General features: G+C 42.5%; 1 protein-coding gene, 1 non-coding gene and 2 pseudogenes across 14 annotated transcripts; 3 read left to right on the top strand and 1 right to left on the bottom strand.

Annotated features, from left to right (window-relative positions):
* Nucleotides 1-29,334: 29,334 nt before the first annotated feature.
* Nucleotides 29,335-109,564, top strand: USP28 (ubiquitin specific peptidase 28). Of its 13 annotated transcripts, XM_008020932.3 has the most exons (26): nucleotides 29,336-29,462; nucleotides 50,713-50,790; nucleotides 52,703-52,835; nucleotides 64,231-64,336; nucleotides 65,258-65,417; nucleotides 71,199-71,285; nucleotides 72,345-72,482; nucleotides 73,902-73,975; nucleotides 74,960-75,039; nucleotides 76,552-76,700; nucleotides 78,564-78,691; nucleotides 82,624-82,719; nucleotides 89,389-89,568; nucleotides 91,823-92,031; nucleotides 93,360-93,430; nucleotides 94,799-95,027; nucleotides 98,125-98,316; nucleotides 98,929-99,068; nucleotides 99,230-99,415; nucleotides 100,781-100,876; nucleotides 102,617-102,795; nucleotides 102,915-102,993; nucleotides 103,779-103,858; nucleotides 104,376-104,499; nucleotides 105,984-106,179; nucleotides 108,010-109,564. In XM_008020932.3, exons 1-26 carry the CDS (start codon nucleotides 29,406-29,408, stop codon nucleotides 108,183-108,185), a joined length of 3,423 nt encoding a protein of 1,140 aa, XP_008019123.1. In that variant the 5' UTR covers nucleotides 29,336-29,405; the 3' UTR covers nucleotides 108,186-109,564. The 13 variants fall into 13 exon arrangements, with proteins under 13 accessions (XP_037861103.1, XP_037861102.1, XP_037861104.1 ...); XM_073021147.1 differs by lacking the exons at nucleotides 99,230-99,415; nucleotides 100,781-100,876 and adding an exon at nucleotides 36,862-36,996 and having other exon boundaries at nucleotides 29,353-29,462; XM_038005175.2 differs by lacking the exons at nucleotides 99,230-99,415; nucleotides 100,781-100,876 and having other exon boundaries at nucleotides 29,335-29,462; nucleotides 74,963-75,039.
* Nucleotides 39,292-39,351, top strand: LOC119626701 (U7 small nuclear RNA). The gene has a single exon (XR_005242841.1). It is a non-coding gene; the product is annotated as a U7 small nuclear RNA (small nuclear RNA).
* On the bottom strand, nucleotides 45,187-45,281 carry LOC119626686 (U6 spliceosomal RNA; annotated as a pseudogene).
* LOC103248499 (interferon-stimulated 20 kDa exonuclease-like 2 pseudogene) lies at nucleotides 84,409-86,802 on the top strand (annotated as a pseudogene).
* Nucleotides 109,565-120,500: the final 10,936 nt, after the last annotated feature.

Genomic DNA, 120,500 nt, shown 5'->3' with positions numbered 1-120,500 from the left:
TTAGAGTCCATGAAGTGCTCCACCTAATTTTCATCTACCAATAAAATGTAGCCTAATTGCTTTCCTATCATTGGTGAAGGGAGCAGTATATACAGAAAGAGAGAAAACTAGGATAACCCTGTGGTATTGACTTGGTTTTGGAGGTATCAGTGTGAACCCATGGTTTTCAGTACATTCGCTAAATACATAAATAAATGCAAATAAGCTGGGCACGGTGGCTCACGCCTGCAATCCCAGCACTTTGGAAGGCCGAGGCCTGTGGATCACTTGAGGTCAGGAGTTTGAGACCAGTCTGACCAACATGGTGAAACCCCATCGCTACTAAAACTACAAAAATTAGCCGGGCATGGTGGCACATGCCTATAATCTCAGCTACTCGGGAGGCTAGGCAGGAGAATTGTTTGAACTGGGAGGCGGAGGTTGCCATGAACCAAGATGGCGCCACTGCACTCCAGCCTGGGAGACAGAGGGAGACTCTGTCTCAAAAAAAAAAAGGAAAAGAAAAGAAATAAATATAAATGTAATGTGTGTTTACACGTGTTCATATATACATATATTCCCTAGCTCTGTCCACTTAGCAGCCTAGGAGAATGACACCCCGATAGTAACAAGCTGACCTAGCATCCATAGCTCTTCCGGTATAGTCTTGCCAAAAATTCATAACTTGAATCTATTCAGGAGGAAACACCAGATCAGACAATGCCGTACTGTGGGACAAAAAAACAGCAGGCATTTTCAAAAGTGCTGAGGTGAGCCAGGCGCAATGGCTCACACCTGTAGTCCCAGTACTTTGGGAGGTTGAAGTGAGAGGACTGCTTGAGCCCAGGAGTTTGAGACCAGCCTAGGCTACATAAGGATACCCTGTCTCCACACACACAAAAATAAAAAATTAGTTTAATGTGGTGGCATACTCCTGTAGTCCCAGCTACTTGGGAGGCTGAGGCAGGAGGATCACTTGAACTCAGGAGATAGAGGCTATAGTGAGCTGTTATTGTGCCACTGCACTCCAGCCTGGGCAATAGAGGTAGACCCTGTCTCAAAAACAAAAACACACACACACACAAAAGTGCCAAGGTTATAAAAGTTAAGGAAAGACTGAGGAACCTATCAAACAAAAGGAGACTAAAGAGACACAAGCGCGATATCTGATTCTGAATTGGATCCTTTTGTTATAAAGAACATTTTCGGAAGAATTGAAACTCGAATGAGGTATGTGGATTAGATGGTAGTAATGTGGCAATGTAGCAATGTTGGTCTCCTGATTTTAATTGTATCGAGATTATGCAAAAGAATGTCCTTGTTTGTAAGACCAGCACACTAAGTATTCAAGAATCAGGGAAGATCATACACAGTGCCTCATGCCTGTAATCCCAACACTTTAGGAGACCTAGGTGGGTGGATCATCTGAAGCCAGGAGTTCAAGGCCAGCCTGGCCAACATGGTGAAACCCTGTCTCTACTAAAAATACAAAAATTAGCTGGGCACAGTGGCACATGCCTGTAATTCCAGCTACTCGGGAGGCTGAGGCATGAGAATCATGTGAACCCAGAAGGCAGAGGTTGCCATGAGCCAAGATCACGCCACTGCTCTTCAGCCTGGGCGACAGAATGAGACTCTGTCTCAAAGAAAAAAGAAAATAGGGCACATCATGTTGCTAACTTATTCTCAAATGATTGTGGGGGTCTGGGGGAATTCTTTCTACTATCCCTCCATTTCTGCTATACATTTGAAAATATTTCAGAAGAATGAGAAATTTAAATGCAACTTGGTGGAGGAACTTTGGTACACAGTTATGGAAAGTTTATCTGAGAAATACCCTTTAGAGAGCATGAGCAGATAAATGGAGCTTCATCAAGAGACAAGATTATAGAGGACTGATCTGGACCTCAAAGTCTCAGCTCTTCCTATCAGTTCTTTGAATTGTCAGCTTCTACTTATGGAATGAATTAGGACAAGAGAAAGGCAAGCTACAGGCAACATAGCTATGTAGGTAGCACTTTTTACGGGAAAGCAATGCAGAAGCATCCCTTTATACAAAGGTTTAATTGAGGCGATGATCGACATTGCATTCTTGCCACGTATTTTAGTAAGCTATGACTCTAAGTCAAACCTTCTGGGGACATACTTCCCTCCTTTTTCTTTGCACTTTCTCATATGCCCATCTGTTACTGGAAGGCCATTGCTAATGATGTGTAATACAGGTACATTATGACTTTGATTAGCTAACTTAACAACAGTCTAGTAATCCTGCCCATTATGGCTCTTTACTGGCTGATGAATTCTGTCAAGATGGGAATGATTTTGTGTGAGTGACTTGTCTTCAAAGTAGTTTATATACAATGCTTTCTGATCTTTCCTTGACAGCCTTGCTCTGTACTGTCAGCTGGCTTAGATCTTTCTTTTTCTAACCTTAGTGCCCTGTCTGGACTTCGTTTACTCAGTACTTTTAGCTTTTTTTTTTTTCTTTTTTCTTTTAAGAGGCAGGGTCTCACTCTGTCACCCAGGCTGGAATGCAGTGGTGTGATCATGGCTCACTGTAGCCTCCATCTCCCAGCCTCAAGCAATCCTCCCACCCCAGCCTCCCATAGCTGGGGGTATATGTGTGTGCCACCACAACCTGGCTAATTTCTTCTCTTTTTAGTAGAGATGAGGTCTCAGTGTGTTGCCCAGGCTGGTCTTGATCCCCTGAGCTCAAGTGATCCTCCTGCCTTGGCCTCCCCAGTAGCTAGGAATATAGGCATGCACCACCATACCCGGCTAATACTCGGTACTTTTAGGTTTGGTATTGCTCCTCTCCCCGCCCTTTAATGTTTCATGAAAATGATCCCTCCTCACTATTCTTACATACAGCAATTTTCATCCACTAATATGGTTTGGCTCTATGTCCCCACCCAAATCTCATCTCAAATTTCAATCCCCATGTGTCGGAGGAGAGGCCTGGTGAGAGGTTATTGGATCATGGGGGCAGATTTTCCCCTTGCTGTTCTCATGATAGTGAGTTCTCATGAGATCTGATGGTTTAAAAGTGTGGTGCTTCCCCCTTCTCTCTCTCTTTCTCTCTCCCTCTCTCTCTTTCTCTCTCCCTCCCTCTCTCCACTATGAAAGATATTGCCTTGCTTCCCCTTCCCCTTCCACTATGATTGTAAGTTTCCTGAGGCCTCCCCAGCCATGCAGAACTATGGGTCAGTTAAACTACTTTCTTTATAAATTACCCAGTCTCATGAATCACCTGAGGTCAGGAGGTCGAGACCAGCCTAACCAACATGGTGAAACCCCATCTCTACTAAAAATACAAAATTAGCTGGGCATGGTGGCCCATGCCTGTAATCCCAGCTACTCAGGAGGCTGAGGCAGGAGAATCGCTTGAACCCGGAAGGCAGAGGTTTCAGTGAGCCGAGATCGTGCCATTGTACTCCAGCCTGGGCAACAAGAGCAAAACTCTGTCTCAAAAAATAAAATAAAACAAAATAAAATACCCAGTTTCAGGTATGCCTGTATAGCAGTGTGAGAACAGACTAATACATCTACCCAGAGAAAGCTTTTTATCTGCATTGTTTCTGCTAACTCCCCAGACATCATCCTTGGAAGGATGAGTGTGGGGGTGAGTTTCATTCCAGCTTTTCCAGCAGATTAGTATATTTAAGTCAAAATTTGGAATCATGAGGGGCTAGGCATTTGGACTTCTTCTTCTTTCTTTTTTTTTTTTTTTTTTGAGATGGAGTCTTGCACTGTTGTCCAGGCTGGAGTGCAGTGATGTGATCTCAGCTCACTGCAACCTCTGCCTCCCAAGTTCAAGTGATTCTCCTGCCTCAGCCTCCCAAATAGCTGGGACTACAGATTCGTGCCACCACACCCAGCTAATTTTTGTGTTTTTAGTAGAGACAGGGTTTCACCAGGCTAGTCTTGAACTCCTGACATCAGGTGATCCACCCACCTCGGCCTCCCAAAGTTTTGAGATTATAGGTGTAAGCCACCTCACCCAACCATATTTGAACTTCTTAAGTAGCATTACTTGGGTAAAGGAAACAAAGACTTACCCTGGGATTTGAATCTACGATTCTCTTACAGAAGTTCAGGCCAAGCCCATCATTAAGAAAGTACCTGAAAATATATTTCTTTTAGAAGTCCCCACTTCACATCCCCATGAGCCTTTGCACTGTTTCTCCATTATTTTCAAGTAAGATATGGCACCTATTAGATCGACCGATGTCTTTTGGAAGAAGCAAGGGGAGAGGGTTTATTATGCAAACATAATAAGGAAGTGTTTATTATGCAAACAGCAACTGAGTTATGCGTCCTTTAAGACTACTAAATAGTTTTTAATTACTGCTATATCAGTAAATCCCATAAATATGCAAATGCAATTAGTTCACAAAATAGGCCTTAAATATCTTTATTCCTCTCCAACAAAGTTCTTTGAAGTTAATCGCTAACTCTCTTTGTTCACTCCCTTGGCAGTCATGCTAAAATTGACAGGAATTTTGACAGATGTACATATTTGGGGAACCAAATTTTCTGAGCACATCTGGTCAGGCTGGAGGAAAAAAAGCAGAAATGGACATTCCAGCCAAACTCAAACATTTAATGAGAAATTTCTGTTACTTTGCAGTGTTTTCCTCTGAAATCAATATCAAGCTAACCACAGAGGTGGCACTTCAAGTCCAAAGACACACTCAGCATTCGATTTTCCTCTAGCTTAGAATTTCATTTTTAATAATAATGCACATTTTATGGCCCCTAAGAAGTCAGCAAATAAACAAGGGAACGGAGTCCCTCATGGTTCTGGCCTTTTGTGGTTTATGTGTCATGGTTTTCTATGGGCATTCATAAAGCATAAGATATAAGGTCCCAGGCCTTGGCGTCAGACTTATCTCATTGTGCATCCTAGCTTCATCACTTGCTAGATGCTCATGGCCTTGGTCAAACTCCTTACTGCTTCTAAGCCTTAGTTTTCACATCTGTAAGAAGGGTTTAACCAGCATTGAGTTAGTTTCCTATGGCTGCATAAAAAATTACCACAAATTTATGGGCTTAAAATAGCACTCATCTAGTAGCTCACAGTCCTGTAGGTCAAAAGTCCAGCCAGGAACAGAATGAATGGATCTGCTCAGGGTCTCACAAGGCTGAAATCACAGTCACGTGCTGAAGCCAGCTCTCACTGATCAAAAAAGCCATCGTTTATTTTATTTGTTTCCGGTAATATCGGTTGGTAACTTGAAATCAGTCAGCCAGGAGCAGTGGTTCACGCCTGTAATCCGAGCACTGTGGAAGTCTAACTCGGGCAGATCACTTGAGCCCAGGAGTTGAAGACCAGCCTGGGTAACATAGTGAAACCCTGTGTCTACGAAAACTACAAAAAAATTGCTGGGCATCGTGGTGCATGCCTGTAGCCCCAGCTAGTGGGGAGGCTGAGGTGGGAGGATCACCTGAGCTCGGGGAGGTCAAGGCTGCCGTGAGCTGTGATTGCGCCACTGTACTCTAGCCTTGGCAACAGAGTGAGACTCTGCCTCAAAAGAGGAAGGAAGGAAGGAAGGAAGGAAGGAAGGAAGGAAGGAAGGAAGGAAGGAAGGAAGGAAGGAAGGAAGGGAGGGAGGGAGGAAGGGAGGAAGGGGAAGGAAGGAAGGAAGGAAGGAAAAAAGAAAGAGAGAGAGAGAAAGAAAGAAGGAAGGAAGGAAGGAAGGAAGGAAGGAAGGAAGGAAGGAAGGAAGGAAGGAAGGAAGGAAGGGAGGGAGGGAGGGAGGGGAAGGAAGGAAGGAAGGAAAAAAGAAAGAGAGAGAGAGAAAGAAAGAAGGAACGAAGGAACGAAGGAAGGAAGGAAGGAAGGAAGGAAGGAAGGAAGGAAGGAAGGAAGGAAGGAAGGAAGGAAAGAAGTCATAATGAGAAAATTTGTCACATGGAAATCAGCAAACACTCCCACCAGGACCCCTCCCATCAGCTGGTTTCAAAACAGCTAACTACATGCTGTGGCCACTCCCTTGATCTTACAAGGCCTCATATATTCCTACATTACAGTACTTATTCAGGTGTGTTATGAGTATTTGTTCACTTTTCTGTCTCTCTAGAATTTGGTGAATACCTTGAAGGCGGAGCAATGTTGTGTTGTTCAGCTTTGTATCTCCATCATAGAGCTTGGCACCTAGTGAGTGTTCACTGAGTATTCCAGAAAGATGGAAGGAAAACAGGAAAGAAAGAATTAACAAATGAACAGAAAAGAACTCTGGCTTATGCCAGAAAGATGATGCCAAGAAGAATCCAGCCTTTTCACAACCACATCCAAGACAAGATACACTCACCACCCATTTCACAAAAGATGGGTGAGAATGACAACTTAGTTTTGCAGCAAGATTGCCTTTATTTGGTTTGCTTCAGAACCAGGGAGTAATCACTGCAAAAGACAAACATGAGACACCGGTGCAGGTAGATCGTGAGTCCCTTTGACTCACTCGGAGGGTACCCCAAGTTCAGAGATTTTACAGTCCTTGGGGGTAAGATGTCCCCCAAAAGCTAGAGGAAAATAGAAGGTGGAAGGAACTCGGATGAACACAGAAGCTTGCTGCTTCTGTTTATGCTCCCAATGACATCAGTTCCAAGAAACCACTTAGTGAGACTACAATATATGGCAGACAATCTTACCCTGTACACTATGTTGTTCAGACCTTCTGCACAGATTATGGGCCTTGAAGTCTTGCTGTGCCAGCACTGGGGGATCTCCCCTGAACTGTGGCTCACTTCAGGGGCCCCAATGTTTCCATTTAGGCATTTTCTGGGGAGAGGCAGTCAATTACTGCAGCCAGTGAGATGTTCTGGTTCAGGTGTAAATCTCTGGATATTTCCATCTCTGCTATGACTCAAGATGAAGAAAGATCTTTGATCTTTTAGAACTTTATTTATTTATTCATTCATTCATCCACTCAGTATGTAGGAAATTGTGATAGACATTGACAGTCTATGAATAAGAAAGCTCAGGAGAGGTGGATTGGAGGTGAGGAGATAAGAAATCATTGAGAGAAATGTCTCTAGATGGATGAACTGGAGAAGACCTAGGCAGAGAAAGAAGCCCAGACTTGGAGTGGGAGTAGGTGGAGGCTTTCACAAATGGCATTTGTGCTGAGTACTGATATTCACCTGGGTGGGGAGAGGGTGAACAGAGCTCCCAGCAGAAGCAATTGCACATGAAAGGGCTGGAGGTTGAGATGAGAGTGCATGGTGCCTTCTGGGAATGGGGTCGTGGGGGAGGGTGCAAGCCTCACTTTGTAAAATTAGGGGAAGATAATACTAGACTCACATGAGTTGAAAGAATTCAAAAGTTCATGATGCAGAGTGTTCAGCGGGGATAAAATAGGAAAGTGAAATATTGTATAAGTCTGTATAAGTGCTGTTATTATAAATCTGTCTCCAAATGTCCAATAGCAATTATTCTAAAATGCACAACAGCTGTATTTGTCTCCCTTCTGCCATTGCTAAAATTTACACTGTCATTGCGCCAGGAGGAAGGCTTGGCACTAATAATAGGCTGGCTGAGTATGGCTGGAGTGAGACAGACCCCTAGTTAGAGCCCAAAAAGACTGAGAGCAGAGTGGGGAACTGTAAATCGCTGAGGAAAGTCGAGTTGGTGGCTGTGAATATAGTCAGAGCACCACCTTGTGGTGGCTGTCATGCCTGCCTCAACCAATTCTGCACAGCTGCAGAAAACCATACATAACTCATTTTAAGTTTTATCATACAGTGCACTTTCAGATGATTTCAAAGTCATGTCATGCCTCTATTCATGTCACCACTATTTGTCTTTGCTGTAAATTCTCCTCTTTGCGTTCACCAGCAGCAATCCACACCAACCCATCCGATCTGTTTTCACACAGCTTATGACCGGCCAGTTCCTTTCTCCTACCTCCTTACTGTAATTCTTCCAAACTCTTGGTCCCTAGGAGTTCCCAAGTTTCCTGGGAAACTGACTCGGTAACTTCTTTTTTTTCTTTTTCTTTTTTCTGAGACAGTGTCTCACTCTGTCACCCAGGCTAGAGTGCAGTGGTGTGATCATAGCTCACTTCAGCCTTGACCTCCTGGGCTCAAGTGATCCTCCCACTTCAGCCTCCAGAGTAGCTATGACTACAAGTAAGTATCACCATGCTTGGCTAATATTTTTTTATTATTATTTATTTATTTTTGTTTACCTATGTTGCCTAGGCTAGTCTTGAACCCCTGGGCTCAACTGAGATGCCTTAGCCTCTCAAATTGTTGGAATCACAGGTGTGAGCCACCATGCCCAGCCTCAGTGACTTTTCACAAATGGCATTTGTGCTGAGTACTGATATTCAGCTGGGTGGGAAGAGGGTAAACGGGTGAAAGTTACAGTGTAACTTTCCTACTGTCTTCCTAAGAATGGGAATAAGTCTTCTCCATATCTGAAAAGTTATAAATAATATTATTAAAAGCCATATGAGGGATTTACTATGAAGGTAGGACCCCAGAGGGACTGTCTGCGTCTTCTTTGAGTACAGTAAGGCTGGTCTTATTCTGGCTGAATAATTGTGATGTTTGAAGGTTGTAATCTTCTTTGTTTAAGTGGATTTTAAATGTTAGACAATTCTAGACAATGTTTTCTTGGTCAAATAAAAATTTAATTAAAACTTAAAAAAAATAAAAGCCATATCAAATTTTAATATTGACAGGGAGGATAAAACTCTGTAACGCTGACTGTCTTAGATTGGGTTTCCCTGAAACATACCTGTAATAAGGCTTTGTGTACAAGCAATCTATTTTAGAAATACTTCCAATAGGCTGGGCGCGGTGGCTCATACCTGTAATCCCAGCACTTTGGGAGGCGGAGGCAGGCAGATCACGAGGTCAGGAGATTGAGACCATCCTGGCTAACATGGTGAAACCTCATCTCTACTAAAAATAAAAAAGAAAATTAACCAGGCGTGGTAGCGGGTGCCTGTAGTCCCAGCTTCTCAGGAGGCTGAGGCAGGAGAATGGCGCAAACCCAGGAGGCCGAGTTTACAGTGAGCTGAGATTGCGCCACTGCACTCCAGCCTGGGCCACAGAGCGAGACTCCGTCTCAAAAAAAAAAAAAAAAAAAAAGAAGAAGAAGAAAGAAAGAAATACTCCCAATAGAATTTGGGAAAGGGGAGGGTGGTTTCAGCTTGAACCCTCAGGGAAACTTGACGGTGAAAGCCACACAAGGGAAGCTAACCTGCACACTCTCACTCCCACCTGTCAGCTGTTGGCTGAGGAGAACAGGGAGTGAACTCCCAGATATTTTCTGGTCTTTTCCTGGGCAGACTAACAGTTTCTGTTTCAGAAAGAGCACAGACACGTGGGAGGCACTAAGTTTCTTATTCCTTCAGAAGACAATGAAGGCCAGGCATCATGGTATCACGCCTATAATCCCAGCAGTTTGAGAGACAGAGGCAGGCGGATCACTTGAGGTCAGAAGTTCAAGACCAGCCTGGTTAACATGGTGAAACCCTGTCTCTTTTTTTTTTTTTCTTTCTTTCTTTCTTTTTTTTTTTTTTTTTTTTTTTCTGAGACAGAGTCTCGCTCTGTCACCCAGGCTAGAGTGCAGTGGAACAACCTCAGCTCACTGCAGCCTCCACCTCCTAGGTTCAAGCGATTCTCACGTGTCAGCCTTCCAAGTAGCTGGGATTACAGGCTTCTGCCACCGTGCCCGGCTAAGTTTTTTATTTTTAGTAGAGATGGGGTTTTGCCATTTGGCCAGGCTGGTCTCGAACTCCTGACCTCAAGTGATCCACTTGCCTTGGCCCCCCAAAGTGCTGGAATTACAGATGTGAGCCACCATACCCAGTCTCGAAACCCTGTCTCTACCAAAAGAAACACAAAAATTAGCTGGGCATGGTGGCAGCTGCGTTTGTAATCCCAGCTACTGGGGAGGCTGAGGCACAAGGATCATTTGAACCCAGGAGGCAGAAGCTGCAGTGAGCTGAGATTGTGCCACTCCACTCCAACCTGGGCAACAGAGCAAGACTTGGTCTCAAAAAAAATAATAGGCCGGGTGGGGTGGCTCACGCCTGTCATCCCAGCACTTTGGGAGGCCAAGGCGGGCAGATCATGAGGTCAAGAGACCAGCCTGGCCAACATGGTGAAACTCTGTCTCTAGTGAAAATACAAAAATTAGTTGGGCATGGTGACTGCGCTTGTAGTCCCAGCTACTTGGGAGGCTGAGGCAGGAGAATCGCTTGAACCCAGGAGGCCGTCACTCCAGCCTGGGTGACAGAGCAAGACTCCATCTCAAAAAATAATAATAATAAATAAGTAAAATTAAAATAAATAAAAAAGAAGACAATTAAATTTCCAGGAACCTGATGATTAACTTTGCAGAGCCCAAATATACAGAAAAATAATTAAAATTTTTCTTTTATTTTTCTTTTTTGAGACAAGAGTCTCACTCTGGGTCGGGCACGGTGGCTCACGCTTGTAATCCCAGACAGAGACAATCCTGGCTGATATGGTGAAACCCTGTCTCTACTAAAAATGCAAAAAAATTGGCTGGGCGTGGTGGCCGGTGCCTGTAGGCCCAGCTACTCGGGAGGCTGAGCAGGAGAATAAGCTGAGCAGGAGTAGTCCCAGCTACTCGGGAGGCTGAGCAGGAGAATAAACTGAGCAGGAATAGTCCCAGCTACTCGGGAGGCTGAGCATGCCCTCCAGGGCATGAACCCGGGAGGCAGAGGTTGCAGTGAGCCGAGATCACTCCACTGCACTCCAGCCTGGGCGACAGAGCGAGACTCCATCTCAGCAACAACAACAAGAGTCTCACTCTGTCACCCAGGTTGGAGTACAGCGGCGCGATCTCCACTCACTGCAACCTCTGCCTCCCAGTTCTAGCAATTCTCAGGCCTCAGCCTCCTGAGTAGCTGGGATTACAAGCACCCACCACCATACCTAGCTAATTTTTGTATTTTTAGTAGAGACGGGGTTTCACCATGTTGGTCAGGCCGGTTTCCAACTCCTAGTCTCAAGTGATCCTACCACCTCAGCCTCCCAAAGTGCTGGGATTACAGACGCATGCCACCCCACCTGGCTAATTTCTGTGTTGCGTTGCTTTTTTCTTTTTTCTTTTTTTTTTCTTTTTAGACGGAGTCTCAGTCTCTTACCCAGGCTGGAGGGCAGTGGTGCGATCTGGGCCCACTGCAACCTCTGCCTCCCGGATTCAAACGATTCTCCTGCTTTAGCCTCCCGAGTAGCTGGGATCACAGGCATCCTTGGGATAGTAACCATCACACCTGGCTAATTTTTGTATTTTTTAGTAGAGATGGGGTTTCGTCATGTTGGCCAAGCTGGTTTATTGCTTTTTTTTTTTTTTTTCCAAGATGAAGTCTAACTCTGTCACCCAGGCTGGAGTGCAATGGCACGATCTCGGCTCACTGCAACCTCCCACTCCCAGGTTCAAGTGATTCTCCTGCCCCAGGCTCCCCAGTAGCTGGGATTACAGGTGCGAGCCACCATGCCCAGCTAAATTTTGTATTTTTAGTAGAGACAGGATTTCACCAAGTTGGTCAGGTTGGTCTCAAACTCCTGACCTTGTGATCTGTACGTCTCGGCCTCCCAAAGTGCTGGGATTACAAGAGTCAGCTACTGCACCCGGCATTGATTTTTTCAAATTAATATTACTCCTCCTGGCCAGGCACGGTGGCTCACACCTGTAATCCCAGCACTTTGGGAGACCAAGGCAGGCGAATCACTTGAGGTCATGAATTCGATACCAGCCTGGCCAACATGGTGAAACCTCATCTCTACTAAAAATACAAAAATTAACCGGGCATGGTGGCGCCTGCCTGTAGTCCCAGCTACTTGGGAGGCTGAGGCAGAATTGCTTAAGCCCAGCAGGTGGAAGTTGTGGTGAGCCAAGATCACACCACTGTACTCCAGCCTGGGCAACAGTGCAAACTCCATCTCAAAGGAAGAAAAAAAAATATTACGCCTCCTGGAAAAAGCTCTTTCCCCAAATATTTGTTGATGACTTTGCCATAATTTTAGCAGAGCCACATGGTTCCTATCTTGACCACATATTTTAAGAATAAAATATGAAATTTTAAAATCTGAAGTCTAAGTTATACTGGTGTGATGTCTAAGCAAGTAATCTGCAAGCATGGAAGCACATGAGGTTCATCGGGTATTTTTAAGTGACCTGGGTCCCACTTCTATAGATTCTGACGTTATGGTATAAGATGGGACCCAGGCTCTGACATGTGTTTGAAACTCCTTAGGTAAATCTAATGTGCAACTAGGTTTGAAAGCCACAAGTTGAAATCAATGCAAATAAATAGATTAACTTGCTGATGGATGGAATGAATTTCCTTTCATTCCATTACTATTCAATTCAATTTTGATGCTTGTAAAAGGAACTTTTTGGGACACCTGCCCCATTAATAATTTCCTTCTTTGAGAATTTTCTTTTTTCCAGCTTCATTGGCCATGTATGTACTGTTATTTGGCCTCCTCTGATGAAAGAAAATAGGATAAGGGGTGAACACCTGGTCCAAATGGACCACTAGACTCTTTCTCAAAACTTGGAACCAGGACAGTAAGTCACTAGCCAGTTGATTAACAGTGCTGTAGCTGTGAAATAAGAAGTGTTGTAGACCCAGGGCTGGGATGATGCCAATTTCCACCATTTCGACAGAGAAACAAATAACATTGGCTACAGAAAATGCAAAGAAAACAGGCCTATGGGCTCACGCCTGTAATTCCAGCACTTTGAGAGGCTGAGGCAGGCGGATCACAAGGTCAGGAGTTCGAGACCAACCTGACCAACATGGTGAAACCCTGTCTCTACTAAAAATACAAAAATTAGTCAGGTGTGGTGGTATGCACCTATAATCGCAGCTACTCAGGAGGCTGAGGCAGGAGAATTGCTTGAACCAGGGAGGTGGAGGTTGCAGTGAGCCGAGATCATACCGCTGCACTCCAGCCTGGGTGACAGAGCAAGACTCCGTCTAAAAAAAATAATAAGAAAGAAAGAAAAAAAGAAAACAGGTCTATGGAGAGACCAAGGATGAAAAGTCACATGTGGCCTCAAAGAGAGGAGCGATTTTGATTTCTGATGAGTCTCTCGGAACTGGCTTCATGGCTTGTGTGGCCCAGCTACACTATGAGGCTGCTCTGTGGCCTCCACACACAAAAAAATAATAATAATAATCACCTTCCCTTCCAATTTTATTTACAGCTACTTGTGCTGGTTTCTGTTACTCACAATTAAAAATATTTTGTTATGCCAGGTGTGGTGGCTCATGCCTATAATCCCAGCACTTTGGAAGGCCAAGGCAGGTAGATCACCTGAGGTCAGGAGTTTGAGAACAGCATGTCCAACATGGCGAAACCATGTCTCTACTAAAAACACAAAAATTAAGGCTGGGCATGGTAGCTTACGCCTGTAATCCCAGCACTTTGGGAGGCCGAGGCGGATGGATTATGAGGTCAAGAGATTGAGAACATCCTGGCCAACATGGTGAAACTCTGTCTCTACTAAAAATACAAAAATTAGTCAGGTGTGGTGGTACGCACCTATAATCCCAGCTACTCAGGAGGCTGAGGCAGGAGAATCACTTGAACCTGGAAGGTGGAGGTTGCAATGAGCTGAGATCATGCCACTGTACTCCAGCCTGGTGATAGAGTGAGACTCTGTCTCAAAAAAAACAAAACAAAAAAAAAAAAAGCCAGGTGTGGTGGCACATGCATGTAATCCCAGCTACTTGGGAGAGTGAAGCAGGAGAATCACTTGAACCCAGGAGGCAGAAGTTGTGGTGAGCTGAGATCACACCACTGCACTCCAGCCTGGGTGACACAGCGACATTGTCTCAAAAAGGAAAAAAAAAGATTTTGTTAAAACCACGGTAATTCGACCAGGTGTGATATTTGTACCAAAACACTATCTTTCTATTAGGTAAAGTACAGTCATGCACCACATAAGGATGTTTCAGTCAACGGACCACATATACAATAGGGGTCCGGTTAAGAGATTAGAATCCTATGTAAGTGATTATAATGGAGCTGCCCTGTATAAGTGTACCATTTTTTATTTCTATACCATATTTTACTATGTTTAGATACACATAGTATGTTTAGCTATACAAATACTTGCCACCGTTTTACAATTGCCTACAGTATTCAGTGCAATAACATGCTGAACAGGTTTGCAGTCTAGAAGCAATAGGCTATACCATAAAGCGTATGTGCATAGTAGGCTGTACCATCTAGGTTTGTGTAAGTGCGCTCTCTGATGTTCACACAACAATGAAGTTGCCTAACGACATATCTCTCAGAACATATCCCTGTCGTTACGACACCTGACTGTATGTAGAGGAATATAAGCTGATAGTGTGTGTACATTGGTGGCCTGTGCAGAATCATTCCTTACCACCATGTCTGTCTGCGTTTAAGGCAAAGAGGCCATGCCTTAATCAGCCAGCCAGCATCTAGCACAGTAAAATGTGTGTTCAATGAATAGTTGTTAAATTCAACCATTAGCCTTATGGAATAGAATATGTACATTTCAGTCTACTAAGGCTGCTATAACAAAGTAGACTTTGTTCTATCATAGATTTGGTAGCTTAGATGATGGAAATTTATTTGCTCACAGTTCTGGAGACTGGAAGTCCAGGATCAAAGTGTCAGCAGAGTTAGTTTCTCCTGAGGTCTCTCTCATTGGCTTACAGATGGCTACCTTTTCACTGTGTCCTCACACGGCTGCCCTCCATCTATGTTTTCTGTGTCCTAATCTCCTCTCTGTGTAAGGGCATGAGTCATAATAGTGTAAGGGCATGAGTCATAATAGGTTTGGGCCCACACTAAAGATCTCATTTTAGGCCAGGTGTGGTGGCTCACGCCTGTAATCCCAGCACTTTGGGAGGTTGAAGTGGGTGGATCATGGGGTCAGGAGTTCAAGAGCAGCCTGGCCAAGATGGTGAAACCCCATCTCCACTAAAAATACAAAAATCAGCCGGGCGTGATGGTGGGCCCCTATAATCCCAGCTGCTCAGGAGGCGGAGGCAGAGAATTGCTTGAACCTGGTTGCAGTGAGCTGAGATGGCACCACTGCACTCCAGGCTGGGCGACAGAGTGAGACTCTTTCTCAAAAAAAAAAAATATATATATATATATATACACACACATAGCCACCAGTACCATCACGGAGGCTCCACCCTGATAACCTTATTGAATCCTAATGACCTCCCAACAGCTTCATCTCCAAATATCATCAACATGTGAATTTGGGGATTAAGTTTCCAACACACAAAATTTGGGAGACACATTCAAACCATAGCAATTGGGTGTTGAAAAATGTATACGTTCATGTAACCTACACCCCAACACCCCAATCAAGATATAAAGCATTTCTGAAAAGTTCCTTCATGTCCTTTTCCTGTTTTAGAGCTTCATATAATAGAATTATATAGTATGTACCCTTTTATGTCAGACTTCTTTCTCCCAACTTAATGTTTTTGAAACTCAAACATGTTGTTACATATATCAATAATTCATTGATTTTTATTGCTGAATGATATTTTATCGTATGGATACAACACAGTTTATCTGATCTCCTGTTGATGCACATGTGGGTTGTTTATAATTTAGGACTCTTTTTTTTTTTTTTTTTTTTTTTGCTTGCTCTCCCACCCAGGCTGGAGTGCAGTGGTGTGATCTTGGATAACTACAACCTCTGCCTCCCAGGTTCAAGCAATTCTCCTGTCTCAGCCTCCCGAGTAGCTGGGACTACAGGTGCATGCCACCACGCCCAGCTAATTTTTGTATTTTTAGTAGAGACGGAGTTTCACCATGTTGGCCCAGCTGGTCTCGAACTCCTGACCTTGTGATCCACCCGCCTCGGCCTCCCAAAGTGCTGGGACTATAGGCATGAGCCACTGTGCCTGGCCCAACAAAACTATTTTCACTCTGCTTTTATGAGCCACTCCGACGTTCAGTCCTTCATTCCCAGACCCTTGTGTTCTAGCTATAGAGAAGATAGCACCATAGGAGTGGTCTCTGGTTCAAAACATGTACTGTATCCTTAGACAAAGTATATATGACACCCAAGGACAGTGGTGAAGGAAAATCCTCCAATAAGCAGTACTTCAAGTCATATATTTGGTAGTTTTTGGTTTTTTTTGACAGAGTTTCACTCTTGTTGCCCATGCTGGAGTGTTATGGCATGATCTCCACTCACTGCAACCTATACCTCCTGGGTTCAAGTGATTCTCCTGCCTCAGCCTTGTTAGTAGCTGGGATTACAGGTGTGCACCACTGTGCCTGGCTAATTTTTGGGCTTTTAGTAGAGACAGGGTTTTGCCATGTTGGCCAGGGTTTCGCCATGTTGGCCAGACTGGTCTCGAACTCCTGACCTCAGGTGATCCATTCGCCTCGGCCTTCCAAAGTGCTGGGATTATAGGCATGAACCACCATGCCTGGCCTAGATTTTTAGTTTTTATGATAACCAACACAGAGACCCTCAACATCTTGCTATAGTTTGAATGTCTCCTCCAAAACTCAGGTTGAAATGTAATTGTCATTGTGATGGTAATGGCTGGGTGCAGTGGCTCACCCAGATGGGAAGGCTGGGTGTAGTGGTTCACATCTGTAATCCCAATACTTTGGGAGGCCAAGGCAGGTGGGTCGCTTGAGCCCAGGAGTTCAAGACCAACCTGGGCAATATGGTGAACCCTGTGTGTACAAAAAAATACAAAAAAATTCGCTAGATGTGGTGGCACACACCTGTGGTCCTAGCCACTTGGAACGCTGAGGTGGGAACCCCACTTGAGCCTGGCAGGCAGCGGTTGCAGTGAGCCGAGATTAGGCCACTGCACTCCAGCCCGAGTGACAGTGATTAGGCCATGAGGATTCTGCCCTTATGAATGGATTAATGCCATTTTCACAAGAGTGGGTTCCGATAAAAGCAGGGTAAGCCCCCTCTTGCCCACTCTTGCTCTCACGTGAGCTCCTTTTCATTTTTGCCTTCTGCCATGAGATGATTCAGCAAGAAGACCCTCGCAAAATGCCAACACCTCAACCTTGGACAAAAGCTTCCAGAACTGTCAGAAATAAATTTCCTTTCTCTATGAGTAACCATGTCTGTGGCATTCTGTTATAGCAACACAAATGGAATAAGACACCTGTGTACATGGGTAGAAAAGGCAAGAGATATGTCATAACTTTGCTCAGATGAAACAAAAGTGTCACATTTGTTAAACTTTTGTTCCAAGAAATCTCTCTCTGGCAATCCCCAGAATCTGCTCTGAATGTGTATGCTTATTCAGTGGTGTCCTCAAAATGATGGAAAAGTGACTCTTTACTCTTTCCAGTTGGAGCAATGCATATTTAGGTTTTTTCTTTAAATTGAATAATTAAAACTTGGCTGGCACAGTGGCTCATGCCTGTAATTCCAGCACTCTGGGAAGCAGAAGTGGAAGGATCATTTGAGGCCAGGAGTTCAAGACTAACCTAGGCAATATGGCAAGACACTGTCTCTACCAAAAAAAAAGTTAAAATTAAAATTAAAAAGTATTCAAGTGCCAACACATAATGTTCAAAATATTTTCATTATGTTCTTCAGATGAGCTCATAACTAGATCACTCAGATTCATCAGGATCAAGTCAGATAGGATTGGTTTTTGCCATCATCCCATTCTCTGTCTTGCCAATGAAATAAGAATATTTAGTATAACAGAAGAGTTGTTGGTAACACTACTCATCTTTTCACAAAGCTGAGGAAATAAAAGTTGAGACTCCTCCACTTTAAAAAGCATGGCTAGCAAATTTTTTTTTTTTTTTTTTTTTTTGGAGACAGAGTGTCACTCTGTCACCAAGGCTGGAGTGCAGTGATCCACCCTCCGCCTGCTGGATTCAAGCAATTCTCATACCTCAGCCTCCAGAGTAGCTGGGATTACAGGCAAGCACCACCATGCCGATTAATTTTTGTATTTTTAGTAGAGATGAGGTTTCACCATGTTGACCAGTCTGGTCTAGAAGTCTTGGCCTCAAGTGGTCCACCTGCCTCGGCCTTCCCAAGTGCCGGGACTACAGGCATGAGCCACTATGTTGGGCCCGTGGCTAGCAATTTTATTTATTTATTTATTTATTTATTTAGGGATGGAGTCTCGTTCTTGTTGCCCAGGCTGGAGTGCAATGGCGCAACCTTGGCTCACTGCAATCTCCGCCTCCCAGGTTCAAGTGATTCTCCTACCTCAGCCTCCCGAGTAGCTGGGATTATGGGGAATCGCCACCACACCCAGCTAATTTTTTTGAATTTTTAATAGAGACAGGGTTTCACCATCTGGCTAGTTGGTCTCGAACTCCTGAGCTCAGGTGATCCGCCCGCCTCAGCCTCCCAAAGTGCTGGGACTACAGGCATGAGTCACTGTGCCCAGCCCATGGCTAGCAATTTTAAGCTGAAGTACTGTTCTTTTTTATTTTTTTATTTTTTTGAGACAGAGTCTCACTCTCACCCATGCTGGAGTGCAATGGCTTGATCTCAGCTCACTGCAACTTCCGCCTCCCAGGTTCAAGCGATTCTCCTGCCTCAGCCTCCCAAGTAGCTAGGATTAGAGGCACCCGCCACCAGATAATTTTTGTATTTTTAGTAGAGACTAGGTTTCACCATGTTGGTCAGGCTGGTCTTGATCTCCTTGACCTCAGGCGATCCACCACCTCCACCTCCTCAGAAGTCTTGGGATTACAGATGTGAACCACTGCGCCCTGCCCTGAAGTACTTTTCTAAAGCTTTTTATTCTTTGTTACCAGAAAGTCTTCATTTGCATAGACCAGTTCTCTGATCTGCTGGTTCCAGAATTCAATACTTGCACTCCTTAGAGCAACTGACACCCTCTCTACACAAAAATGGCAGAAGAGTCCAAATAGTCTTTCTATTAAGCACCTTGTTCCTTTGGTTTTAAGTTTCTTGCTATGTATTACTCCTGCAGAAGTATAGGAGACTACAAACACCACAAAAAAACAATGATTCCAGGACTTCAGAGTTCTTCCATGGCCATCTCAGGTCTGAAATTCTGAACTCTCCTCTCAAATGGAAACAAAAAGGCCCATTCAACTTCAGTCCTCAGCATTTTACCCCTCTGGCAGGGGCCATCAAATACCGTCTCTTCTTCCAACACCACATCATCTCCATCTCCCAAGGGATGGCCATCCGGCATCCTTAAATCCTAACCTTAAATGCCAATAGTTGCTGGTTTACAATCTTTTACAAAAGTGAAAAAGCTGCAGTCCTTTAAGCAAACGAAACTTAAGGCAATAAATGATCCCATCCACTCTCAGGGAGGTTACCCTCTGCTTCCTGTCTGTGTTCTTTAGAAACAGATTAACCAGTACTTGTTAATAAAGCATATTTCTCAGACTTGGCTCAAAATTTGCATTTTAGCTGTATCTGTAAGGCTTCTGGGGCCAGGTGCTGTGGCTCATGCCTATAATCCCAGCACTTTGGGAGGCCGAGGCAGGCAGATCACCTGAGGTCAGGTGTTTGACACCAGACTGGCAAACATGGTGAAAACCCACTTCTACTGGAAGCACAAAAGTTAGCCAGGTGTAGTGGCAGGCGCCTGTAATCCCAGCTACACGGGAGACTGAGGTGGGAGAATCGCTTAAACCCGGGAGGCAGAGGTTGCGGGGAGCCGAGATTGTGCCACTGCACTCCAGCATGGGTCACAGAGTGAGACTCCATCTCGGAAAAAGAGAAAGACTTTTGGGAATAAAACGTCAATATTCTCTAGGACCATTGCTTAAGTTTAAGATGAAACTGCTTTATTATTCAAATCTGGAAATTTGAGAAAGGAGGAGTTACCGATAAGCATACTGGGAAAACAGGGGTAAATCAGGTTGCCCCAGGCAAACTGGAATTTGTGGTTACTCTAATTGTAACTAGTCTTCTGAATGAGTGCTGTTAGAAGAAAAAACTTTAGACAAATTTAACAGCGTTTAACAGAGCAAAGAACAATTCGAGAACTGGACAGTGCCCTGAACCAGAAAAAGTTCAGAGTAACTCCAGGGCTGCTACCTGATCAGATAATATTTATTTATTATGTTTTTTTTCTGAGATGGAGTCTTGCTCTGTTGCCCAGACTAGAGTTTAGTGGCTCAATCTCAGCTCACTGCAACTTGTACCTCCCAGGTTCAAGCAATTCTCCTGCCTCAGCCTCCTGAGTAGCTAGAATTACAGGCGTGTGCCACCATGCCTGGCTAACTTTTGTATTTTTAGTAGAGACGGGGTTTCACCATGTTGGCCAGGCTGGTCTCGAACACCTGACCTCGTGATCAGCCCACCTCAGCCTCCCAAACTGTTGGGATTACAGGCCCGGCCTCCAATAACGTTTATTAACAAACAGAAGAAAATGACCTACAGAAAACAGAAGGCTGGGCGCAGTGGCTCATGCCTGTAATCCCAGCACTTTGGGAGGTCAAGGAGGCAGGCAGATCCCTTGAGGCCAGGAGTTCAAGATCAGCCTGGCCAACATGATGAAATCCCATCTCTACTAAAAACACAAAAATTAGCAGTGTGTGGTGGGGCATGCCTGTAATTCCAGCTACTTGGGAGGCTGAGGCAGGAGAATCGCTTGAACCCAGCAGGCGGAGGCTGCAATGAGCTGAGGTTGTGCCACTGCACTCCAGCCTAGGCGACAGAGTGAGGCTCTGTCTCAAAAAAAAAAAAAAGTAAAGAAAACAGAAGTGAGGGAAGTGAGGTAGAGAAACAGCTTGGCATTTGCCTTCTTTGAACATGATTTGAACAGTTGTCTGCCTGTGATTTCTGAAACTATCTGGTTGGTACAAGAGTAGGTAACAGGCTGGACACAGTGGCTCATGTCTGTACTCCCAGCACTTTGCGAGGCCGAGGCAGGTGGATCACCTGAGGTCAGGAGTTCAACACCAGCCTGGCCAACATGATGTAACCCCATCTCTACTAAAAATACAAAAATTAGCCAGGTGTGGTGGCAGGCACCTGTAATCCCAGTTACTCAGGAGGTTAAGGCAGGAGAATCGCTTGAACCAGAGAGGCGGAGGTTGTGGTGAGCTGAGACTGTACTGCTGCACTCCAGCCTGGGTAACAAAAAAAAAAAAAAAAGAGTAGATAACAGCCTATTTACATATCCAGTTAGTTATGGTCTAATATGTATGGAGAAATCTTTGGACTGAACTTAAAGTATGTAAGGAGGCAGCTTTAAGCTAAACTTAGCAGTGCTAAAACTCCCATTTTTCCCCTCAGTTTTCCCTATCTTTGTCAGCTCAGCTCCAGTGTCACCCCCAGGAGTCTCGGTCTGTCGCCCAGGCTGGAATGCAATGGTGCAATCTTGGCTCACTGCAACCTCCGCCTCCCGGCTTCAAGCGAGTCTCCTGTCTCAGGCTCCCGAGTAGCTGGGATTATAGGCGCCTGCCACCACACCCGGCTACTTTTTGTATTTTTAGTAGTGGCAGGGTTTCACCATGTTGGCCAGGCTAGTCTCGAACTCCTGACCTCAGATGATCCACCCACCTCAGCTTTCCAAGGTGCTGGGATTGCAGAGGTGAGCCACCTGGCCAGAGAAATCTTTGGAGGCAGTTTTCTCCCTAATTATTTATCTTTCTCAATTAGGATTTCTCTAAACCTGAATCTCCTTGAGAGAGAGCTTAAATGTTTGATTTAGAGTGCTGTTTTAGAAAGACCTTGGGCAAATTACTTAATCTGTCTGTGGTGGTTTCCTCACTTGTAAAGCAGGTTCTACTATAATACTAACAGCACTTACTTTATAGGGTATTGTGAGAATAAAATCAGTTCCTATGTACAAAGTACTCAGAGAACCACCTGACCTAAGTGCTCGATAATGTTAGCTATTACCCCCTCTAAAAATGTTCTATTTTATTTTATTTACTTTTATAGATGGGGTCTGTCTCTGTCATCCAGGCTGGAGTGCAGTGGCACAATCTTGGCTCACTGTAGCCTTGAACTCCTGTGTTCAAGTGATCCCAGAACTTCAGCCTCCCAATTAAAAATAGTTCTCAAAAAAAAAAAAAAAAAAAAGTTCTCAGGCCGGGCACGGTGACTCACACCTGTAATCCCAGCACTTTGGGAGGCTGAGGTGGGTCAGGGTGGGGGGAATCACCTGAGGTCAGGAGTTTGAGACCATCCTGGCCAACATGGAGAAACCCCTCTCTACTAAAAATACAAAATTAACTGGGCGTGGTGGCGCATACCTGTAATCCCAGCTACTCTGGAGCCTGAGGCAGGAGAATTGCTTGAACCCGGGAGGCGGAGGTTGCAGTGAGCTGAGATCGTGCCACTGCATTTCAGCCTGGGCAACAAGAGCGAAGCTCCATCTCAAAAATAAAAAAAGAAATAAATAATAATAATAGTTCTCTTTTCTTCCAGAGTTAAGTATCAGATCAATAAAATTATTATTTTCTTTTTAGAGACAGGGTCTCACCCTGTTACCCAGGCTGGAGTGCAGTGGCATAATCATAGCTCGCTGCCTCCTCGATTTCCTGGGCTCAAGTGATCATCCTGCCTCTGCCTCTGGAGTAGCTGGGACTATAGGTGTGCACCACCCATGCCCAGCTGATTTTTGTAGGTTTTGTAGAGATGGCATCTTGCTATATTGCCTGGACTGGTCTGAAACTCCTAGCCTGAAGTGATCCTCCCACCTCAACCCCCCAAGGTGCCGGAATTATAAATGTCAGCCACGGAGAGTTCATATTCTGAATACCAAAGCCAAATAGAGTCCACATGGGTTTTTTTTTTTTTTTTTTTTTTTTTTTGAGATGGAGTCTCACTCTCTCGCCCAGGCTGGAGTGCAGTGGCGCGATCTCGGCTCACTGCAACCTTCGCCTCCCGGGTTCATGCCATTCTCCTGCCTCAGCCTCCCAAGTAGCTGGGACTACAGTCACCTGCCACCACGCTCGGCTAATTTTTTGTATTTTTAGTAGAGACGGGGTTTCACTGTGTTAGCCAGGATGGTCTCAATCTCCTGACCTCGTGATCCACCCGCCTCGGCCTCCCAAAGTGCTGGGATTACAGGCATGAGCCACCATACCGGCCGAGAACACGGATTTTAATTGCATGGGTCCACTTATATGCAGATCAAAATACACACGTGCATCAAAAATACTGTATTCAGGCTGGGTGCAGTGGCTCACACTTGTAATCCCAACATTTTGGGAGGCCAAGGTGGGAGGATCACTTGAGCTCAGGAATTCCAGGCTGCAGTGAGCTGTGATCGTGCCGTTGCACCCCAGCCTGGGCAACAGAGAAATACCCTGTCTCAAAAACAAACAACACACAAACAGTATTCAAGGGTTATGAAACCCGAGTATGTAGAGTTTTCCTATAAATGGGTTCTGCAGGGTCAACTTCACAATTTGAGTATGTGCAGACTTCATTATGGTAGAGTCAGGTGGAGGTCCTGGAATCAATCCCCTGTGTATAATCGTTAACTGTACTTTTTTTTTTCTTCTTCTTCCTTTTTGAGACACAGTCTTGCTCTGTCACCCAGGATGGAGTGCAGTGGCGCAATCTTGGCTCACTGCAACCTCCTCCACCTCCCAGGTTCAAGTGATTCTCCTGCCTCAAAAAAAATAAATAAATAAAAATAAAATAGTAAACAAAAGAAAACAGAAGTGAGGGAAGTGAGGTACAGAAATAGCTGGATTGGTTGCAGCTTGGCATTTGCCTTATTTGAACATGATTTGAACAGTTGTCTGCCTGTGATTTCTGGTTGGCTGGGACTATAGGCACATGCCACCATGCCCGGCTAATTTTTGTATTTTTAGTAGAGACGGAGTTTCATCATGTTGGCCAGGATGGTCTTGATCTCCTGACCTCGTGATCCACCCACCTTGGCCTCCCAAAGTGCTGGGATTACAGGCGTGAGCCACCACGCCAGCCTAGTTAACTGTACTTCTAAAATGAACTCATTAACTTTACCAAAAGCTATTTCAATTCTCCACACGCTACATTGCCTGCATTACACATTTGAGGCAGGTTGGAAATCCATTTATTTTTCAACCAACCATAGATCCTTTTCTGAAACATTTTCTTAACACCTATAATTTAACCTTAAATAAGTAAACTCTTTAATCTAGGGGTTATTACTGAAATACCTGTATTTTATCCCTCGAAGGCCATTTTCCTAGCTGCTGAGGAGCTGGCCCTTAGGGACATTTCTGACTAGATCATTCCTGGAAAGGAATCCATAGCTTAAAGAGCAGTCACACCTGTCAATCAGTCATAGCCTGCGGCTTTCAAATCCAGTTGCTCAGAAGCCACTGGCAAAAAACATTTAGAGTGAAGCAGAGAAGAAACACGTTTCTTTATTTCTTCTTTTCTCTATTCTTTTCCTAACATTTTCCCTTCATTGTCACTTAGCTCCTCAATCCACACAAGAATTCAATCATTCAAACAAGATCATTTTATTATAATATAAATTATATTTTGGATTTGCAGTAAATCAGAGGAGAAATCCATTGACTCAAAAAATAACTTATAGGTTGGGTGCAGTGGCTCACGCCTGTAATCCCAGCACTTTGGAAGGCCGAGGCAGGGAGTTCAAGACCAGCCTGGCCAACATGGTGAAACCCCGTCTCTACTAAAAATACAAAAATTAGCCGGGCGTGGTGGTGTGTGCCTGTAGTCCCAGCTACTCGGGAGGCTGAGGCAGGAGAATGGCTTGAACCCGGGAGGCGGAGGTTGCAGTGAGCCGAGATCACGCCACTGCACTTCAGCTCTGGGCAATAGAGCAAGACTCTGTCTCGGGAAAAATAAATAAATAAATAAAAATAACTTAGCATCGGGACAAAAGGTTTTCCAGGAAAAGAAAAAAAAATCAATTTCCTCTCTGGGAAAATACTCTGCAAATTATTCCCTGTTTAAACACACCGATTGTTTATTATTGCTTCTTATCAATATTACTTTCTCCCCTGGATGCTCTTGAAATGATTATTGACTAATAATAGAATTATTCTAGAGCCTTCATGTATAAGCCTTTAAGAAGAATGAGATGGGATTTTCTGTGGTGACAGCACATGTTCTGTGATATCCACTTTTGATATTTGATCACTGTGAGACTTGCCAACTGATGACCAAGCACTGATGTAGACTTGCTCATTAAATGTTGTGGTAGGACAGGGTGTGTCTAGCTGATTACCATGTCCAGCACCAAGTGGAAGTTAAAGGAGGCTAACAGGATTTATCAGATCCAGTCCCAAATTAATTATATTTATTAGATCTGGAGCCCTGTTTACAACCATCCAGCAGAAAGAGGTTTAATCAAAACTCAGGGTCTAAATTTACCAAAGGGCCTGTACACATCTCTTTCAGAGATAAGGCTATAGGAGGTCTGGTGGTCTTTTTTTTTTTTTTTTTTTGAGACAGGGTCTCAATCCATCACCCAGGCTGGAGTACAGTGGTGTGATCTAGGCTCACTGCAGCCTTAATGTCCTGGGTTCAGGTGATTCCCCTCCCTCTGTCTCCCAAGTAGCTGAGACTACAGGCACGAGCCACCGCACCTGGCTAATTTTTTGATATGGTTTGGCTGTACCTTCACCCAACCTCACTTGTTGAATGGCTCTGATGAAAATGCTGATACTGATATGAACAATAAGGTCCAGGCTGAGGTGGTCTTAGATGGAGATGAGGAACTTGTTGGGAACTGAAGCAAAGGTGACTCTTGTTATCTTTTAGCAAAGAGACTGGTGGCATTTTGCCCCTGCCCTAGAGATCTGTGGAACTTTGAACTTGAGAGAGATAATTTAGGGTATCTGGTGGAAAAAATTTCTAAGCAGCAAAGCATTCAAAAGGTGACTTGGGTGCTGTTAAAAGCATTCAGTTTTAAAAAGGAAACACAGCATAAATTTTGGAAAATTTGCACTTTGACAATGTGATAGAAAAGAGAAAAACCTGGTTGAGCGCGGTGGCTCATGCCTGTAATCTCAGCACTTGGGGAGGCCAAGGCAGGTGGATCACGAGGTCAAGAGATCAAGACCATCCTGGTCAACATGGTAAAACCCCATCTCTACTAAAAATACAAAAATTAGTTGGGTGTGGTGGCAGGTTCCTGTAGTCCCAGCTACTCAGAAGGCTGAGACAGGAGAATGGCTTGGACCCAGGTGGCAGAGGTTGCAGTGAGCCGAGATGGCGCCACTGCACTCCAGCCTGGGTAACAGAGCAAGAGCAAGACTCCGCCTCAAAAAAAAAAAAAAAAAAAAGAAAAAGAAAAAGAAAAAGAAAAGAAAAAAGAAAAGAAAAACCCATTTTCTGGGGAGAAATTCATGCCAGCTGTAGAAATTTGCATAAGTAGCAAGAAGCCTAATGTGAATCCCCAAGACCATGGGAAAAATGTCTCCAGGCCATATCGGAGACCTTCACGGCAACCCCTCCCATCACAAGTCCGGAGGCCCAGGAGGAAAAAGTGGTTTTGTGAGCCAGGCCCAGGGTCCTCATGCAGTACACAGCCTAGGGACTTGTTGCCCTGTGTCCCAGATACTCCAGACATGGCTGAAAGGGGCCAACGCACAGCTCGGGCTGTGGCTTCAGAGGATGGAAGCCCCAAGCCTTGGCAGCTTCCAAATTGAACCTGTGTGTACAAAGAAGACACAGAGAGTTGCCTGAACCCGGGAGGCAGAGGTTTCAGTGAACTGAGATCGCGCCACCGCACTCCAGCCTGGGCGACAGAGTGATACTCCATCTCAAAAAAAAAAAAAAAAGAAAGAAAAAGAAAAAAGAAAATTTTAATGAATAAGGGTAATATGGTTTGGCTCTGTGTCCCCACCCAAATCTCAAGTCAAATTGTAATGCCAGCTGTATAAATTTGCATAAGTAGCAAGAAGCCTAATGTGAATCCCCAAGACCATGGGAAAAATGTCTCCAGGCCATGTCGGAGACCTTGCCAGGGGAGGGACCTGGTGGGACATGATTGGATTATGGGGTGGATTTTCCCCATGCATTTCTCGTGATAGTGAGTTCTCATGAGATCTTTGTGTGTGTGTGTGACTTTTGCTTTTGTTCTATCTCTCCTACTCTGCCATGGGAAGACATGCCTGCTTCCCCTTTGCCTTCTACCACGATTGTACATTTCCTGAGGCCTCCCAGTCTTGCTTCCTGTTATGCTCCTGAGTCAAACCTCTTTTCTTCATAACTTGCCCAGGCTCAGGTAGTTCTTTATAGCAATGTGAGAACAGACTAATACAAAGGGTTATAGGTTTTGACACCACTTACACACAATGAACATGCAATTTCCTAAAATGCATGTGTAAACACAAACAAGGGTTGCTCCAGAGACATGGTAAATAAAGCATTCTAGCAGTGTAGAAATAGGCAATGCTGCAAATAAGCGAGACTCAGAAATCAATGTGGGCTGGGTGTGGTGACTCATGTCCGTAATCCCCACATTTTGGGAGGCCAAGGCAGGAGGACTGCTTGAGACCAGAAGTTTGAGACCATCTTGGGCAACATAGTGAGATCCCATCGCCACAAAAAAGACACAAAAATTGGTTGGGCATGGCACACGCGTGAAGTGCCTGCTGCTTCAGAGGCTGAGGCAGTTGGACCGTTTGAGCCGAGGAATTCAAGGCTGCAGTGAGCCGTGATCTCACCACTGTATTTCAGTCTGGATGACAGAGCGAGACCCTGTCTCAAAAAACAAAAAAACAAAAACAAAAAAACAACAACAAAAAAGAAAACCAACATCAATCTGAAATCAACCTGTTCTGCAATGACACCCAGGTTGAGGCCATAAACACAGTCATTCATGAGGAAAAGAAAAATGGCAGAGCCACAAACATAAAATGTCCTACAAATCGCAGACACAAACAGCCTGTTGAATGTGGAAGATTCCAAGGTAGTATCACTGCAACCATCCTAATCTGCCAGTTAATCTGCCAGGGGAAGGGGATCCCTGTATCTCCAGGTGGTGGAAGTAGCAGCAGTCCTAGTCCAGACCCGAGACTAATCTGGCCTCTCCTGGGAGCTGCACCTGACCTGTACCTGTTTCCTTTTGTCACAAACTGTGCCCGCATGCGGACTAGTGAGGCCTGCAGGTGAAACATAACAATCGCAGCGACAACAATGCCAGGAGTATAGGAAAGGCCACAGTCTATGTTAAATTCACACTTAAAGTGTAGCTTGAGAGCCAGACCAGACCAGGGCAAGGGTGTAAGTGCTACTCTTAAAAGACGCCCTTCCACTCTCAGCCTCTACGCAGATTTGGGACACCCAGCAGGCTGTCAAGTGGGCTTGCCATCGTGACACATTTGTATCTTAAAGGGCTGAGTAATCACAATTCCCATACAGTTGTTGAAAATACAATTCAGGCCGGGCGCGGTGGCTCACGCCTGTAATCCCAGCACTTTGGGAGGCCGAGGCGGGCGGACCACCGGAGGTCAGGAATTCGAGGCCAGCCTGGGCAACATGGTGAAACCCTGGGTGTGTTAGAGCGTGCCTGTAATCCCAGCTACTCAGGAGAATCGCTTGAACCCAGGAGGCGTAAGTTGCAGTGAGCCAAGATCGTGCGGCCGCACTCCAGCCTGGGCGACAGAGTGAGACGCTGTCTCAAAAAAAAACCAAAAAAAAAAAAAAACAAAAAAAACCCCAAAACCAAACAACCAAATAAAAAACAATTCAATAGGAGCACGTGGTCTTTTAATATGAAATCGTAAATATCTGCCTCACACATAACAAAGTAACACAAAATTTTAGTTTGAACTTCTGAAAATCGAAAACGGAAAAACTCTGTAATTTTTCCTTTCATGCCCAGGTTAACAGCATCAAGGTTAAGGGCACCACGCGGGGCACCCATGAACGGAGGCTTTGGTCCGTTTGGTTAGCTTTCGACAAGCGACTGCATTCATCCTCCATCTCTCCTTCAAGATGGTGAACACTTTTTCATGTCACTGGAGTTGGAAATGGCCACAAAGCCTGGTGGCAAATCCTTTATTCCACGGTCATTCGGCAGTTTCCCACGGCGGGTGAGCAGCTTTAACTCGCCCATGGAGGGAGAGTGGAGCCGGAGGTCAGTCCTAGAAATGAGGTTTTGACGGCGGAGAGCGGAGAAGACTCAGGAACGCGGCTCCTAGGATTCGCGTTCCTGGGTACTAGCAACGCAGCCCGGGCTGTGAAGCCCACCGTGAGCTACAGGAGGGGCCGGGGTCACGTGACCGACGTCTGGTCAGCCGGGCGTGCGCGGGAGCACGCAGAACTGTTCGGCCCCGGGCCGCGCGCCTTGCGTGCGCGCGCATGCCGGGGGCGGGGCATGTGGGCCGGGCCTCCGGCTCGCGCAGCGGGCGGGGGCGGGACGGAGCGGAGTGGAGGGCGAGGGCGGGGGCGGGACGGAGCCGGGTGGAGGGCGGGGGCGGGGTCTAGTCCTGAGAGGCTGGGCCGGCGGTGGCAGCGGCGGGAGACGGGTGACCCGCGGCTGGGCGCCTCGGCCATGACTGCGGAGCTGCAGCAGGACGACGCGGCCGGCGCGGCCGACGGCCACAGCTCGGTGGGCTCCGCGGCGGCCAGCGGGAGCTGGGGGCGGGCTCCAGGCCCTGAGGGGAGCGTGCGGGGCCTGCGGGGCTGCGGGCTGCGGAGGGCGCCCCGGCCGGGCGGGACAGGGGGTGCGCCCGCGAGCGTGGGTAAGAAGGCCGAGGGCTCTGCGGGGCTCGGGCCGCGGAGATTGAGGACTGCATTTTTGCGTCCGTGGGCGAGCTGAAGTTGCAGGGGGATTTCCAGATTTTGGAAAACCAAATATAAAGGGCTGGACGTGGGGTTCTCCGCCGCAGGGATCAGTAAGGTGAGCGCTCCTGGGCCCCGACCGGGGTGAGAAACTTCCGAAAGCGGCAGCGTTGGTTGGTTTTGTTTTGTTTTGCTTTGACTTTTAAATCGGTTTTATGGCGGCGTTTTTAAAAGGTTAAAGCAGACCGAAATTATTTCCCTTAAAGTCCGGAATTATCACCGTCTTCTGTAAGACTAGGGGTCCCAGTTACCACCACTTCCCTCCCTCCCCACCCAGCTTTGAAAACAAAACAGCGCAGCCTCCCCAATTATTGCATTCATCACTCTAGATTTTTAAGAAGGGGGAGGAGCAGCGTGATGAATAGAAATTCTACTGATAATGCTCTCCTGTTCCCAATGTCTAAGAAGACTGAAATCAATACAAGGACTTCTGAGTTAAGATGGTGAGAGTGAAAGAACCCTGGTTTGGGAGAAAAGCTAATGTCTGTATGAAGAAACTTGGGAAGAGGGCAATTTGAGCATGTCTTCTAGTGTTACTTCAGAATGTTATAACTTAACACCACCTCCTCACCCCTCAAGTACTGCACTTTTTCAAGACAAAATGGGAAATCTGTGCCAGTTATTCAAATACGAGTTTGGAAGTGAGAAACTTTATATTTGTCATACAAAGCTGGCAGATAGATACCTTCAGGTGAGAATCCTTTTATATCTTTTTACTCTTTTGTCTGGAAGGCCAGTAGTAGGTAGCATGGACGCACTCTTTTTTTTTTTTTTTTTTTTTTTTTTGAGATGGAGTCTCCCTCTGTTGCCTACGCTGGAGTGCAGTGGTGCGATCTCGGCTCACTGCATCCTCCGCCTCAGCCTCCTGAGGAGCTGGGATTACAGGCGCCCGCCGCCGGCCGGGCTAATTTTTGTATTTTTAGTAGAGTTGGGGTTTCACCATATTGGTCAGGCTGGTCTCAAACTCCCGACCTCAGGTGATTCGCCGCCTCGGCCTTCCAAAGTGCTGGGATTACAGGCGTGAGCCACTGGCGCCCAGTCTGGACGCACTTTTTTTTTTTTTTTTCAGACGGAGTCTGACTTTGTCGCCCAGGCTGAAGTGCAGTGGCGCGATCTCGGCTCACTGCAACTTCCGTCTCCCGGGTTCACGCCATTCTCCTGCCTCAGCCTCCCGAGTAACTGGTACTACAGGCGCGCGCCGCCACGCCTAGCTAATTTTTTGTATTTTTAGTAGAGATGGGGTTTCACCGTGTTGGTCAGGAAGGTCTCAATCTCTTGACCTCGTGATCCGCCTCGGCCTTCCAAAGTGCTGGGATTACAGGCGTGAGCCACCGCCCCCAGTCTGGATGCACTTTTTAAAACTCATGTTAGAAAAATATACTTCCAGGTGCTGGACTCCAAAACGAAAGTATCATGCACTGATTTCTAATGGAAATGTTATTGTTCGATGTTCACAAGTGCCTATTGAAATGTGTCAGGATTTTTCTCTGTTTGGCTTCAGAGATCAGTTCTATTTGTTTTTAGCACAGTGACTTAAAAACATGGGAAAATTTTAGTTTGGAGACCATCATATTGATTTAGAGAAGAGACTATTTTAAGGGAGAGAAGTCATATTTAAATTTGTCGTGGCTCAGTCATTTAAGACCATGTGCCTATTAATCAGTGGCATCTTCATTTACGTCTGCCGCAGTTTGAGTAGTGACCCTATTTCAGCATTCTCCATTTGAGAGTTTGTGTGTGAGCTACTTGATGAGCATTTGTATGTAAGTCATAGCTATTTTGGGAAGGCTTGGAACTCCAGTGGCTGTGGCTGGCTGGAGTACTCTGATTCCTGGCCACCTGCAGAGTGATGACATTTACTGTTCTTCCCAGTGATTTGCCCTATACGGAAAGCTGTTAAGCTTGGAATGCTTGATAATGTTCGCCTCTTTTATTTTTGCTAATAAAAAGCTTAAAGTTATCAGGATAGGTTGAAGAAACTTATGGGAAAAGTACCTTTTGCATCTTATAGGAAAGATTTTAATAACTTCTTCCTCATCTTGGTAAGTTTCATGTTAGAATGGATTCTTTTATTTTGAACTCTCTGAGGCATTCTACCTTTCCCTTAAAGGATATTTCATTGTTCTAGTTGAGGAGAGCTATCCGTCCCTGACACTCAGAAGCTATTTAAAGCCTAGACTGCTTCTCTTCCCTTATTGGTCAGTTGTACACAGGACAGACAAAACCCTTTATGGCCTCCCAAGAATTTTAGTGAGAGAAATATGTAGTACTCTTGAAATACGCTCTCAGCATGGACTCAAATCTGAGAGTAGACACTTTGTGATTTCACTAAATCCCCCAGACTGCAAACTGGTATTCGAATATCTAAAGAGATTACGTACTGACAGCTTCCTGTATTTCAATCAATTCTTGACCTCTATAGCAGCAAAGTTTACTATTATTACAGGAGAAACAACTTGAAGTCGGTTTGGTTCTTATAAACCTGTCATTCTTGGCAGCTGTACTGAGAGTTCATATCACACATTATTTATGTCAGCTGAAGCGCTATAAAAACCTGCCGGTTTCAGTGAAAATTTAATGCCCTTTTTGCTTTCTCTTGATTTATTGACCTTTCATTTGCTTTTACTTTGTCTCATTAACTGATTTTTAAAACATCAGTAAGTCAGTGATTGGTTCCACAACCCTCATGCCCCTCTGCCCCCAAATACAAACAGTATTTTTAAGACTTACTGGCAAATAGCATCTTATTGGCAAGATCTCTCCATGTGTTCTGTTTCATCAAAGAAATTAAATAAGTAGTAAAATGAAGCAAGTACTTACCAAGGAAAATAATGCTGATAATAGTAATAGCTAATGCTAATTGAGCATGCACTATGTGCCAGACTCTCTGCTCAGAACTTAACATAGCATTCTCTCAGTACTTACACAACTCCACGAAGTTTCTGTGAGAAGGCTTATACTTGTTCAGTAATTTGTCCAAGGTCACCCAGCGAGGATATGGTACAGTTGGAATTGTATCTAGGCAATTCTGACCCCAAGAGCCCAAGGCGCCCTTCGTCCTATCTCATAGTTGATGGACCCATTGCTCTGAATCACAGACTTTCCACTACTCTTATAATGCCTTTTGTAGAACTCTCCTAATGTTTTAAACTTCCAGTCCTCCCTACAGTCTTTCTAAATAGATAATCTTCTTTTCTACTTGACTGAACTCGCTGATGTCTAAAAAGAGCTCCCTGCCTCATGTTTTGTCCCCGTCTCCCTACTCCATCTCATCTCTTTTCTCTTATTTCGGTGGAAAAGGTTCCCTTCCTCCTCCCTCGCCCCCCCCCCCCAACTTTCATTTCTTAGAGATAAACCTAGATTAATGGTTTTTACTAGGGATAGATTTTGTAATCTAGGAAGCATTTGGCAATGTGTGGAGACTTTCCGATTGTGACTCCGGAGGGAGGATGCTACTGGAATGTAGTGCGTAGAAGCCAGGAACGCTGCTAAACATCCTGCAGTGTACAGGAGTAAGTCCCCCAAAACAGAGTTATGTGTAAATTGTATAAAATAGTGCTGAGCTTGACAAACTCTGACCTAGATGATGTCTCTCTTCTCTTTCTATTATGTCCCTTCTCCTTAGTCACCTTTACTGTCTTCTCCCTTGCTGCTCACATTATGGTCCACAGTCCGGCAGCATTCACATCCCCTAGGATTTAGAAATGCAGAGAGTTGCGTGTGCTAGAGCCAGCTTGCTCTGCCTCTCCAGCTGATTTCGTACATCTCCTTCCAGCTCTGTGTTCAATGACCTCATGTTGATAACTGTGGCAGGGTGGGAATATTTATACCAAGGAAACAAGCCAATACACTGCCAATCAGCATACCACTGCCTGTATCCCCACTCTAGACGTATTCAATCAGTTTCTGCCTTTTGACAAGATTCTTGGGTGATTCATTTGCATATTACATTTTGAAAAGCTTATGGATAGAATTTGCATTTTCCATTTTGCCATGCACTTGTCCTCTATCTTGAAACCAAATAACAGCAACAAAAGCATCTACTGCCCAGTCCAGCTGTTGTCTCCACCTTCCTCCTTTTGTTTGCTTTTGGAACAAAGTTTCTAACCCCACCTGTTTCATTTCTAAAACATTTTTCCAGTGACAATGTATTCAGACTCAATATACAAAACTTGGAAAATACAGACCTGAGCAAGACTAACTCTTAGCTGACAGGAGATTGAGGGAGGTTGGTTCTCAGATTCTGCTACAGAACTTAAGGTGGCAATGACAGCTTCCTCAAAAGCCCAATAATTAGATGGCTGTGTGGACCAGTCTGGGCTCCCGCAAATGGCCGATTGTTCAGAAGCCTGCAGAGGGAGTGACTAGGCAGCAGCAGGTTAGGTTGAAAGGCAGTGAGTGGTTTTATGTAATCAGAATCTGCTCAGCAGCCTACTCTCCCTCTGTCACCCAACTGGAGTGCAGCAATGTGATTATAGCTCACTGTGGCCTTGACCTCGTAGGCTCCAGTGAGCCTCCCACCTCAGCCTCCTGAGTAGCTGGTACCACAGGTGTGCACCACCGCGCTTGGCTGTTTTTTTATTTTTTTTGTAGAGACGAGGTCTTACTATGTTGCCCAGGCTGGTCTTGAACTCCTGGGCTCAAGCAGTCCTCCTGCCTTGGCCTCACAAAGTGTTGGGAGTACAGGCATAAGCCACCACACCTGGCCCCCTCATACTTTTATTATTTTATGCTTTTATGATCCCTCATTACCACTTTTTTGCTGATAACTTTTTCTTTTTTTTTGAGACGGAGTTTCGCTCTTGTTGCCCAGGGTGGAATGCATTGGCGCGATCTTGGCTCACCACAACCTCCGCCTCCTGGGTTCAAGCTACTCTCTTGCTTCAGCCTCCTGAGTGGCTGGGATTACAGGCATGCACCACCACTCCCAGCTAATTTTGTATTTTTAGTAGAGACAGGGTTTCTCCATGTTTGTCAGGTTGGTCTCCAACTCCCGACCCCAGGTGATCTGCCTGCCTCAGCCTCCCAAAGTGCTGAGATTACACTCATGAGCCACCGTGCCTGGCTCCAAGTCTGTATTTCTAATCCTGAGTTGCAAATGACTTCTATACTCTGTTTCCCCGTGCTTTTTGAACAGTTCTGCTTGAATATCAACCTCCTTGGCTATAAACATTTGCTGCATACTTATTTTCCCAGGGTGGTTATACTAGGCATGGGAATGTACACTTGTATTACTAGTGTCTGCCATATGATATATGCCACCCTAAACACTTTTCCATACATTTTTATTTACAAAAACTCAGCAAGGTGTAAAGTATTATCTTATTACTGATAAGGAAACTGAGATGTCTTGTTTGTTTTTTGAGATAGGGTTTTACTCTGTCACCCAGGCTGGAGTGTGGTGACACCATCAAGGCTCACTGCAGCCTTGACCTCCCAGACCCAAGCAATCCTCAGACTCTTGAGTAGCTGGGAGCACAGGTATGCACCACCACTCCTGGCTACTTGTATTTTATTTTGTTTTTTGAGACAGATCTCCCTCTGTTGCCCGGGCTGGAGTGCTCACTGTAACCTCCACCTCCTAAGCCCTTCTCCTCCTGCCTCAGCCTCCCAAGTAGCTGGGATTACAGGCACGTGCCACCACGCCTAATTTTTGTATTTTTAGTAGAGATGGGGTTTCACCATGTTGGCCAGGCTGGTCTTGAACTGTTGACCTCAAGTGATCTGCCTGTCTTGGCCTCCCAAAGTGCTGGGATTATAGGCATGAACCACTTCGCCCAGCCTCTGGTTACTTTTAAAAGTTTTTGTAGCGATGGGGTCTCTCTGTGTTGCCCAGGCTGGTCTCAAACTTGTGAACCAAGTCATCCTGCCTCAGCCTGCAGAAGTGCTGGGATTACAGGCATGAGCCACCGTGCCCGACCTCAGATGTTAGTATGCCTTATAAGGGCCTCGTGAGTTTTATTTATTCCTTTTCTTTCTTTTGTCTTTTTTTTTGGAGACAAGGTCTTACTCTGTCACCTAGGCTGGAGTAGTGCAGTGGGTTAGTCATGGCTCATGACAGCCTCAACCTCCTGGGCCCAAGCAATTCTCCTACCTGAGCTTCCTGAGTAGCTGGGACTACAGACATGTGCCACCATGCCTAGCTAATATTTTTATTTTTTGTAGAGATGGGGGTCTCTTTATGTTGCCCGGGCTAGTTTTCAACTCCCGCGCTCCAGTGATCCTCCCGCCTGAACCTCCCAAAGTATTGGGATTACAGGTGTAAGCCAGGGTACCTAGCTCTTTTTTTTCTTTATTCGTATGAGATTTTAAACTGAAGTCCATTTGCTTCTATCTTACAGATGAGAAATGCAGCTTACAACTGTGATTAAATTATAAGTAGCAGAGCTGTGACTTCAAGCCATTCTGACTTGAAGCATAGCATTTCTCCAACTTTAGTACAAGCCTTTCTAAAACCAAAGTTTCTGACTTACCACTTGACTATGAAGCACTTTAATAACTTTAATAATTTTAATAACTTTTCATTGAACCCTGTTAGGCACTCTCTGAAATAAAATTTGGTGTGACCAGGAAGTAGAATTTGCAAAGTGACACAGTAAGTAAGTGATAAAACCAAAACTATAACACAGGATATCAGTATTTTTACTGTAAACTCTAGAGGAGTTTAGTTGGACAGGCAAGTCCCAGTATTTCACATTTCTTTTGCATTTCTTCATTTTGCTAATAATTACTGTTTGCAGTACTTCATTTGATAGTCATACAGGGCTGTCAAAACTTTTGGTGTACTTCATTTTCCATTCTGGAAACTGATGCTGAGGAAGATTGAGATTTGCCAGGAGGCTGATGTGTGCTGGAGTTTGGGCTGCATGGCACTATTTCAAGCATCTAGGCTTTCTACATAAAACAGGGGTCAAAATATCAGACACACAAAACCAAACTAAAGATCTACCTCAGTAAGTACCAGCTACATGCTGCATGATGGCTGGTAGGCACTTTAACCCTAAGAAGGTTTTCTAAACAACATTTTCTAAACAACATTTTCTTTTTCAGTCTTCTTGCCCAAGTTAGTACTTTCTGGTGTCCCCTCCCTCCCTCCCTCCCTTCCTTCCTTCCTTCCTGTATGGGGATATGTATACAGGTTTCCTTATTCATTTGTTTTTTCGTAGAGTTGGGGTCTTGCTGTATTGCTTAGGCTGGAGTGCAGTGGCTATTCACAGGCATGATCGTGGTGTACTACTGTTTGAAAATCCTGGGCACGAGTGATCCTTCTGCCTCAGCCTGCTGCAGAGCTGCCACTACAGGTGTGTGCCACTGGACCCAGGTGATTTTTTTTTTTTTTTTCAATTGAGGCAAAATTTATATAACATAAAATTATTTTAAAGTGGGGCTGGGAGCGGTGGCTCACTGAGGTCAGGAGTTCAAGACCAGCTTGGTCAACATGGTAAAACCCCATCTCTACTAAAAGTACAAAAATTAGCCAGATGTAGTGGTGAGCACCTGTAATTCCAGCTGCTTGGGAGGCTGAGGCAGGAGAATCACTTGAACCTGGGAGGCAGAGGTTGCAGTGAGCCGAGATCGCACCACTGCACTCCAGCCTGGGTGACAAGAATGAAACTGTCTCCAAAAAAAAAAAAAAATTGAAGTGTACAAGTTCAGTGACATTTAGTATATTCACAATATTGTGCAATCACCAATTCTGTCTAGTTCTAAAACATTTTCATTACCCTCAAAGAAAACTTTATAACCGTTAAGCAGTCACTCCCTATTCCCCACTGCCCTCAACCCCTAGCAATACCAATCTACTTTCTGTCTCTAGATTTACCTATTAGAGAGATTTCATCTAAATGGATCATACAATATGTGATCTATTATGTGTGGCATCTGTCGTTTATTGTAATGTTTTTGAGATTTGTTCAAGTTGTAGCATGTATTAGTTCTTCATTTTAATCACTGAATAATATTCCACTGTATGTATAGATCATGTTTTGCCTGTCCATTCTTCCATTGATGGACATTTGAGTTATTTACACCTTTTGGTTATTATGAATAGTTCTGCTGTGAATATTCATATACTCATACTTGAGTACCTGTTTTCCGTTCTTTTGGGTATATACCTAGAAGGAATTGATGACTTATGGTAATTCTATGTTTAACTTCTTGAGGAACTGCCAGACTGTTTTCCAGGGTTGCTGTGGAGGTTTTATATTCCCACCAGCAATACACAAGGGTTCTAGTTTTTCTCTTTCTTCATCAAAATGCTTGTTATTTTTTGTTTTTGTTTGATAATAGCCATCCTAATGGGTGTGAAGTGGCATCTCGTTGTGGTTTTGATTTGGCCATGTTAATGTTATGGCTAATGTTAAGTGTCTTCATAAACTTATCGACTATTTATATATCTTCTTTGGAGAAATACCTTTTTAAGTTCTTTGTCCGTTTTTGAATTGGGTTGTCTGTTTTTTGGTTGTTGACTTAAAGAGAGTTCAAAGAGAGTTCTTTATATTGTCTAGATGCTAGACCCTTACCAGAAAAAGGATTTAAAAGTATTTTCTCCCATTGTGTTTTCATTTTTTTCATAATTTGTACACTATATATTTCTTTTTTTTTTTTTCTCTTGACAGAGTCTGGCTCTGTCACCCAGGCTGGAGTGCAGTGACATGATCTCGGTTCACTGCAACCTCCACCTCTTGGGTTCAAGTGATTCTCTTGCCTCAGCCTCCCAAGAAGCTGGGATTACAGGCACGTGTCCCCATGCCTGGCTAATATTTGTATTTTTAGTGGAGACAGGATTTCACCATGTTGGCCAGGCTGGTCTTGAACTCCTGCTGACCTCAGGTGATCCACCTTGGCCTCCTGAAGTGCTTGGATTACAGGCATGAGCCACCGTACCCGGCCAGCACTGTATATTTCTTGTTGTATTTCTTGATGTATGTATTTATTTCTTGAATTTGTACACCGGTTGTCTTTTCACTTTCTTGATAATGCCCTTTGATGAAGAAAAGTGCATCAGCCCACTTCAGTGTCCCAAGTAGCTGGGACTACAAGTGCACACCACTGTGCCTGGCTCAAAAGTGTTATTTTTTTCTTTCGTTGCTTGTGCTTTTGGTGTCATATCTAAGAATCCATTGACACATCCAAGGTCATGAAGACTTATCTCTGTGTTCTCTTTTAAGAATTTTATAGTTTTAGTTCTTTATTTAGGTTGTCGATCCATTTTGAGTAATTTTGTGTATTGTGTGAGGTAGGCGTCCAGTGTGATCCTTCTGCTATGGATATCCAGTTGTATCAATACCATTTGTTGAAGACATGGTTTTTCCCCCATCAGATGGTCTTGGCACTCTTGTTGAAAATCAGTTGACCATAGATATGTGTTTATTTTCTGGATTCTCAGTTACATTCTGTTGGTCTATATATCTGTCCTTAGGCCAGTACTACGCTGTTATGATAACCGTAGCTTTGGATTAATACTAAGTTTTGATATAAGAAGTGTGAGTCCTCCAACTTTGTTCTTCTTTTCAATGTTGTTTCAGTTCTTCCAGGTCCTTTGAAATTCTGTATGAATTTGAGGATCAGGTTTTCTATTTCTGCAAGAAAGGCCAAAGCACTGCAGCTTTTAGAATTTGTCTAGCAGGTTTTCTGATTTTCGCTAGAGGTCCCCCCAACCCCCTGCCACATGCACACACATTGGGCCTTTGGAATTTTGATAGGGATTACATTGAACTTTTGAATTGCTTTGAGTAGTATTACCACCTTCACAGTATTAAGTCTTCGTGGCCAGACGCAGTGCCTCACGCCTGTAATCCCAGCACTTTGGGAAGAGGCCAAGACAGGCAGATTACTTGAGCTCAGGAGTTCAAGACCAGCCTGGGCAACATGGTGAAATCTCACCTTTACCAAAAATACAAAAAATCTTAGTTGGGCTTGATGGCACACATCTGTGTTCCCACCTACTTGGGAGGCTGAGGAGGGAGGATCGCTTGAGCTCATAGGGTGGAGGTTGAGGTGCACTCTAGCCTGGGTGACAGAGAGAGACCCCATCTCAAAAAAAAAAATACTGTCTTCGTGATGGTTAAGTTAATGTGTCAATTGATTGGGCCATCAGGTATGCAGACATTTGATCAAACATTATTCTAGGTGTGTCTATGAGAGTGATTCTGGATGAGATTAACATTGAATCAGTAGACTGTAGAGCAGTTTGAACTCCCTAATGTGGGTAGTGGGCCTCATTCAATCAAGACCTGAATAGAACAAAAATGCTAAGAGGAAACTTTGCTTGCCTGACTGCTAGAGCTGGGACATTGATCTTCCTGACAACCATCAGCTCTCTTGGTTTGCAGGACTTCAGACTCAGACTGGAACTTACACACTCAGCTCGCCTGGTTTTTGGGCCTCACACTTACACTAAAACTACACCGCTAGTCTCCTGGTTCTCCAGCTTGCTAACTGCAGATCTTGAGATTTCTCAGTCTCCGCAGTCATGTGAGCCAATTCCTTGTAATAAATCTCACCTCCTGTATTTATCTTCTTTCCCTTCTGTTTCTCTGGGGAACTCTGACTAGTACAGTTTTCCAGTTCATGAACCTGGATGTTTTTCAATTTATTTAGGTCTTTAACTTCTTTCATCAATTTTTAAATTTTTTTTTTTTTTTTGAGACAGAGTCTCACTCTGTTGCCCAGGCTGGAGTGTAGTGGCGAGATCTTGGCTCACTGCAACCTCCACCTCTTGGGTTCAAGTGATTCTCCAGCCTCAGCCTTCCAAGTAGGTGGGACTACAGGCACGTGCCACCATGCCTGGCTAATTTTTTGTATTTTTAGTAGAAATGGGGTTTCACCATGTTGGCCAGGCTGGTCTCAAACTCCTGACCTCAGGTGATCCACCTGCCTCAGCCTCCCAAAGTGCTGGGATTACAGGCATGAGCCACTGTGACCGGCAAATTTTTTTTTTTTTGAGACAGGATCTCACTCTTTTGCCAGGCTGGAGTGTGGTGGCACAGTGTTGGCTCACTGCAACCTCCATCTTCTGGGCTCAAGCAGTCCTCCCACTTCAGGCTTCTGAGAAGCTGGGACTATAGGCACGTACTGCCTCACCTGACTAATTTTTGTGTTTTTTGTAGAGATGGTGTTTTACCATGTTGCTCAGTCTGGTCTCGAACACTTCAGCTCAAGCAATCTGCCTGCATCAGCCTCCCAAAGTGCTGGGATTACAGGTGTGAGCCATCGCACCCAGCCTCAGCAGTGTTTTATAGTTTTCAATATACAGGTTTTTTTTCTTTTCTTTTTTTTTTTTTTTTTAAGACAGAGTCTCGCTCTGTTGCCCAGGCTGAAGTGCAGTGGCATAATCTCACTACAACCTCCACCTCCTGCGTTCAAGCGATTCTCCTGCCTCAGTCTCCCAAGTAGCTGGGATTACAGGCAGCTGCTACCATGCCCCGCTAATTTTTGTATTTTTTGTAGAGACGGGGTTTCACCGTGTTGGCCAGGCTGGTCTCGAACTCCTGACCTTCTGATCCACCTGCCTCGGCCTCCCAAAGTGCTGGGATTACAGACATAAGCCACCGCACCCAGCCCAGGTTTTTTACTGCTTTGGTCAAATTTGTTCCTAAGTATTTTATTCTTTAGGATGCCATTATAAATGTAATTGTTTTCTTAATTTCCTTTTTGATTTCTTACTGCTGTTTTATAGAAACACAACTGAATTTTGCCTGTTTATCTTTATCTCGCAGCTGCTGAATTTGTTACCAGCTCTGGTAACTTTTTTGCAGATTCTTTGGGATTTTGTATATATAGGATCATGTCATTTGTGAATACAGTTTTACTTTTTTATCCTTTGCAATTTAGATGCCATTTATTTTTTATTCTTGCCTGATTGCTCTGTCTTAAACTTCCAGTACAGTGTTGAATAGCAGTGGTGAAAGTGGGCATCTTTGTCTTGTTCCTGATTTTACAGGTAAAGCTTTCAGTCTTTCACCATTGAATATGATGTTAACTCTTGGTTTTTTTATAAAGGCCCTTTATCATGTTGAGGGAATTCCCTTTTGTTCCTGGTTTTCTGATGGTTTTTATTATGAATGTGTGTTGGATTTTGTCAAATGTTTTTCTGCATCAATCAAGGTGACCATTGTTTTTTTTTTTTCTCCTTCATTCTGTTGGGGTGTTATATCACATTGTTTGGTTTCCTTTTATGTTATTGGCAAGGGCATTTTCTTAGGCAGCCATTGCAAATGTATGACTAAGCTGTCTCTCTTCATTCTTTGAGATGTTCAGAGTATGTCCTACTTTGACGTTTTGCCTACCAGCATTCTGTCTCTCTCATCACAGTTAGTTTACTCAGTAGCACTGTAACTCAAGCTTTCTTTTCCTAGTGTCATCCCACGTTGAACCAGTTGTTCACATGGGCTAGACTAATCCACTTAAATGCCTTTTCTTCCTTCATGTATCTTCCCTGCTGAGGAACCTGCAGTGATTATCCATTGCTCATCAGATCAAACCTAAATTCTTCCTGACATTTAGAACCCTTTGTAATCCAATCCCACATCACCTCTCTGATCTCTGTTATTTATTTATTTGAGACAGAGTCTTGCTCTTGTCGCCCACACTGGAGTACAGTGGCGCAGTCTCGGCTCACTGCAACCTCTGCCTCCTAGGTTCAAGCCCTTCTCCTGCCTCAGCCTCCCAAGTAGCTGGGATTACAGGCACCCGTCACCACACGCAGCTAATTTTTGTATTTTTAGCAGAGATGGCGTTTCACCATGTTGGCCAAGATGGTCTCGAGCTCCTGACCTTAGGTGATCCACCCACCTCAGCCTCCCAAAGTGCTGGGATTACAGGCGTGAGCCACCGCGCCCAGCTATCTCTGTTACTTATTAAAAATAGAAACTATACGCGAACACCCACCTAGTAATAACTTAAAATTTTATCATTGCTGTATTTCTAAAACTATAAGCATATAAATTTGATTTCTCATATCTTTCCCTGATATTTTCCCAGTTTTTCAATTAGCCCTACCAATATGTTGTTAAAAATTGTATAGTCCTTCATTTTTGGTGATGTGTTCGATATGTTTTTCAGCCTCATTTCTCATATTTAGTTGGGACATGTATTCAAAGAAATGAAAAAATATTTTCTTAATATATCCTAAAATAAGGAAAAAGCAAGGCATAGGACATTATGTAGCATATGAAAAAATGTATTCATGTGCATAGACAATTTCTGGAAAGATAACAGAAACTGTTAATGGTAGTAGCCCTGGGAAATAGAACTAGGGTGGGAAGAAGGTGATTTCCTTTTCATTTTATACCCTTTTGTACTATCGGAATTTCTTAGTACATGTGAAGAAAGAGATGGAAAAAATTAAAAAGTAAATAATGATTAGTTTCTTTTTTTTCTTGTTTTTAAGCCCCAGTTTAAACCCCTTTACATGATATAACAGTGGCCAAATTTTAAACACTTTTAATGGTTTTTGAAAACTTTAAGCCAGTTAATAAACTCAAACAGGCATTTTCATCATGTACTGACATTTGCATCATTCACAAAAATTATTAAGTAGTCCATTTCAGGGAATTTAGCTCTGTCCGCAGAAAGCTGCTGTTTGTCTTTTTTAGACAGCCATATTCTTACAGCTACTTTAGGTTTCTATTCCATGAAAAAATTGGATCAGCATGGCATTGTTGCTGGAAGAAAAACTGAAAAAATCCTAGGGCTTTTAAGGGCCATTCCTTGTTTTATGGAGGTTGGAAAGGTTAGCAACTGTGTTTGTTGTCCAGACAGAGGTGTTTTTTTCTCTTTTTTTCTTTCTTTTTTTTTTTTTGAGACGTTATCTCGCTCTGTCGCCCAGGCTGGAGTGCAGTGGCGCGATCTCGGCTCACTGCAACCTCTGTCCCTGGGTTCAAGCCATTCTCCTGCCTCAGCCTCCTGAGTAGCTGGGACTACAGGTGCCTGCCACCACGCCCGGCTAATTTTGTGTGTTTTTAGTAGAGACGGAGTTTCACCTAAAAGTGTGTTAGCCAGGATGGTCTCGATCTCCTGACCTCATGATCCGCCCACCTTGGCCTCCCAAAGTGCTGGGATTACAGGCGTGAGCCGCCAAGCCCGGCCCGTTGTTGTTGTTGTTGTTGTTGTTGTTGAGACTGGAGTCTCGCTCTGTTGCCCAGGCTGGAGTGCAGTTGCGCATTCTTGGCTCACTGCAAGCTCCACCTCCCAGGTTCAAGCAGTTCTCCTGCCTCAGTCTCCCGAGTAGCTGGGACTACAGGTGCTCACCACCATGCCTGGAGAATTTTTATGTATATATATATATATATATATTTTTTTTTTTAGTGGAGATGGGGGTTTCACCATATTGGCCAGGCTGGTCTCGAACTCCTGACCTTGTGATCCTCCTGCCTCCTCCTCCCCAAGTGCTGGGATCACCGGCATGAGCCACTGCACTTGGCCAGAGTTTTTGGGGTTGATGCTATATGTTTTCTTTGACTCTTCAGGTGTTTTTTGTTTTGTTTCCTTTTGTTTTTTCTTTTTTTGCTTTCCTTGGGTACTTAAGTTTTATTTTATAATTGCGAACCAGATCTTTAGCTTTGGAAGGAATTTTAGTGGGCACACCTTGGTAGTTCTTTGGAGTAAGGGAACATTTATTAATTATTTACGTAGTTGTAAATTTAGAAATGTCTTCGTAAGACTAGACAATTGAGATCAGGAAATACGTGCATCAGAATGATGAAAATAGCATCCCTGTTTGAAGGAATGGAATAACCTATAAAGCGTCTCATCACAATGCTAAATTAGGAGTTTTAACGATTAGTAATGAAATATTTTGCATTATTTCATCAGAGAGTTTTAACTTAGTTACTGTAGGATCAGGCCAGGTATTGTTTGTTACAAAAACTTGATAGCTTAATGTTTTTAGTGTCTGAATAATCTTGTTAATTGCTGATTGTGGGTGAGTTATTTTTGCTCTAAGAAAATCTTCCTGAGAAGCGGGCTGGACTGCATCAAAACCGTTGAGTAGCAGTGAGGTCAAAAAGCTTGAGTTCCTTCCTGATAGAGGTTTGTGTTTGCCTGTCTTTCTTTACTGCCTCTGGGCAAGAAAAGGGAGTGCTTTTTGTTTTGTGAAAACATTGTGAATTTAACTCAGGAAATGCAAACCTGTTGGCTCTTGCAAGTTATTTGACTTCATTGTGAGAGGAGTACAGGCTTTGTCTTGTCTCCTTGTTGGGTGTGTATTTTACATATTGCAAGGTAGAGTGAAGTTAATATTTAAATCCTCTTTCTGTGAAGTTCAGGAGAAGTGAGTTAGTAATATGGTAGGATCTTGATGGGTTTAGTGTTACTGTAAAATTAATTTTTATATATATATAGTACTTATGAAGATTTGGAGTGTGGGTTCTGTTGAGAACTTTAGCTAAATCTTTACAAGACTGGGTCATGTCATAGCATTTGTGTATGTATATAAATAATGCATGTGAAATTTGTTATTCATACTCTTTACATTTTATTTTTATTTTTAAATTATGGAACACTTCATGAATTTGCATGTTACTCTTGCACAGGGTCCATGCTAATCTCTGTATTGTTCCAATTTTAATGTACTGCTCAAGCAAGCTCTTAGACTTTTAGTAGTTATGTGTTTTATAGTTATCTTTGATTTAGCTTTTAATTCTAGTCATTTGATGATAAATAGGCTTTGTAAACCTTAATTTCCTAATGTGTGCAATGCCTACCTTTGTTATTAGGATTACATACATGAAAGGCGCCTGTTCCCTGACAAATGTTCAGCCAGGTATGGTGATGTGTGCCTGTAGTCCCAGCAACCTGGAAGGCTGTGGTGGGAGGATCCTTTGAGTCCGCAAGTTGCGGTCAACATAGCGAGACCCCCATCTCCAAAAAGAAAAAAAATAATAAAGTAGTTGCTTAATAAATGTTAGCTATCTTTATTATCAGCACTGTCCCATGGATGATTCCAATTAGGCAGTGTACTGCATGATTCTTGCTTTAAAGGAGGCAAGAATTTCATATTGAAAACAATTAGAGAACAGGTCTGGCCTGGTGGTTCATGCCTGTTATCCCAGCACTTTGGAAGGCCAAGGTGGGTGGATCACTTGAGGTAAGGAGTTTAAGACCAGCCTGGGCAACATAGTGAAACCTCATCTGTACTAAAAATACAAAAATTAAGCTGGACGTGTTAGTGGGCGCCTGTAATCCCAGCTGCTCAGGTGACTGGGGCAGGAGAATCACTTGAACCTGAGAGGTGGAATTTGCAGTGAGCTGAGATCACACCACTGCGCTCCAGCCTCGGTGACAGCAAGACTCCCTCATAGAATAGAATAAAATAGAATAGAGTAGAGTAGAGTAGAGTAGAGTAGAGTAGAGTAGAGTAGAGTAGAATAGAATGGAATGATGAGAAATGCCAAGTGAAGACAGTGGCTACATTCAGTCACAGGCCTATTCATTTCCTTAACATGGGAGATGAGAAAGGGGAGAGAACAGTATGGGCCAGAGTTCTTAGAAGGACTTCGTATGGAGGAGGTAAGACAAATATAACCCTTGAATGTAGTTGGCATACCATAGTTTAATAATGTAGGTGGTGTTACAAGTGATTCTAGGAGCAACACTCTGTGCATGAGAGAATGAGTTTGCAGTAAGGAACTGAGAGGAGAAAAGGTAGAACAGGCTAAGCGGGGAATCGGGTAATGGTCTTTGAATGGCAAGATGAGGAATTTGGATTTGAATTTCCATGTAGAACATTGTTCTTGGAGCTATACAAAATAATTTTACACAGTTGTCATCTCTACCCAGTAGCCTTTAAAAAAAAGGTCACTGGGCCAGGTGCAGTGGCTCACGCCTGTAACCCCAGTACTTTGGGAAGCTGAGACAGGTGGATCACTTGAGATCAGAAGTTCGAGACCAGCCTGACCAACATGGAGAAATCCCATCTCTACTAAAAATAGGAAAACTAGCTGGGCGTGGTGGTGGGCACCTGTAGTCCCAACTACTCGGGAGGCTGAGGTGGGAGAGTCACCTGAGCCCGGGATGCCGAGGCTGCAGTGAGCTAAGATCGTACCATGCCATTGTACTCCAGCCTGGGCCACAGAGCGACACCCTGTCTCAAAAAAAAAGTGGGCCACAGAGCGACACCCTGTCTCAAAAAAAAAGGAAACTCAAGAATGTATTTTCCTTTCCTGATTGTGTTATCCCAGATATATTAATGTCCACTGCTACCTATTACAAAATGGAGAAAGATAAATGGGAATATTACAGTATAACTGACTTTAATCCAAGGCCAAATGTAAATAATTAGTAAATTAGTATTTGAATACTGTATTTCATTGATTCATGTTTATTTGGCATTCTGAGATCTCTGACATCAAGATGTTCTTAACATTTTTACTGTCATCCAAGTAGCAGATGTGATGTTGCCGTTGTCTGCACTTGCATGAACTTGGTCATAGCTGTTACTATTGTTATAACAACAGTTGACAGTCAAGTTATATGTACTGTTAGTAATACATGGTTAACTTGCCATTGCATATATCACTTAAAAATTTACACTGTGATTCAACATTGAAATGAAAACAAAACAAAAAAAACCAAAAAACCTGTATATGAAGCAAGGCATGGAAGCAGAATGGCAGGGTATAAATTTGATTTTATATGAAGCAAAATATTTACCTTTGTAGGAATGTTTGCAGTTTCAGATTTTCTTGCAGAGCTATAGTCAAGTGCTTTATGCAACCCAGAAGGGCAGATACTATAGATGTATTATGCTGTGTTAAGTTTTGTTGCCGAGAAACATGGGAAAGAATTGCCTATCATATGCCAGGCAGTGCACCTGGAAGCAGGGGAAATTGCTATATTCCTCAACATAAATGAAAAAGTTCAGAGATTTAAGAAGCCAGTGTGGTATGTGTCTCCCAGGACTGCCATTAAGACATTGTGTCATAGTTTAAGTGGCAGCAGTTTTCCTTTCTTCGTTTGTAACCGATGGCACCTTAGATTTAGTCAAATGTAATATTTACATCTCTACTTCTGATGATAGCTGGTTTAGAACAGATTGCACTACTAAGTAATGAAACTTGTGATTATATAAGGACAAGCAAAATTTTAAAATAAAGAAACTTGTTGGGGTGCAAAGATCAAGGTCAAAATATAAAAATAGGCTGGGTGTGGCGGCTAACACCTATAATCCTAGCACTTTGGGAGGCTGAGGCAGGAGGAGGCGGAGGTTGAAGTGAGCCACAGATCGCGCCACCGGACTTTAGCCTGGGCAACAGAGTGAGAAATAAATAAATTAATTGAAAGTAAAAACTGGCCAGGCGCCGTGTTCATGCCTGTAATTCCAGCACTTTGGGAGGCTGATCGCCTGAGGTGGATTGCCTGAGCTTGGGAGTTCGAGACCAGCCTGGCCAGCATGGTGAAACCCCGTTTATACTAAAAATACAAAAAATTAGCCGGGTGTGGTGGCCGGCGCCTGTAGTCCCAGCTACTCAGGAAGCTGAGGCAGGAGAATTGCTCGAACTCAGGAGGTGGAGGATTGCTCGAACTCAGGAGGTGGAGGTTGCAGTGAGCCGTGATTGCACCATTGCACTCCAGCCTGGGCGACACAGTGAGACTCTGTCTCAAAAATAAATAAATAAATAAATAAATAAATAAATAAAATAAAATACAAGAATAAGGTGTTTGCATTTTTTTGCACCAGATAGGTATTCTTGCCTATCTTTTTGGCTTCTCAAATACAGCGTGGCATAGTGCATCCCTTATCAGCAGTAACTTTGCGTAAAGTTGCTTAACCTCTCTGTGCTTCAGCTTTTTGTAGGACGGGCATAATACCTATGTCCCAGGTCTGTTATGAGGGTTCGGTGAGTTACATTAGTTCATACATGCCAAGTGTTTATAGCAGTACCTGGCTAAAAGTAAGCAGTATCTGTTAGCTATTACTTTTTACTGGGATTATTTTCTCTGAATCATAAATGTTAATTTTTATACAGAGTAATTCCCAGTGAAGATGCGATTATCCCATTGTTACCTTCTTGATGCTAGTTTGGTGTTAATGTACTACTTATTCCCCCTCTCAATTATTCCACCCTTTTTTGGGTACATTGATGTTGATCTTTTAGAAAATTATGTGCGATTTTTGTGAGATACATAGATTCGTACCACTTTTATACAGTAAAATCAAATGGAATTAGAATTAGTTTCAAAAAAACTAGTATTTAATTTTTCTAAAAATTACATGCTTGGGATTTTAGTTTTTGCTTAGGCTGAATCTGGATACCTTTTAGTATGATAATCACTCTCCCAGTGCACAGGCAGTGACTGGATTTGACAAGACTCATAGCGTGAAAGTCTGCTGGTCTCAGCAGGGTAGGGTTCCATTTGTGGCCTATGACTATATAGTCTGACTACAGCAGAACGACTGTTGATGCTTCTTAGAGGACTTTATTTATTTATTTATTGAGACTGAGTTGTGCTCTTGTTGCCCAGGCTGGAATGCAATGGCACAATCTTGGCTCACCGCAACGTCCACCTCCCGAGTTCAAGCAATTCTCCTGCCCCAGCTTCCTGAGTAGCTGGGATTACAGGCATGTGCCGCCATGCCCAACTGATTTGTATTTTTAGTAGAGATGGGGCCATGTTGGTCAGGCTGGTCTCGAACTCCCGACCTCGAGTGATCTGCCCACCCTGGCCTCCCAAAGTCCTGAGATTACAGGCATAAGCCACCACGCCCCGACCTCTTCAGGACTTTAGTGGGATGTTTCAGTTAGTTATTTCTAGTTGTGTAATACTTTAGTGTTGCATTGGGCCCACAGCTGTTGAAGAACATAAGATACTGTTTCTATTATAGCTGGGAGTAAATGTAGACTATCTCTCTGAGACATATTACTAACTTAATTTAAACGTAATCTTAGGAATGGTATAAATTAGATTTCTTGTTGCTGAATTAATTTCGAACTACTTTGTTTTCAGCATTCATCTTAAAAGATCATTGTGTCTCAAGTTGGGCCAGCCAGTTGTTTAGATTGAGCTGTACTTGCAAATCGGTGTTTTGTATTTTGTCTTTGTGTAAAGCAGGATAAAATGATAGAGTGAAGATGTTAAGGCTGAAGGGGTTGTAAACTGATTTTGTCTTAGCTGGAAGTTAACAATTTAGGTTTTTCCATGATTTAGGTTAATGAAGAGGAAACATTTCATACTTTATACCCTTTGAAATTATATATTTTATTTAATCGAGAAAATTCTAGCTTTAGCTGTACTTCTTTTTAAGTAATCAAACACAGAGTTTTAAATATGTTGGTGTTATCATTGGTTAATTACATGATTGGAAACTTATTGTCAGTGAAAAATGATACACACTAATGGCATGTGCAAGAAAGCTTAAAATAGCACATCTTTATATCCATGCAAATTCTCCGGACTCCTTATATGACCTACTTAATGTACTGCCTACCAAAAGAAAAACCTGGGGAACTTTTAAGTGTCCATTAAGGCTGGAATATTACATTTAAATGTTTTATATATTTGTAATTTTACTATCATCTATTTCTTTCATAAGTACCAAAGGTATTTTCCATGATTGAACTTTTAAAAGAGAAAAAGATTTGGCATTTCAGAGTATTTCTGACAGCCAATACATTGTTACTTGGAGCTTGTTGGTTGTTTAGAGTTAAGAAATGAAGGGCTGTTTGCGTTGGCCCACACCTGTAACCCCAGTGGACTTTGGGAGGCCTAGGCGGGTGGATCATGAGGTCAGGAGATCAAGACCAGCCTGACCAACAAGGTGAAACACTGTCACTACTAAAAATTAGCTGGGCATGGTGGCATGCGCCTATAATCCCAGCTACTCGGGAGGCTGAGGTAGGAAAACAGCTTGAACCCAGGAGGCAGAGGTTGCAGTGAGCTCATGCCACTGCATTCTAGTCTGGGCAAGCCTCAGGCCTGTTTGTCCAAGATGCTTTTTGTTATTCTTTAAATGTACCCAGGTTTACTTTCTGACTGACATATTTGTGGTTTATTTTTTTGTTTTGCAAATATAGAGCTGCCAAATGCTGTTAAATCAACTGAGAGAAATCACAGGCATTCAGGACCCTTCCTTTCTCCATGAAGCTCTGAAGGTTGGTTTCCAGATCTCTGCTAGTCCGGAGGCTTTCAAGCAGCTGTCTGTATGATAGTTATGTCAGTTCAGGCTGTTCCTGTGCCCAAATTAAAGCACATTTGGGGACAGCACCTCTACAGGTCAAATGACTGACCCAGCGTCTTCAACATGTAAATCATAAGGGACTGGGGGAGATTTGTGGTTCGGGTAACCTTGCAGCGTAAAAGAGATTTAAGAAACATCAACCAGTTGCACTGTATAAGCCTTATGGTTCCTTATCCAAACCAGCAAACTAAATAATATTTGAGTCAGGGAAGTTTGAACTGGTTATCTGATATTGAAAAAACCTGTTGTTACTCTTAAGGTGTGACAATAGCTTTTTTTTTTTTTTTTTTTTTGAGATGGAGTCTCACTCTGATGCCCAGGTTGGAGTGCAGTAGCACAATTTTGGCTCACTGCAGCCTCTCCCTCCCATGTTCAAGTGATTCTCCCACTTCAATCAGCCTCCCAAGTAGCTGGGATTACAGGCGTGTGCCACTACACCTAGCTAATTTCTGTTTGTTTGTTTGTTTGTTTTGAGATGGAGTCTCGTTCTGTCGCCCAGGCTGGAGTGCAGTGGCCGGATCTTAGCTCACTGCAAGCTCCGCCTCCCAGGTTCACGCCATTCTCCTGCCTCAGCCTCCTGAGTAGCTGGGACTACAGACGCCCGCCACCTCGCCCGGCTAGTTTTTTGTATTTTTAGTAGAGACGGGGTTTCACGGTGTTAGCCAGGATGGTCTCGATCTCCTGACCTCGTGATCCGCCCATCTCGGCCTCCCAAAGTGCTGGGATTACAGGCATGAGCCACTGTGCCCAGCCAATTTTTGTATTTTTAGTAGAGATGGAGTTTCACTATATTGGCCAGACTGGTCTTGAACCCCTGACCTCAAGTGATCCGCCTGACCTGGCCTCCCAAAGTGTTGGGATTACAGGTGTGAGCCACCGTGCCCAGCCATGGGTTATATTTTTAAAAGATACCTTCTGAAATGTTGACCAGTGATAAGATGGTTAGGATTTGCTTCAGAATATCTAAGACAGTATAGGAGGTTTAGAGAAAATAAGAAAGGTTATGACTAAGTGACTAGGTAATTGTGGAAGATAAGTGATAGGTACATGGGGGTTCTCTTATTCCCTTTCCTGGTATATATGTTAGAAATGTTTCCTCATAAAACGTTAAAAACAAGAAGGATCACCACTAGAAAACAGGTAACTGCTTGGCCTTTTTTTTTTTTTTTTGGAGACAGGAGACAGGATCTCACTCGGTTGCCCAGCCTGCAGTGCAGTAGTGTGATCTCGGCTCACTGCATCCTCTGCCTCCTGGGCTCAAGCAATCCTCCCACCTCAGCCTCCCTAGTAGCTGGGACTCAGCCTGGCTAGTTTTTGTATTTTTAGTAGGGACGGGGCTTTGCCAAGTTGCTCAGGCTGGTCTCCCAATTCCTAGGTTCAAGTGATCTGCCTGCCTTGGCCTCCCAATGTGCTGGGATTACAGGCATGAGCCACTGCGCCTGGCCTGCTTGGCATTTTTGTTGTAGGGCTGACTTCATTTAGAATGTCTGTGTTAATTGCCAACCCCCTTTTTTGACACATCGTGCTTTAGACTGTTCACAGAAATCATGAGTAGTAGTATCTGAAGCAATGGGAACAAATCTCCATCGAGATTTCACTTTTGTTTGGGTGTTGTGGGAAATCAGAGCATGGAAACTCCTGTAACGAGGCGTTTGATAGATGCTTCAAGCACATTAGACCTGTCCAGTATAGTCTTATAATTCTGCCCTAGAATTATGCCTGAAAGTACTCAGTGTGTCACCAGGGTAATAAAGTTAATACTCAAAACTGGTTTTAAATTCTATGATGATTACTTTTGAAATTTCTATTGTCTTTTTCTCCCATAGGCCAGTAATGGTGACATTACTCAGGCAGTCAGCCTTCTCACTGATGAGAGAGTTAAGGAGCCCAGTCAAGACACTGTTGCTACAGAACCATCTGAAGTAGAAGGGAGTGCTGCCAACAAGGAAGTATTAGCAAGTAGGTACCATATATCCTGTCTTGGTCCTTTGCTGAACTAGCAGAAAGTAAGAATCCAAGTCTGTGTGAGTTCCCTGTCAATCACATCAGCCTTTTGAAAATAATAGTAATAACAGCTTCTTACTGAGCTGTTGCTATGTGGCAGGCACAATTCTAGGCACTTAAAAAGTTTCAGCTGGGCGTGGTGGCTCATGCCTGTAACCCCAGCACTTTGGGAGGCCGAGGCGGGCAGATCACGAGGTCAGGAGATCGAGACCATCCTGGCTAACATGGTGAAACCCTGTCTCTAGTAAAAATACAGAAAATTAGTCGGGCGTGGTGGTGGGCACTGGTAGTCCCAGCTACTCGGGAGGCTGAGGCAGGAGAATGGCGTGAACCCAGGAGGCGGAGCTTGCAGTGAGCTGAGATCCCGCCACTGCACTCCAACCTGGGTGACAAAGCAAGACTCGGTCTCAAAAAAAAAAAAAGTTTCATTTGTTCATTTACTCATTGTTTAGCATTTAAATGAGGACTAACTATGTGCCAAACACCCTTGAATCCCTGCCTGCATGTAGTTTATTTTTTAGTGGGAGAAGCTCAACAAGTAAATAAATTACATAATATACTAGAATATGATAAATACCATGGAGAAAAAGGACAGAATGAAAGAAATGGAAAAAAAAAAAAAAAAAAGAGTGCTGGGGACTGGATTTCCAGTGGATGGACCTTTTTTTTTTTTTAAGATGGAGTCTCACTCTGTCCTCCAGGCTGGAGTGCAATCGCGCGAACCTCCACCTCCTGGGTTCAAGCAATTCTCCTGCCTCAACCTCCTCCTGAGTAGCTGGGATTACAGGCACTCACCACTACGCCTGGCTAATTGTTTGTATTTTTTTTTTTTTTTTTGAGACGGAGTCTGGCTCTGTTGCCCAGGCTGGAGTGCAGTGGCCGGATCTCAGCTCACTGCAAGCTCCGCCTACTGGGTTCACGCCATTCTCCTGCCTCAGCCTCCGGAGTAGCTGGGACTACAGGCGCCCGCCACCTCGCCCGGCTAGTTTTTTGTATTTTTTAGTAGAGACGGGGTTTCACCGTGTTAGCCAGGATGGTCTCGATCTCCTGACCTCGTGATCCACCCGTCTCGGCCTCCCAAAGTGCTGGGGTTACAGGCACCCACCACTACGCCTGGCTAATTGTTTGTATTTTTAATAGTGACGGGGTCTCACCATGTTGGCCAGGCTGGTCTTGAACTCTTGACCTCAGGTGATCCGCCCACCTCTGCCTCCCAAAGTGCTAGGATTATAGGTGTGAGCTACTGCGCCCAGCCGGGATGGATTTTTAATTAAGAACGTGCAGGGGAGGTGAGGGAGTAAGTCATTTGAGGCCCTAAGATGGGAGTGCACCTTGGCTTGCTCAGGAAACTGCAGGGAGGCCAGGGGTAAGGCTCGGTGAGTGAGGAGGGCTGAAAGGGTTGGGGCCATGGAAAGAGACGGAGGTGGATAATTCAGAACCTTCCTAAGTACTGACTTTTGCTGTGAGTTAGGTGGGTAGCCTTTGAAGAGTTTGGAGCAAAGGAATGATATAAACTGATTTTCATTTTCCACTCTGACTGTGGTGTTGAGAACAGAATGTGGGGGAGGGGGCAATGATGAGCATGGGTCAGATCAGGGAGCCCAAGCCAGGCTGCTGTGGTGGAGGGTAAGCAGTGCTGGCATTCCGGCATATAGTATTTTTAAGGTAAAGGCAGTAGGATTTACTTACTGAGGAGGTAGGGTTGTGAAAGAGGGAGGAGTTAAAGGTGACTCAAAATTGTTTTTCGTAAGCAACTGAAAGGAGTTGCACTTAACCAAGATGGGAATCACTGTAGGTGGAGCAGATTTGGGATGGTAGATGAAGAGATCAGTTTTGGGAATACTAAATTTGAAATGCCTGTTAGACATTCACGGCAGAAGTGTCAGCAACACAGTGGAGACCCAGGTGCACAGTTCAGAGGAGAGGTCCAGGCTGGAGGTAGGTGGACTTGGAATCATAACCTGTAAATGTTCTGTAAAGCTGTGAGACTGAGGAGCTCTCCAAGGGCATGGGTATAGGAGAAATAAAAGGTTCTGCAGCTTAAGCACTAGTTGCTGCCAGTGTTCAGGGGTCTGGGGAGGTGAAGAGGGCCCAGGAAAAGCCAGGAGAATGGGGACTCTGGAAGCCAAGGAGGCTTCTCGGGAGGAGAGACCACGGAGAACCTTCTGGAACCTTCTGGGAGGAAGGCGAGGTGGTGTTAATGGACATTTGGGCTGTTAACAGCTTTGAACTATTCTGAATGATGATGCTGTGAACATTCTCATGTATTCTCATATTCTCTTGGTACACACTGCAACTTTTTTCGGTCAACATTGTTCTTTTTGAGACTTACCCATGTTGAGGGTTACAACTGTAGTTCATTCATTTTCACTGGTGTGTAATATTCCATGGTCTGAATATACTGCATTGTATGTATTTGTTGATTGACTTTGGGGTTGTTTTCAAGCTTTTGCTATTCAAGCCTGCTGTGAGCTATTCGGATTCATGCTTCTTGTCCTTGTATGCAAGAGTTTTTTTAGTGTATATATCTAGTGATGTAGTTGGTAGGTATTAAGATACGCTTATTTTCAACTTTATAGGTAACGACAGTCTTTTCCAAAATAATTTTTTACCTATTTATACTCTCTTTAACAGGGCTTGAGAGTAACCATTACTCTCAAATTTGTTATCTTAGATTGGGAAATTGTCATCCTTCCTACTCATGTGAAATGCTCAGCTTCCCCTCATGGGTCTTACAGATGCTAATAAAAACATTAGGTTAATTAACAAAAGAATGGGGAAAGGCAGAGGGGAGAGTCAAAGGGCTCACCCCAGGAAGGTGGAAATTTTTAAGTGGTTCTGTTACAGATTTTCTTTAGCACTGAAAGCATTTGCATGGTCTGTTGGGATAGTAAAGCCCAGTTCAGAGTCAGCGTCTATACCTGTCAGGACCCATTTGTAGTCCCCTAGGGTTACCAGCATTAGTCTCACTGGCCAGCAGTGTTCAGGGCCTTGCCACCAGGGAATCTCCCCATAGCTGTCGGCAGTATCTTTCTCTTCCTGGCAGACAGAACAGTTCTTATTGGCATTTTGTTCTTGAGAGGGTGGAAAAAGAACATGTCTAGACTCAGCCCATCTCTGCACTGCTGCAGTAACCCCATATCAACTCATCTTAAGGGATTTCTTCTGGTTGGCATCGACATGTCCTACTTTAATGCACCCTTCAAATTTCCATAGGGTCATGCCCCATACAGGCATCCCTTTAATAGGCCAGGTTTCCATTGCTCTCCGCCTGATCATGTGGCCACTGTCCACTGCTCGTGAGTGAGTAAAAAGCCTAACACAGGGGCTTTTATCACTGTTCAATTCTTCCATCACTGCTAGAAAAACAGCATGCAATCAACACACGCTGCTGATTTGTTTTTACCTTCTTTGATCCCAGTGGCGACCTTCTTTCCAAATACGATGTTAACCATTCACCTTGGAACTACCATCTGCAAACCAAGCAGCTCTTTGTTGGTCTATTGAGAGCTGTTTGTTGGGAAACTGTCCAAGTGTGGGTAGGATCCAGCAGCTCCTCCCACAATTCCAGAGTCAGTCTTAGGGGAAAAGAGGCTCTGCTACCTGGGGAATGCAAAGACCTCCTTGCATTTTCCAAGTAGCAAAATCCTGTATAAACCGTTTCCATTTTATCATGGAACTCTCTTGGGTACTGCCATCCTCATTGAAGTGTTTCTCTGACATCCCCCAACAAGACAGCATGAGTATTTCAGGTTTCAAGATGATTTTGTGTCCTCAGTTATAAGGGTAGCTTCAATTAATGTCTTACAGCAAGGTAATAAATGCTCCTCAAGTGGTACTTCTCTAGTCCAAAGTCTCAGTAGTCGTCTCTGGGAGGCACTCACAGGCTTTTGCCATAAGCCCTGGTAAACGCTCCGCAATCAGTTTGTCCCTACCAGCACTTCAGCTTCAACTCTCTATTGTGTAAGCTCAGGGAATCTTTCTGGTTCCCATTTAGCATGTCTAATTATTATTGCTTGAAGGACAAGTTTGCATGCCTACTGTTTTACAGGAGTAGGTAGAGGGAACATTCTCCAGGCTAATACAGTATCTATCCCCATAATACAATCAAGTAGAAAAGATGGAACCACTTCACACTGAAGCAGATTCAGATATGCCAACTCGCCTATAAAATTTTGTCCTAATTCCATCAACCCTTACTTTCCTAAGTATAGCCTCCTTTAGGACTTTATCAACAGGTTTTAGAATCACAGTGCATTGCGCTTCTGTGTCACGAAGCCCCAGAAAGGTTTCTACTCCGCACCCTGACCCCTTCACCGCTGGTGTACATAAGGCTTTGGGTCCCCAGCAAGGGATTCAGCCAAAGTACTCTTGGCTGTGTGTCAGTCTTTATCTTGATTAACCTGCCTCAACATTGCCCCACACAATTGTTGGTCATCTTTCTCTTTGTGGTCTCTGCCTTTCAGCTTATAAAGTTTCTCCAAACTGGGGTAAATGCAGGAAACTTGTTTGAAGCCCTTTAACGTTGGTTCATCAGCAGAGTTCCCTTTGGTCCAGCCACCTTTGGTAGTGCTGTATTAAAATGTTTAATCAGTATGTTTAATTGAAAGACTGTAATTCCCCACTGATCTGCAGTATGGATTCTGTGTTATCTCAAACTTTCTTTTTCCCCTTAGTTTCACCCCATCATGTTTTCTTTGCTCACTTCTTTAATAATCCTTTAAACATTTCCACCTTTGTCTTTTGACTTTCCCATCTGCCTTTCTCCATTTTCCTGTTAATGAACCTGTTGTTTTTTATTAGCATCTGTAAGACCCATGAGAGGAAGTTAAGATAGCAAATCTAATGAGGCTTCCAGAACTGTTTGTCAGTTTTGCTATGGTCATGTTGTATGAGGGGTCCACACTGAAGGGGTGTCCTTAACCAGCATGACCTGGGTAATGGGCATTTTCAGTGAGTGAATATCCCTGTCATGATAAAGCCAGTGTCTATTTCACCGAGTATCTGTTTTCAGCTCTTTTGTATATATACCTAGAAATAGAGTTGCTAGGTCATATGATAATTCTATATTTAGCTTTTTGGGTAACATTTCTAAAAGAGAACTGTTTATTTTTCAAAACTGCAACATTATCACACTAAAAATAATCCCTTAATATCATCCGTAATCCCTTAATATCATCAAATACCCCATGTAGAAATTTCCCTGGTTATCTCATTAATAGTGTTTGCAGTTTTCCTAAGAACAATGATCCAAATAAATTAGAACATTAAGTATGTTTGAAGTGTCTTTTAAGACTCTCTCTATTTATAAAATCTGCCCCCCCCTTTCTTGCAGCTTAATATCCGAAGAAATCATGTCCTTTGTTATGTCAATTTTCACGCATTCTGGAGTTTGGCGATTGTATTACTGTGGTATCTTTCAATGGATTTTTCTGTCTCATGTCTTTCCTATAAATGCAGATGCTTATCTGGCACAACTGGGTCATAGGTGGTGGTGTGTATATATCTTCTATTTTGTTACATTGAGAAGCATGTAATTTCTGGTTGCTCTCTTTGTGTTGTTAAAATCGTAATTGTATTTAGGTATTGTCAGCTTAATTCATCTATTATGAAGTTTCTCACTTAGCATTTTCAGCAGCCATTAATGATTGTTACCTAAATGGTAACAATCTAGGTACCATCTAGGTAATTTTACCTAGATGGAAATAGAATGGTAATATTCTATCATAGTTATGATAATTGGAATATAGTGATAATTGGATTGATTATTTATATATTTATTTATTTTTGAGAAGGAGGCTCGCTCTGTCGCCCAGGCTGGAATGCAGTGGCGTGATCTCAGCTCACTGCAACCTTTGCCTCCCAGGTATAAACTATTCCGAATAGCTGGGATTACAGGCACACACCACCACACCCGGCTAATTTTTGTATTTTTAATAGAGACGGGGTTTCACCATGTTGGCCAGGCTGGTCTCAAACTCCTGACCTCAAGTGATCTGCCTGCCTTGGCCTCCCAAAGTGCTGGGATTACAGATGTAAGCCATCGTGCCCAGCCTGATAATTGGATAATTTATTACTTGAAATTATTATTTTAGTAAAAAACACATTACATAAAATCTAAAGATATCACAAATATTCTATTTTTAAATACTTTATCCATTTTTAAATGTAGAGTTCAGTAGTGTTAAGAATAGTCAAATTGTTGTGAAACAACTTCCAGAATGTTACCATATTGGAAATCTGAACTCCATACCTAGCCCCTGGTAACTACCACTCTGCTTTCTGTTTCTATGAGTTTGACTACTTTAAATACTTCATATAAGTGGACTCATACAGTAGTTGTCTTTTTGTGACTGGCTTATTTCATTTGGCATAATATCTGTCATAAGCTTCATCCATGTTGTAGCATGTGACAGTATTTCTTCTTTTTTCCAATCTTTTTTGGTAAAACATACAGTTTGCCATCTTAACTGTTTAAATGTACAGTTCAGAAGTATTAAATAAATTCATATTGTTGTGCAGCTATCACCACCATCCATTTCCAGAACATTTCATTTACTTAGTATGCATTGAACAGTAACCCCCATTTTTTCTCTCCTCCATTCTACTCTTTCTCTGAATTTCTGGGAACCTCATATAAGTAGCAATACACTGTTTGTCCTTTTGCAGTGGGCTTATTTCACTTAACAGAATGTCTTCAGACTTCACGTTACAGCATGCCTCAAATTTCTTTCCTTTTTAAGGCTGAGTAATATTGCATTTGTATGTATGTATATGCCATGTTTTGTTTATCCATTCATTAATGGACATTTGGGTTGTTTCTACCTCTTGGCTCTTGTGAATAGTGTTGCTGTGAACTTGGATGTACAAATATCTCTACAAGACCCTGCTTTGGACTGGGCACTGTAGCTTATACCTGTAATCCCAGCACTTTGGGAGGCTGAGGCAGGTGGATAGTTTGAGCTCAAGAGTTCAAGAGCCAGGGCCACATGGTGAATCCCTGTCTCTACAAAAGATAGAAAAATTAGCCAGGTGTGATGGTGTGTGCCTGTAGTCCCAGCCACCTGGGAGGCTGAAGCAAGTAGATCCCTTGAGCCCTGGAGGTTGAGGCTGCAGTGAGCTGAGATTGTGCCACTGCACTCCAGCCCGGGTGACACAGTGAGACTGTCTCAGAAAAAGACCCTGCTTTAGATTCTTTTGGATCTGTACCCAGAAGTAGGATTGCTGGGTCATATGGTTGTTCTATTTTTAATTTTTTGAATAGCCTCCATACTGTTTTTTGCAGTAGTTGCACCATTTATTTTTATTTATTTATTTATTTAGTTTGTTTGTTTTATTTGAGACAGGGTCTTGCTCTGTCACCCAGGTTGGAGCGCAGTAGCACGATCTTGGCTCGATGCAGCCTCCACCTCCCGGGTACAAGTGATTCTCATGCCTCAGCCTCCTGTGTAGCTGGGACTACAGGTGTGTCCCACCAAGCCTAGCTAAGTTTTGTATTTTTAATAGAGATGGTGTTTCACCATGTTGCCCAGGCTGGTCTCGAACTCCTGACCTCAAGTGATCCACCTGCCTCAGCCTCCCTGAGTGTGGAATTACTGGCATGAGCCACCATGCCTGGCCGTATTTTATTTATTTATTTTGTTTGTTATTTTTTTTTGAGACAGAGTCTCACTGTTACTCAGGCTGGAGTGCAGTTGTGCAAACAGGGCTCACTACAGCCTAGACCTCCCAGGCTCAAGTGATCCTCCTGCCCCAGCCTCCCAAGTAGCCGGGACTATGGGCACATACCACCATGCCCAGCTATTTTTTATTTTTTATTTTTATTTTTTGAATTTTTTAGAGACAAGATTTCACCACGTTGCCCAGGCTGGTCTTGAACTCCTTAGCACAAGCCATCTGCCCACCTTGGCCTCTCAAAGTGCTGGGATTATAGGTGTGAGCCACCGCCCTGGCCAGTTGCACCATTTTGAAATCCCACCAACAGTGCACAAAGTTTCCAGTTTCTCCATATCCTTACCAATCTTATTAATAATATTTTTTGATAGCTGTCGCTATGGGTGTGAAAGGATATCTCATTGTAGTTTTTGCATTTTTCTGATGATTAGTGATGTTGAGCATCTTTGCTTATTGGTCATTTATCTAGTATATTCTTGGGAGAAATGTCAATTCAGATTTTCTGCCCATTTTTGAAATCACTCTTTGTGTGTTTCATTCGGTTACAGGAGTTCTTTTTGTATGTTCTGTGTATAGATCTCTTATCAGATGCATGTTTTGCAAATATTTTCTCCCTTTCTGTGAGTTGTCTCTTTACTTCTTTTTTTTTTTCTTTTTTTGAGACGGAGTCTCGCAATGTCGCCCAGGCTGGAGTGCAGTGGTGCGATCTCAGCTCACTGCAACCTCTGCCTCCTGGCTCCAGTGTTCAAGCGATTCTCCTGCCTCAGCCTCCCAAGTAACTGAGATTACAGGCACCTGCCACCATACCTAGCTAATTTTTTTGTATTTTTAGTAGAGATGGGGTTTCACTATTTTTGTCAGGCTGATCTCGAACTCCTGACCTAGTGATCTGCCCGCCTAGGCCTCCCAAAGTGCTGGGATTACAGATGTGAGCCACTGTGCCCAGCAGTCTCTTTACTTATTGATGGTGTCCTTTGAAGCCCGAAAGATTTTTTATTCTATTTTTTCTTTGGTTTTTTATACTCTGGGTGTCATCTCAGATTCTGTTGCCTAATCTAAAGTCATGAAGTGGCCGGGCGTGGTGGCTCAAGCCTGTAATCCCAGCACTTGGGGAGGCCGAGACGGGTGGATCACGAGGTCAGGAGATCGAGACCATCCTGGCTAACACGGTGAAACCCCATCTCTACTAAAAAGTACAAAAAACTAGCCGGGCGAGGTGGCGGGCGCCTGTAGTCCCAGCTACTCGGGAGGCTGAGGCAGGAGAATGGCATGAACCTGGGAGGCGGAGCTTGCAGTGAGCTGAGATCTGGCCACTGCACTCCAGCCTGGGCAACAGAGCCAGACTCCGTCTCAAAAAAAAAAAAAAAAAAAAAAAAGTCATGAAGATTTACACCTGTGTCGTCCTCTAGGAGCTTTATATTTTAGCTCTCATTTTGAGGACTTGATCCATTTTGACTTAATTTTTGTATGTGGGGCTAGGTGTAGGAGTTCAGCTTTATTCGTTTGCATGTGGTGTTCAGTTGTCAACAGCACCATTTGTTGAAAAGATATTCTTTCCCTCTTGAGTTGTCTTAGTACTTAGGTCGAAAATCAATTGACCAGGAATGTAAGAGTTTATTTCTGGACTATAAATTCGGTTCCATTGATGTATATGTCTCCTTATGCCAGCAGCACACAGTCTTGATTACTGCAGTTTTGTAATACTTGTGTGTGTTTTTTAATTTAAAAAATTTTTGTTTTGAGATGGAGGTTTTGCTCTTGTTGCCCAGGCTGGAGTGCAATGGCATGATCTTGGGTCACCGTGGCCTCCGCCTCCCAGGTTCAAGCAGTCCTCCTTCCTCAGGCTCCCAAGTAGCTGGAATTACAGGCATGCACCACCGCGCCTGGCTAATTTTGTATTTTAAGTAGAGAGGGAGTTTCTCCTTGTTTGTCAGGCTGGTCTTGAACTCCCGACCTCAGGTGATCCACCCACCTTGGCCTCCCAAAGTGCTGGGATTATAGGCGTGAGCCACCGCTTCTAGTCTGTTCTATTTTTTAACTGCTCCTGTGGAACAGGGCTACCACGTAGGCAGTGTGCCCAGAGTAGCTGTGGATTATTTTGGGTTTCCCTTGCAGGGGATTATTATCCGTGAATTATGACAGTTTTGCTTCTTATTTTCCAGCCTTTATATTCTTAGAGATGGGAGTCTCACTCTGTTGTCCAGGCTAGAGTGCAGTGACACAGTCTCAACTCACTGCCACCTCCGCCTCCAGGGTTCAGGCGATTCTCCTGCCTCAGCCTCCCAAGTGGCTGGAATTACAGGCACATGTAACCACGCCCAGCTAATTTTTTGTATTTTTAGTAGAGATGAGGTTCCACCATGTTATGTTGGCCAGGTTGGTCTCAAACTCCTGACCTCAGCTGATCCTCCCATCTTGGCCTCCCAAAGTGCTGGGATTACAAGCATGACCCACCATGCCCAAAAGTTCTTACTGCCTGCCTAGAACTTCCAGAACCATGGTGAATAAAAGCAGTGATAATAGATGTGTTTGTCTTAGTCTTGATTTTAAAGCAAATGTACTTAATGTTTTTCCATTAAGTATAACAGTTTTCTGTGCTTCTCAGGGATACTTTTTCTCAGCCTAAGGATATTTTTTTCTCTTCCTAGTTGGCTTTCAGTTTTTATCCTGAAAGAAAGTTGAATGTTATCAAATACATTTTCTGTATCTGTTAAGATGATCATTTTTTTTCTTTTAATTGTTAAGATAGTGAATTTTACTGCTCCATCTAGTATTAACTCAGTTTTTTTTCCTGCAGTAAACTCAGCTTGGTCTTAATATGTAATTTTTTTTGTATATTATTGGATTCTGTTTGCTAATATCTTGTTTAGGTATTTTGTGTTTTTTTTGTTTTTTTGTTTTTTTGTTTTTTTTTTTTTTGAGACGGAGTCTAGCTCTGTCGCCCAGGTTGGAGTGCTGTGGCCGGATCTCAGCTCACTGCAAGCTCCGCCTCCCGGGTTCACACCATTCTCCTGCCTCAGCCTCCCGAGTAGCTGGGACTACAGGCGCCTGCCACGGCGCCCGGCTAGTTTTTTTTTTTGTATTTTTTTAGTAGAGACGGGGTTTCACCATGTTAGCCAGGATGGTCTCGATCTCCTGACCTTGTGATCCACCCGTCTCGGCCTCCCAAAGTGCTGGGATTACAGGCTTGAGCCACCGCGCCCGGCTGTTTAGGTATTTTGTATCTGTGAGTATTTTGTATCATGTGTGAGTTTCACTTTTTCTTTCTCTTACTGTTCTTAACTAGTTGAGTATATCCCTATTCTCTGGAATATTTTGTATGAAATTGAAAATATCTGTTCCCTGGATGTTTGATATTTGGCTGATGTTTTGTGATAATAGAGACTATTTAACCCACATATATGGGATCTACTTTTGACTTTGTGGAGTGAGAATACAGAAGAGGGTATTTGATTCATTTGATTATTGCAGCTTGTTATTTCTGTACTGTGGGCTAGTCTGAGGTTACAGTGTAGCTGAAGTTACTCATTTGACTATGCAGTAGGGTAATAAAATTGTTACACGTTGAGCAATTGTTGTAATGAAAGCTAGGGAGTATGTCTTTACCTTTTTCTTGTATTACAGAAGGGCAATGTTTCCTATATATAGACTAATTAAATTTCTATTTATCTTACAGAAGTGATAGACCTTACTCATGATAACAAAGATGATCTTCAGGCTGCCATTGCTTTGAGTCTATTGGAGTCTCCCAAAATTCAAGCTGATGGAAGAGATCTTAACAGGTTATTGATTTAACTTATAATCCTTGCCCCAACATTTGTGTGTATGTCAAAGGCAATAGCTCTGTGAATGCCACTCAGGAATAATTCTGCTAAGCGCCTGAATGAAATTTCTTTGAGGAGAAATTTTGAATTCGCATTAGCTTACTCTTTGGTTCACTTTTGAAAAAGCCAAACTGAAAGGGGTCTTATTGCAACCTATGTCTTTGAGTAGAAGCGTGCAAGGTATTTCAGTTCACGGTTGCTAGGGTGAATTAAAAACAACCTAGTCCAGGTATCTGATAAATGTATATTCTCTTATAAACTTTGAGGGTTATGCTGTTGCACATTTTTAAATGCGTTTTTCAACTACCCTGTCTCATAAGTGATCAAGGAATCTATTTTTTTGAACTGGTACTAATTGGGTGATTGTTTGGTACTCTTCACCAACATCCAGTTCCAGTGGTGGCCTCTCCGTTTCTGGACATGTTTATTCCCACACACTGCTGAGATGTTTATTTCAGGGAACATAGGGCTGTGTTTTGTGTCCTGGGCAATTTGGAGGCTCTTATCTTTAGCACAGTGTCTCTCCTGCCCTTTTCAATGGTGAGGTCTTAGATAGTACAGTGTGTTGAAATCTAAAATTTCTAATATGGTAGCCTTAAATAGTCTTGAATTTCAACTCAGTTCTTATTAGTAATAATGTCTGTTATGGAAGGACCTTATTAGTAATAATGTCTGTTGTGGAAGGATTAACATTTCTACGTTTAGATCTTGCTTTTCAGTTGCATTACAATCTTACAGTTCCTTATATAGCTAGGGATTATCCAGTAAATACTTTTTCTGGCGTTTTGAATTATCCACGAAAGGTTACAGCATCCTCCATATGCTGTATTATTCTTTAACTATTTTCTTTTTTGATGTGTGGCATGCTGCACAATATAGGATGCATGAAGCAACCTCTGCAGAAACTAAACGCTCAAAGAGAAAACGCTGTGAAGTCTGGGGAGAAAACCCCAATCCCAATGACTGGAGGAGAGTTGATGGTTGGCCAGTTGGGCTGAAAAATGTTGGCAATACATGTTGGTTTAGTGCTGTCATTCAGGTATGATATTTTTAAGAGATAACTATGTCTTTTGGAAATAACTTTGTAATTTATTAAACTGAAATGTAGAAACATAGCTTTCAAAAAATTAAAATATATTTAATACTGGGGAGTTTTTCTGGCATTATTGTGTTTGGATTTAGATGCTTTGATGTCTAAGTTGGGCAGTACTAAAAAGAAATCTGTGGTTGTAAATATATTGAATAGGTGTTTTGGATAAGCATTTAGTGAATACTATATTACAGCAGTGAGAGTGAATAAGGAGGAATCAGTTGTTGAAGGCTATCATAGCTATCCAGGTAGGCCACAGTGGTGGCCTGGAGTAGAGAAGTGGCAGAAATCATGGAAGGAGAGAAGTGAATGCATTCTTGAGGTGCTGAGGAGATCAAATCTTCAGGATTGGTGGGCAGTTGGATACAGGATATGCCTGCAGTAGTTGAGTAAGACTATGAGGTTTCTAGTTCCAGTAGCCAGGTGGATTATAGGACCATTTGACCCTGGAAGAGGAATAATTTGGGTGTGTATTAAAAGTGGATTTCAGTTCAGGTTTTTTTGTTTGTTGTTTTGTTTTTCTCTGACACAGCATCTTGTTCTGTTGCCCAGGCTGGAGTGCAGTGGTGTGATCTCAGCTCACTGCAACCTCCGCCTCCCAGGTTTAAGCAATTCTCCTGCCTCAGCCTCCCGAGTAGCTGGGACTACAGGCACGCACCACCAGGCCTGGCTAATTTTTGTATTTTTAGTAGAGACGGGGTTTTACCATGTTGGTCAGGCTGATTTCCAACTCCTGACCCCGTGATCTGCCTGCCTCGGCCTCCCAAAGTGCTGGGATTAGAGGCGTGAGTCACCGCGCCCTGCGATCAGCTCAGTTTTAGATATGCCGAGTCTGAGGTGCCTGTGCCTGTGTATGCTGTGGTCTTAACTACCCTTCATTAAATTCACAGAGTGCCCTTTTGTCCTTTGATCACATACCCAGCAAATCCTCCAACTTAAATGAGTTGAGTTTAAGGAGATACCATGTAGACATACAATTATATGAATTTGTACTTCAGAAAAAGTAGTGGGCTCCAGATATAGTTTTGGAAATCAGCACCATATAGGTAGCAATAAAACCAAGGGAGTGAATAAATAAAACTAAGGGAGTGAATGAATTCACTAGAGGGTAATGGCTCTTTAGAAGTATCGATCAGGCATCTTAAACTTACATAGCCCCAAGGCAACGCTTGGCGCTTACCCCCGCAGTCTTCTCCATCATGGTACTACCCAGCTGCTCAAGCTAAAAAATGGAATTCTCCCTTCCTGCGCATCCACTACATCCAGCTTCTATGTACTGTCTTAGGCTCTGGGGAAACAGCAGGGACTAAAACAAAGCCCGTACTCTCATGGTTTACTTTGGAAAGAGTGGCACAGACTGTAAACAAAACATCAGGAGGTGACAAGTGTAAAGATGAATGAGTGAGTCTGGGGGACTGGACAGGGTTCAGCTGGAGAGGTCAGAGGGTCAGAGATGGCTTTTCTGATGAGGTAGGCATTTGAGTTGAGGCCTGAAGGTGGCCAGGGAATGAGCTATATAATTACATAGGGAACATTTCAGACAATGAATGGCAAATAAGCAGACTGAGGTTCAGGAGCTTGCTTAATGTGTCTGAGAAATAGCAAATAGCCAAGATGGAGTGATCCAGAACTGATAGCAGTGGGATAGGAAAGGTGATGGAACTGGAGTGGGAGAGCTTGTGGTCACGATGAGGATTTGGGAATTCTAGATGAAATAGGAATGTATTGGAAGGTTGGGAGCAGAGAAGTGATATGATCATACTTCCAGTTTAAAAGGACCACTGGCATCTGTGTTGAGAATAGAATGTAGGAAGATAATGTGGAACATGTCAGTTCTTTCCTGTCTGAAAAGAGAGAGAGAGAGAGAAAGAGAACACTCCCTGGATTCACCCCCTTCCTCAGCCTTCACTCCTGTGGAGGGTGGACAAGAGCCAGCAGATGCAGAGGATACCTGAGTAAGGCATCTGGGACAGCGTGAGCAGACAGCGTAGAAAGTATATCTCAGGGGTTGGCCTTAACAAGGAAAAGGGCAGGAGAGTAATGGGAAGGGAGGAGGAAGAAATGATAACTGCAAATTAGAGTTGAAGTAGTGTCTAGTCTTTTTTTTTTCCCTGTGTGAAATAAGCAGCTATTTTTTGAGACAGTGGAGAAGTGACAGAGTCAGATTTTGAAATAGTTGTTGGAGATGATGGGAGAACTGATTGGCACCAGAGTACCATAGTAGGATTTCCAAAAATTTGAAGATCTGCTTGAAATTGTTGACTTTAAATGTATTGTGATACCAAAATGCTCAGTATCTATCAGGACTTCCTCTTGGCAACACTCTGAACCTCTTACATGGAAAGCTCAACTCATTTAAGTTGGAACATTTGTTGGGTATGTGATCAAAGGACAAAAGGGCACTCTGTGAATTTAATGAAGGGTAGTTAAGACCATAGCATCAATGCTAGATGGAGAAAGAAATGAAGATAGGAAGGAACTGATTGTTAGGGAGCCAGGAAAGAGATCAATTTGCTTGGGCCCCTGCTGAAGTCAAAGAACAGGTATCTATCCTGCAGGTAATCGGACACAAAGAAGACATGTAATGGTCACAGAGTGAGCTTTTCTGAACGTGTAATCTGTGAACTGACACCTTTCATGTGTTTGGCGTATTTTGGGTGCAGACTGGGATGTGGGTGTAGATAGAGATGGAGTGGAGGAATGTGTCACTAGAGATGGGATGCCCAAGAAGCCGAGAGATATCCAGGCTGGATGCATGCGAGTTTCCTCAGCAAACGACTGAACACCTGTTCTACGTTTAGCAGTGTTCTAGGCCCTTGATGTAGGAGTGAACAAAACAAAGACAGCTGTGCCCACATGGAATGTAAATTCTCATGAGGTGAGATAGAAAATGAACAGTAAACTAAAAACTAACAGAATGATGAACTAGCTAAATAAAATGTGTATAATAATACATTAGACTGTGATTGGTCCAGTGGAAAAAAGAGCAATGTTACAGAGATTGGAACTGCAGGAGAGGTGGGAACAGGTTGCAGTATTGACTGTGGTGTAGGATGAGCCTCACTGAGGTGGGGAAGGGGGTGAGACTAGCAAGGGAGTGAACCAGGCATCTATTGGGATAAAAAAACATTCCAGGTAGAGGAACACATAGACCAATGGCTTCATGGTGGGAATGGGCTTGATGTGTTCAGGGAACATGCTGGAGTCCAAGTGGCTGGATGCTAAGAGCGAAGGGAGGGTCACTGGAGAGGAGGTTCTGAGTGGACAGGGAGTCACTGAAGGTCCCCAGTGGCAGACCAATCAACTCTGGCTCAAGTATTAAGAGGCTCCCTGTGGCTCCTGTGGCGAGATAAGGATGGAGGGGCAAGGATGCACGGGGAGAGACCCGTGGCTGTCATCCATGGAGAGTGATGGTGACTCGGACTGGACTGGTAGTCCTGGAAATAGAAGAGTTGGGGTTCTTGATATATTTTCAAGGCAGCACTGACAGATGTCCTCAGGGAACATGACTGAAGTCACCTAGGAGGATGTCAGGACTTGGGAGAGTGAGGAAAGCTGTTCCTAGATGACAGTGTTGAGTGAATCGGGAGCTTTATTTTTGCCATATTAGTGAGGTAGTTACAAGGAGCTGCGTGGCAGTTGTGAGCAAGTGTGAGTTGGTGAAGGGAAGTTCTGGAAGCAGAGAGACCATGTTCCGTGGTGCAAGTGAGCGGCGATGGGAGTTGGATTAGAGCAGTTGATGGGGCGCCGATAGGGAGAAAGCAGTTAGGTTATAAAGTGCACCCAGAGGCAGAAACCAAGGGACTTGTTACTTATTAGATGTGAATGGCTAGGAGAAAGATTCAAGGATTTTTCTGCAGTTCTAAACTTTGGTGACTAGGGGAGGAGGATGTAATGAAGTGATGCAGAAAACACAGAAGCAGCAGTGGTTGGATAGGGAATAAATTGGGAGATGTGCATAGTATTAGCGCACACTTAATGTGATTTTTTTTTTGATCTTTTTTGGTTTTTTGTGTGTTTGTGTTTTTTTGAGACAGAGTTTCACTCTTGTTGCCCAGGCTGGAGTGCAATGGCACAATCTCAGCTCACCGCAACCTCTACCTCCCGGGTTCAAGCGATTTTCCTGCCTCAGCCTCCCGAGTAGCTGGGACTACAGGCACGCCACCACACCCGGCTAATTTTGTATTTTTAGTAGAGATGGGGTTTCTCTATGTTGGTCAGGCTGGTCTCGAACCTGACCTCAGGTGATCCGCCAGCCTCAGCCTTCCAAAGTGCTGGAATTACAGGCATAAACCATCACTTCCAGCCTAATGTGGTTTTAAAGAATAATGGCAAAGCCTGACTTTCGTGATGGTGAAGAGGTGGAGTTAAGTGGTTAAGAATGTAAAGCCATTTTTCTCACAGCAGAATAGAAACTCAAGAATGTCACAGGGTAGCCAGCAGAGTAGGAATGCAGGTGTGTTAGGTAGACAGGTGAGGTGGAAGAGAAGAGAGTGACTGAGGATAGAGCTCACCAGCCAAGCCCTGGTTCCGGAGAGAACTTTGGTGCAGCATGACCCGGGTTTACACTCCAGTCCAGGTGAACACTCATCCTGTTGGCTGAATCCCGCCACCAACACAATCTAAGCTTGTGTTAGAGTGAGGGAAGCCAGAGAGGTGCACATGGGCTCTAGTCAGGTACCAACACTTGGATTTTTTGGTTGACATTAGGAAATATACCTGGGGCTTTTAGAATACCAAGAAGGTGTTTTATTTAGTTCTAATTCCAAAGTTTTGCCTATTATTTACCTAGGATGCTTCTTCAAGAGTTCCACCGTGCAGGCCTGAGAGGGTTTTCATTTGAGGAGCGTGTTGGGATGAGGAGTTATATATTCATACAGGAGATATTTTTAAAGAAAATTAACTTATGAAAGGTATTCATAGTAGAAAACTGTGATTTGCAAATAATAAAAAGAATCCCTCTCTCCAGTTCTACCATCTGCTGTTAAACTTTAAAAAAATGCAGTATTATGACAAGGAGTGGATAATAGTAAATACTGCTATACTAACCACCTGGCTTAAAAAGTTAATGTTACAAATTTCTGTTCTATTGAGTTCCTGTTGTGACATCCTCCCTTTCCCACAGACATAACCACACTTGGATGTATCCCTGAACAATATGTAGTATTGTTTTACATGTTGTTAAACTTAATATAAGCAGTATAATACTGTTTTTCTGTAACTTTTTATCACTCAAAATGTAGTTTTGAGGTTTACCCCTGTTGATACACATAGCTCTTGTTTTTTTCATTTTCACTTTATATAGTAGGTCATTTTATAAACACTTTTTACAATATTTCAATGACTGCTTAATAGTCTCTTGTGTAAACACAGTATAGTGTGTTTATACCTTTGGGAGGCCAAAGGAGCAGATCGCTTGAGCTCAGGAGTTTGAGACCAGCCTGGGCAACATAGGGAGACCTGGTCTCTACACAAACAAAACAAAAAACAAAAACTGCTCCTTTTGTTAGGCATTAGGTTGTTTCAGTTTTTTCCTAAAAGTATTAATATTCTTTGAGCTAATTTTTTGTGCACAACCATTGTTTCTTTAGAAATAACGTAAGTCAAATTGCCAGGTTGATAGTTTTACATACTTTTAAATATGAAATAAAAGATTTAAAGTGAAAAATAGATATGTTGCTGCAGTTATTTTCAGGAAAGGCTATGAATCCCTTTCTTTCTTTATTTCAGTCTCTCTTTCAATTGCCCGAGTTTCGAAGACTTGTTCTCAGTTATAGTCTGCCACAAAATGTACTTGAAAATTGTCGAAGTCACACAGTAAGTTGGTGTCAACGAATTTCTTCACTGTTGTTTAGTTCTTTTCATCCCTAAGGCTTCCAGATTTTTGCCTAAAGCTGATATCTGTGATACTCTGTGGCCTGTGCTAATATTTGTTTTCATTTCTAAATGGCTCATTTTCCTTTTTTCGGATAACATATAAGGGTATGCAAAAATGTAAAATTAAGTAGGAATAAAATGAGAAAAACCGCTCCAAGAATATGTGGGTGGGGAGACCCCAAATACTGTTGTGCTTGTTGTATCCTTTCTCTTCCTGAGCTGCTCAGGTGATGTAATGCTGGAGAGATACCCTGATGCCGAAGACCTGAGCCGCCTTTGTCTATTTTATTCTGTTTTTGCCAAAGGTCGTAGCCTCCTCCTAGCAATTTAACCCTTCCCAGGATTTCACCTTAGCGTAATGCATTTTCTGCATGAGAGGGAGGGCAGCAGCTTCAGAAAGTGGACATTTCTGTTTTTCCAACAGTGCTGTCTCTCTGGCTTCTACATAGTTACCCTTCAGTTTAGAGTACAGTCCTTCCCAGAGTCCCTGTAACATATATAGCCCTGTGACTTTGACCTAGATCTAGGTAAATATAAATGAAGGCATGATTATTGAAAACTTTTTTTCCTTAAATAACCACATTTCCCTTTCTTTTTTTTCTTTTTTACTTTTTTTCTTTTCTTTTTTTTTTTTTTTTTGAGATGGAGTCTCTATTGCCCAGACTGGAGTACCGTGGCCCAATCCGACTCACTGCAAGCTCCGCTTCTTGGGTTCACGCCATTCTCCTGCCTCAGCCTCCCGAGTAACTGGGACTACGGGCATCTGCCACCATGCCCGGCTAATTTTTTTTGGTATTTTTAGTAGAGATGGGGTTTCACTGTGTTAGCCAGGATGGTCTCGATCTCCTGACCTCATGATCCACCTGCCTCGGCCTCCCAAAGTGCTGGGATTGCAGGTGTGAGCCACCACGCCCGGCTCACGAAAACTTTTTTTTTCTTTACACATTCTGATTTTCTAAATGAGATGTTCTAAGAGTACATGTGCTTTGTTTTCTACAGGAAAAGAGAAATATCATGTTTATGCAAGAACTTCAGTATTTGTTTGCTCTAATGATGGGATCAAATAGAAAATTTGTAGACCCGTCTGCAGCCCTGGATCTATTAAAGGGAGCATTCCGATCATCTGAGGAACAGCAGGTACAAAAGAAGCCTTATTCTTGAGTTTGAAGTCACGCCTTGTCAATATTAATGTGGTACTGCTTTATTTCAGCTGCGTAACAAGCTGTGAACATGACTAAGCAGGACTATGGGCGCTCGTTTCTGACTTTTATTTTGCCTACAGAACAGGTGGTGAGAGAGAAAGCATGTATGTGTGAGAGAGTGTGCGTGTGTTGCACTGGGTCTGGCAGTTCTAAAGAGAAGAAGAAGTAGTAGTAGAAAGAATGTAGAATTATACAGGGGCTATTGACGTGCAAAGGAGGAGATTGGAAAATACCTCAATGAACTGTAACAAAAGGGATACCAAGAAAAGTAGTCCTTTTTCTGCACCTTTGTCTTAGAATGGTCCAGATGGAAATTGTAGCTTTAAAACTATCTAAATCTGAGTTCAGGAAGGAGCTTTTCTCAGCAACTTCTCTCTTCTAGACTTTGCTTTCCCTACCTCCTATTAACAAATAGCCGGGCATGGTGGTACGCGCCTGTAGTCCCAGCTACTCCGGAGGCTGAGGCAGGAAGATCCCTGAAACCCAGGAGTTTGAGGCTGCAATAAGCTGTGATTGTGCTACTGTACTCCAGCCTGGGTGACAGAGTGAGACCCCGTCTCTGAAAAAATAATTAAAAAACAAAAACAAAGCTGTCACTAATTAGATCAGCTACTTCCTCATATGATTTTTTTTTTTCATTCTCTGAAGGTCCTACAGTTCTACAAAATTCTCAAAACATTAAAGTTTTCTTTCTTTATTCAGATCTCTGTATTGTTCTAGAGTTCCTTGGGCCTTTTTCTTAAGAAGTCCTACTTGGAAGATTTTGTTTATTTTTCTTTCTTTGTCATAAGTAGATGTGGCTGGAAGTAGTAGAGTTCCAGCTTCTTTCTAGCTACAACTTACAGGTTGCTTAATGCACCTTCTTTTTTATGTATAGTAGCTGGGTTTCAGTGTCCCTATGTTTTCATGATATTCAGCCCCCAAAAATAAATGCTTTCAGGCTGGGCACAATAGCTGATGCCTGTAATCCCAGCACTTGTGACGCTGAGGCAGGTGGAACATTTGAGGTCAGGAGTTCAAGACCAGCTTGGCCAACATGGTGAAACCCCGTCTCTACTAAAAATACAAAAATTAGCTGGGCGTGGTGGTGTGTGCCTGTAATCCCAGCTACCTGGGAGGCTGAGGCAGGAGAATTGCTTGAACCTGGGAGGCAGAGGCTGCAGTGAGCTGAGATCGCACCACTGCACTCCAGTCTGGGCGACAGAAAGGGACCCTGTCTCAAAACAAAAAACAAAAAGAATGAAAGAAATGCTTTTATGGTAGTGTAATCTTAAATCATTGGTGGGATAAGGATAAATTTTAATTTCTCTTAGTATTGCATCTAACTTTTATGCAATTTGTGCCTCTCTTATAGCAAGATGTGAGTGAATTCACACACAAGCTCCTGGATTGGCTAGAGGACGCATTCCAGCTAGCTGTTAATGTTAAGTGAGTGTTGAGGGTTTGTTTGTACATCCTTCCAACTCACAGTGGGGCAGTGAGAATTATATGCTGGAAAGTTACTCTCCTTAAGTAGAAATTGCTGGTTTTTAACCACACCTCCTGGGATAACCACTGAGGTAGTCCTCATCGTGTATCCCCGTCACCTTCAGCTTTCCCCTCTGAGGATATAGCAGTCATCTAATCCTGCAGCTTTTTTTTTCCCCCCTAACTAAAGGACTATAAGTGTTAACTTTGTTAAACTCAGCATGTACTATAAAATGTATTTGTAAAAAGGTCAAATCAACCTCTGTTGCGAACATGATGGTATAGTATGGATACTTAAATTTAAGATCCCTTTTGAGGTCTACTTACAATATGTCGAGAATAGGCTATAGTCATTTCAGTCACTCAGAGAAGTGAAATTTAGGGCACAATATGGATATCCCTCTGAGAAATCTGTGTTTTAAATGGTTTCAATTCTAGGTAGAAGAATTGTAACTATAAAATGGTTTTGGAAACAGCAAGTTAACATAGTTAGCAATTTGAGATGGACTTGTAAGAAGAAACTTTTTATTTCTATTGTATCAGGGAGAAAAATGTTTTGTATTTGTAAATCTGTGCAACAGAGTTCATTCTTACGTTTATACTGCTTCTATACCTTGCATACATCTATCATTGGATATAGATGTATATACTGAAAGCATACAGATACCTGTATTTGTCTGCATTTGTGACTCTGCTATTAGGCTTTAAGCTCCTTAAGTCCAGGGATTGGACCTTCTTGTCTTTGTGTCTTCAGAGTTTAGCACAGTGCTTGAAAGAAGGTGTTCAAGAAGTATTTGAACTGAACTAATTGTTACTTATTTAGATCATACCTGGCTCTTTGGGGGTTGATGAAAATGCACTATTTTTGCTTTTGAATGATGCTTGGATTTTATGTAGCACATATCTTAATCCAAACAATCCAGAATTGTCTCCTTTTCCTAAAAGCAGCAGTCCCAGGAACAAATCTGAAAATCCAATGGTGCAGCTGTTCTATGGTACTTTCCTGACTGAAGGGGTTCGTGAAGGTAAATTCTCTGCTCTGAATTTTAATTCTAGACCTGTGATCATATCTTTATTACTGTGTCCCTTTGAGGAGGCAGTACAGTGAAAAAGCTTGAGAGTCAGCAGTACCCAGGTCTGAATATTGGTTCTGCCTCTGTTTAACTGTGGATAATCTATGGAAGCTTCTGGATCCTCAGTCTCTTCATCTGTAAAATGTGCACAATCTTTATCTCAGATTTATCATATTAATACTTGCACAGCCCAAATCTGACATTAATGTCAGGTAGTGATTTTACTCAGTTTTCTCTGTGTTGCTTATTCTAATATAATACCGAATCTCAAAAGGTTTTATTGAGTGAGACTGCCCAAAATGTTTTTCTAGACTAGAGACTTTTCACTCTGGAGGCTTATCTATCTAAGCTGCATGCTAGACACATAATTTATTTTTAATTATGGAGAATTTAGAATACATTCAAATAGAGCAATTTTAAAACCTCCGTGAATACAGCCTTAGCCCACAGCCAGTCATTCCCCATCCCACCCCACTCTTACCAATCTGATACTCTTTAAAACAACCCAGTACCAATATGACTCTGAAAAATATCATTTTAAACTATCAAATATTTAGTCAGTGTTCAGATTTCTAATTTGTTTTCATAATTTAAAAAAAAAATAGAAAAATTTATTTTTAGAGTTTGTTTTAATCAGGACCCCAGTGTGTGATTCATTTATGACTGAATACTTGTAGGCTCCCCTTCCATCGTATTTTCCTTGAAATGCATTTTTTGGAGAGACTGGGTTGTTTGTTCTGTAGCATTTCCACAGTTGGAAATTTTGCTGTTTGCATGTCCTCTGATACATATTTAACATATTTTAACATATCCCCATGTTCCTCTCTACTCCTCCTCTTATAAATTGGTAGTTGGATCTAGAGATTTGACTAGAGTTAGGTAAGGCTTTTTTTGGCAAGACTATTCACAGGTGGTGAGAAAACCCTTGATTAGGAAGCACATAATGTCTGGTAGTCTTTCTTTTTGCAGTTTTTTTTTTTTTTTTTAAAGACAAGTTCTTGCTCTGTTGCCCAGGTTGTAGCACAGTGGCATTATCATAGCTGACTGTAACCTTAGACTTCTGGGCTCAAGAAATCCTCCTACCTTATCCTCCTGAGTAGCCAGGACTTCAGGTGTGTGCTACTGCACCTGGATAATTTTTATTTTTTGTAGAGACAGGGGTGTCACTGTGTTTTCCAGGCTAGTCTTAAACTCCTGGCCTCGAGTGATCTCCCACCTTGGCCTCCCAAAGCGGTGGGATTACAGGCATAAGCCACCACGCCCCTGGCCTTTTTCCAATGTTACTGGTTGTCAGTGTTCAGTGTCTGGATTGACTGGCTCATTAGAGGTTGCTATAAAGGCTTAAGTGCATTTCTAACAAGCTGTCAGGAAGTTGCTGAATTTAAATTGTTGTCTCTGTGGAGCCAGCAGATAGGCTTTAGATAGTCATAATGTCTTTTTTAAAAAGTCTCTCTCTTTGCCTAGGAAAACCCTTTTGTAACAATGAGACCTTTGGCCAGTATCCTCTTCAGGTAAACGGTTATCGCAACTTAGACGAGTGTTTGGAAGGGGCCATGGTGGAGGGTGATGTTGAGCTTCTTCCCTCTGATCACTCAGTGAAGTATGGACAAGAGGTACGTTGGAGATCTTTATTTGCTATGCCAGTGACAAAGCCAGTTAAGTAGGAGTGAGCTTTTGGGCAGACTAGTTTCCCATCACATATTAAGTAACTTTACACTTAGCAGAACTTGAATTTGTCTTAAGTCTCTCATCAGTTGATGTGAGTCAGTGAGTATCAGTACTTTGATAAATAAAATTTTTACTAAAACTATGAATTTGAGTTACTCATGTAAAGGTTGTATGCTGCTTCTGATGTTTTAAGTATGATCAAGTTTCTCTCTTTCTGTTGAAGCCTACCTGTACCTGAGTAGGGAGAACCCACTGCCTCCATATTTTCGGAGGGTAAAAGTACAGTGATTAACTCCTATGGTATGCCATTTAGAATATTTTCCCTGTTATAGTATTTACTGTTCTCAATTGTAAATTCTGCCTTTGCTTTTAACATTTTTAAAATTTAATTTTCATTTGTTTGTTTATCTATCTTTTTTTTTTTTTTTTTTTTTTCTGGGTTGGAAAGAAAGGGGGGAAGTTAAAGGGAGAGCATGGGTAGTTAACATTTCAGTATTCCAGTTGGGTTAAGAATTAGTGAATGGCATTTGTAACATAATTCTTAACACTATACAGTTGGGATTGTTCTCCATTGAGCATACGTTTTGAGGCAAAACTGTGGCTTATATATGAGTCCAACTCAGTAATTACTATAGGAGAAAGCAGAGCTTTCCTCAATTAAAATAGGGAGCCTAACATGAGCCATATGAAAATACATTCACTGTAGAGCAGTGTTGGAACTCGGAGAGCTACTGCCTCCCTGGCTTTTCAAGGAAATAACTGATTCCTAATGGAGGAATTATGTCATCTGGACCATCTGTGCAAACCTGGTGCATCCTCTTACAAAAGAGGGAATGTTTCACCAGCTATACTTAGGCCTGTGAAGACCTGTATTCCAGGATGGGAATTTTGTAAAAATTAAACAAAAACAACAAAATCATCATGCTCATTTATATTTCACCCTGAGGTGGTCTCACAGGCTGTCTGAATTCACCTCATTATGCTGACAGGGTCTCTGAAGGGAATGCTGCTTGCACTTGTGGTAAAGGAAACATTTTAAAGCTGTTGACAGGAACCTCAGACATACAGGTGAATTGAATAGAAAAGCCAAATCTGATTTAGCTTTTCCTCACCTGTGATCCCTGACTGTTAAGTCTTTTTTATGTCAGTGCCTTCCTTCCTTGAAACTCAAGTAACATCGTAGGTTGATTTGACTGGCTTCTTTATGAGACCTCTGTAAATTTTTGAAATTCAGAGATTTTTCTTAGAAATTGAGAAATTGTAAAACCATGAGCCTATTTCAAATTTCCTTTGTACACTCAAAGGAGATTCAAATTATGGTTAATAGACTAAAACAGCTTGTAATACATGTACACATGAGTCTTTTTAGCTGGCCCATGGAGTTGTCTCTTTAGCTACATGCTACTTCGATCATAATTTCATATTCTTTAGTTAGGCTAGCTGTTTTCTTAAGTTTTTAAACCTCTTTTGAAACTGATGATGTAATGAATGAGTTGTGTAGATGCTTAGTGCAGTTCACATATCCAAGGGTGGTTTATTCTGAGGATGATGGTTGAGTCAAATTCTGTTGACTGGCTAGTAAATTTGGAGTCTTGAGAACTGTTGAGCCATATTCTGTAAGAGAATGAGATTCTAAGTGTTCATTCCTTTTAGTGTTTAGGATAAAAAAAAAGTTCTAGTATGAGTTTGCCTTGAGTATAAGTTCTATACCAAAGGAAGAAAGTTTGATGAGCGATATTTTAAATCTGGCTATTGTTATTTACTAAAATTAATTTTTCTTTCTCTCACATTTCTACTCTTGACACTAGCGTTGGTTTACAAAGCTACCTCCAGTGTTGACCTTTGAACTCTCAAGATTTGAGTTTAATCAGTCCCTTGGGCAGCCAGAGAAAATTCACAATAAGCTGGAATTTCCTCAGATTATTTATATGGACAGGTGAGTTCTTGGCTGATTTTTTTTTCCTGATGTATTGCAGCAGTAGAGATGAGCATGTACTAAGTATAGTATGCATAGGAATCACCTGGGAGTCATGATAATATGCAAATTTGGATTCTGTGAGTCTAGGTTGAGGGTCTTTGCCTTTTTCTAAGACCTCCCAGGGTTGTGCTCATGTTGCTTCTAATTTCCAGACCATGATTTGAGTGAGTAGAAAGACTTTAGGTGAAAACTCTCCTCCTTTTGGGGGTAGGAACTACCTGAATTCTGGGGGTTGGGGGGGCTCCTAGCAGACTTACATTATAGAATGTTAATTTCTTTTTTTGAGACAGAGTTTTGCTCTTGTTGCCCAGGCTGGAGTGCAATGGTGTGATCTTGGCTCACCATAACCTCCACCTCCCGGGTTCAAGTGATTCTCTTGCCTCAGCCTCCCGAGTAGCTGGGATTACAGGCATGTGCCACCACGCCCAGCTAATTTTGTATTTTTAGTAGAGACAGGGTTTCTCCATGTTGGTCAGGCTGGTTGCGAACTCCCGACCTCAGGTGATCCACCCACCTCAGCCTCCCGAAGCGCTGGTATTACAGGTGTGAGCCACTGTGCCCAGCCTAGAATTTTAATTTTATAAAAGTCTGGTTGAGACCAAGCATGGTGGCTCACATCTGTAATCCTAGCACTTTGGGAGGACAAAGTGGGCAGATAACTTGAGCTCAGGAGTTTTAAGACTAGCCTGGGCAACATGACAAAACCCTGTCTCTTAAAAATAAAATAAAATTAACTGGGTGTACTGGTATGCACCTGTAGTCCCAGGTACTTGGTGGGACTAAGGCAGGAGAGTTGCTTGAACCTAAGCCTGGGAAGTAGAGGCTGCAGTGAGCCCTGTTTGTGTCACTGCACTCCAGCCTGGGTGACAGAGTGAGACCCTGTCTCAAAAAAAAAAAAAGAGGTGTAGTGGCTTGAGTTTCTTTTTTCTTTTCTTTTCTTTTCTTTCTTTTTTTGAGACAGAGTCTTGCTGTGTCACCAGGCTAGAGTGCAGTGGCAACACCTCGGCTCACTGCAACTTCTGCCTCCTGGGTTCAAGCGATTCTCCTGCCTCAGCTTCCCGAATAGCTGGGATTACAGGCACGCGCCACCACACCTGGCTAATTTTTGTATTTTTAGTAGAGACGGAGTTTCACCATGTTGGCCAGGATGGTCTGGATCTGCTCACCTCGTGATCCACCTACCTCCGCCTCCCAAAGTGCTGGGGTTATAGGCATGAGCCACCGTGCCTGGCCTCTTTTGCTTATTGTTTATGTAGTCATTCTTATCCCATAGTTTATTTTTAGGCATATAACCAGTGAGTTCTAACAAATATACAGTCAAATAACCACCGTCACAGTCAATATGTAGGGCATTTCCAGCACCCAAAAGGTTTTCCTTGCCCCATTGTGATCAGTGCCCTTCTCTCCATCCGCAGGTCCTGGCAACCACTTAATGTTTTTGGACCCTATAATGTTACCATTTCTAGAATGTGGCATTAGTAACATTAATATTTAGTAGGTACTCTGTTCTGGTTGTGTCCTTTCTCTAGGATAATGTTTTTGCGATTCACCCATGTTGTTTATATATAAGTAATTTGCTCCTTTTTATTGCTGACTATTATTCTGTTGTAATATGTACTGCCATGCTGGTTTTTTTTTCATTCACCATTTGGTGATGTATCTAGTTTTAGGCTATTATGAATGAAGCTGCCATGTATAATCCTTGGCATAGATTTTAGTTCTCTTGGGTAAAATATGTATAAGTAGGATTGCTTGGTTCTATGAAAAGTGTATATTTAACATTATAAGAAATTTCCAAACTATTAAAGTGACTATACAGTTTTGCATTGCCTCTAGCAATGTGTGAGGGCTCCATTTGCTCTACATCCTTGCCAGTGCTTGGAATTATAAGTGTTTCTAATTTTAAGCATCTAGTGGGTGTGTAGGAATATCTTATTTTTCCTTTGATTTATATTTCCTTTTCCCCCATCGAATTATCTTGGCACTTTGTCAAAAATTAATTGAACATATACGTGGGGGTCTGTATCTGGAGTCTGTTCTGTCTAATGCCAGTGCCATATTGTTTTGATTACTATGACTTTATTGTAAATCTTGACATTAGATAGTGTGAATCCTCCAACTTTGTTCTTCTTTTTCAAAATTGTTTTAGGTATTCTGGTCCTTTGCATTTCTATGTAAATTTTTATCAGCTTGTCAATTTCTACCCAGTGGCTCTTGGGATTTTGCTTGGTGATGTTTTGAACTTATGGATCAATTTGGGGAGAATTGACATCTTTTTTTTTGGTTGTTTTGTTTTGTTTTGGAGACAGTTTCGCTCTTGCTGCCCAGGCTGGAGTGCAGTGGTGTGATATTGGCTCACTGCAACCTCTGCCTCCCGGGTTCAAGTGATTCTCCTGCCTCAGCCTCCCAAGTAGCTGGGATTACAGGCATGGTACCATCACGCCCAGCTAATTTTGTATTTTTCGAACTCCCGACTTCAGGTGATCTGCCCGCCTCAGCCTCCCAAAGTGCTGGGATTACAGGTGTAAGCCACTGCACCTGGTCCGACATCTTAATAATAAATATCAAGTCCTTCAGCCAGACATGATGACTCACGCCTGTAATCCCAGCACTTTGGGAGGCTGAGGCGGGTAGATCACCTGAGGTAGGGAGTTCAAGACCAGCCTGACCAGCATGGTGAAACCCCCATCTCTACTAAAAAAAATACAAAAATTAGCCAGGTGTGGTGGTGGGCACCTGTTAATTCCAGCTACTTGAGAGGCTGAGGCAGGAGGATTGCTTGAACCCGGGAGGCGGAGGTTACAGTGAGCCAAGATTGCGCCATTGCACTCCAGCCTGGGTGACAAGAGTGAGACTCCATCTCAAAAATAATAATAATGTTGAGTCCTTCAATCCATAAACAGTGTTTAGCTCCATTTATTAAATAAATTAATAGAGATTTATTTAAGTCCTTATTAATACCTCTCAACAACGTTTTGTAATTTTTAGTGTCTTGCACTAAAAATTAGGTCTTGCATATGTTTGCACTAAAAATTAGGTCTTGCACATGTTTGATTAAATTTATCTCTAATTCCTGCCTTTTTTTTTTTTTTTTTTTTTTTTTTTTTTTTTTTTTTTTTTTTTGAGACAGAGTCTCACTCTGTGGCCTAGGCTGGAGTGCAGTGGCTGGATCTCAGCTCACTGCAAGCTCCGCCTCCTGGGTTTACGCCATTCTCCTGCCTCAGCCTCCCGAGTAGCTGGGACTACAGGCGCCCGCTACCACGCCCAGCTAGTTTTTTTTTTTGTTTTTTAGTAGCGACAGGGTTTCACCATGTTAGCCAGCATGATCTTGATCTCCTGACCTCGTGATCTGCCCGTCTCGGCCTCCCAAAGTGCTGGGATTACAGGCTTGAGCCACCGCGCCCGGCCAATTCCTGCTTTTAATTTAATTTTTCATTTGTTCTTTACAAGTGTATAGAATAGCAGTTGATTTTTTTTCTTTTTTTTAAATCGACTTTGTGTCCTTTGACTTTACTAACCTCACTTATTAGTTCTGATGTATTTTTTTAGGTTCCTTAAGATTTTCTGCATAGATACTTACATCATGTGGAACTAAAAGGCAGCTTTACTTCATTCTTTACTATCTGCATGCCTTTTGTTTGTTTTTCTTACTTTATTGCATTGGTTATCTCTTCAGTTGAATATGTAACAGAAGTAGCAAGAGTGGGTATCCTTGTTCCTGATCTTAGGGGGAATGTATCAGTCTTACCCTTGGGTATAATGTCAGCCATATGTTTTTCATAGGTGCCCTATATCTGATTGAAGAAGTTTCCTTGAATCTTTAGTTTATTGAGACTTTATGTCATTAATGTTTTAAAATATAAATTGTGTTTGTGGGATTATTTACTTAGGTACATGTACAGGAGCAAGGAGCTTATTCGAAATAAGAGAGAGTGTATTCGAAAGTTGAAGGAGGAAATAAAAATTCTGCAGCAAAAATTGGAAAGGTGAGTTTTGGACACTTTCATGCTTAGAAATGTAAAAGACAGTAGAATATTAAAAACATACCTTGTTTTTCTTTAAAAAGTAACTCAACGTTTAAATATTAACTAGAGTATTTTATAAAATAGCTAAGAAAATTTTGTGTCTAAGTGTGAAGCAGTCTTCAAGATCAGCTAGTAGTATTCGTAGGGGTAAATAGCAGTCCCAGAGTACTTAAGTGACCCAGAGCCACACAGTTACTGCAGTGTACCGAGGAGAACCTGAGTTCTGATTTTATAGCCTTCTTTCCTACTCCCCTTGCCACCTTCTTCACAAACATGAGAGGCAAGTGTCACAATGGTCCCGTCCACTTTTGGAAAAGCAGTTTCTGAAGTGTCTAAGAAAGAGAAAAAACAGTGCTTTTCTACCTAGAGCAGTGCTGATTAAAAGGGCTAATATTTCTGATGCATACAGAGTTCTTTCTCTTTCTGAGGAATTTTCACTTTTTTGATTGTTGGTTTTACACTATTTCTGTGGAATGAGTTTCTATAATTTACTTAGGAGTCAATTTAATTTCTTTCTAGTCTAGATAGATCCTGTTGATTTTACACTTAAGAAAGAGATCACATACACAGTCAATAGCTTCTCCTCCCTTTATCCACTTAACAGTTTTCTTTCTACGACCACCCCACCTCCACCTACTCCCTTATTAGGCCATTAATTTCCCTGAAGGGCAACACTTTCCATACCAGGCCTAAGATGGACCCTGCACTGTACCCCCACCGCTACCGCTGCAGCTTCCACTCTTAACTCCAGAAGAGCTTATACAAGATATATTGTGCCTAGTCATTTGTCTTAATAGAGACTTAAGCTGAAAACCGGTTCCTCAAATACTGTACTGGAAGTGATTTTCAGGACTCTTTAAGTCTGGCAGTATTTTACTAAACCTTTAAGTTTTAGTGATACTTTGTAAGGCTGGAAATTTTAAATTATTTTTATAGAATCAACCATATCAACTGGATGTGGTATCATGTGCCAGCTATATGGGAGACTGAGGCAAGAGGATTGCCTGTGCTCAGGAGTTTGAGACCAGCGTGCAACTTAGCGAGACTCCATCTCTCTCTCTCTCTCTCCCTCTCTTTTTTTTTTTTTGAGATAGAGTCTTGATTTGTCTCCAAGGTTGGAATGCAGTGGCACGATCTCAGTTCGCTGCAGCCTCCGCCTCCTGGGTTCAAGTGATTCTCCTGCCTCAGCCTCCTGAGTAGCTGGGATTATAGGCATGTGCCACCATGCCTAGCTAATTTTGTATTTTTAGTAGAGACAAGGTTTCACCATGTTGGCCAGGCTGGTCTTGAACTCCTGACCTCATGATCCACCTGCCTCGACCTCCCAAAGTGCTGGGATTACAGGTGTGAGCCACTGCGCCTGGCCCCCACCTCTTCACAACAACATAAGAGATCCCATCTCTTCACAACAACATAAAAGAAACAATGTTTTATAGTTCAAAAGTACCAATTTACCAGGAGACAACAGGGTATTCTGGATTTCAAAATAGAGTATAGGAGCATTTTCCTTAGCATGATAATACTTTTGTTTTAAAATAAAATGAGACCTTCAAGTTGTACCTTCATGAGGCCAGAGGGGCCAGGGAACATATTCCCCCACTCCCCCACCCCCCCACCCCGCCCTCACACCCTTCACCACCCACCGTCCCCATGTCTACTTGACTCCTTAGTCTGGATTTGGCGGAACCTGCTCCCAAAAAGGCATTAGAAGGAACTGTCAAGCACCAGATTTTGTTAAGAAGTGGCAACTTTTGGAACAGAGAGGCTTTCTGAATAGAAAGAACCAGCCCGCTAGCAAGGCGCCCAAGTTACACTCAGAACCTCCAAAGAAAGAGAAAACTCCTAGGGTGGATGGCACTTGGAAGACCCCTCCCTTCCCAGAAAAGAAGGCAGCTGCCTCCAGCAGTGGGTCAGAAGAGTCCCTGGACAGGAAAGCTGCAGTGTCTTGGCTGTCCTCTGCCCCTTCAAAGAATGCTGATTCTGTTGCAGCTAAGTAGATTTGCTGGAGGTGCCCTTCTAAAGATTAATAACCACCCAACCCACTCCCAGAAGAAAGGCCCACAGAACAAATCCTCTCAGGTCAGCGCCCCACGGAACTCTACCCACGCTCACTCAGAATAAATGCTTTGGAGCATCCCAGAAGTTGCCAAGGAAGAATAGTGGCAGTTGGCTGTGAGGTGCTGGACACAGGACCCAAGGGGCATGTTACTTTCTTGGTTCCATGTAGCACTGTCAGCTACAGTGGAGATGTGCTTCATGATGAGTACATCCTCCCCAGCCACACTGTGAACTGCCAGACCAGGTGGAGTGGTGTCCAGAAGCAGCACATGGTGAATGCCATGCTCTTTCAAGATTGCTCGTGGCATATCTTGAAGATAAGGGAAGATGGTGGTGGACATGCCATCCATGATGACTTCAAAGCCCTTCAGTACTTTCATCCGAAGTCCCTCACCAGTGACAACTCCCATATTCCCCTTTTCCTCCCCAACTGGAAGGCTGATTGCACGGTGAACATCACCATGTCTTTGAAGCGTCTCTTCAAGAATCTGCTGAATTGGGACATCTGGGTTGGGAAAATAGGCATTCCTCTGTGGAAGACACCCAGGCCACCATGGATCTATACAAATCGGTTGAACCCAAGTGGGAAGAACAACTTGCCCAGAATTCCCCGAAAGACTGGTGGCAGTGGGGATGTTGGTGACGTGGGGAGTCAGAAGCAGTACCAGGAGAAACAGAGAAGTAGACCAATGGACATCTCAACTAGCTCCACATCTTTGGAAGCTAAAAATGTTGGCAAGAGAAAAGTTCTACTCTAGATTTAATATCCATTGAAATTCCATCTCTGGTGTTGTGTCCTGTGTCTGGCTAAGTGTCCCATGGAAGGAGGAAACATCCATGTCAGAACCAGCCCTGTGTCTTTTACCTCTACATGGTGCTATCTCCAGGTCCCAGGGTGCTCTGTGCCAGTGAATCATTTTGACTTTCAAGGGACAGGGCATACTGGGAAATGTAGTTTCCCGAAGTACCTGATCACTAGAGTGGCTGTATGGCTCATTTTGTGCTGCTGCTTCTTGAATAATTAACAGCACCTTCTTTCACTCTCAGAAGTATCCTGGTTTGATAATAAATTATGTGGTCCCATTCCTAACACAGCCTCTGCTTTTGGATCACAGTCTGCATCTAGCCTGTTTTAGGACATTGCTCGTTCTTCCTACTTGACTGCCAGAGGTGCCATCGCAGCTGAGGTTTAGTTCTCCTTAGGGTTCTAAGGCAGTGGAGGTAAGACAGTAGCTTGGAAATCAGCTTTTTTGATTTAGGAAAGCAGTCTCTTTCCTAAGGTAATAGAGGATTTATTTCATGTAGGTCCCAGTTGGTAGTTTAAAAAGGAATTTGTAAGGCCCGGTGTGGTGGCTCACACCTGTAGTCCCAGCACTTTGGTAGGCCGAGGTGGGCGGATCATGAGGGCAGGAGATCGAGACCATCCTGGCTAACACGGTGAAACCCCATCTCTACTAAAAATACAAAAAATTAGCCGGGCGTGGTGGTGGGCGCCTGTAGTCCCAGCTACACAGGAGGCTGAGGCAGGAGAAAGAGGTTAACCCGGGAGGCAGAGCTTGCAGTGAGCCGAGATTGCGCCACTGCACTCCAGCCTGGGCGACAGAACGAGACTCTGTCTCAAAAAAAAAAAAAAATAGAATTTATAAAGTATTTCTAACTCATTTAGGCTGGAGGCTGCAAATTTTTTTTGTGAAAAATAAGACCTTGGCGATGACCTTGAGCAGTAGGATATAAATAACTCCCACAAGCTTAGCATTCCAGTAATGGAACACTAGCCATAAATGGATTAATGGTTTTTAGTCTGGCCAAGCGCGGTGGATCACTTGAGATCAGGAGTTCCAGACCGGCCTGACCAACATGGTGAAACCCCGTCTCTATTAAAAATACAAAATTAGCCAAGCGTGCTGGCACATGCCTGTAATCCTAGCTACTCGGGAGGCGGAGGCAGGAGAATCACTTGAACCCGGGAGGCGGAGGTTGCAGTGAGCCAAGATCATGCCATTGCACCCCAGCCTGGGCAACAAGAGCGAAACTCTGTCTCCAGAAAAAAAAAAAAAAAGTTTTTAGTCTTTATCTTGGTAAACCAAGCCCCTAAAAACTCTAATTATTCCCTTGATACATTTTTATAATGGAAAAAATAAAATGATTGTAAATTTCAGATTTTTTTTTTTTTAAGGTTGCACATATCTTCTTGTATATGTGTGACACAGTCCTGGGAAAGTATAAAAGAAACTGTTAATGGATACCATCAGGTAGTAGAACTGAGATGGAGGTAGATGAGTTTTATGGTCTGTTTTATACTTTTTTGTATTTGAATTTTCATACCAGGTACATGCATTACTTTTACAGTTTAAGAATAAAAATGTTGGCCGGGCACAGTGGCTCAGGCCTGTAATCCCAGCACTTTGGGAGGCTGGGGTGGGTGGATCACTTGAGGTCAGGGGTTCGAGGCCAGCCTGGCCGACATAGCAAAACCCCATCTCTACTAAAAATATAAAAATTAGATGGGTGTGGCACCACATGCCTGTAGTCCCAGCTACTTGGGAGGCTGAGGCAGGACAATCGCTTGAACCCAGGAGGCAGAGGTTGCAGTGAGCCGAGATAGCACCACCACATTCCAGCCTGAGCGACAGAACGGGACTCTGTCTCAAAAAAAAAAAGTCATATGAAATTTGAAAGATGAGAGTTTAGATAAGCTGATAATGGGAAAAGTGAAGGCGAGGAGATAGATCTGAAGGGATAAAACAGTTCTTAAGGTTCTTCTACTTTTATACATTTGAGATCCTTTTATTTTTAATTTTTTTATATTAAAAAAAAAAATAGAGACAGGGTCTCACTGTGTTGCCCAGGCCAGCCTCCTGACCTCAAGTGATCCTCCTGCTTCAGCCTCCAAAAGTGTTGGGATTACAGGCATGAGACACTGTGCCTAGCCAAGATCCTTTTAAATGAAAGCTGTGACTCTGTGTAGTTAGCAGATTCGAATTTTCTTTCTTCTTTAAATTAGTGAAGATGAAGTGCCTTTGCTGTCTACCCTCTAACATGTAGTTGACTTTGAGTTGCATTGTGCTTTATTTTCCACTTTCATTTTATAGTTTTTTTAAATGTAGAAATAGATGGTGTTCTTTCTCTAAATTTTGTACCTGTTTCTTTATTTCACTTTATTTAGAGAAGAAAAATGTGACGTGACCCTCTTCCCTTGTAAAATGGAATCCCAGAATTGTGGGGTTACCTGTATCAACAGGTCAGGTTGATTATCATACCATTTAGACTCTCTACTTGAGTGAACTCTAAAGTTCATTAAACTAAATCTCTTTACTGAGTCTAACGTAATGTTCTAGTAATGGCAGAGTATTTGGTGTTTATTATTTACTCACTCTAAAGAAATCTTCAGTAATTTATGCCTGGCCCATGCCATTGAATCAGTATGTGACTAATAGGGTACTTTGGACCCTGCAGAGGAAAGATTTGTCACTTTCTTAAACTCTGGCCTTTATCAACACCTACTTCCTATTTTTGGCTTGCTTTCTTTCATTTCTTGATTGTAAAGTAGTTAATCTGAAGGGCAGCAAAGAAAAAAAATCTTGGATACTAGTTCACTAAAATTATCTTCAGATTTGGGTACTACTAATACATTTCTTTTCCTTTAAGAAACAATTTATTTTTATGACCAAAGCTGGCCAGGCACGGTGGCTCACACCTGTAATACCAGCACTTTGGGAGGCCAAGACAGGTGGATTACTTGAGGTCAGGAGTTTGAAACCAGCCTGGCCAATATGGTGAGACCTCTCTCTACTAAAAATACAAAAATTAGCTGGATGAGGTGACAGGCGCCTGTAATTCCAGCTACTTAGGAGGCTGAGGCAGAAGAATTGCTTGAACCTGGGAGGCAGAGGTTGCAGTGAGCTGAGATTGTACCACTGTACTCCCACGTGGGCCACAGAGCGAGACCCCATCTCAAAAATAAATTTAAAAGCCCAGTGCGGTGACTCACGCCTGTAATCCTGGCACTTTGGGAGGCCGAGGCGGACGAATCACGAGGTCAGGAGATCAAGACCATCCTAGCTAAGACGGTGAAACCCTGTCTCTACTAAAAATACAAAAACATTAGCCGGGCATGGTGGCCGGCCGCCTGTAGTCCCAGCTACTCTGGAGGCTGAGGCAGGAGAATGGCATGAACCCGAGAGGCGGAGCTTGCAGTGAGCCGAGATCGTGCCACTGCACTCCAGCCTGGGCGACAGAGGAAGACTCTGTCTCAAAACAAAAACAAAAAATAAATAAATGATCAAAACCTAAATGTAATATGACTTCATGAAAAAGTGTAACTGTCATGACTTTGAATAGGAGCCCATTCGAAATGTTTCCTGCCAGATACACAACTTCAGATTGTTGGCAATTTTTACTTTTGTAGTTAGGGAATTTTTACCCTATAGATTGAGGACCCTGTTAAATATTGTATAACCTCTAGGAATAAGCCTTTTAATTGACTCCGTGTGCTAAACAGATCTTTTGTCAGCGACTTGTAAAATACAAAACAGACTCGGGCAGTAGAGTACCAATGTCTTTGCCTCTTAGGTATGTGCAATATGGCTCAGGCCCAGCTCGGTTCCCGCTCCCGGACATGCTGAAATATGTTATTGAATTTGCTAGTACAAAACCTGCCTCAGAAAGCTGTCCACCTGAAAGTGACACACACATGACATTACCACTTTCTTCAGTGCACTGCCCGGTTTCTGACCAGACATCCAAGGAAAGGTAATGAAAACAATTTTTTTTAATGGTATGTATTGTTTTTTCTGGTATAATGTAAACTATGCACCATCTTTATACCTGATTCACACTTACCTATAAGAGCACAGGAGCTGTGAGCTCTTTGTCTTAAAGGGAAGGGTTTTGCTGCCTGTCACTTGGGTGGGAGTGGGCCCGCCAGTGCATTTGTCTTATCCATAGGACGGTTGGGTTATTTCAGAGGCTTCTCGAACTGTTCAGGATAGTGTTCAGGCTCCACCCAGTGATGCTTTGTTTTAAACTACAAGCTAGCTGCCATTAAAGGCCTTTCTCGAAGGAAACTTCAAGCCCTGCTCTTCCAAAACATCTCATGCTCCCACACTTGAAATATGCATGACTAAGAAACATCAAGGAAACGGAGGCTTATTCCTGAACAGAAAATTAATACTTGAAAAAGAACTGGATAGAAATAAGAGGACAGCCTAGAGGGGCTTCTCTAGTAAAGACAGAGGGAGGCAAAGTCCCAGGAGCCCTCTGATTTTATTCCATCCGGCCATGCGCAACAATCTTTATTGCCTCGAGGAGCTATGAAACGTAGCTGGGACATTTGATATGTGTTGCCTGACTAATAAAAACACTAATACTCAATAAAAAGTTAGACTTTTTTGTCAAAAAATCTTGACTATTCTCCCCAACAATCCTCCCCTCCCCCATGTATTAATATTTATTCATCCACGTATGCATAGAAATGCTTATTTGGATAGAACATACCAAATGTCAAGAATGATTATCTCTAAGGAGTGACATGAGTCTGGGGATAGGAGTGGGGCTGCTCTTTCACTTTTCACTTTTTAAAAAAATAGAATCTTTTTATGTACATTATGCAATGTAAATAGTTTTAATTTAAAAAGTGGTTTGGCAGGCTTTTTAATCAACTAAAATAATAGTGCTTAGTATTAGATTTAAAAATTACAGGGAGGTGTATGTGTGTAATCTCCTCTGAAACTGAGATATCTCTTGCTGGGCGTATTTTTCCATAAATATGGACCTTAGGAAAAAGAGATTTCCTCCATTATTTTGTGCATGTGAGAGAGTGAGGAGGAAGTGAGGGTTTTTTGTTTTTGTTTTTTTGAGATGGAGTCTCACTCTGTCGCCAGGCTGGAGTGCAGTGGCGTGATCTCAGCTCACTGCAGCCTCCGCCTTCTGGGTTCAAGCGATTCTCCTGCCTCAGCCTCCTGTGTAGCTGGGACTATAGGTGCGCTGATTTTTGTATTTTTAGTAGAAACGGGATTTCACCATGTTGGCCAGGATGGTCTTGATCTCTTGACCTTGTGATCCAGCCGCCTCAGCCTCCCAAAGTGCTGGGATTACAGGCGTGAGCCACCACACCCGGCAGGAGTGAGAGTTTATTTTAAAGTAAAAAAAGTAAAGGAAGTTTATGTTCTTGAGCTTTGGTATAAAAGAGAAACCTAACTACAGTTAGAAACTTATTTTATATTCCTGCTGGTTTGTCGACCTGCAGTTTTACTCTGACAATAGGTTAATAGAGAAATTAGCATTTACTTTGTATGCTTTATTCTCTGTTAGTTTACAGTAAAGACGTAAAAAATTTAACATTTATATTTTGTAGTTGAGATATTATTTACCTGAGGCTAAATACTCTTTTCCTTGGGTATTTAGCTAAAGTAGTAGATCTAGGATTGTTTGACTTGAAGCCCTTCTCTCAGAACTCCCCAAGATGTCACCTAGTGTGTATTCCTGTGAGTTGTATATTCAGCTGATGCTTCCTTTTTCTTGCTTCTGTGCATTTTGTTCCTGGATTGATAGTGTCACTTTAGTTGGCTTCATCTTGTAAACTCTGTAGTTGATTCTTTGATTCTTGCAGGCCTAGTCTTCTGTTTTCCATTTTCCTTCTCTTCCCATCCTCATGAGAAGGAATAATCAGTGGTCAGAGAACATGAACTAAAGACTCTGGCCGATCTGGCTTTGGATTCCTTTTCATTACCTTGTACCTTGGTGAACTTGGGCATGTTGCTTAATTTCTTTAAACCTTAGGCTTGCAGTTGGCAAAATGGAGATAGTATAGTATCTGTCTCACAGGCCAGTTGTGATACATGAGATGATGTATTTAGAGAAAAAGCTTGGCTCCGTACCTTTATAGAGTTAATGCTTACTGAATACCTGTACTTTTTCATATAGCATCTTGCTTTCTAAAGTACATAATTTAGGCCAAGGTATCTTTTGGAAATTATCATCTGAGCATGATTTTTGTCTTCCTCAGTACAAGTACAGAAAGCTCTTCTCTGGATGTTGAAAGTACCTTTTCTTCTCCTGAAGATTCTCTACACAAGTCTAAACCACTGACATCTTCTCGGTCTTCCATGGAAATGCCTGCACAGCCAGCTCCACGAACAGTCACAGATGAGGAGATAAACTTTGTTAAGACCTGTCTTCAGAGGTGGAGGAGTGAGATTGAACAAGATATACAAGGTTGGCTCTTTTAAAACTTGTTGGTTACTCTTTGCCTTTTCTGTTTTTTGACTGTTTGGAGGTTAAGCACCTTGGTGCACTTCCTGACGTTACTGTACATGCTACAGAATTCCCCCCCACCCCGCCTCAGATGGAGTCTCGCTCTGTCACCCAGGCTGGAGTGCAGTGGTGCAATCTCAGATCTCTGCAACCTCCGCCTCCCGGGTTCAGGCGATTTTCATGCCTCAGCCTCCCAAGTAGCTGGGATTATAGGCATGTACCACCACACCTGGCTGAATTTTTTTTTTTTTTTTTTCTTCAGTAGAGACAGGGTTGCACCATGTTGGTCAGGCTGGTCTTAAACTACTGACCTAAACTGATCTGCCCGCCTTGGCCTCCCAAATTGCTGGGACTACAGGTGTGAGCCACCACGCCTGGCCCATGCTTTTGAATTTTGACATGGTAATTGTGACTTATTTTGCACTTCTAGTGCCCTGTAAGCTTGGCTCACACACCCCTATTATACAGATGTGGAAGGATCTCCCCCTCAAAATTTCTGGGAAATGATCACCTTTGCTGAGATTTTTCTGCGTCTGCTGATTTCTGTCTCTGGGGTAGTTTATCTGAACTCTAGCTTAAGTTGACCCAGATTTAGCATTTAGCTTTTCTGGACTTCTACTCTTCAGTCTCTATATGAAGCATGCTTTTACTGAAGGTTAATGAGGCAGAGTATTTGAGCAGTACGCACAATGTAAAATTGGATTATTCAGCATTGTATTCTTAAAAAGCCCTTTGACCTCATTGCCCATATTGCACAGACTAGCCCCCTTCCTTTCTCCTTTTGTCTAGGGAACAAAAAGATGATGGAAATTCCAGATTCTTCCCAGATTCCTATTCAGAGAAATTTAGCCTTACCCTTTGTTCTGCTTTCTCATTTCAGATCCTGTCTGAGACATACATTTTACAGCCAAGTGACCCATTAAAATCTTTTCCTAAACAGCTTACTGTTTTAGAAATTGTGGTGCCAATTATAAAAAATAATTTTTTAAAACCTTAATATAATTATATTGAACTAAAAGCCTTCATAACCTAAAGTTAGGTTTAAAGTTAGCTGCTTTAAAACTGTATACTGCTTCGTGGTTCCTAGAGGGAAGCTAAAATCATTAGGACATAAACATAACCTGAAGTTAGGTTTAAAGTTAGCTGCTTTAAAACTGTGTACTGCTTCGTGGTTCCTAGAAGGAAGCTGAAATCATTAGGACCCTAGCAATATTCTTTGCTTAGTTGAAGTAGCCTGTGTGACATAGAATGAGATCATTTTAATGAAGCTTTTTTCTTTTTCCAAACAGATTTAAAGAATTGTATTGCAAGTACTACTCAGACTATTGAACAGATGTACTGCGATCCTCTCCTTCGTCAGGTAGAATGAAAATTGATGGGAAAGTAGTCAAGGCATGTGCTAATGGTAGATACAAAAATAAAATTTGATAGTTTTCTTTTAAACCCAATGGGAATTCCCCTAAGATATAAAAATAAACTTAAGATAGAAATTGATGTTGTTCTGTTTCTTTATTTTAGGCTAAAGAAAGCAATATACCTTTTATCAACAACAGGACCTAACACATACTTGTTTGAATTCTGCCACATGGAATTTTTTCATATTTTAGAAAGGTTTGCTGTCAGATACTAATAAAAATTACTCACAAAATGGTACTTTAAGTAGTGCAGTGGGAAAAACTGAACTAGAGAACAGTTATCCTTTCTTTACGAAAGTTCCATGATTCTTCAAGATCTTTCATTTAACAACATGTTTCAAGCTTTATTTCTATAATAATAAATTCCAAAAGAGAGGACAGAACTTCTTACTATCCACAGAAATTTTTGTTAGAATAAATTCTGGGAATGGAGGGGAAGAGAGCCTCCAGGAGTGTCTCTAAACCTATTCTAGTTAGGGGCATGGATTTTCAGTATCTTCTGTGTGAATGAATGAAATGGGCAGAATGACTGTAGGAGGAGAGCCCTGTTTCTAGAATGGCATTGAGGCACCGTCCCATTGCTTAACAGGAATGCACTGTGTAAAACTCAGGTTTCCCCATTTTTTCTTTTGTGTTAATTCAAAAATCTTCACCAGTAATTAAAATAGGTCAAAGTAAGTGTAAATTTAATTTGATTCTGTGACGACTTTCATCTCTTTTACCAGTATTTAATTAGCATTTAATCATTGCTTTATTTTCTCCATATTGAAAATATACAAATGTGCTTTTCAAATTTTGTAACAAATAAGTATGTCATTAAAAGGGTCCTCACTCCAGATAGATCAGTGATCACTTAACTCTGAGAAGCATGTGGCTGAGTTAAATATGTTAACTTAAATTTTGGTGCCAAATAAAATAGGCGTGGAACAAAATAGCTGCTAACCTTTTTAGGTCCCAAATATGCTAAGCATTTTCAGTGTGAGTAGTCAAGGTGATTCTATTTTTAGATAAACAGGGTTTTGAATTAGAAGGATACATATGTTTAGGTTATATTTGGTTTTAGATCTAAGGAGTTTAGAGTTGAGTCTTCAGAGAGGTCATGTAGTTCAATGATCTGGTTTTCAAGATTTGGGAACTAAGACATAATTGATCAATTCCAAGGCTGTGTTTTTGTTGACTTCATCTTGAATCCACAAGATGTTTTAATATGAACCCCACATTAATCACATCATAAATAGTTATTTCTTAATAACCTAAACTTTATCAGATTACTTTGCTTCACCTGACTGGAGAATGTACATTCTGACTTACAGGTGCCTTATCGCTTGCATGCAGTTCTTGTTCATGAAGGACAAGCAAATGCTGGACACTATTGGGCCTATATCTATAATCAACCCCGACAGAGCTGGCTCAAGTACAATGACATCTCTGTTACTGAATCTTCCTGGGAAGAAGTTGAAAGAGATTCCTATGGAGGCCTGAGAAATGTTAGTGCTTACTGTCTGATGTACATTAATGACAAACTACCCTACTTCAATGCAGGTAAAAATATCTTGGCAGAATCTATAGATTGGGGAAAATCTGTATTTCTCAGGGAGAAGAACAGTCTTGTACTGCTTTTTAAAAAATTTACAACTTACTATTATATAATAATACATTTTAAAAATACAGACAGTATAAAAGGGAATGCAAAGGAAAAACAAGTTTGCTTTACTACTACTTTCCTTGACCACAAGTCCCACTCCCCAGCAAGTATACAATGTTAGGTTTCTTATATAGTCTTCAAGACACATTGTATACGTATGCTAGATTCTATTTATCCATGTCTGCCCCTCCCCTTTTTCCCCAAAGGGATTATTTTTCCATTCAACTCTGAACCTTTTTCATTAATTGAGTATTTAGCAACCTCTATATTTTTAGAAAAAGGATCTACTCATTCTAACAACTATATAATAATTCATTGTGTGGAATATACATATTTTTAAAATTTACTCAACTTTCCTCCTGTAGATAGACTTTAATTCTCTAGTTGTTGTTGTTTTTTTAGTGAAATATTTTTTTTTTCTTGCCCCATCTTATGGTGCTGATAGTACATATATTTTTGCACCCTTTGGAGAATAACTAAATTTTTTCTTTCTTTTTTTGAGACAGAGTCTTGCTCTGTTGCCCAGGCTAGAGTGCAGTGGCGCAGTCTCGGCTCACTGCAGCCTCTGCCTGCCAAGTTCAAGTGGTTCTCCTGCCTCAGTCTCACAAGTAGCTGGAATTACAGGTGCCCACCACCACGCCCAGCTAATTTTTGTATTTTTAGTAGAAACGGGATTTCACCAGCTTGGCCAGGCTGGTCTTGACCTCAGGTGATCCACCCGCTTCAGCCTCTCAAAGTGCTGGGGTTAGAGTTGTGGGCCACTGAGCCTGGCCCAGAGTAACTAAATTTTACAGGTGTATTTGCCTGAATAGTTTAACAATTTTCATAGTACTACTGCTCATGCGAAGAGCAATAATAATTATCATTTATATTGGTACTTTACTCCTTAAAGCATGCTTTCAAACTTTTATTTCTCTAAGAACTTACAACTGTAAAAAGGAGGGAAGGAGTTAGAAAATGTTGTCATCTTCATTTTCCAGCTGGATAACAGGTTCCAAGAGGTTCTAAAGTTGACTAATCACATAGTCAGTAAATAAATGTCAGTCCCAAGATTCAAATACAATTCTCCAAATTCTGTGGTGTTTTCAATTTACATTATTCTTCCTTTCACATCCTCTATGAGAGGTCTTATGATGAATATTTTACAAGTGAGATAATAGAAAGCTTTTGTTTTTAGTATTCAGACTTTACTGTGTTGCATAAGTAAGGAAACATCGCCCCGGCATGGTGACTCACGCCATTACTTTTACAGGTTAAGAATAAAAGTGTTGGCCGGGCATAGTGGCTCACGCCTGTAATTCCAGCCCTTTGGAAGGCTGAGGCAGGCGGATCCTTTGAGGCCAGGAGTTGAAGACCAGCCTGGTCAACATGGTAAAACCCTGTGTCTACTAAAAATACAAAAATTAGCCGGGCACAATCGTGTACACCTGTAATTCCAGCTACCAGGGAGGCTGAGGCAGGAGAATCCCTTGAACCTGGGAGGCAAAGGTTGCAGTGAGCTGAGATCATGCCACTGCACCCAGCCTGGGCAACAGAGTGAGACTCTGTCTCAAAAAAACAAACACGTAAGATGTTCTGTCCAGGTAGCACATTATCTTTCTGATTTGCTAGTGTGGTTGAGGATTAGGGAATGGAAAGAATGATCTTTGAACAGTAAGTGATTGTCACAATTGTGTATTTATACTGTGAAGGAATGAATAGCTGCTTGAATATACTAGCTGTTGGTGGTATATAGGAGTCTTGTTATTGCATGCATGGTTTATTTTTATATTATAGAAACAAACAAGTGGAAACTGTCATTTGCCTAGTGAAAAAGCTAAGGCAACCAGTACGTGAATTTGTTAATCTGCTATAGGCTTTTTAAAAATTATTGTTTTGGTCACAGGGTTAGAAAGTGAAATTTAATATGTCGTTGATATCCTTGCCATTAAAGCCAGGTATTATTGACCATTTCACCATTGTATCAAATTGCTTTCTCATAGTACTTAATTGTGTGAAAGTTAATGGTATAAATGTCTTGAAATTCATCTCTAACCTTTTTGAAATGGACATTCTTATCAACCAAATGCAGTGGTTAAATTGTTAAAACTGTTTAGCTTGAAATTTTTATTGGCTCTAATGATTTTCAGAATTTCCCTAAAGTGATTGGTATATCCAGTGATTGACAGTGACTAGTTTCCAAATCTTTTTTTTTTTTTTTTTTTTTTTTTTGAGATGGAGTCTCACTGTCTCTCCCAGGCTGGAGTGCAGTGGCGCAACCTCTGCCTCCCGAGTTCAAGCGATTCTCCCACGTCAGCCTCCTGAGTACCTGGGATTATAGGCATGTGCCACCATGCTTGGCTAATTTTTGTATTTTTTTTTTAGTAGCAACAAGGTTTCACCATGTTGGCCAGGCTGGTCTTGAACTCCTACCTCAAGTGATCTGCCTGCCTTGGCCTCTCAAAGTGCTGGGATTACAGGCATGAGCCACTGCACCCGGCCCACTTTCCATACTTTAATTCTGTATTATTCATTCACTTAGCAGATGTTTAATGAGTGCCTACTAAATGTCAGGCACTGTTATCGATTGTTGCCCTTACTTTGTCCATACAGGTTGAGCATGCCACATGTGAATATCCAAAATCCCAAATGCTCCAAAATCCACAAAACTTTATAAGCCTTTTTCATTACATGATGCTGAAAGGGAATGCTCATTGGAGCATTTTGAATTTCAGATGTTGGATTTTCAGATTTGGGATGCTCAACTGTAACTAATGGTGCTGATTTTCTAAAATCTGAAAAAAACTTTGAAATCCAAAACACTTCTAGTCCCAAGCATTTTGGATAAGAGTTACTCAGCCTGCATTTCTGATGGATTATATGTGTATGTGTTTTTAGTTAGGAGTAAGATAAAGATGAAATACACTGCTTTCTTCTTTTCTAAAAAGGATGTTTTGGTTCCTTGTGATCTTTGTTTCCTTGTGATCTTTTAATTTTATCTTTGCTTTTCTTCAGAGGCAGCCCCTAATGAATCAGATCAAATGTCAGAAGTAGAAGCCCTATCTGTGGAACTCAAGCATTACATTCAGGAGGATAACTGGCGGTTTGAGCAGGAAGTAGAGGAGTGGGAAGAAGAGCAGTCTTGCAAAATCCCTCAAATGGAGTCCTCCACCAACTCCTCATCACAGGACTTCTCTACATCGCAAGGTATCTGAGAAGGCATTTATGCCAGTGATCCAGTAACATCTCATGGTGTACTCCCCTAGCCAGCCCTATACCCTTCAGCTGGCTAGGTGATGCCACAGTCTTCACAGTATATTTCATATACAGTTGGTATGCCAGGTACAACCTGATGGAATGAATTGTGGCATTAAAATGTGATTTCTGATGAACAGAAGCAGTATCAGAAAGACTACCTGTGACCTTCACTGTATATATAGTTTTACTTATTTCCCAGGTTATGGGAGAAATTGTGATAGGATTAATAGGTAGACTTTATGAAAACCATTCTCCAAAGGTGATCTTCCTGAAAGATGCTTGTTTGTAGAAAGTTTTCTTAATGTATTTATGACAAAGTTGGGAGTGCATTAAATTTTACAGACTCATCTGTGGGTTCAAAGTTTGCAGACTTTATCAGAGTTCTTGCTGAAGTAGCCATTTCTTATGTTATTAATTTCTAGGGGAAATCTGCATAGGCTTTGTAAAAAGCTATGTTAACAGGGTTGTATATTAAACTGTATCCATTCTGCTTGCTTTTTATCTGAGCGTTCTAGACTATTTATCGTCAGATGCTAAGACCTTTGTACAATTCTTTATCAGAGCCTTCAGTAGCCTCTTCTCATGGGGTTCGCTGCTTGTCATCTGAGCATGCTGTGATTGTAAAGGAGCAAACTGCCCAGGCTATTGCAAACACAGCCCGTGCCTATGAGAAGAGCGGTGTAGAAGCGGCACTGAGTGAGGTGAGAATGACTGGGAAGTCCAAGTTCAGGAGGGCCAGGCTTTCAGCAGCAATGGCCAGTTTCCTCACATTTCTGTTATTCTGTGTCTCTGCTGCATTTAACCAACCCCTTTTTATTTCTCCTGTTTTTTCTTACTCTTTCTTCCAACTCTGCTGCCACAGCTTAAAGAAGCTGAACCCAAGAAGCCCATGCCCCAGGAAACAAACCTTGCAGAGCAGTCAGAACAGCCCCCAAAGGCTAATGATGCAGAGTCTACTGCCCAGCCTAATTCTGAGGTCTCTGAAGTCGAGATTCCCAGTGTGGGAAGGATTCTGGTTAGATCTGATGCAGATGGATATGATGAGGAGGTACAGAGATGAGTGCAGGATTTAGCTGTTTGTTGTCAGTCTTATGTTTCCTTCTCTTGTGACTGTTTTAAGGTATCTGCCAATAGCTGGTATTTTCTCATTGCAACAAATGATTGTCAAGAAAGGCTATTTGGTTTTAACCTTAGTTACCATTATTTAAAAGATAGCTGTGTTTCTGTTGTATAGCGCTCCTAGCATATGTGTATCTACCCAGGCTTATACTTAATGGGGCCACTGCAGAGTCTAGATTGCTCAGAAAAGTAAAATTTACTTCTATTTTTGGTATTATGGATGAAAGATTGCCTTCTAATTTAAAGTAGGGAATCTTTTTTTTCTGGATATTAGTCCATTATTTTACTTCCAGATAAAAATTTTTCAGTTGTCCAGTGAGCTGAACAAATGTGGATTAAAGTTATTTTTAATTCTAAAGCTTTAGGAAGAAGCTGTAGAACCCCAAGTTATTTGTTGTCTGTCTCCTCTTCAATTGCACTGCACGTAAACAGTAATGAATTCTGTCTCTCTCAGATTTCTATTTTTTTCCTATGGGGTATTTAAAAAAAAAAAAAAATCATTGACAAGGCCGGGCATGGAGGCGCACACCTGTAATCCCAGCCCTTTGGGAGGCCAAGGTGGGTGGATCACTTGAGGTCAGGAGTTCAAGACCAGCCTGGCCAACATGGTGAAACCTGTCTACTAAAAATACAAAAATTAGCTGGGTGTGGTGGTGTGCACCTGTAATCCCAGCTACTTGGGAGTCTGAGGCAGGAGAACCGCTTGAATCTGGGAGGTGGAGGTTTCAGTGAGCTGAGATTGCACCATTGCACTCCAGCCTGGGTGACAGAGCGAGAGTCTGTCTCCCCACCCCCGCAAAAAAAATTCCTTGAAAAGTTTTCACTTTATGGAGTCATATTTTTATAGTCCCTAGTTTCCAGACTCTTTTAAATGTATTGTTCATCCTAGTAAAACTAAAGTATTTGTGTGTGTAAGATATACACCCAAAGTACAGAACTAAATTGGAATTCTGACCTTAGACACTTCCCCTCTGAGAACTATAATTTAACGTAATTCTTCAGCGGTGCCATATTGGGAGATATTTTTAGGCGTACATCTTTCTTCATCCTACTAAATTAGAACATATGGTGTAGGAATAGCTTGTCTTGGGCAGAGTGTTAACATTATATAGAAGGACAGAGGCGGTGGGTGCACATAGGAATGGGTGTGTGAAACTCAGCTTGTAGTACATGCTGGCCAAAGAGCACACTGCTCTACTGCCCTTTAGCACTCTGTTCAGCCTGCTTTCATACAGTCTTCTGCTGAACCTTTCTTCTCTCCTTTCTCTCTGTGTTTTGTGCCCCCTTGTGGTAGGTGATGCTGAGCCCTGCCATGCAAGGGGTCATCCTGGCCATAGCTAAAGCCCGTCAGACCTTTGACCGAGATGGGTCTGAAGCAGGGCTGATTAAGGTATCTCTGTTTTTAAAATTCTAATTCTTACATCACAGGCATCATAATATTGGGGAAATAATTCTATAAGAAGGGAAAAAATGGGATTAAGGCTGGGTGTGGTGGTGTGTGCATATAGTCCCAGCTACTCAGGAAGCTGAAGTAGAGGCTCACTTGAGCCCAGGAGTTGGAGGCTGAAATGTACTGTGATTGCACCACTGCACTCCAGCCTGGGCAACATAATGAGATCCCAACTCTTAAAAAAAAAAAAAAAAGGACTGGGCACAGTGGCTCACACCTGTAATTAAGCACTTTGGAAGGCCCAGGAGGAGACTTGCTTGAAGCCAGGGGTTCAAAACCAGCCTGGTCAACACAGTGAGACCCCCCCCCGGCCATCTCTACTAAGGAATTTTTTTCTTTTAATTAGCTGGGCATGGTAGCACATGCCTGTAGTCCCAGCTAATTTGGAGGCTGAGGCAGGAGGATCACTTAAGCCCAGGTGTTCAAGGTTGCAGTGAACCATGATTGTGCCACTACATTCCAGTCTGGGTGACAGAGTGGGACCCTGTCTCCAAAAAATAAAAAGAAGTCTTGTGAAGTGAGATATGAAACTCCCTTTCCTGTCCAACTGATGAACAAGCTGTTCACTTCTCTTCTCTTGACCCTAACCCAGCCTTGGCTAGCAGTAGCATTCTCTGTGACACCTAGCCTAGAGGGCTTTTCATTGTTGTTGTTAGGAGTTGTCTGTTAGTAACACTGAGTTAGATTGTGCCTTTGTAATTTTGAGGCCATAACAAAGCAGGCCATGTTTTTAAAAATACTTGAGTAAAATGGCATTTGTATAGATGCTTAAAGTTTAAGTCATTGACACGTAAGGATCTTCCTTTTATAAAAATTAAAACTAAATATTTGTTTTTCTGAGAACTTCATGAGAAAACTGAATTTCTTTTTTTTTTTTTTTGAGACGGAGTCTGGCTCTGTCGCCCAGGCTGGAGTGCAGTGGCCGGATCTCAGCTCACTGCAAGCTCCGCCTCCCGGGTTTACGCCATTCTCCTGCCTCAGCCTCCCGAGTAGCTGGGACTACAGGCGCCGCCACCACGCCTGGCTAGTTTTTTGTATTTTTTAGTAGAGATGGGGTTTCACCGTGTTAGCCAGGATGGTCTCGATCTCCTGACCTCGTGATCCGCCCATCTCGGCCTCCCAAAGTGCTGGGATTACAGGCTTGAGCCACCGCGCCCGGCCAGAAAACTGAATTTCTTAAGAGTACAGCAGGCTGGGCGCAGTGGCTCATGCCTGTAATGCCAGCACTTTGGGAGGCCAAGGTGGGTGGATTGCTTGAGCTCAGGAGTTTGAGACCAGCCTGAGCAACATGGCAAAACCCCATCTCTATAAAAAATACAAAAATTAACTGTGCATGGTGATGTATGCCTGTAGTCCCAGCTACTTGGGAGGCTGAGGTGGGAGGATCACCTGAGCCCAGGAGTTCAGAGCTGCAGTGAGCTGTGATCATGCCTCTGCACTCCAGCCTGGGTGACAAAGTGAGACCCTGTCTCACATACAGAAAAAAAAAAAAAAAAGTACAGTATGCTTTTGGTGCCAGAATGCTAAAAGAGTTTCATCCCTTATGAAATGCAAGAAACTTAAAGATTCCATAGTTGCTTTTTTTAGAGTTAAGACAATGCCTACCTCCTAAGGCATCAATTTCTGAGTGCAGAAGCCCACAGCACACTATTTTCTAACTATTGATTCTGCCCTTAATAGGCATTCCATGAAGAATACTCCAGGCTTTATCAGCTTGCCAAAGAGACCCCCACCTCTCACAGTGATCCTCGACTTCAACATGTCCTTGTCTACTTTTTCCAAAATGAAGCACCCAAAAGGGTAGTAGAACGAACCCTACTGGAACAGTTTGCAGATAAAAATCTTAGCTATGATGAAAGGTGAGAAGAGAATATTCAGGTGAATTCCTTCTTGGTCTGGGTCAGGCTAGACCGACTCCTCTGTTGGGGAAGTTTTGCCCCGTGCCCTTTCATTGCTTTTTGAACTTTGTCCCACACAGATCAATCAGCATTATGAAGGTGGCTCAAGCAAAACTGAAGGAAATTGGTCCAGATGACATGAATATGGAAGAGTACAAGGTAAAGTCTTTTCTTTTAAGTCTATAGAGCAAAAACATTAATTCCTGAGGTAAATGGTACCTGAGGCAAAATGAACAATTTTGTGCTATCACAAACTGACTTGTTCTCCCACTTTCCCCTAAAAATCGTAGTAAAGAATGGATAAATGATATTTTCTTGCCCTCAGAATAGTAAGTCTCTTTATTTTCATTCTTCAGTTAGAGTGAATCAGCACTTCCCTTAAATACCTATTTTAGCCTTGTCCTAGGCAGTAAAATTCTCGAAATCATGCTTTTGGTTTGTTTTAAATGATATATTTTTAAAAATATGCATTAAAATACTTAATTACACATGTTTGCAATTGCATCCTATGTAAAACAATGTTATGTACCACCCAAGGTGTATTCACCACACTTACTGAACTTGAACATTGCTCTGTATGACTAGAAATGTCCGTGCCCTTCCATATTTTCAGTATCTGGATAGTTTTACCAGTCCTAAAGAGGTCATTCACTTAAGTTAGAGCTGAATATCTTTGGCATAGCTGTTAGGATAAAATCCAAAGCTTGTAGGAAATAAATACTTCTGTTACTCAAGTGAAAGGAACAGAACGTTGAAAATTAAGGTCAACGGTAGACTTTTATATTAAATGTTGAGTAGGTTTTTATCTGAAAGCTTTTGTTTGTTATTTTTGTGGCTAGCCAGATGTGCTCAGTAAATATTTGTAATGAATTTAAAACTTAGATGGAAAGGACATTAACAGTTTATTATGATCATAATTATTAATAGTAGTCATTCTTTTTCAGAAGTGGCATGAAGATTATAGTTTGTTCCGAAAAGTGTCTGTGTATCTACTAACAGGCCTAGAACTCTATCAAAAAGGAAAGTATGTTGGCCTTTTATTTTACCAAGGTTATTAGTCAGGATGCTGTTCTCTATAGATGCCTACCTGGGAATACTAAAGAGTCACAGCCAGGCATAACCTCCCTTGTCACATACACTAGTGTGCCTCTTCTCTTCCAGTGCTTCGGTTTTGCTCTAAACATCACACATGGTTTTTCATCCTTCACATAATGAGATGTATTAGCTGAGAGAGATATTGTGCCAGACTGTCTTTGTGATCAATGAAGATGAACTCAGAAAATGAATTTTTGAGTTGGCATGGACCCTAGTGAGCACTCCTTGTTTTAGAGATGGGAAAAACTGAGGCCTAGGGAAGTTTCACGATTTGCTTTGGATGGCTAGGCCAATTTGTAGAGGAGCTGAGACTGGCTACAGTCTTTGGCCCTTCACTTTTTCATAATTGCAGCCAAGTAGATTCTTGAAATGGGGAAAAGTGAGGTCTAAGCCCTAGATTTTGGTAAAAGAGCACTCAGCTGTTGTTTTTCTCCCATTTTTCTAAGGTACCAAGAGGCACTTTCCTACCTGGTGTATGCCTACCAGAGCAATGCCGCCCTGCTGATGAAGGGGCCCCGCCGGGGGGTCAAGGAATCCGTGATTGCTCTATACCGAAGAAAATGCCTTCTGGTTTGTACTGTTTGTAAAGCCTTAAGGTTTTTTTGTTGTTTACCTCTGCTCCTTGAAGCCAGGAAAAGATACGGCTTTCAAAACAGAATATCTTCAGCAGGTTGTAGATTCCTCCCCACTCCCTGCCCAAATTCTCATGAACAGTTTTACATTGGAACAGGTTTCTTTTTCAGTTACTTTTAGTGAATGTCATTCTTCTTCAATGATAACTGGTAGAAGTTAAGGTGAGAATCAGTCATCCCTCTGTGTGCCCTTCATGTATGCCTGCATTATAGATTTTATCACATTGCTTTCCTACTAGGTTCTAAATTACTTGAGCACAGATCCTTTTCTCACTCAGCCATTTCCTCTGTGCCTGTCATGTAGGAAGCATGTAATAAATGTGTGTGGAAGGAATGCAGCATTTTTTCCATGTTCACGTTTAAGTTGGTAGGTGAAAGTTTTAGTGACTTCTAAGACACTCCATTTTTTAAAAATAAAGGTAGGAACTGTAAGAATTGGTCCTGCTGTTTTGATAACATCATTGTCATATACTAGTGAAGACTAACTCTCTCCTGGCCTGATTTGCACTGTACAACTACATGGAAAGGCAGACCTACATCCCCTTGCCTCCCCAGGGGTTTATGTGATGTGTGTCCTTCAGAGAACTGTAAAGTGGCGGCCTGCCTTCAGACTGTGGGCTTGTGTGTGTTTTCACCAGTACCCAGCAAATTTGCCCTTCACAGAAGTCAGGGCAATGTTTCTACCACTGCCTTGACCTTGTTCATACTGGATGGGTGAGATTAAGTCATGACATACACTCAATAGCTTTATTTTCTGATTTATACTTTGACATCTGTATTAGTTATAGGTGTGGCAGGGCCACTTTGAAACTGAAAAGGGATCTTGTTGATTTGATGGATCTGAATTTTATTAGAGCCATGTTTTTATATTTTAAGTCGCCAAATAGATTGACATTTTGAATATCCTACTCTTCTGAAGTAATGCAGTAATAGGGATTTAGACTCTTTCCATTATCCCAACCTCTAGTGTGCATCAGAATCATATAGGGAGCTTGCAGACAGTTGTGAAGCTCAGGCCTCTCCCTAGACAGTTAAACCAGAATCCCTGAGAAGGACCCTGGGCAGCAGTGTGTCTTCTGCAGGTGATTCTGATGCTCAGAGGAGATGGAGAACCAGTGAACAGGTCTTTGGTTGAAATAGGTGTTAAGCATGGCCTTGACTTACAAGTTTAGACCAGTGGGTCATAAACTTTGCTGCACTAGAATCACTTTGGGAGCTTTCATAAAATCCCAATGTCCCGGTCATCTGAACACTAATTAAATCAGCATATCAGGAGTGGGAACCGGGCATCAGTAGTTTTTAAAGATCCCTAAGTACATCCAATGTGCAGTAAAGTTTGGGAACCCCTTGTTTAGGCTGTTATTAAAGAGATATTTATCTTTTTCAGACTTTTTCCCACCTAATTCTACCTTTTATCTGTAGGAGCTGAATGCCAAAGCAGCTTCTCTCTTTGAAACAAATGATGATCACTCTGTAACTGAGGGCATTAATGTGATGAATGAACTGATCATCCCCTGCATTCACCTTATCATTAATAATGACATTTCCAAGGATGACCTGGATGCCATTGAGGTCATGAGAAACCATTGGTGCTCTTACCTTGGGCAAGATATTGCAGGTATATGCTCTTGCATTAATAATAGTATTGTAAGGTTTTGAGAATTCTAGAAATTGCAATGTTCTCACTTGATAGCAGTGGTTGCCAAACCTTTTTAAGGAATTGGAACCTTCTAGCATATAAGTAAATTAAAAATGGTTCTGCTCTATTGAAACAAGAGGAGGGAACCTGGACCTCTGCTCCTCTTAACCTCCCTTTAACTTCCCCGTGACTGCCAAATCACCTCCATGGGCAGCCAACAAGCCTGGTTTGAAAAAAGTCACTGCTCTCCAGGAATGTCAAACTTCCATTACTCTCTCATGTGCCAAAAGATGAACTCTTTTATAATTGAAAAATCAAAATCTGACTGGGCACAGTGGCTTACACCTGTAATCCCAGCACTTTGAGAGGCCGAGGTGGGCAGATCACTTGAGGCCAGGAGTTCAGGACCAAGTCTGGCCCCATCTCTACTAAAAATACAAAAATTAGCCAGGTGTGGTGGCGGGCGCCTGTAATCCCAGCTACTCGGGAGGCTGAGGCAGGAGAATGGTGTGAACCTGGGTGGCAGAGTTTGCAGTGAGCCGAGATAGCACCAGTGCAATCCAGCCTGGGCCACGGAATGAGACTCCATTAAAAAAATTTTAAAAAATTTAAAAAAAAAAATTCATGCAGAGTATGGTTATGGGAGGGAGCCTTGACTAAATTTTTCTGTGGCTTGAAGTTACATAACATATTAACTATGATGACTTCAAAATTAGTTTATTAGTGGAATATCCTTACTTGTTTAAAGCATCTTGAGGAGGGAACCTAAAGCTGGTTGTTTTTAGGTGAGTTCAGTAGACTTGGAAAATTGGTCTATATTCTGATATGAATCCTCTTTGTTAGTTTCTCACTGACATAAAGATATTCTATTGATGGGGCTGGGCACAGTGGCTAACGCCTGTAATCCCAGCACTTTGGGAGACCGAGGTGGGTGGCTCACTTGAGCCCAGGAGTTCGAGACCAGCCTGGGCAACATAGTGAGAACCTGCCTCTACAAAAAATGAAAACTTAGCTGGGTATAGTGGTGTGCACCTGTAGTCCTAGCTATTCAGGAGCCTGAGATGAGAGGATTGCTTGAGTCTGGGAGGCCGAGGCTACAGTGACCCGAGATCATACCACTGCACTCCAGCTTGGGCAATGGTGTGAGACCCTATCTTTAAAAAAAAAAAAAAAAAAAAAAAAAAAAATTCCATTGACTTGTTCAAGTGTTTAAGTTGATAGTATTTATTTAAAAATTCTGTAATAGCTAGTTGCTATGTCTTTCCCTTTACTGTCTTCAGTTTTTATTTAGACCAAGCTTGTCCAAACTGAAGCCCAAGACAAATTTCTAAACTTTCTTAAAGCATTATGAGTTTTTTTTTTTTAAGTTCATCAGCCATTGTTAGTGAGGTTCATGTGTGGCCCAGGGAAGCCAAAAGATTGTACACCCCTGATTTAAAACCATTTGTATACATGGATATATTGTAAACATTTGAAAGAAAATATTACCATCATATCTATATTAGAGTATCATATCTACTTCCTTGTATTTTAAGAAGACAATTGGTTAGAAGACCCTTTCATAATTAAGTAATTATGTAGTGTTATTTTGCCAGCATCAGGTGGCCTAAAGCAGTGAGCTAAAGGTTGGTTTATTTGCCTTTGCTCCTGGTTTGGCCTGAAGGAATAATCATTTATTAGTAGCTGGCCAGCATAATGCTTTGATGTTTGAGGTTAGGTAAGGGGCTAATAGAAGGCCTTTCAGGCTTGTTCACCTTTACTCAGAGATCTGTTTAGCTGTATATGTAACCATCTGTTTTCCCTCCACAGAAAATCTGCAGCTGTGCCTAGGGGAGTTTCTACCCAGACTTTTAGACCCTTCTGCAGAAATCATCGTCTTGAAGGAGCCTCCAACTATTCGACCCAATTCTCCTTATGACTTATGTAGCCGATTTGCAGCTGTCATGGAGTCAATTCAAGGAGTTTCAACTGTGACCGTGAAATAAGCTCCCACATGTTCAAGGCCATTTTGGTTTCTGGCTGCCTGCCTCTTGCACAGAAGTTCGTTGTCACAGTGCTCACCTTGGGAAGAGCATTAGATGGGCACATAAGATTCCGATTGAGACCCCAACCATGCTGCATGTGTAAAGAAGGATTGAAAATAAAATTGCACTTTTTAGGTACAAAATTATAAAAGCTATTTCACTAGAAAAGGCAGAAAGCAGTGTATTAAGGTGTTGAATTACGCCAGAAGACCTGAAATGCCTTGTACCTACAACAATGCTTAGGCTTTTCTAAGCCTCTTGCCACTTTTAAAATTATCCTTCAGGCATAAATATTTTGGACAGCAGAATAGAAGAATGATTCATGAGAACCTAAACCAGATGAACATCTACTAGTTATTTTATCAAATACAGATGACATTTAAAAATTCTTAACTGCCAGAGATTAGAAATACAAACCTTGCCTGACTCTTGACAGGAGATGACAAAATGGGTTGCTGATGAACCGCGCCCTTTTATATGTGGGTAGAATATAAGATCACATGGCAGTAAGATGTTGAAAAGTCAAAAGAGACCTGTCTCTCTCCTTTCTTTTCTATCTTTTAAATAAACCAGAAAACCTCATACTCAGTCCTCAGTGAAAGAAAGGAAAGCGTTAAGGACTTTAGACAGAACAGCATTGTGTAACTTGACTGAAGATCATGCATTAATAGTTGTTAGGCATTTAGGTAAAATTTTCTAATACCTAAACATTGTCAAAAACAGTCGATAAGGCTTCTGCTGGCCCAAAGACTATTTTGGTTCACCTCCTGTTTTTTGCTCTTTTTTTTTTCTGAGACAGTCTCACTGGGTCGCCCAGGCTGGCATTCAGTGGCGCAGTCTCAGCTCACTGCAAACTCCGTCTCCTGGGCTCAAGTGATTCTCGTGCCTCAGTCTCCCGAATAGCTGGAATTACAGGCGTGTGCCACCACACCTGGCTAATTTTTGTATTTTTAGTAGAGATGGGGTTTCACTATATTGGCCAGGCTGATCTCTAACTCCTGGCCTCACGTGATCTGCCTGCCTCAGCCTCCCAAAGTCTGGGATTGCAGACGAGCCACCATACCCGGCCTTCTTTTTTGCCCTTAAAAGTAAGGGATGTGGGTTTGTTTAAAAAAACAAAAAAATAAAAAAAAAAGCGAAAGAAGGAAAAAAGCATACATATGCAAAACTATATATATGTATATGTAGAGAAAAATACTTCCCACTGATCATTTTTAAAAGGCTTCTGATTGGATATTGTGTTTTAACCAAATTTTAAAGATTAATGGAATCATGAAAGGGAAGAACTCTTGATACTACTATGCAGATTTTATAAATGTGCAATAAAAGTATTTGTTTTACCTTTGGTGTGCAGTATGGTCTTTATTTAAATATGTATTTTCCATTTGGGAAATGGACGTACTTGGTATTTGTCTTGTTCCAATTTTTTTCTTTAAAACCAAAAAGCAGATTAAAGGGTTGATAAACTTGATGGGGACTGAAGTGCCAGTGTTTGAAATAAAAGGCAATAGTCAATTCTTGAGCAGCACCTAGTGGTAACTGATACTTTTTAATCTCATTGGCTATTTGCATTGCATGTAAGCTCATCTACTTTGTAATTTGTCAAATTTTAGAATGCAAAACCAGCAATTTTCTTAAAATGGAGTTTCTTATATAGTCATCCTTCAGCAGACATTGGCAGTTGCTTCCAGGACCCCTGCATATACCAAAATCCATGCATACTCAAATTCTGTAGTTGGCTTTGCAGAACCTACATATAGGAAAAGTTGACCCTCCATACGCTTGGGTTTTCACATCCTGTGAATACTCTTATTTTCAATCTGCGTTTGGTTGATAAAAACTTCATGTAAGTGGACTCAGTAGTTCAAACCTATGTTTTTCAGGGATCAAACTGTACTTTGATTAATGGTAGGCCATGTTTTACAGATACTCAGAGGTGCTTTAGTGTTTTAAAATTCATTGCAAAGATTTGTTTCATGGGAAGTTCATCAATTTTCTTACTGATTACCTTTTACAGTTTAACAGTCTGTGTACCACGATTTGCCTTTCACTTTTTAATCCCTGTCAATATTGAGTCCTGTGTGCAATGCTTCAGTTATATTATTTTACTTAACCCTGGGATGACGATAGGGACCATGATTTATCCAAGGTCATAGATCTTGTAAGTGGTAGAACTAGCACACTAATCCTTGATGTGTCTGACTTCATAGCCTGTGCTTTTAACAACTGTTCAACTGTCCTTGGTAGTCATGTAAAATATTTTGTTTTGTGTCTCCTTCACAGTAGTTATTTCCTGGTCAGCTATTGGGAATCTACAGTTGGCCAAGAAAGGAACAGGTGGACATCTGGAGTGTGTAGTGCTGAGTAGTCTGTATCATTTGGATCCACCAGGGGGAGTCCTGAGAACTATTAATAGTTTCTTACTCCTAACAGTAGCTGGTTACCTTGAGGTACAACCAAAGGCCTCCACAAACTAAGGTCTCAGACTGGTTTGTTTGTTTTTTTCACAGCTGTCAGGCTAAGCATTTTTTTTTTCTTTTCAGACAGGGTCTCACTCTATCCCCCAGGCTGGAGTGAGTAGCATGATCTCAGCTCACTGCAGCCTCCGCCTCCTGGGCTCAAATGATCCTTCCACCTCAACCTCCCAAGTAACTGAGACTACAGGTGTGCACCATCACACCCTGCTAATTTTTGTATTTTTAGTGGAGATGGGGTTTTGCTGTGTTGCCCAGGCAGGTCTCAAACTCCTGGGCTCAAATGATCCCTTCGCCTTGGCCTCCCAAAGTGCTGGGATTACAGGCATGAGCCACTGTGTCTGGCCTGGTTTTTACCTTTTTAAAGGCTTGAGAAGAATAAGGATATGGGGAAAAAGAAATCTATGTGACCCTTACCCAAAATGATTCAAGAGTTTGAGCAGGATACCCCACCTCAGCATAAATTCTCTTGAGACTGGATTTAGACTGGGTTAACTGGAATTGCAATCATCTTCTGTTTGGATTTGTTAGCTCCTTTAAGAACTAGCAGGCGGGGCCGGGCGCGGTGGCTCAAGTCTGTAATCCCAGCACTTTGGGAGGCCGAGACGGGCGGATCACGAGGTCAGGAGATCGAGACCATCCTGGCAAACCCAGTGAAACTCCGTCTCTACTAAAAAAAATACAAAAAATTAGCCGGGCGTGGTGGCGGGTGCCTGTAGTCCCAGCTACTCGGGAGGCTGAGCCAGGAGAATGGCGTGAACCCGGGAGGCAGAGCTTGCAGTGAGCCGAGATCGCGCCACTGCACTCCAGCCTGGGCGACATAGCGAGACTCTGTCTCAAAAAAAATAAAAAGAACTAGCAGGCATACTAACTCATTTTTACCCTATCCACTTCAAGAACATATGAGGTAGATAACATAAAACAATTTAGTGAATAAGAGACAAGGATCAAGTGGAGTGCTGGGAATGTAGCAAGGGTAGGATAGAAGGGATGGTGTCAGAAGTCATGTAGCTGTTAGTTTATTCATTTTCCTTGCTCAGTTTAATGGATTTCATTGTATGACCATATTCACCATTTATTGTCCTTTGAGCTCCCCATTTTTGGCTGCTAATGCACAATCCTACCAAGATCGTTCATTGTACATGTCTTGATGCACACATGAGTGCATTTCTGTTGGTGTATAACTACAAGTAAAATTACCAGGTCATATAACCAAAATGGTTATACCAGTTTGATCCCACCGTCAGTTTGTGAGTTCCAGTTGCTCCATATGCTTGTCGACATTTGGTTTTATCAGTATTTTTAATTGTAGCCATTCAGGAAAGTGCACAGTGCTAATCTCGTGGTTTCAATGTGCACTTCCTGAATACTAACATCAAGCCTCTCTATGTACTTACTGGCCTTTGGTCATTGATTTTTTGTAAAATACCTATTTAGGTCTTTTGTTCATTTTTGTTGTTGGATTTATTGTCTCTAACCTATTGATTTGTAGGACTTCTTTATATCTTCTAGCTATGGAGCCCTTATTGGTTGTATGCATTGCATGTATCTTCTTCCACTCTGGCTTTTCACCTTGGTGTCTTGATGAAAATAAGTTTGTTTTTTTTTTTTTTGAGACGGAGTCTCGCTCTGTCGCCCAGGCTGGAGTGCAGTGGCCGGATCTCAGCTCACTGCAAGCTCCGCCTCCCGGGTTTACGCCATTCTCCTGCCTCAGCCTCCCGAGTAGCTGGGACTACAGGCGCCCGCCACCTCGCCCGGCTAGTTTTTTATGTATTTTTAGTAGAGACGGGGTTTCACCGTGTTCGCCAGGATGGTCTCGATCTCCTGACCTTGTGATCCGCCCGTCTCGGCCTCCCAAAGTGCTGGGATTACAGGCTTGAGCCACCGCGCCCGGCGAAAATAAGTTTTTGATATTAATATATTTGAATCTATTCATCTTTTCTTTCATGGTTAGTGCTTATAATGTCCTCTTGAAATTATTACCCAAGGTCATAAAGATATTCTGTTACCTTTGGGAAGTTTCATCTTTTTTTTTTTTTTGAGATAGAGTCTTGCTCTGTCACCCAGGCTGGAGTGCAGTGACACGATCTCGGCTCACTGCAGCCTCTGCCTCTCGGGTTCCAGCGATTCTCCTGCCTCAGCCTCCCATAGGCATGCACCACTATGCCTGGCAACTTTTTGTATTTTTAGTAGAGACGGGGTTTCACCATGTTGGCTAGGCTGGTCTTGAACTCCTGACCTCAGGTGATCTGCCCGCCTCGGCCTCCCAAAGTGCTAGGATTACAGGTGTGAGCCACCATGCCCAGGCAAGTTTCACCTTTGATATTTGATTGACCAAACCCTGTTTATTGAAAATATCGTCCATTTTCCAGTGCCTTGCAATGCTACTAGTTTTGTCATAAATCAGGTGTGTTCACAGGGTCTGTTTCTGGGCTCTTTTGCCTGTTCCATTATCCTATTTGTCTGCTTGTACAAATATCACACTTTTTTTTTTTTTTTCGAGACAGAGTCTTGCTCTGTTACCTAGGCTGGAGTGCAGTGGTGTGATCTCAGCTCACTGCAAGCTCTGCCTTAGGGTTCAAGTGATTCTCCTGCCTCAGCCTCCTCAAGTAGTTGGGACTACAGGCACATGCCACCACACCTGGCTAATTTTTGTATTTTTAGTAGAGATGGGGTTTTGCCATTCTGGTCAGGCTGGTCTTGAACTCCCAACCTCAGGTGATCTGCCCACCTTGGCCTCCCAAAGTGCTAAGATTACAGGCGTGAGCCACCGTACCCGGCCTTCACGCTTTCTTAATTAGTATGGCTTTGTAACAAGTCTTTATTTCTTGATTTCTGATAAAACAACTTCCCTCCAGTTTTGTACTTCAAGATTGTGTTGGCTATTCATTTTTTGTTTGTTTGTTTGAACAGGGTCTCATCACCCAGGCTGGAGTGCAGTGGTGTGATCATGGTTCACTGTAGCCTCAACCTCCCAGATTCAAGTGATCCTCCCACCTAGGCCTCTTGAGTAGCTGGGACAACAGTAGCTTGCCACAAAACCTGGTTAATTTTTGTATTTTTTGTAGAGATGGGGGTCTTACTATGTTGCCCAGGCTGGCCTTGAACTCCTGGGCTCAAGTGATCCTCCCAGCTAGGCCTCCCAAAGTGTTAGGATTACAGGTGTAAGCCACTGAGGCTGGCCTCTTGGCTATTCTTGATCCTTTGCATTTTGGCATACATTTTAGGATCATTTTGTTAGTTTCACACGTGCACACACAAATCTCCAGCTATTTTTTATTAAGTTTACAGTGACGAGATAATTTGGGAAAAAGTGACATCTGTATGGTGTATCTTAATTTTTTTTTTTTTTTTTTTTTTGAGACGGAGTCTCACTGTCGCTCAGGCTGGAGTGCAGTGGCGAGATCTCAGCTCACTGCAAGCTCCGCCTCCCGGGCCCACGCCGTTCTCCTGCCTCAGCCTCCCGAGTAGCTGGGACTACAGGCGCCTGCCACCGCGCCTGGCTAATTTTTTGTATTTTTAATAGAGACGGGGTTTCACCATGTTAGCCAGGATGGTCTCGATCTCCTGACCTTGTGATCTGCCCGCCTCAGCCTCCCAAAGTGCTGGGATTACAGGCGTGAGCCATCGCACCCGGCCGGTGTATCTTATTTTTTAAAGGTTTTTCTTAATTTTTATATAAAGGTCTTCCACCTCTTCCAAACGATTTATGCCTGGGTTTTTCTATGTTTTGACATTCTGGTAAATGTCATTTTTCAGATTGCATTTTTATTCTCATATCTAGAAGTGAATTGATGTTTAATAGTTTATAGACTTCAGGAGATTTTTGTATACATAATTAGGTAATCTGTGAATGATAACTTTTATTTCAAATTCTTACAATTTTTATTTATGTTTTTGCCTGATTACACTTACTAGGACCTTTGGTACAATGCTGAATATATAGATGGTGAAAAGTGGGCATCTTTGTCCCCTAGTATCTGATGGTGAGGAGAGTTCAATATTTCACCATTAAGTATGCTGTAGGTTTGTTGCAAATTTCACTTACTAGGTAGAAAAAGATTCCTTCTGTTACTAGTTTGCTGAGTTGTTTTTAAGCTTGAATTTTTATCAAATGCTTGTATGTATATCAAAATGATTACATAGGTCTCGTTCTTTATTCTGTTAATGTGTGGATTACATTTCTTGATCTCCAATGTTAAACTAGCCATGTGTTGTCAGAATAAGGTAAATTTGACCGTGATATTTTTTATATGTAGGTGGATTTTTGCATGAATATTCTTAAGACAGATTGACCTTGTATTTTCATTTCTTATAATGTGCTTGTTAAGGTGTTGGTGTCAAGATTATTCTGGCCTTATTGAATGCATTGGCAAGTGGTCTCGTTTTCTATGCTCTGGAATAGTGTGGGTAAAATAGGGTTATTTCTTCCTTGACTGGAAGAATTCATTGTTGAAGCCATCTGAGCCTGGAATTGTCATTTTGGTTTGTGGGAATGCTTTTAATTATAGATGTAGTTTCTTTCAGATATGTGGGGTTTTCAGATCTTTCTGGTTGCTTCTTTGTATCAGTTTTGGAAAATTATTAGAAGTGTGTCCATTTTATCTAAAATTAAAATTTTATTTACAGGAAGTTCATAATTTTATCTTGTAACTATTTATTTATTTATTTATTTAGAGACAGAGTCTCGCTCTGTCGCCCATGCTGGAGTGCAGTGTTGCAGTCTCGGCTCATTGCAACCTCTGCCTCCCAGGTTCCAGCGATTCTTCTGCCTCAGCCTCCTAAGCAGCTGGGACTACAGGCGCGCACCACCATTCCCAGTGAATTTTTGTATTTTTAATAGAGACGGAGTTTCACCATGTTGGCCAAGATGGGCTCGATCTCTTGACCTCGTGATCTGCCCGCCTCGGCCTCCCACAGTGCTGGGATTACAGGCATAAGCCACCGCACCCGGCCGACTTTTTATTTCTAATTAGGGTCTGTATAGTAATATCTGTCTTTTGTTACTGATACTGGGTGATTTGTATCTTTTTTGCTTTCAGTATTTTGCAGTCAGTCTTTTCAGGGGTTTATTACTCTTTTCAAGTAATTATTAACTTTGTTTATTTTTGCCTTTTGTAAGTTTTTTTTCCTGCTTTTTAAAATCATTATTATTATTATTATTATTATTATTATTGAGACGGAGTCTCGCTCTGTCACCCAGGCTGGAGTGCAGTGGCACGATCTCAGCTCACTGCAACCTTCACCTCCCTGGTTCAGGCAATTCTCCTGCCTCAGCCTCCTGAGTAGCTGGGACTACAGGCGTGTGCCACCACGCCCAGCTAATTTTTGTATTTTTAGTAGAGACGGGGTTTCACCAGGTTGGCCAGGATGGTCTCAATCTCTTGACGTCGTGATCCACCCACCTCGGCTTCCCAGAGTGCTGGGATTATAGGCGTAAGCCACCGCGCCCAGCCCTTTTTCCTGCATTTTTAATAAAAAACTCCTCAGTGGTGGTTGTTAATCTTGGCTTCCAATTCAGAATCAGCTGTGTCACTTTAAAAAATACAGCTGCCAAGGCCTCAACCCTATAGACACTGAGTTGTTAGACTTGGGCTGGGCCATTGACGCTTTTATAGTTTAGAAAGCATCACAGGTGATTCTGATATACAGTCACAACTGAGACCTACTCATTCATATAACTTTTTTTTTTTTCCTTTTCTCAAACTGTCTCACTCTGTCACCCAGGCTGGAATGGAGTGGCATGGTCATGGCTCACTACAGCCTCGACCTCCTGTGCTCGAGCGATCCTCCCACTTCAGCCTCCTAAATAGCTGGGACTACAGGCATGAGCCACCATGCCTGGCCTATAGAACTTTCATACCTACTAAAAACACACACACACACACACAACAAAAAACGGATTTTACATTATCAACACTTTATGGTTTTATAAAAGGTCTGTAGAACCTCCTTCAATGATAGATTAAAGGTTACATACTGGCCGGGCACTGTGGCTCAGGCCTGTAATCCCAGCACTTTGGGAGGCTGAGGCAGGTGGATCACAAGGTCAAGAGTTCAAGACCAGCCTGGCTAAGATGGTGAAACCGTCTCTACTAAAAATACAAAAAAATTAGCTGGGCGTGGTGGCACGCGCCTGTAATCCCAGCTACTCCGGAGGCTGAGGCAGAGAATTGCTTAAACCTGGAGGGGCGGAGGTTGCAGTGAGCCAAGATCGTGCCACACTCCAGCCTGGGCAACAGAGCGAGGCTCCATCTCAAAAAAAAAAAAAAAAAAAAAGATTACATACCTTTTAAATTAATACTTTTTATCTTCTGCACATTCTTCATTTTAAACTTAACTCTAGTGGTGATATAGAAATATATATATAATTTTCTGTACAGTTAGCCTTTCCTTTAATTACCAAAAACTCATCAGTTCCTTAAGGTTTTCTCGTAAGTTGAAGTTCTGAGCTAATCAATCATTACATTACTTTTTCCTGAACCTTTAAAAAAATTCTCTACCTTCTTTTTAAGTTGTTGAACAATAAACTGACACATTGATTTACTATAAGTCTGAATAGAACTGGCTTAAGAGAGAGGTGTGTGTGTGTGTATGTGTGTGTGTATAGTAAAGGTACACAAGCCTAGGTGAGAGTCAAGAGATTTTAAGGATGTTACCATGTCTTCCTTTTAGCACCCCCGGTTGGGTGTGGTAGCTCACGCCTGTAATCCCATCACTTTAGGAGGCTGAGTTGGGTGGATCACTTGAGGTCAGGAGTTCAAGACCAGTCTGGCCATCACAGTGAAACCCCATCTCTACTAAAAATACAAAAATTAACCAGGTGTGGTGGTGGGCGCCTGTAATCCCAGTACTTGGGAGGCTGAGGCAGGAGAATCGCTTGAACCTGGGAGGCGGAGGCTGCAGTGAGCCGAGATCACACCACTGCACTCTAGCTGGGACAGAGTGAGACTCTGTCTCAAAGCAAAACAGCACCTTTGATTGCTTCATTGCCCATTAAGTTGTTGGCCAGTTATGATGACCCCTCAATCTCCTTGTTGTGTTATCTGATTGCCATTTATAGACAGGAGAATAGAATCTATTCCAGGAATGGGTCCAACAAGGCACAAACCTGGCCTCTTTCCTTTTCAAAAGAAGATAAGCCTGGGTTGTCCGTGCTATCCCAGCAGGACAGGAAATTATGATAATTAATGAGCAGGAATATTAACTTTGAGTACAAGTAGAGGTTAGAAACTGTCTGAAGAATTTAGATGACTTGAAACTGATAAACTGGCACAAAAGTGGTACCCAGGAATGCCAATAGTGAGCTCTCAAAATTAAATATTTGCTGGTCCTGATATGAGTAGAATTCATGGAGGGATGGCTGGTTTTTTATCTAGAGTCCTGGTGATGGGCTAGATGTTTCACTGCATGGTGAAGATGATCTTCCCAAATTAGCACTTAGATTTTAACAGCCAGGGCAGAATCCCTAGTGATGACTTGAAAGTAGTATTGTCATTCACAAAGTCATCTTGACTATCTCTACTTATGGAATAGCCAGAGCTCATTTGTAGGTTAAGCAGTTCTACAGCTTTCCTGATAAGTCATTACTGAATCAGTATGTCTTATAAGATGTGGTTCTGTGAAAAGAATAGTGACATTGGAATCTGACAGATCTGAGTTCAAATACTGGCTGAACTTTTCTTTCTGATCCATAAAACGAAAATATTTACCTGGGGGCTGTGTTTTAAGGGTTAAAGAAGAGAATAGACATAGAAATGACTCAGTGTAAAGATGCAGATGCAAATGCAGTTCTCACAGGGAAATTCATCATCCGAGCAAGAATTTTAAGGGTTATCCTGACCTGCGTAGGGCCCACACGTGGGTTTTAGATAATTGGGGTGTATTATCAAGATATCCAGGGAGCTATGGGCCTCTGGCAAGTGGATGTGTTCATACTAGCCAGTGTGATGGAAGACAGTGTTATTGAGGGGATTGGGGCTTATGCTTGATATAAAAATTGCAGTATTTCGGATCTGATTGGGCTGAGCGTGATGGTGCATGCTTGTAGTTTGAGCTACACCACAGGATGAGGCAGGAGGGTCGCTTGAATCCAGGAGCTCAAGATTGCAGTGAGCTATGATCGCATGACTACATTCCAACTAGGCATCAGAGTGAGACCCTGTCTCTTAAAAAAAAAAAAAAAAAAATCCAGATCAACTCATCCTGTTTTAGATATATTTTTCTTTAGTCATCTTATTGAATGGCCTGAACTTGATTGATAGGACATGGTGAGGTGACAGCTTTGTTTTTGTTTTTACTATTACTTTCTTCTTCTTCTCCTCCTCCTTCTTCTTCTTTCTTCTTTCTTCTTTCTTTTCTTCTTCTTTCTTCTTCTTGAGTCTTGCTCTGTCGCCCAGGCTGGAGTGAGTGCAGTGGTGTGATCTCAGCTCACTGCAACCTCTGCCTCCTGGGTTCAAGCAATTCTCCTGCCTCAGCCTCCTAAGTAGCTGGGACTACAGGTGTCTGCCACCACGTCCAGCTAATTTTTGTATTTTTAGTAGCGACAGGGTTTCATCATGTTGGCCAGGATGGTCTCGATCTCTTGACCTCGTGATCTGCCTGCCTTGGCCTCCCAAAGTGCTGGGATTACAGGTGTGAGCCACTGCGCCCGGCCCACTATTACTTTCAAAATGATCTTTCCTTTCCTTTCTCCTTGATAGCATCTAAAAGATCTCAAAGGTTTATTGTCATGTATGAGTAGGAAAACAGAATGATTTTCATGTATGAAAGAGCCCAGGCTAGTCTCAATCTAAATTCACTCTCATTCGTTTCAGTGTCCTTAGTTCAGGCCTCAGCCAGTGGTTCCCAGACCAGTAAGGAAAGAGATGTAGGATTTCTTTCACTCTCCCTCCCCCATTCCTTTGGCTAACCACCAATTTCATTCCCTCAGAGCCTGGGGGAGGAGAGTTTATAGGTGAAAAAAGCAAAGGGCATTTTGTACTTCTTAAAAAACTGTTGGCCGGGCGCAGTGATCATGCCTCTAATCCCAGCACTTCAGGAGGCTGAGGCGGGCGGATCACGAAGTCAAGGGATCGAGACCATCCTGGCTAACACAGTGAGACCCCGTCTCTACTAAAAATACAAAAAATTAGCCGGGCATGGTGGCAGGCGCCTTTAGTCGCAGCTACTCGGTAGGCTGAGGCAGGAGAATGGTGTGAACATAGGAGGCAGAGCTTGCAGTGAGCCGAGATCGCGCCACTGCACTCCAGCCTGGGCGACTGAGCGAGACTCCATCTCAAAAAAACAAAAAACAAAAAACCTGTCATTGTCTAGATGCAGTGGCTCATGCCTATAATCCCAGCACTTTGGGTTGCTGAAGTGGGAAGATCATTTGAGCCCAGGAGTTCAGTTGCCAGCCTGGGCAACATAGTGAGACCCTGCCTCTATTAAAAAATACTGTCATTTATAATACTCTCTTGATTCAATGTCCTTTATTATGACAGGAACCCAATTACTAGGTCTTGCAGGGAGCATTTTATGGGCTCTTCAGAGAGCCCTGTAGAAAACCTTCACACGCCATTCATTCGCTGATACCTTTGGGTTTTCTGACTGACCTCTTACCATTCCTCTTTGGTCCTGCCCTGGTCATTCACACTTTCCAATGGCACTTTGGAACATCACCCCGATTGCCTTCTCCAGCACCCATTTGGGTATAGGACATTCACCACCCTGTCCTCGTAAAAGGCAGAAGTGCAGGTGCTTCTGCTGTCCCACTCCAACAAGCCTCCTGCCTTCAGGCTGCTTCAGTGGAGGTCACACA

The sequence above is a fragment of the Chlorocebus sabaeus genome, chromosome 1 (assembly GCF_047675955.1).
Source record: "Chlorocebus sabaeus isolate Y175 chromosome 1, mChlSab1.0.hap1, whole genome shotgun sequence".
Classification (NCBI taxonomy): domain Eukaryota; kingdom Metazoa; phylum Chordata; class Mammalia; order Primates; family Cercopithecidae; genus Chlorocebus; species Chlorocebus sabaeus.
Note: the sequence above shows the minus strand (reverse complement) of the source record. Positions and strands in the feature narration are given on the sequence as shown.

Coding starts and splice junctions, on each gene's coding strand:
- USP28 (XM_008020932.3), top strand. CDS start 29,406: ATGACTGCGGAGCTGCAGCAGGACGACGCGGCCGGCGCGGCCGACGGC. Junction 71,286..72,344: donor AAAATTGTCGAAGTCACACA/GTAAGTTGGTGT, acceptor TGTTTTCTACAG/GAAAAGAGAAATATCATGTT. Junction 104,500..105,983: donor ACCGAAGAAAATGCCTTCTG/GTTTGTACTGTT, acceptor TTTTATCTGTAG/GAGCTGAATGCCAAAGCAGC.